This window comes from Arachis ipaensis, chromosome B10 (genome assembly GCF_059453495.1).
Source record: "Arachis ipaensis isolate K30076 ecotype BB chromosome B10, ASM5945349v1, whole genome shotgun sequence".
Lineage (NCBI taxonomy): Eukaryota > Viridiplantae > Streptophyta > Magnoliopsida > Fabales > Fabaceae > Arachis > Arachis ipaensis.
The window spans coordinates 4,860,742-5,003,681 of NC_142435.1; the positions used below are offsets into that span (position 1 = coordinate 4,860,742).

General features: G+C 35.3%; 14 protein-coding genes across 20 annotated transcripts; 10 read left to right on the plus strand and 4 right to left on the minus strand.

Moving 5' to 3' along the window:
• Nucleotides 1-10,243: 10,243 nt before the first annotated feature.
• On the minus strand, nt 10,244-12,398 carry LOC107623199 (CBS domain-containing protein CBSX5). The gene is made up of 2 exons (XM_016325371.3): nt 11,929-12,398; nt 10,244-11,259 (listed from the first exon to the last, which is right to left on the minus strand). The coding sequence occupies exons 1-2, from the start codon at nt 12,303-12,305 to the stop codon at nt 10,434-10,436; spliced, it is 1,203 nt and encodes a 400-aa protein (XP_016180857.1). The 5' UTR covers nt 12,306-12,398; the 3' UTR covers nt 10,244-10,433.
• A 31,801-nt stretch (nt 12,399-44,199) lies between these two features.
• Nucleotides 44,200-46,552, plus strand: LOC107623323 (acetolactate synthase 3, chloroplastic). The gene has a single exon (XM_016325530.3). The coding sequence runs from the start codon at nt 44,286-44,288 to the stop codon at nt 46,278-46,280; it is 1,995 nt and encodes a 664-aa protein (XP_016181016.1). The 5' UTR covers nt 44,200-44,285; the 3' UTR covers nt 46,281-46,552.
• Nucleotides 46,553-52,318: 5,766 nt separating this feature from the next.
• LOC107623141 (splicing factor U2af large subunit A) lies at nt 52,319-59,169 on the plus strand. Of its 4 annotated transcripts, none has more exons than XM_088503949.1 (18): nt 52,319-52,518; nt 53,079-53,242; nt 53,376-53,498; nt 53,901-53,962; nt 54,575-54,645; nt 54,733-54,777; nt 54,862-54,921; nt 55,341-55,401; nt 55,845-55,957; nt 56,607-56,722; nt 56,840-56,938; nt 57,066-57,141; nt 57,273-57,361; nt 57,620-57,683; nt 57,798-57,896; nt 58,042-58,123; nt 58,492-58,559; nt 58,791-59,169. In XM_088503949.1, exons 1-18 carry the CDS (start codon nt 52,465-52,467, stop codon nt 58,926-58,928), a joined length of 1,584 nt encoding a protein of 527 aa, XP_088360075.1. In that variant the 5' UTR covers nt 52,319-52,464; the 3' UTR covers nt 58,929-59,169. The 4 variants fall into 4 exon arrangements, with proteins under 4 accessions (XP_088360075.1, XP_088360058.1, XP_088360064.1 ...); XM_088503932.1 differs by having other exon boundaries at nt 52,363-52,518; nt 53,013-53,242; nt 53,325-53,498; XM_088503938.1 differs by having other exon boundaries at nt 52,363-52,518; nt 53,013-53,242.
• Nucleotides 59,170-60,333: 1,164 nt separating this feature from the next.
• Nucleotides 60,334-62,242, plus strand: LOC107623790 (stem-specific protein TSJT1). The gene is made up of 5 exons (XM_016326164.3): nt 60,334-60,692; nt 60,805-61,060; nt 61,168-61,408; nt 61,532-61,652; nt 61,857-62,242. Exons 2-5 carry the CDS (start codon nt 60,849-60,851, stop codon nt 62,039-62,041), a joined length of 759 nt encoding a protein of 252 aa, XP_016181650.1. The 5' UTR covers nt 60,334-60,692; nt 60,805-60,848; the 3' UTR covers nt 62,042-62,242.
• A 226-nt stretch (nt 62,243-62,468) lies between these two features.
• LOC107623277 (mediator of RNA polymerase II transcription subunit 16) lies at nt 62,469-70,673 on the minus strand. Of its 3 annotated transcripts, none has more exons than XM_088503958.1 (16): nt 69,878-70,673; nt 69,204-69,272; nt 68,958-69,046; nt 68,621-68,733; nt 68,152-68,253; nt 67,636-67,726; nt 66,896-67,489; nt 65,844-66,453; nt 65,643-65,722; nt 65,392-65,474; nt 65,040-65,276; nt 64,720-64,894; nt 64,030-64,547; nt 63,761-63,937; nt 63,130-63,495; nt 62,469-62,978 (listed from the first exon to the last, which is right to left on the minus strand). In XM_088503958.1, exons 1-16 carry the CDS (start codon nt 70,132-70,134, stop codon nt 62,832-62,834), a joined length of 3,708 nt encoding a protein of 1,235 aa, XP_088360084.1. In that variant the 5' UTR covers nt 70,135-70,673; the 3' UTR covers nt 62,469-62,831. The 3 variants fall into 3 exon arrangements, with proteins under 3 accessions (XP_088360084.1, XP_088360090.1, XP_088360098.1); XM_088503964.1 differs by having other exon boundaries at nt 67,636-67,721; nt 69,878-70,642; XM_088503972.1 differs by having other exon boundaries at nt 67,636-67,721; nt 69,204-69,267; nt 69,878-70,607.
• Nucleotides 70,674-74,653: 3,980 nt separating this feature from the next.
• On the plus strand, nt 74,654-77,846 carry LOC107624462 (cold-responsive protein kinase 1). The gene is made up of 7 exons (XM_016326954.3): nt 74,654-74,786; nt 75,170-75,268; nt 75,452-75,564; nt 75,639-75,849; nt 75,966-76,203; nt 76,295-76,445; nt 77,214-77,846. Exons 2-7 carry the CDS (start codon nt 75,181-75,183, stop codon nt 77,526-77,528), a joined length of 1,116 nt encoding a protein of 371 aa, XP_016182440.1. The 5' UTR covers nt 74,654-74,786; nt 75,170-75,180; the 3' UTR covers nt 77,529-77,846.
• A 2,309-nt stretch (nt 77,847-80,155) lies between these two features.
• LOC107623251 (clathrin light chain 2) lies at nt 80,156-82,949 on the minus strand. Its single transcript, XM_016325439.3, has 3 exons — nt 82,349-82,949; nt 80,887-81,040; nt 80,156-80,793 (listed from the first exon to the last, which is right to left on the minus strand). The coding sequence occupies exons 1-3, from the start codon at nt 82,723-82,725 to the stop codon at nt 80,368-80,370; spliced, it is 957 nt and encodes a 318-aa protein (XP_016180925.1). The 5' UTR covers nt 82,726-82,949; the 3' UTR covers nt 80,156-80,367.
• Nucleotides 82,950-93,813: 10,864 nt separating this feature from the next.
• Nucleotides 93,814-98,925, plus strand: LOC107619980 (wings apart-like protein 1). Its single transcript, XM_021113815.2, has 13 exons — nt 93,814-94,270; nt 94,761-94,860; nt 95,054-95,393; nt 95,599-95,711; nt 96,022-96,150; nt 96,328-96,421; nt 96,579-96,689; nt 96,845-97,359; nt 97,476-97,741; nt 98,117-98,267; nt 98,414-98,511; nt 98,596-98,677; nt 98,812-98,925. The coding sequence occupies exons 1-13, from the start codon at nt 93,834-93,836 to the stop codon at nt 98,893-98,895; spliced, it is 2,520 nt and encodes an 839-aa protein (XP_020969474.1). The 5' UTR covers nt 93,814-93,833; the 3' UTR covers nt 98,896-98,925.
• Nucleotides 98,926-99,670: 745 nt separating this feature from the next.
• On the plus strand, nt 99,671-101,115 carry LOC107622069 (uncharacterized protein At4g19900-like). Its single transcript, XM_016323994.3, has one exon. It carries the CDS (start codon nt 99,745-99,747, stop codon nt 101,053-101,055), a length of 1,311 nt encoding a protein of 436 aa, XP_016179480.1. The 5' UTR covers nt 99,671-99,744; the 3' UTR covers nt 101,056-101,115.
• Nucleotides 101,116-102,095: 980 nt separating this feature from the next.
• Nucleotides 102,096-105,067, minus strand: LOC107623850 (putative polyol transporter 4). Of its 2 annotated transcripts, none has more exons than XM_016326244.3 (2): nt 104,266-105,067; nt 102,096-103,734 (listed from the first exon to the last, which is right to left on the minus strand). In XM_016326244.3, the coding sequence occupies exons 1-2, from the start codon at nt 104,477-104,479 to the stop codon at nt 102,368-102,370; spliced, it is 1,581 nt and encodes a 526-aa protein (XP_016181730.1). In that variant the 5' UTR covers nt 104,480-105,067; the 3' UTR covers nt 102,096-102,367. The 2 variants fall into 2 exon arrangements, with proteins under 2 accessions (XP_016181730.1, XP_016181731.1); XM_016326245.3 differs by having other exon boundaries at nt 104,262-104,402.
• Nucleotides 105,068-106,190: 1,123 nt separating this feature from the next.
• On the plus strand, nt 106,191-111,897 carry LOC107622831 (proline-rich spliceosome-associated (PSP) family protein). The gene is made up of 18 exons (XM_016324874.3): nt 106,191-106,585; nt 107,164-107,283; nt 107,372-107,500; nt 107,603-107,665; nt 107,792-107,899; nt 108,422-108,499; nt 109,013-109,105; nt 109,229-109,315; nt 109,502-109,603; nt 109,687-109,806; nt 109,919-109,981; nt 110,206-110,345; nt 110,676-110,760; nt 110,897-110,955; nt 111,059-111,104; nt 111,208-111,299; nt 111,413-111,482; nt 111,568-111,897. The coding sequence occupies exons 1-18, from the start codon at nt 106,355-106,357 to the stop codon at nt 111,637-111,639; spliced, it is 1,758 nt and encodes a 585-aa protein (XP_016180360.1). The 5' UTR covers nt 106,191-106,354; the 3' UTR covers nt 111,640-111,897.
• A 4,932-nt stretch (nt 111,898-116,829) lies between these two features.
• Nucleotides 116,830-118,596, plus strand: LOC107623918 (uncharacterized). The gene has a single exon (XM_016326321.3). It carries the CDS (start codon nt 117,354-117,356, stop codon nt 118,248-118,250), a length of 897 nt encoding a protein of 298 aa, XP_016181807.1. The 5' UTR covers nt 116,830-117,353; the 3' UTR covers nt 118,251-118,596.
• Nucleotides 118,597-122,304: 3,708 nt separating this feature from the next.
• LOC107622632 (uncharacterized) lies at nt 122,305-129,523 on the plus strand. Its single transcript, XM_088504003.1, has 7 exons — nt 122,305-122,716; nt 123,222-123,332; nt 126,414-126,586; nt 126,667-127,346; nt 127,444-128,336; nt 128,442-128,630; nt 128,732-129,523. The coding sequence occupies exons 5-7, from the start codon at nt 127,818-127,820 to the stop codon at nt 128,774-128,776; spliced, it is 753 nt and encodes a 250-aa protein (XP_088360129.1). The 5' UTR covers nt 122,305-122,716; nt 123,222-123,332; nt 126,414-126,586; nt 126,667-127,346; nt 127,444-127,817; the 3' UTR covers nt 128,777-129,523.
• Nucleotides 129,524-136,138: 6,615 nt separating this feature from the next.
• LOC107622631 (uncharacterized) lies at nt 136,139-141,041 on the plus strand. Its single transcript, XM_021112821.2, has 8 exons — nt 136,139-136,737; nt 136,811-136,922; nt 137,032-137,154; nt 137,889-138,078; nt 138,500-138,578; nt 139,059-139,449; nt 139,599-139,756; nt 140,533-141,041. The coding sequence occupies exons 5-8, from the start codon at nt 138,507-138,509 to the stop codon at nt 140,827-140,829; spliced, it is 918 nt and encodes a 305-aa protein (XP_020968480.1). The 5' UTR covers nt 136,139-136,737; nt 136,811-136,922; nt 137,032-137,154; nt 137,889-138,078; nt 138,500-138,506; the 3' UTR covers nt 140,830-141,041.
• Nucleotides 141,042-142,940: the final 1,899 nt, after the last annotated feature.

Genomic DNA, 142,940 nt, shown 5'->3' on the forward strand with positions numbered 1-142,940 from the left:
CTGCTCATATCAAGTATTGCTTGGCATTTCTCTGGATTTGCTTCAATTCCCCGACTTGTCAGAATAAATCCGAGGAACTTTCCACCTTTTACCCCGAAGGCACACTTCTCGGGGTTTAATCGCATGTTATACCTTCTGATTTGAGCAAATATTTCTTCAAGGTCTTGAATGTGGGATTGGCCGACCTTTGTCTTGGCGACCATGTCGTCGACATATACCTCGATATTTCTGCCTATTTGTTGCTCAAAAATTATGTTCATCAGTCTTTGGTATGTTGCCCCTGCATTCTTTAAACCGAAAGGCATAACATTATAGCAATAGTTTCCATATTCAGTTATGAAAGCTATTTTTTCTTGGTCTGATGGATGCATAAGGATCTGATTATAACCAGAATATGCATCTATGAAACTTAAAGTATCATAACCACAGGAGTTATCTACTAATGTGTCTATGCAAGGTAAAGGATAAGCATCCTTTGGACATGCTTTATTTAAATCAGTAAAGTCGACGCACATGTGCCATTTACCGTTATTCTTTTTTACCATGACGACATTGGCCAACCACGTGGTGAATCTGATTTCGCGGATGAATTTTGCTTCAAGGAGTTTGTTGACTTCTGTCATGGAGGCTGATCGCTTCTCGGCGCCGAGGTTTCGCTTTTTTTGGGAAATTGGTCGGGCTGCCGGACTAACAGCTAACTTGTGTGTGATTACCGACGGACTGATCCCCGGCATGTCTCCGGAAGTCCATGTGAAAAGGTCGGAGTTCGCGTGCAAGAAATTAGTTATCTGAACTCTGGCCTCGTCGTCCATTGAAGTTCCGATGAATGTGAACTTTGATGGATCGTCGGTTAAGGTGACCTTTTGAAGATCTTCATTAGGCATGGGACGTTCCTGAAAGTCGGCCCTTGGGTCTAATTCCGTCAAGATTGGTTGTTCGGATTGTATTGAGTTAATCCGAGCTTCAGTGTTTCTTCTGATGGGTTTCAAACTTATGTTGTAGCATTGTCGAGCTTCTTGCAAGTCGCCATGTATGGTTTCAACAATGTTATCCTGCACAGGGAACTTGACACAGAAGTGATATGTAGAAACAATAGCAGCAAATCTGTTTAAAAAAGGTCTCCCTAAGATAACATTATAAGGGCTAAAGCAATCTACGACAAGGTACTGTATATCCTGTGTTCTGGATAGTGGCTGTTCGCCTAGTGTAGTCTGCAACCATGCAGACCCCAGGACGGGTACTCGCTCTCTTGAGAATCCGACCAAGTCTCCCGAATATGGCTGCAAAATGTTAGTGCTCAATTTCATTTTTTGAAATGTTGCAAAAAAAAGTACATCAGCACTACTCCCTGGATCAAGCAATGCTTTCCGAACAATAAGGTCCCCCAGTTGGATAGAGATGACCACGGGGTCGTCGCAATTTGTGTGTCTGGAATTAAAGTCGGTGGGGCGAAAGGTCAGCTTTGGAATGTCTGGGATTGGTGTCGAACTATGGTCAGTATCTCCGACCATTAACATGGCTCGGAAAGTTCTTTTCCTGGCTGAGCTGGTACTTCCCCCACCGGCATAGCCTCCTGAAATACAATTAATTACTCCCCGTGGTTGAGTCGGGGCTTTGTCCTTTTCCTTTGATGGTTGACCTGTTGGGGGTTGCTCTGAGTTGGATGCCGTTCTTTTCTGCATATGACCTGTAATGAATTTATCAAGATGGCCTTGTCGTGCCAACCGTTCTAGGAGATCTTTGGCGATTACACACTCATCAGTTGTGTGACCATGCTTCTGATGAAAGGTGCAGTATTTTGATCTGTCGACATTTTTGGGCTCGAGGTAATTTCCTGCCTTGCGGGGAGGTTTAATCAACTTTGAATTCAGTATTTCCTTAATGATATCATCCCTCTTGGTATTAAATTGGGTATATGATTCGTAACGAGGGACCGATTTGAAACTCTTCTTGGAATCCCGAGCTCTTTCGTCGTCTTTAGTGGCCGACTTTTCTGACTTCCGTGCTTGGCGGAGTTCTTCGATGTCTATTTGTCCCTTGGCTTTTTCACGGAACTCAGCTAAAGTTTTCGGCTTAGCCACCGCGATGGTCTCCTGGAATTTTCCTGGACGTAGGCCGCTTTTAATGGCGTGAAGGTGTACTTCGGGATGGAGATCCGGAATACTCATGGCGACCTTAGTGAACCGAGTTATATAATCCTTTAGACTTTCCTGTGGACCCTGCTTGATGGTCGTTAGGTAGTCAGAGTCGTGGAGATATATCGCCGAAGCTGCAAAATGGTCCTCGAACTGTTTGGCTAGTTCCTGAAAACGTGATATAGAATCTGCAGGCAAAGAACAAAACCATTCAAGTGCAGGACCATCTAAAAAAGAAGGAAAACATCGGCATAAAATAGGATCAGAAGCACCGTTAACAATCATGATTGATCGGAATTTTTTAACATGTTGTTTTGGATCTCCCAGGCCGTCGTATGGGGTTAGTGTGGTCGGCAAAGTGAACTGTCTGGGTAGCTGGAAGTTCATTATCTCAGCTGTGAACGGTCCTACAGAGTTGTCGGGGTTTTCTCCCTCATCTTCAGGTTGGGCCTCTTCATTCTGTTGCTCCTCGTCGTTTCTGTGTTGAGGTGTATCAGAGACATGAGTTGGTAGCGATTGCCGTTCATCATTCCCGTGTTGTTCGTGGTTATTGTTATTATGCTCCAGACGAGCATGTTCCAGTTGCGCGATTTGATTTTGCATGCGCTGATTGTCCTCCGCCATCCGTTGGTTTGCTTGTTGAAACTCGGTCACCATCCTCAGGAGCTCGGATGGGGTAGGAGGAGGAGTATCAGCCATAAGGAATTTGGTGCTTATTCCAGATGATATCTCAAATCGGCCCTCCTTCTAGCGCCAAATATTCTGACCTGTTGATACCGAGGTATGGCTCGTTTCTCTACAAAGGTCGGCAAACTTCTTGTGATAGGGACACGAAACACGGCAGATGGAACCGAGGTGGTGGTACTTGCAAAGGACCTCCGACGCTCAAGTCAATAAGAGAATTTTTGTGTATAAGCTTCTTAGAAAAGATAGATTACCTCTTTGGCCTCTGCTCTTCTCCTTATATCTGGTTGGTCGTAGCTGACCGTTTTTATGTAACGTCCGAGTATTAATTCCATGTATCCGACGTTATAAGAAGAACATGAATGCTGATTTAATAGTAATATTCGGTTATAGCTGTAAATGGAACGTTGTCGAGCTATAATTCGTAACCGACTTTTACCTGTTCATATCAGATTAAATGTATAATTCTTTTTTTAAATGTGTAAAATAGACATATTATACAAAAATATATGAAAAAATGTATAATTCTCTTTTTCAACCGATATAAGAGTTCACAAAATCTTATTATACATATATATAGTTTATATTAAAAATAAGATCTCTTAAATTGAAAACAATATTATTAATTCGAGTGTCAATATCCACTATGGTTTCATATATTGTCAATTTAGCTTAGACACCAAAATTATTATCAATTTATTAGCATATACAACTAATGATTTGTAAAGATGACCATTGATTAAAGTGTTATAAACTATAGTTTTACCCTTTTTGACGTGACTTCATTGATATCGTTAGAAGCAAAGATTTGTTTAAACTTTAATTACCTTAAGTTATTGTCCGTGCTAAGTGTCAAATTAAAGGATGATTATTTATTGGGAAGCACTACTGTAAAGATTTATTTTGTACAGATTAAATTTTTGTAGTTAAAAATAACTACACATGTATATTGTGACACTAGTATTATTAAATAATAATTTGTATGACTTAAAATGAATATTTGTATTCTCTGTATGAATTTATATCAGTATACTATAATTGACCTTATTTAATAGGTCAAATAGTACTACAGCTTTTCTTTCATATATTTTTGCTTAATTCTTAAAATCTTCCTCACATTAAAATTTTAAATCAACTAAAAACTACAACACAATAGTATTATTCCTCAAGAATAAGGAAAATAGAAGGGTTATTAAAGGCAAAGCAAAAGGGTTTGGCGTATGGTGGGACTTGGGACTTATTAATCACCGTACAAGGACATGGAATAAAAATATCTTAGGTGGTGGGTTCATATTTGCAAAGATAGATTAGGTCATTGAGAATTAAAAATATGACTTAAAATAAAATAGGTGGTGTCCAACTCATGACTACACCTTTTTAAATGTTAGTAGTTTTTGGTTTTGTACGGTATTGTTCGTCAGATAAGTCAAAGACTAATTCGTTATAAATTAAAATTTTATTTAAGAGTGTGTTATTAACTAATAAATTATTATATACATTTATTTAAATATATTAATAAATAAATTAACTAACTACTAAACCAACCCAACTTTATTTTTTAACGCTAGTAGTTATTACACTGTATGTAATGAAAAATGAACTCCTTTTGGATAAGGCCCTACAGGAGCTGCTTTGTCTTTTTTTCCCTTCTTTCTTTATATTTCATTTTGTCTCGTTCTATTATTATAATTTCATTAATTTGTGTTGTCTTATTTTCGGTGGTGTCCCCTTTATGGTGTGCTATTGTTTCGAAGGAGAGGCAAAGTAGCAAACTTTATCTGGTTCTTTTTATTTTCTTAAGATTTTTAAAATAATATTTACAAGATTTAAAGTGTATATGATTTGTATTTTTAAAATAAAATTTTATTTTTTATTTTCATCCCATATTTTTCTTTATAAAATTTTAAAACTAAGAAATGCTAAAATAAAAATATATAACCTAATCTTATTTTTTTGGTATACATATAACCCTAATCTTAATAGCTTAGAGAATTCAAGAGACAAAAGTAATTGCCACTCTCGCATAGGCCTGACCACTTTTGGCCGATCCTTTTCTTGATGAATAGAATGGGCTTCTTCCTGATAAATGGGCTGGGCTTATTCCTGACCCAGGTTGTCATATTATTGGCATGGCAAAGAGTTTAGAAATAGTGTCAAGGACATGCCCAAAAAGAAAAAATACGAGGGAAAAAAAAAACTAGGAAGTACAACAAAATAGTGAGAGGCACATAAATTGCATGATGTGCAAGGTGCTGGGGTGGCTTATTAGGTAAAATGGAATTAAATTCTAGAGTTTAGATGTTTAATAAAATTTTGCATCATTTCTCGTTACTAAATCAACTATCGATATAAAATACATATTGTAATAAAGAATACATATTAAAAAGAAATTAAATAACATATATATTTATATATAAACACATAATAATTAATTTGATAACTGATTTTTTGTGTATACATAATATTTCAGTCTGAAATTAGACTCCAAAATGTAGTTTGTCCACAATGAGAAGAGCACCAATGACGCCCTCCTCCTTTGTGCTGCACTACGGATTCCTCTTTTGTCCGAGCAATGTGAAGAACCTACAAAAAAAATCGAACGCTCAAGTCAGTTTATTATCTCCAAAATTATCAAACTATAGATGGGAAAGCTTTGTTCAGTAGAGTTTTTGTCATGTGTTTCTTAGATCATCTGCATTAGTATTTATCTCCGAATTTTTTGGTTACGGATCACATAGTATTTTTAATTATCTTATTGTCACTCTCGGTCAATTTCAGTTTAGCCTGCCAACTATCAGAGATCAAATTCATTAATTATAATAATGTCTAGTTTAGTCAGAATATTTATTAGAATAATTTGTAGATCCTGGTCGGCAGAATTGTCCCCTAATTTGTCAATATTTCTTCTCTAGTCCCTAAATCTAAGATCCAAATCTTTGGATTGACTTCCTGATAATTCTAACCATAACCAACTTGTCAACAAGTAGAGCACAAAAGTCGAACAAGTCATTTTCACTAATAAAATGTTATTAGTTAGTACGTATTTTTTATCAAAATTTGAGATAGGCATAATCAACGTGAAAGGCATTTCCCAAAAGGGTCATATCAAATTTGATAATCCCAGCTACCGTGAACCTTCTTCATTCAGGTAATACCGCGTAGTTAAATTGAATCTGACATTTCAAGAGTAGAATTTAATTTTGATTAACCGTGTAAAATATTTTATTTTATTGTGTAATTATATTTATTTTTTTAAGTCATCATTCATATAATTGTATAATTATATTTATTTTTTAAATAATTATTTATATAATTAATATAAAATATAATTATTTTTACTAATATAATATTATATAATTATATATGCGTACGTATAAAACTACGGATAGCACGTCAAAATCAAAATTAAATTCGTAGAAAGTATAAGCTAATAAGTAATAATCGAATTTGCAAGCAGTTTGCCAAAGCCCTGATTATCACTTGGCCTGGTCACACACTTTTTTTGGAAATTGGAATTCAAAGACGTTGGGAGTATATTTAAATAGTAAATGGTTTGCCGTTCAAGATGGAAAGGGTCTGCGACAAAGTGATATTTTGTCTCTATTTTTGTTTGTACTTATTATTCATGTCGTACATAGGATAATTGGAGAGACTGTGAGAAACAGTACCGCTGTTGTTGGTTGGAAAATATCGTATTAAGTTATCGCATTTTCAGTTTGTAAATGATACTATTTTATTCTGTCCTCCTGAGGAAGAGACGATCAAGAATTATAGGAGGTTGCTTCGTTGATTTGAGTTAATGTCAGGTTTAAGTATTAACTTAGATAAATCAAGCTTGATTCCTATTAACTGTGATGAGCAATTGGTACAACGTATGTGCAGTGTGTTGGGCGGTAAGCAAGCCACTCTTCCGGTTAAATATTTGGGCATCTTGTTAGGAGCAAACCCAAGGTTAGTTAAGACGTGGAAGCTAGTAATAGACAAAGTGGAGGAGAAACTTAGCCTCTGGAAGGCCAAGGTACTCAATAAAGCCGGTAAATTGGTGCTTATCAAATCGGTGTCGAATAGCCTTCCGGTTTATTATCTGAACTTGTATAAGATGTCAAAGGCTATTGCAGAGAAACTAATTACCTTGCAGAGGAGATTTTTATGGAGTGAAGGGGATGGAAGGAATGGTATGACTTTGGTTAAGTGGGAAGTGGTACATGCTTCTAAAAAGTTAGGCGGATTGGGAGTTGGGGATGCTATGATACGAAACACAGCTCTTCTATTTAAGTGGTGGTAGCGATTCTCTAAAGAAGAGTGTCCGTTATGGAAGAAGGTGGTCTGCTCCTGTAACAACCTGAATCCAAATGAGCTTCTATCCTCACAAAAATTACCTGTCAATTACAGTTCAAGAATCAAGAAATAACGCAGAATATGATTCCTGGGTTGTCCATGGAGGTGGGGGACGGGAGACAAACTCGGTTTTGGGAGAATGTCTGGATTCATGGAGGTTATTTGAAAGATCGCTTTCCAAGACTCTTCTCAATTTCGAACCAAACAGGATCAGTGATAGGGGATTGTGGGTTTTGGGATGTGTTAGCTTGGATATGAAACTTCCAGTAGAGGAAAGACCTATTCCAATAGGAGTTGGATCTAGTAAACGAGCTTCACCAAACTTTCAGGCTAGTCAAACTTGCATATGGAAGAGAGGATAGAGTTGTTTGAAAATATAATAAATAAGAAATTTTTTCTACTAACTCATTTGTGCAAATGTTGCAGGTGGAAATAGTCCCGGAGGATATATCAAACTACAACTTTACTAGAACAATTTGAAAAGGTCTTGTTCCACCTAGAGTGGAATTGTTTGCCTGGTTTATCCTGACTGACAGGGTCAATACGAAAGAGAGATTGAGTCGGTTTGGAGTCATTCACCAAGAAGATGTTTTATGTGTTTTATGTAACAATGGCGTTGAATATGGCCACCACTTGTTTTTTGGCTATAGTTTTTCTTGGCAGGTATAGTGTGCTTGGTTGTCATATGTTTATTTGCAATGGACTTGTCCGGATACGATAAAGGAGCACTTCCAAAGTTGGACTGAGATCTTAAATAGAAAAGAGGAGTGCAAGAGATGGATTATGAGTTTTTGTGCGATCATTTGAAATATATGATTGGAACAAAACCGTAGAATTTTCCAGAACAAAAAAAAAAAGAGTTGAGAAGATAATCAACATGTCCTTTCTGAACTATAAAGAGTGGTTAGATACAAACCCCTTTTGTTATTAATGGCAATGCCAAAGATGACAAAGTAATATCTATGTCTGCTTTTATTTGCTTTGCTTAATTTTCATAATTTATTAGTTTTTTTTTTTGTATTGTTATCTTTTATGCTCTACTTATTATTTGCTTTGCTTAATTTTTATTAATTTGTTAGTTTTTTTTGTATTGTTATCTTTTATGCTCCACTTGTTTTTTTTTTTACTGAAGATATAGAGACTCGAACCCGTAACCTCTTAATTAAATATGGGAAGACTATGCCATTTGAGCTATTGCTTCTTGGCTTTATGCTCTATTTGTTGTGTTGATTTTCTTTCAAAAAAAATAGTATTCATTTCTTTTGATTTTTTCTTTTGCAATAGTCTTAAAGAATATGAACAAAAAGCGACGAAGATTTATATAGATTGATAACACGTTTAAACTTATTTTTTATTAGCCAATCAATACTGAGTTTGAATATTTTTTAAGAAAAAATATTAGATAATCAATATTTTTCTTGTGTTTATACTTTATAGTGCAGTTGAATCAACCATATACTAAGAAACCAATATTTTTGGTCAACTAACATTTTCCGTTAGCCAAAAAATCAGCAAAGTCACTTTCCCGCTTTTGTGGGACAGCTTTTTTATCAGAGTTGGTGTGGAGAAATCGGACCCTCTAAGTTCTTTGTTTCCAAAAATTTATATACAAATCGAATGGTCCGTTTTGTTTGGAGGAGATGAAACTCACATAATCGAAATCGGACCCTGCGAATTCTCATGGAACAAATCGGATGGTCCATTTTGTTCGTTAGAGAAATAGGTTCTAGTAGTCGCATGGTCCGAGTTGTGTGTATATATATATAGTAGTGAAGTTCCCGAACCGTAGATAGTCGACCAGATCCAAATTTGTTCATCTTTTTCGACTTCTCTTCTTCATTTTCCGCTTTTGATTTTTTATATGGAGAAGAGAATGTAGCAATACAACAATGTGGAGAAGAGAGATGTTTTATATATATATGGTATTAGCAGAAATCGGACCCTCCGTTTTGAGTTTGAAAAAAAAAAGTTAAAAATTCTAATCGGATGATCCGTTTTGATTTAAAAAAGAAAAAAAAAGAAAACAAAACTAATCGGACGGTCCGATTTGTAATTTCGAAAATAAAAAAATTTTAATGTTGAAATCGAACCGTCCGATTTTCATTTTAACAAATTAAAAAAAATAAAAAATACATATCGGACCCTCCGATTTGGTGTTTATTTTCTTCTTCAAGCAAATCGGACCCTCCGATTTGTAGTTTATTTTTTTTATCGAACAAATCGGACCGTCCGATTTGAATAAAACACCATATAAAAAAAACACCTAATTTTCCAATAACAATGTATTACACATATATTTAACCAATATACAAAAATTAGCCCTTCTTTTTCAGTGTGTGGGATCTGTATTTTTGGGTTGGAAAAAAATAATTGCTGGTAAAGTTTTTATTTTTGTTTTAGTGAGTGATAGAAATGGATGATAGAGTTCTTTTGAAAGTGTATTATTCTTTAATGTACTCTATCTTTGTTTTATATTAATTTATTTTTACTTTGTAAAATTTTTGTAATTGTAATTATTATATACTACGTTTATTATCAAAATTTTATATAATATAAACTATGATCCTGCAAAAAAGGACAAAATAAATAAAAAATTAATTATAAATAATAATAGAGCCATAAATAATGAAAATTTATAAGCCAAAATAATACTAAATTAAAGAGTACGGGTAATATTAGAAAAATTATAGAATATTTTTTTTGTTTAACATTATAAAATTTATAGTACTCTCTTTTATAGAGGGGATTGATTGTGTTAAATGGACACCGTCTTTAGAGAGCACCTAGCCAACGACACATGGGTGAAGGTAGTTGCGTCTTCCCAGTCGCACGGTCCGAGTTATATTTTCCCTGACACCACCCCAATGTCAAGCACCTCTCCTCCCCATATCAGCGTCTAGCACCAGTATGCCTCCATATTAAAATTCAAAAGCAACATATATCATATATATCCCTTAAAAAAATAATAAATTAAGAGAATTAAAATATCAAACTTATAGTGAACCCAAATTCAATCCCTCCAAAAATATTCCCAGAAGAATAAAAAGAAAGACGTAGTCCCAACTCCCAAGCACATGCAAGTAATAGAATACGAAAAAGAGCCGTTTTGTTTTCTATTCACGAACCAAAAACGACTGTGATTACACAGCTACAAACCGAGTTATCTTGCTTTTTTTTTTTAACAAAACACAAAGCATGGGCTGGTCTATACAAAATTACAAATGATTTTAAAGTGTTTTTTATTTTATTTTATTTGTTTCCCATCATCTTGGTGTGTTAGCACATAGACTTGAGGTGTTCTCTGAAAACTTTCAACATGCCCTCAAAGGTAACAATCCCAGTCAAGGTTCCATCATCTTCCACAACCCACACATAGCTGACCCTATGTGAAAGTGCCTGAATCATCACAGCCACCAGAGAGCTCCACGGGTAGCAAACAATGGCCTCTGACCTCCTCACTACCCTCGCCGAGTACCCTCCAAGCTTCCAATTCTTCCCGGAAGATGCATCATCCTCTGATGAACTTGAACAAAACGATGACCAAGATGAAAGCCCCCCTTCATCTCCAAGCAGCTCCAAAGCCGCACCAAGATTCTGCTCTTCCAGCCTCTCCTTCACAATCTGCACAAGGTCTTCCGGAGGTCCACCACAATCAATATAGGCCATCAAGTCCCCAGCTGAGAGCGTGGCCAGCGCCAGCGCAACAGCTTCGTCGCAAGAATTGAGCATGAACGGTGAGATTTCCCCGACGAATTTGCCTTCCGGATCAACGATCGCAACAGAGCTTTGGTGGATTAGGGACAACGATAGGAGGTTTAAAGCAGACGATGCAGGGTCATCATAGTTGACGGCAAAGAGGTTTTGATCGTCAATAACGTTTAGAGTGTTGATTGGGCTAGCCGGCGTAGGCGAAAACGCTGCAATTGCATTGAGGAGGTAGCGGATCACATCCTCTTGGGTGACCCAGCAGTAGGAGCGGTTGTTATTATGGAAAATGGAGTCCAAAGATTCAACGGACTTTCTCCTTGAGCTGATACTGCTTTTAATTGGTATCACCAGGTTCTGTGCTCCCTCATGCATAGCATCTATAGCATCCAATAAGCTGCATAACAACAATTAAATCACATTTAGTCAATGCACAAAAACTTAAATCAATTCTTCATATTTTATAAAATATAATTTTGACCAATCTATCTTAGATCTGCTGAAAGTGGATTTAGCTACTAATTTTTTAATACTACTACTACTACTACTATGTTCTCGGCAAGTAGTATATAATAATAAAGAAATCAATTATTGTTTAATCAATTGATTGAGACGCCAACTAACAACGTTTTTTTCATGTCTCTAAGCAGGGCAATAAGGATCCGCTAATTTTTCATATTTTATAAAATATAATTTTGACCAATCTATCTTAGATCTGCTTCTTCTTCTATTTTTTTTTCTTTGGGTTTTTTCTTTCTGCTTTTTGTAAAGCAGATTCGTACATGATAGCAAAAAGCCAAAGGTCCAAAAAAGCAGAGTTACTTTCACATCGCAGAAGAATATGCAGCCATAGATTTTTTCGGACCAAGTCAAACCAAAACCCAAAATAATAATAATAATAATAATAATAATAATAATAATAATAATAATAATAATTGACAGTTCCACAGAGCCACATATGCGCCGCGGTGCCTGCTCAAAACAACCAACGAATTCCCAAATTTGACCTAACAGAAAAGAACGTAACAGAAATCGAAATGGAAATGAGAGAAATTCGGAAGATTACCTAGCATTGGGCTCGAGATGGCTGACGAGAGCGGAATGGTCGGTGATAAGAAGGGAAATTGGGGAACGAAGCGCGGCGGCGGGAGCCGAGAGGTTTTCCGGCTTGCAAAGGTAACAGATGATGTCGAGCATGCAAAGCCTACCAACACACCTGCAATCGTCCTCCTTGGCTTTACATCCTTCTTGAGTTGGAGGAGAAGGGAAGTGCGACCTGACGAGGGAGTGGTTGCAGTTCCAGACGGAGACGAAGGTGTCGTCGATCCTCTTTAGGGCGGAGAGTGCGTCAGCTAAGGTGTCGGTGATAGAAAGGGACCTGAGTGCTGGCTTCCCAAGACACAGATCTGATACCTCATGCCCTGACAATAATCTAACTGCCATACACAGCACGAATCACAAGAAGGTTCTAGACGCAGATTGATTTTCAGAATTTCAGCTTCCAGCTTCAGCGGGTTAATTAGTTGATACAAAAGTGGGAATTGGGAAATGGGGATATTTATAGCATAATAGGGGGGTTGGTGACCTGGTGAGCCGGTAAAACGTACACGTTACGTGTTACGGAGGGAAGAGTCAAGAGTCAGAGATTGTGTTTCGGTACACCAGGGTTGAGCGAACACCGTAGTTGCTCTGCGCGTAAATCATGTCTCAGTCTTACAGCTCAGCTCGCTTCGGCTGTTTCTCTTGGGTATTTTTGTAAGAATATTTTTATATAATTAGAAAGATGCTTAGAATATTTATATTTATTGTTATGTTAATTAATTTAGTTAAATTATAACACATTTTTTTAATAAGATTTTATTTTGTCTTTAAATAAAAACATTTATATAAATATAGTATTTTAATTTAGAGTAAAGTACCATTTTTACACATGGGAGTTGAAAACAAGGTTCTGAAAATCGAATTGGTCATCGAACCGCTTTAACTATTGGTTTACTAGTTTATAGGTTCAATTGGTTCGACCGTAATTGAACCGAAAAATCGTTTTATAATAAAATAAAAAAATATAAATACATTATGCAGAAAAATACCATCCAAGGTTCCTCCTGTTCATGCATCTAAAACGGAGCCATATAAATCAATGGCACCAGACATCCAAAAAAGTTGTCTCTTGCCAAAATTTCATTTCATATTACAACATATGCAAACAACAAATACGTAGGTGATATGAAAACTCTATAATGGTTATTGAACATGCATGCTCTCATGAACACTAATCAACTAATCAACTAATCAATGCCATCAATGCCGCAGGTGCTACTCCACACTGCACCATGGCTCCGATCTAGCAACTTGTACTCAAAATTCTCAGTCTGCATAATAGTTATATGTATGATCAATAATACTAGCTGCTAGTACCATCCACAATGAAAGAAGTCTAGGAGTCAACAATTTTAATTCATATTAGCTAACACTTTTAGTCAACAGTTTAATGCCTTTAGTTTAATAGTCTAATACAATATTTTTAACCAATATTTTTAAATATTACTGACTAATTGTTCAATAATGTTTTATACATATTAGTTATATACTAGGAACTTAATTCTTACATACATATATATAACACAATAAAGAGTTTTCAGTAATGGTTTTTGTGAGGGTGTCTATTTAGTGATTCCAATGCAATATATATGATGGAAAATAATTTTTTGAGTCACAACAATAACCACTATTTCATTACCTAGGATAGTAGCATTAGTGTAAGATGTTGAAGACTCAAATTTCAACTACTCTTGACAATAATTGCTTGATTCAGCAGAATAATTTAAAAGTAGGAGAATGTGTATATATATAGTATACCTCACAAAGCTGGACAGCAGTTATGTCTCTAATTCCCTGTTGATACCAAATCACAAATTCCAAGTAATTAGGGTTGCTACTACTCTCATCTATCTTGAATGTTATGTTCTCGTGTGGATAATTGCAAGCAACCCTGCACACACAGATACAGAAAACTATAAATACTTCAATCTTAGCTTGCGTGTGTGCATATATAAGGATCTAATTAAGAAAAAATGTTAATTATTAAGGTTTAGCACCCAACAACTAATCAATTATCAATGCTTCAATAATTAATCATGCTTCAAGCAATTAACAACAAGGTTTAGACTTTAGAACCAAAAATTAATCAATGCTTCAACAATTAATCATGCTTCAAGCAATCAGCTTCAACAATTAATCATTTAATCATGCTTCAAGCAATCAGCTTCAACAATTAATCATGCTTCAAGCAATCAACAGCTAGATTTAGACTTTAGAACCAACAATTAATCAATGCTTCAATAATTAATCATACTTCAAGCAATCAACAGCAAGGTTTAGAACCAACAATAAATCAATGTTTCAACAATTATTATTACAAAAAACAAAATTTATACCTAGGGTTAGTGGAAGACAGGGAAGAGTGCAGAGCTGGCGGCGACAGGGACAATGGCTCGGGTGGAAGGGTCGAACAGAGCTGGCGCCAGTGAGAAGACTGCGCGACGGCAACTGGCGCTGGCGGTAGCTGCGATTTCGACGGCTGAAAGGAAAGCTGGCTGCGCGAACGGAAAGCTGGCTGAAAGGAACTTGCGACGGTGAGTGACTTCTAAGGACCTTGCGACGAAGGCGGTGGCTGGACGGAGGTTGCGTTGGAAGCTCGCGGTGGAGACTGGACGTGGTGAAAGCGAGAGGTGAGAGTGGAGGGCTGGAGGGGAGGCTCGAGAGTGGCTCTTTGCAATGTGGGTGTGTGCGTGAAAGAGTGCTAGGGTTCACCTTTTGGCAAAATCAAAACGCGTGCGTTTTTTGGCAAAATTAAAAAACGTTCGGGTCACAGCTCGATTCGACTAACCGGTTCCCGGCCGGTTTGATGGTCCAACTACGGTTTTTGCATTTGACGGTTTTGTCTTCTGTCCGAACCGTGTTTGCTAATGGTTCCCGATTCGACTGGTTCGATCGGTCGGTTCGAACCGATTTTCAAAACATTGGTTGAAAACGCTGACGAATCTACCCATAAAAGAAAGAAATTATCAAATTTATTCATCAATAATGACATCCGTGTGATAAAACTAACCAATCATTAGCTGGCGTTGACTACGTTAGTGACCCTCCCTACGTGGCACATTACGGCGTTACGTGACTTAGGAGTCTTCATACGTGAAAATTGTAATTTATTTTGTATTAAAATATAAATGATAATTAGAAATTTATTTTAAAAAATGGAAATTAAAAATCATGAGTTAGCAAGACTATTCATATTCGCGCGTTTTACAAAATACAGGTAAGAGCTTTAGGAGAGACAAAATATTCTTCTTCTTCACTCAAACATTACATCCCATCCCATTTCTGTGTGGGTTAGCTGCAGACAATAATCATCGTATTGAAGAGAGAGTGCTTGTTAGTGTGGAACGTCTTACCTCTTGAAAGTGCGTGGTGTCATTCATAGCTAAGTAGTAATATGTCATCCATCTGATGTCAATTTCTCGATTTTGGATGTATGGTTGTCGATTTGGAGTTTTTATTAAAGTTTGTTTGTACTAGTTTTGATATGTTTTTGATATTCTACTTTGTTGTCTGTGTTTGTCTTTGTACAAATGGTTACCATCCACATTACATTGGTTATTAGTCACAGAGAAAAGTTTGAAAAGGATGGTGATAGAAAGTTAGCATATATTGGCGGTGAGATAACGGAGATTGAAAGAGTGAATGTGGATACTTTAAATAAGTTCTTCATAGCTGACTTAGTAAAGGATATAGGGTACATTGATGTGGGCGAGTTTTACTGGCTATAATTTGGAAAAGAGTTGGATGGTGGGTTTAAGTTGCTAGGATTTGACATGGATATTGTGACCATGTACGAAACAACTATTGCTAATGGGAGGAGAGTTGAACTATTCACTAAGCATCCAGTTAACTTTTTCTGAGTTCGTAGAAGAAAACAAAGCTCCTAAACTAGAAGTTAAGATTTTAAATATTAGTAGGACTCCAATTAAGCATAGACCAAAATTCTGTGTCAAGAGCAAAGAGACTGTTGAAACTGAGTGAGACAGAACCAGGTAATACTCACGACGAGGATGCTGACATATTTGGACTGGAGATCCAAACAGAAGATGAGTTACAAGACAAAAATATCCACCCTATTACAAAAGCAGTAATCAACTAAAAATGACCACAGAGCTACCAAATGTACCCACCCAAGTTTCAAAAGTAACATTCCAAGAGCCATAAACTAGCATTCAGAAGACAAATGTATCTATCCAACCTAATTTACTTACCTCTCAATCTCCCTTAATACTAGGAGCACATCACATATTTTGTACTGTGCACATATGACAAAATTTTAGGAAACAGTAGAAAAATACAGAGTTGAAGATGGCTATGTGGAGATGTGCCAAAGTCACAATGTCTCAGGAGTTTAATGTTGTTATGGATATGATCAGACGGGTTAATCCCCATGCTTGGGTGTATCTGAACAGAATCCCCCCAAATCAATGGAGTAGGTCAAATTTTAGCGAATAACCGAAGTCGGACAATTATACGAACAATAATTGTGAATCATTCAATTATAGGATCAAGAAGATGATGGGGAAGCCAATTATAACTATGCTTGAAGAGGTGTTATAAAATGAGCATCATTGCTAGAAACAAGAAGACCTTGGTGGGATATAGTGGAGTCATCACTCCTAGGCAGCAGAGTAGGTTGGAGAAAGAGAAAAAAGAGAGTAACAAGTGGAGGCCATTTCTCACAGGAGATGATCCTAAAAAACTATGAAGTTCAGTGCTTGCCACACAAGTTATGGTAGATATTGGAAAGAGGACATGTAGTTGCAGATTTTGGCAACTAATTGGATTGCCCTGTAGGCATGCATGTGCTGCCCTTGCATACCAGCATACGAGACCAGAAGAATATGCACACAATTGACTCTCTATGGAGACATACAATAGCACATATCAGTTTGTTATCAGGCCTGTACCAAGTCAAGAATACTGGCAACACATGGATCTACCTCTAATATTGTAACGACCCAACTTCTGGCCTGTCATGAACAAGGCTAGCAGCCAGACGCTACTATTTAGCTGACTTTAGATACTTTAGACCATATATTAAGTGTATACATATGAGCCTGTAGCGCTAGTCAAGAATCGTGTATCTAGTCGCGCATATTGGAATAATTGTAAATTAAGCAGTTAATACAAGTAACGGAAAAGCATAGCATAGCATACTCATATCATACATGAAACGTCCGGAGGCTTAATTCATCACAAAACACAAGTTCATACTTAATTACTTACTTTATTATGTACATACTCCATCTTTAATGTTTATAGGTCTCGGCTCACAAGAGCCACCCTAAACTGGGACCCGATCTACATTATTAAATAAATAAAAAAGGTAGCCCTCTTAAAAAGACTATTCAAGAGCGAGGGCAAGGACCACTGTTATTAAGACCACTACCATTACTACTACTGCTGCTGCTGATACTGGATCTCCAGAATCTACTGTCACAATATGCTGAAGCGAGAGAATCACTCTGATGCGTCGGTGATATTGCTGCTTCTCGCATCCTCTGTGGAGTCCTCTTCCCCGGTCTCAAAAGAGCTAGAGTACAGATCCGCCATCATCTGGTCAATCGACACCTCTGAGCTAAACTCAGTTGAAGGTGCAGAACCAGAGCTTTCAGAAACCCTTGACCCGTCGAATCCTGGCTTAGCTACAGAGGATGGTGGTAGAGCTTCGGGCATAGGTACATCAGGAACTACTTGATCCTCTTCGGAGTTGAACCATGGTGGATACTCGGGTATGTCAATGATCGAAGACTCCGGTATTAGCTCTGCCATGTTCAGAGGGTAAGGTGGAAAAGGATACTGGGTTCTGCCGGGGTGAAACTCGAATAGTAGTGTATCATAAGGCATGTCAGAGTCAAACTCCTGGCTGAGCAGAGGGTGAGAGAAAGGATGGTCGGGAAGATAGTAAGTGCGTGTACGTGGACTACCCCAAAACACCGCGCTCCTCGTCGCGGAGTCCACGTATCTGCCGAACGCTGGGTACTCAAAGAAGATCACGCCGGTCCTCATCTGCGGACATGGGAAAAAGAGGATGAGAACCTAAGGTTCCCAATAGGGTACTATACGAAAAACCTAAGGGGATCCGCAGCCTAAGTCTAATCGTTTATAAGGTCACAAAAATAATCAATCATACAAACAGATACAATCACAAGTATATAACAGTATAACAGTCACATATACAAGTAAAAGCAGACACAAGCAAGAAATGCAGCAACAAATATGATGCATGTATGGTTCTATGCAGGTCATGAGCTCATGCGTCGGTTGGCTACCCGCAGCCCAACGTTATCCGGCCCAAGTCCGGATATGGATACTCCACTGGGTCGGTCGCGCACTGGTGCCCGAAATACAATCGCGGCACTAATAAAGAATGACCCAAAAATATAAGGTGCTCCCAGTGAGTAGCAGTCCATATGGCGGGCGTCCCTACGTTCATATAGTCTCTGGTCAGGCGGAATGGAAGTCCGCTCTGCCAGGTACTTCTTAGCACCTTGGGGTTTACAGTTTCTTTTTCCACGGCACATTTCAACAGAATTTATTTCTAAGGGACTTCTCTTCCCTTTTTATAAAAATTTGTGCCCAGATCTTTCTTAAAATGTCTCAGCCTGGTCACATTTTACCATTTTGTCCTTTTTATTTAACTTTTCTTTTTACCGTTTTCATTTGATTTTTAATGACGCTTTCACTCCTAATGTTATTATTTTATCATTGTATCTTCTTATTTTTCTTAATATACCTTTTCTCCTTGATTAAGTTAATTATTCATTTTTAATTTGACTTTATGCCTGAAATTACTAATATGCCCCTAAGTTCTCTAGTTTTTACCGTTTAACCTTATTTAGCATAAATTTTTGCCGGATTAATCCTATTAGTTGCCTATGATTAAAATTATTCCTAATAATTTTATTTAATGCCAATTTTTACCTTAAGGGACCTAAAACCAAATTTACCCTTTATTAATTTTATTTACTTATTCTAGTTACTGTTTTTTACTATTTTACTTTTAACTTTTACTAAACCTTTTATTTAGGACCGAAACCTTTTAAAATTATAATCTTAACCCAAATAATTTATATAATTATTATTTTATCCCTAATGACACTAAATTCAGAATTTTACTTTTTTTTTTTATTTAAATTATATTTTTAATTCTCTTTTTATCCAAAAATGACCATAACACCCTTTTTACCTTTCCTCCTTTGTTCCATAGGATTAAAATTATTTTTGTAACTACTTATTAATACTTTTCTATCATAATTTTCTTGCTATTAGTGACTGAAAATTTTAGAGGTGCAGTTTTTATATTTTTCTTCACTTTTTGTGACGTTTAAAGCTTGAAACTTAAACCGCAAGCGCTTCTATACTTCCGGCTATTTTCACACAAAATTCAGAGGTAATACAACAGTAAATTATACATATTTAGCAAGCCAAAACAGTGGTAACTCACAAAATTTTTAGAAATTCAAAACAAGCATAAATTCACCACAAAGTGGCTCATATAAGCACCGAAAACAAGCACAACCATACTCTAACTAATCCTAATGCTTACCTCTTATGTAATTCAGTTAGTAAACCTTTCTCATACTAGAAAGCGTACATACAAGGGCAGAAACACAGCTGGTGGTGGTGAGTTTTGTTTTGGGGCCTAAAGTGTCGCAAAACGTCAAAATTCAACCACGGTGAGCTCGAAACTCCTTAACTCCTTAGGCGTGCTCCATGGGTGCTTCAAGAGGTCTATACATGGAGGAGAGTAAGGATTTATCATGGTTACTGTTTCTTTTTAAAAGAAAAAGAAAAGAAGAAAGAACAAGAGTTTACCTAGCCGAATTCAGTATAAACGCAAAGATTGGCAAAAACGGACAAGAGTTTGTACTTGTATGGTTTGAGTCCTTGAAGAACACTTGAAGAATAGTGTATGAATGGTGATATAAGGGGCTGAAAATACGAGTAGTATGTGCAGAATTTTCTCTGTTCCTCTTTTCTCACTTACGGTTCTTATCTCTCTCTTTATGGGAAAATGTTATTGATTTTTTATTGGTAATTTTCTTAAATAAAAATTTGAAGTCTAACCTAATTAAATGTGGTAAAAGAGGGCTGAAAAAATTAGAGATAAATGGGCTGATAGCAAGAGAGAAGGGGCGTGATTTCGAGGAAACATAGTCAGCGTCATAATGATGTGTTTATCTGCAGTTAACCGCGGTTAATTACTTGTGGTTAAAAATACAGTAGAGAGAGGTGAGAGGCTGAGATAATCTCGATCCACAGGCTAAATGAGTGGGGCCGAGTTACTAGGATGGCAAGCAAGAGGATTCGGGGCCTCTAGGAATCATTTGCGGAATAGTAGGCAGAAATTCGGTTCGGATAACTTTTATCGGACAGTAAAATAATTAACGGCTAATAACTAATCTTAAAGAAGTAAATCATGAAGAGATAGCTAATATAAATCTAGGACACATTTACTTGAATAGAAATTACTTTTACCACTGGTTCTGATGTTTTCGGTTGGAAATGGATCCTCTCCAGTTTTTTCAACACTTGAGGAAATGCAGTGTGATCTCTCACCGTTAACTTTATAAGTGGGGCCAAAATTAAATATGAGAGAGAGAGTAATAAAGGGTAAAATATTACAATTGACACCATCCAGTTTTTTCTTCACTGGAGAGGATCCACTCCCGTTTTCGGTTACTATAATTTTTCTCGGTGCACGCACAATCGTCACTAAAAGCATTTTTGTGGCTCAAAAGTTTTTGGTGTGGTAACCAACCCAATGGTAAGATAGTATTTAATATCCATTAGTCAAATTTGACTTAGAGGGATTAATTACCCTCATAAAGCTACGTTTAACCTCGTAACTCTCTTTTTCTTTTTCTTTTTCTTTTTTTTCAACAAAAAAGTCTATTTATTAAAAATCTGGTTCTTACAAATATTATCCCCAGCTTACAAGAAGCAAATTAGGAGACCAAAGTTGAAAAGAGACAAAAAGAATGATGGACCAAAAGAGGCCAACCCAGATCTTCATAGGGCTCCTAAAAAATATGGTCTCATCACCTGTAAATATTGCTTAAAGGTATACAAATTCATCCCTACTTAATTTAGTATTATAATTGATGACACTTTTATATGCATAAACTTTGTATTGCAAACTGGTCACAACAGTCGTAACTGTCTCAAAAGGAAGGAAGCAATGACTAGGAGTGTTGGAGGACAAAGTTCAACTCAACAACCTTCTGCTGATAGAGGTGCTGTGGATGATGAAGAAGAGACAATAAGACTATAAAAAAATATTATGAGAGAAAACAATGAAAACTGTTGAAGCAGTTAAAACAACATTAGCTCAACTGAAAGTCCATCTAATAATGTGCTTAACTACTTAACTTTATAATTTATTTTAAATAACACTAATATGCACCAACAGTTGTAGAAAATTCCACAATTTCACAACATGTTCCTGTTTCAATTAGACCTCCTTTAGTCAGGCCACCAAGTACAAAAAGATCCCCCTAAAAAAAAGAATAATTTGAAAAGACCTCCACCAACCATTCAAAATGCTACTTAACTACCATAATGTGCTTAATCACTTGTGAGGCCACCAACACCAAATGTGCAACCATCAATAAGGCCATTACCTCAAATTTCTCTGTTGATCCACACTATAACACCTCAAACCATGCAAACTGCTTTTCGAAAACTACTTCAAGGTTCATAGAGTTCATGCTAACTCCTACAACTAGATGATCATGTTCAATTAGGTGGTCCAAACCAGCTTTAAACCATCAGCAAGAAAAGGGTTAATCACTGCACAATTAAATGGAGAATCAAGCAGAAGCAACAATTCTACTCCAAATCCATGAAGCAAACATGTTTAAATTTTAGGGTGTTTTGTTTCTTCTAGTTCACAGTAGACAACTAATATGTAGTTTATGTCATTTTGTTGGATATGTCACATACTTTATGCTATTTTGCTTATGTTTTGATTTTTGTTTGGATTGATCATCATGATTGATAATGGTACTTATTTTTCATGTTTCAATAACTCAGTTACTATTTACATAGCATGTTGTTTTGCTTATGTTTTATCTTATTTCGGTATACCTTAAAGACTAAAGAAAATTACTGATTATAAAGGAATATATTGTGCAAGTTTTATATTTTATAAGACTATATTTAACATTTTTTCATTTGTCATGTGTACAAATGTCCATCTATCAATTGAGTATAGGTATTTTTGTCATGATAAAGACAACACAATCAATAACATCAACTACAACAACATCAAATAGACATGAAACTACTAGCTATGGCATTCCATAATCATACACGAAGAATTATTCATATTCAAAATCTACTCAAAACTAGATACACATTGTACACAAAGCTAAACACCACAATGATTGACATAGCACAAGTCACAATCTAAGTCTACTAATTTCAACTTCAATCTTTCCTAACTTTATAAGCATCTTCACTTCAGCCTCAGTTTCAAGAACATCTTTATGCATCTTTTTTTCGAAAAATGCATGCTCTCCTCAAATCCTCCTACTGACCTTCGATTTCGTCTACCCATACAAAATAGCTGCAATCTAAATTCTATCAATGGCAAAGAAAACTTAAATCGGAGACATATTCACTTCGAATAAAACAAAGTGTACAAAGGGTATACCTTCTATTTGAGATAGCGGACGAACCACTTCCCAAGATTCATTGCCGTTCCTGACTGCAACAAGGTCACATTCAATCCACAAAAGCATCTCCTATTAAACTTCCTATCATGCACCCGCTTTAAAATTGAGCTTTCAGATACACTACAACTTCCATTCAAAAGTGAGGTAAAGAGTTTCTGTCTTGACATTGAAATATCTTTAAAGAATTTTATTAATCTAGGACTAGGATTTGAAATGAGAAAAATTTTAAATTTAGGAAATTTTAAGATTTAGGATTCATTACAATGCTCAAACAGTTCATCAGGTCACGTATGAAAACACCCAAGTTATGTAATGTTGTAATATACCACGTAAGAAGGATTATTAACGGAGTCAAACACCAAAGTAATGATTGGTTAATTTTGTCATATAAATATCATTATTGATTGGTATATTTGGTAATTTTTTTTCTATAGATAAATTTGTCAGTATTTTTAATTTTTATAGATAAAAATAATATTTTACTCCTCAATTTATTAGATTTTACCTATCTACCCTAACTATAAAGCAATTTTCACGTCGCTATCCACAGCCTTTTGTTATTTTGTATCTTTCCTTAACATGCATGATGTTTTTGTATCATCACTTATAGACAAAAATCGTGTTTATCGCTGTATTATTATTCAAGGAATTATTCAAGTTTCATACGGATGTACAACATTATCAAACTATCACTCTTTCAAAGGGATGTACAACATTATCAAACTATGACAAATTAGATTAATACCTAAATTATAATTGTTTGAATTAAAATTTATAATTAAAAATATTAAAAAAAATAATAAAATTAAAAGATATATACATAGAGTTATATAGAGAGTTATATAAAAAATATTTAAAATTTATTTTTTGATGAAGAAAAGATGACCACTAAAAAAAGAATAAAAAAAGAAAATTAAAAATATAAAACAAAAAAAATTATTTAAGAGAATAAAAAAGTGGTGATGGATAAAATTTGATAATAAGAGAAGATTAAATTTAATTAAGTTAACTAATAATTAAAATAATAAAAAGATAAAATGAATTTGAGACTTTAAATAATTGGATTTCGTTTATTTGTAATGAAATTATTTAAAATTTAAAATAAAAATATTATATACATACATATATATATATATATATATATATATATATATATATATATATATATTAAAAAAAAAATTGAAATGGGAGTGGGGTGCCCCCTGTAGTACGTAGGTCCGTGCCTGGTGACGAAGTAGGTGTATGTAGGTCTCTCGATCCCTCATGGAACTCCTTACAATTAAGTACGTAAGAAGCTAAACTAATTATGAAGGCAAAAATATCAAGACGTGGGACTATATATATATATATTAATGTATGCATATTAGCATATTGTGTGGTCTATACCTAAATTTATTTATTTAATTTTCTAATTTTTGAAGGATGAGTTCATGCCAACGTGGTAAGGTACTTCCATATAAAGTTCCCACCACAGCTAGGATCGGACCACATGGAGATATGGTAGTATTTGCATGTTTGTATATATGGCTAATAATATCGCCATGATGATTATTAGTAGGTGCTTAACTGAGCTATGACCCAGTTTGACACTGACAATTTCAAGAGTGCCCTGCCTGTCTGGTCCCAAATTCAACTGTCTCTAGTTTCATGAACATTTATGAGAATGTTAGTTTGCTAGAAGAGAATACATTCGAGTTATATTACAATTAAGTAGCTAGCTAGTATCTTTTACGTACCTTCCTCTTGGATCAGAGCTATCCCTTGAAAATAAATAAAAGAAACAAGTGTTATGATATTATTGTGATCCATTCGTTCCTACGTGGTAGCTAGAGATAAAATGTGGTCGAGTGAGGACAATACGTACATACTTTGCATGGAATGGGCAGAACGTACGTTGTTTTTGGATCCACGACAGAACTTTAAATTATTCGCATATTTTCTCAACAAAACAGCATACACTAAACAACCATTCTGAGTCAATCCAACTTGGCCCCTGTTTTGTGGTTTTGATTGCTTTCCATTTTCCATACTCTATTGGCGGCTTGGCTTGATGCGAATAATTCTTGCATAAAAAATGCTACTTGTTTTTTAAATTTCAGTCTTTAATCAATTTTTTTAAAAATTTATTATTATTTAATTAATTTAAATATCTATTTTTATGATAATAATTATTTAAAAAATTAAAAAATTATCTATTTTTTATTTTCTCTTTCCTCTAAAAGCTGATCAAAAGCTGAAATTTATAGGATAACTAATTATACTGTCCTTGCATTGGATGCCATCTTCTTGTTTATTTTTTCTAATATGCATCTTAAAAATATTACAATTTTTTATATTTTTTATGTATTGAATGTATTAAAAATTTATTTCTTTCCACAATAAAAATATTTATTGCTTATTAGATAAATTTTTTGGGCTTATAAGTATTTGGATAAGTGAAAAAATTTAAAATATAGTGAAAATTTACGATCTTCATGTAAAGTTGATTGTTAAGAATAACAAGTGTAATGACCCGTGTCATACACGTGATAAGATTGAAATTATAATTTTAAGTTGTTTTGTTAAGATTAATTTGAATTATAATAATTTGATTAATAAAAAAGTAACATGTTATGTATTGTTTTTTTTTTCTTAATCTAGTATTAAGTGTATTAACTCTAATAGTTATTAATTAGTTTTAGTAATCTACTTTCTTCAATAAATTAGACATATATACTCAATGTGACCATAAAAATTTGAACAACAGATTATAATTCATTTTGTTCAAATAATTCTTGATTGAACAATGAATTTTATCACATTGTAAAACAAATTAAATATAAAAGCTATTATCACTTATAAACCTATTAAATCGCACTGTCTTTGATTCGTGTAAGGGTTTACTTATTAAATAAACTTAAAATACGAACAAAAAATATTTTTAAACTGGACCTAGCATCACTTGAAAGAATCATGAAAAATAATCAACTAATCTTATCATCTATAAGAACCATTTCTATGTAAGCCGTTTTGCTCTTATCAAATTTAGATGAAACTTTTCATAACCTTATAATTCGTACCTTTATTTTTCAAACTTTTTCATTATATAATCTACCATAGGTAATACTATTGATAGAATCGTAGCTAGTAGCCATTAGGTATGAAGAATAAAAAATAGAAGAAGAACTACGCCTGAATTAGAGTTAAACCCCAAAGTGATCCCTGATATTCACAAAATGCATCAACGTGGTCCCTCTCGAATTTTCCATTCATATGTCTTGCCGGCGGGAGTGACGTGGTGAATGATTGCCACGCTGGAGGATGGGAAACATCGTCGTATTGGGTTTTGGCGCTAAACCCATAACTAGACGACGCCGTTTCAACTAGGAAGTATTAACAAAACGTTCAAACCCCCAACCCCCAATATTTAAAGAGATCACTTCATCTTCTTCATCTTCTGCGAACTGAAAGCGCCAAACCCTGGAATTCGAGAGTCCTGGCGAGACTTTTCGAACTGAAACAATTTGGAGTTCAGATGAACTTGGTCATCGTTGGCTCAAGATCGGTGAAGGAAGGAGCAAAGATTCTGCGTAAAATCCCCTGTGACAGAGGTAGGCATGCAGTATATTAGATAGTCTTGTTCTGTTTTCCATAGTGGTAAGGTATCCATCATTATGGATTTTACTTGGGAATTTAGTGTAGATTGATGAAAAACTATGGATGCTATATTAGTAGGTAAAATTTTTTGCACTGGATGGTGTGGGTAGGGATTTTCGGAATGCTCTGTTTTCGAACTGAAAATATGATTTCTATAATGGCATAGTCACTGAAGTAGTTGTTAGTAAGCAATTTTGGAATATGATCTGTTGTTGTTTGCTGATTCTATATGTTAGATAAAATGTTATATTTTTTTCGATGCAGATGGAAAAGTTACTGGATATCATGTTCCATCATGGTGGAACGTTTAAGAAGAATGTTGATGGAAGATTGGTTTACTCACCTGACAATAGAACTTGTTTAGGAAATTTAGATGAGGATACACTTGATGTCTTCTTCGTCAAGAACTATTTCAAGGAGTTGGGATATGACAAAGTAGTTGAGTGCTGATGGCTGGTTCCGTACAGGAGCTTGGAGGTTGAATTGAGAATTCTGATCACTGATGATGAATTAAGGGAGATGTGCATCCATGCACAAAGGAATGATGGAGCAGTCGATGTTTATTTAATTAACATTAATAAATTTAAAATTGTTTAGTAATCATAAACAATTTTATTATTATGTTAATCATATGTAGTGCACTAATATGTATTATTTTATTCTTCTCATAAACAACTTTGTAATTATGTTAATTATATAATTTTGTACATTAACATTGATATAATTTTGTAAACTAGTGTACAAAAACATTAACAAATTTAATTTAGAGATTTCGTTATTACCTTTTTATTATAAGTTCTCAAAAATTTCTCTATATACCACATTTATCGTGCAGTTATCTTCCAAGTGTCTGTGATATTGCAACAGCACTTGCAGACCATCTTTACTCATTACTCTTACCTTTATTTTTCAAACTTTTTCGTTATATAATCTATCATAGGTAATACTGTTGATAGAATCGTAGGCCATTAGGCATGAAAAATAATAAATAGAAAAAGAACTATGTCTGAGGTACAAATTTTCTAGATGATAAATAATTGTTACAATTTACTATTACTCCTTAAATATATACATACACACACACTCATTGTACACGGTAATAATTAGCCAATATTTTTAATGGAGATACTTGCTACAATTAGATAAAAATTATGCCATTATCTTTTATTAACCTTTATGATTAATTCAATAGAGATATACTTACTCAATATATATATTATCTACATTAATTATGTACCAATATTTTTAGAAAACAACTAAAAGAAGAGATATATAAATATATATAATATTGTTACTCTATAGGAAGCAGATATAAATTGCTACATTTTTTTTAATTATATTATACAACTTTAAGTTATAGTATCATGTTATTATTAATTATAGATACTTGCTACAATTATATCAAATTTAATTATGACCCTAAATAAATAAAATAGATAACAATTAATATTATTTTTTTTCTTTTTTATATTCAATATTTACTATAAATATAAAAATAAAATAAAATAACTAATGAATAAAAATATAAGTAAAAAATAAAACATAATAATTAAAATTTAATTTTTTAACTAATTAATCTTATGTCCATACAATATTATTATTATTAATTATTATTATCCACTAATTAGCGCAGAAGGTAAAGAACTATATAATTAACGAACCATTATTAGAATGAGTGAGAATTATAGCATGAATTATTGTGGATACAACTATCTACTAATAAAATTATGGATACAACTAATTATTGTAGATATAACTATCTACTAATAAAATTATTGCACATAAATAAGGATTAGAACTATATCAATTAATATAATTAGAATGAATAAAAATATTGATGATTGATAATTAGTTTAATAATGCATTGAATATTGATCTGATATAATTATAATAAAGATATTTTCGTAAAATAATATAATTATACATTATTCATGAGCTAATTGTAATATAATTAAAATAAATTCATTTGGAAAAAAACATTCATGCATAATCTTCATAACTTACAGTAATTTCTTTATTTATGTATACATATGTATTAATTTTATTAAATATTTTTTTATTTATACATACATATATATTAAATATACATAAAAATATTTAAATCACATATATTAAATATTTTTTGTTATATATATATTTTATTCCACAATGCGTGCAATAAGCTTTTATATTTGATATCGATATATAGTCTCCAATCCCAGCCTCATTTATATGTAAACTGTATACAATTTTTTTAATAGAAAAATTTAAATTTTTAATGGAGATACTTGCTATAATTAAGTAAAAATTATGTTATTATTTTTTATTAACCTTTATGATTAATTTAATGGAAATAATTATTCGGTATATATATTATATATCTACATTAATTATGTGCCAATAATTTTAGGAAAGAGCTAAAAGAAGAGATATATAAATATATATAATATTATTGCTATATAGGAAGCAAATATAAATTGCTACGTTCTTTTTTATTATATTATACAACTTAAAGTTATAGTATCATGTTACTATTAATTATAGATACGTGCTACAATTATATCAAATTTAATTATAAATCTAAATAAATAAAATAGGTTACAATCAATATTATTTTTTTCTTTTTAACATTCAATATTTACTGTAAATATAAAAAGTAAAATAACTAATGAATAAAAATATTAGTAGAAAATATAACATAATAATTAAAATTTAATTTATTAAATAATTAATCTTGTGTCCATATAATAATATTATTATTATTATCCACTAATTAAAGCAGAAGATAAATAACCATATAATTAACAAACCATTATTAGAATGTGTGAGAATTATAACATGAACTATTGTGAATACAACTATCTACTAATAAAATTGTTGAACATGAATGAGAATTAAAACTATATTAATTAATATAATTAGAATGAATAAAAATATTGATGATTTATAATTAGTTTAACAATGTATTGAATATTAATTTGATATAATTATAATAAAGATATTTTCTTAAAATAATATAATTATACATTATTCATGAGCTAATTATAATATAATTAGAATAAATTGATTTAATTTGAAAGAAAAAAATTATGTGTAATCTTCATAAATTACAATAGTTTATTTATTTATGTATACATATATATTAATTTTGTTAAATAATTCTAAATATTTCTTTATTTATACATACATATATATTAATTATATATAAAAATATTTAAATCACATATATATATTATTCCAGCAATAAGCTTTTATGTTTGATATCCATATATAGCCTCCAATCCCAACCCCATTCATACATAAACTATATACAGTTTTTTTAATAGAGCAATTTTAATTTTTCGTTTTATTTTTTTCACGTACATTTCTTTTCTTTAAATAGTGATATTTTAATTTTTTTTTTGTTTTAAGTACACTTTTATTAAGAATTGCATTACTAATCTAAAATACAAAAAAAAGGTGATACATATATCCAAGAAAAAAATAAACTTAAATATCAGAAAAAAAATCTTATATTAAAATATTTAAAAATAACATACCCAATAAAAATAGTCGTAATATATAAACTGAGACAACAATTTAAATTTAAATGAATGTAAAATGAATTTAACCAAATACCAATATTAGAACTAAATTACTTAAATAATATTTAATATATTATAATCCTTAGACACGTATAGATTAGAGTCATTCTCGTAACGACAACCAACTGAAACATCATAAGTTTGGATATTTAGAATTCGTGCAAATTCAGATAATCCTCTTGTTAAATAAGCTTTATCATCCGCTATTCATGCAATACAACAAGATATAGAATTGCCACACCGAAAAATTAAATTGACCCTTATTCCGCTCAATGGCATTGCATTGATGCAAAAGAAGACTGGTAATTTCTGAAAAAAATTATAATATATTATAGAATTATTTTAATAACGAAAAACTTAAAATAAGAAAATTTAAATATATTACCAAACGTTGAAATTGCATATCCGAGTTTGACATGAATTTAGCAAAACTAAACTTAAATTGAGGAAATTCAATCTCATTATATGCTCCACCTCGAAAATCTCCGAGTAGACGTGAAAAGCATGGAGGGGATGGAACTTGAACTTGGCCTGCAAAACTCCGTGGAAACAATTCCTTAATAAAAAATCGAACTCCTCTAAAGAAAACTAATTTTACCCATATTCTATTAGGTTGGTCATAATATGTGAGTAAATCCAACTATCCTTCGATAAAATAGAGTTTACTGCCTCTTCTTTGGACGCTTACATCCATGTAGTTAGAACCCGAATCAGTGAATACAACTCGACGAGGTATTTCATGGATGTGATGCATTGTAAACGATAGCGACAAAAGACAATCGAACTGGAACATTAGCCGAAAAAAATAAGTTGGAGTAAGAACAATTATTAAATTATTAAAAGAATAATACAATAAAATGAGTATATAAAAAATACTATACAAAATTATAAATTGTACCTTAAAAGGATCAATTTCGATGAAAAACGAAGAATACATTCTATGAAGCAGTAAAAGAAGAATAATAAATTTAAAGAAAATGAGTTAACTTTCATATTTAGGCTCATGTACCACAAAAAACTCTATATGTAGTTTTTTTTTTTTAAATAAATATGTAAATGAGTTATTATTAAGGTAATTTTTGATTATTTACGTTAGTTATACATCATATATTTATTTTGTTAAAATTATATGATTTTATCATATCATATTATGATTAGAATCATTGTTTTTATCATGAATAGAGTAATCGAGACCAACTTCATCATCATCATCATCATCATCATCATCATCATCATCATCATCATCAATGGATCACCATTAAAGTAACAACTTGCCATTAATAAAATCATTAAATAATGAATATATAAGAATTAAAATTCTATCAATATAATTAAAATGATTAAAAATATTTTCGAGTGATAATTACTTTAAGGGAAAGTATGAGGAGCCAATGGAATATTTATACAATGTGTACAATGTAGGTTTAGGGAGTATTAGAAATATAATCATTAGTGTTACCTTTTCCTATCAGCTGAAATTTTTGGAATGAGTGGTATCATGACATGGTATTAGAGGGCTAAATTCGAAAGGTCAAGAGTTCGATCCTTGGTGAATCCCAAAATTAGTTTAAACTTTTGGGAAGATGTTTATTATCGCTAGTACTCGAATGGTTATTCTAGATAGTATGGGGGGTGTTCATTTTGTAACTCAATAGGCAATAGTCCATTATACACATTATACAAATAGTCCATTATCTCCCTAGCGGGATCCTTAGTTTAATAATGCATTAAATAATAATTTTATATAATTATAATGAAGATATTTTCTTAAATTAATATAATTATGTATTATTCATTAAATATTAATTATAATATAATTATAATAAAGATATTTTCTTAAAATAAATTTATTTAGATAAATATAAATTGGTTATTAATATAACTGGTGTCATTATCATATAATTACCATATCATATTATTATTAGTAAAATGATTAAAAATATTTTCGATTGATAATTGATAAGTAGTTTAATAATGCATTGAATATTGATTTTATATAACTATAATAAAGATATTTTTCTAAATTAGTATAATTATACATTATTACTTAAATACTAATTATAGTATAATTATAATAAAGATATTTTTATAAAATAAACTTAGAAGAGAAAATAATGCATTCATTTCGGCGGAAAAATGGATTCATGAAGAATCGACACCTCACTTCCATTAGTCGAGGAAAAACCCGATTTTAATATATTAAGTAGATTATTATTATTATTATTATTATTATTATTATTATTTTGGATAAGTGAGAAAATTTAAGAAATAGTGAAAATTTACGTACAGTTATCTTCATGTAAAGTTGATTGTTAAGAATAATTAAATAATGGTTTAATTACTCTGTTGATACCTATAGTTTCGTAAAATTTTCAATTAGGTTCCTATACTTTTTTTTATTTTAATTAGGTTTATGCACCAATTTTTTTTTTTCAATTTGGTCCCTCTTGACAGTAATTGACTTAATTGTATATGGACCTAATTAAAAAAATAATTTAGTGCAGGGACCCAAATAAAAGGACAAAAAGTGTAGGGATCCAATTAAAAAAAATTGATGTAAGGACTCAATTAAAAAGAAAAAATTATAGGAACCTAATTAAAAATTTTGCGAAACTATACAGACCAATAGAATAATTAAATCTTAAATAATTGATATATTTGTTTAAATTATTATTTAATAATTTTATACTATCAACTTTATATGATGATAAATATATATGATTTTTCGATTTTTAGAAACTTTTGACAGCATATGAATTCTCTTTGTTATTATTTGGGTGTATTTTTTTTTTGTTTTTTGTGATTGTTCATACCCTGGGTCGAGCTATCCGACCTGGGATGATCGACGACAAAGCGACCGACCTCTTCAGGTCAAGCGGACCGACTTCTTCTTAAAGAACTCGGCCAAGTTGACAGGAAAGCTCATAAAGGGCCCAAGTAGAGGAACACGACCCAAGTCCAAAGGCCGTCCAAGCCTATAAGAGATAAGGGCGGTTCCCTTGAAGATAAGCTGACCTCAACTTAAAGATAAAATTAAGATAAGATAACTAACTTATCTTATCTAGAAAGGTCACTCTACAACTACTATAAATACACTGGAGCACCCAGGTATAACTCATACTCTGATTCTACATAAAACCTGTTTAATACCCATGCTAACTTAAGCATCGGAGTCTCTTGCAGGTACCCCTCACCCTTCGGTGATAAAGGATCAGCAGCACAACCAGTCCAACAAGTCGGACACACCAGCTCTGGTCGCCATTCACAAACCGGACACCTCAGGTTCTGACCAGCACATAAGATCTCGACCGAGATCAACCTACAAATTCAGGTAACCCCGGGAGCCATTGCCGGGGACCCTGGAAGTCATCCCATCACCATGGCGGACAACCATGACAACAATCACGATTCAGGTCTGGAGGATCGAACACCGCACAAAAACGCGAACGTCACGCTACAAGACGCTCCGGAGACCAACCAAGACAAAGACTCACCAAATTCATGGGCCATAGAAGCACTCCTAGATCGCCTAAAACAACTAGAAAAAGAAACCCACCAACAAAGGGAAATCGAAAGAGATCTACAAAGAGAGATGCGGCGACGTCGGGAGTTGGAAGAAAAACTGCAGCGATTGGAAGCCAATCTCAAATCAAAAGCCCTTCCCGCTAATCTCGAGGAGAATTCACACAAAGAACAATATCCCTTCACTAGGGAAATCATGAAAACTAAAATTCCAAAAGACTTCAAACTCCCGGATATGACTCTATATGACGGCACCACAGATCCTAACCACCATCTCAATAACTTCAGAAGCAGAATGTATCTTACTGACGCCCCAGACGCTGTTCGCTGTAAAGCCTTCCCAACAACTCTGACAAAGACAGCTATGCGGTGGTTCGACAACTTACCACCAAAATCCATCTCAAGTTTCGACGACTTAGCTAAGAAATTCTTAGCCAGATTTTCCATTCAAAAGGATAAAGCTAAGCACGCTCCCAATTTATTAGGAATCAAACAAGGAGATCGGGAGAGCCTTCGCAACTACATGGAAAGATTCAACAAAATATGCATGGACATACAAAGTTTACCCACGGAAGCCGCAATCATGGGACTCATCAACGGCCTACGAGAGGGACCTTTCAGCCAATCTATATCAAAAAAGTACCCGACTACCCTCGACGAAGTTCAGGAGAGAGCAGAAAAATATATCAATATGGAAGAAAACGCTCGTCTAGGAGAGTCCTCGAAATCGGGAGCTTCCTACCGTGACAGAGACAAAGAATCCAAAAGGAAAGACGACAGACAAGGAGAGAAAATTAAGAAGTACCATAACTACACTCCTCTTAGGGCATCACTGGTCGAAATATATAAAGAAGTCTACCACACGGAAAAAATCCCCCCAGCTCGGCCACTCAAAGGCAAAAAAGGAGGAGGAAACCGAAAAGAGTATTGTGAATATCATCGGGTCCGAGGACACTCCACTAATGAATGCTTCGATTTAAAAAACATCATAGAAAAATTGGTAAGGGAAGAAAAACTAGATCGATTCCTGGCCACCCGAGATGACGAGCAAAGAAAGAGACGAAGGGATGATGACACCAAACGAACAGAACGATCACCTCGGACGCCAGAAAGACATGTCCATATGATACATGGCGGTTTCGCAGCAGGAGGAATCTCCAAATCCTCTCGTAAGAGATACCTCAAAGAGATATACCATGTCGAAGGGGAGGAAGAAGCACTCAGCATCCCAGCGATAACATTTACTAAGGAGGATGCAACCGGTATCATTACCGGACACGACGATCCCATGATTATCACCATCATCTTGGCAAACGCCAACCTACACCGGACATTAATAGACCAAGGGAGTTCTGCCGACATCTTATTCAAAACAGCCTTCGATAAGCTCGGCCTAGAAGAAAAAGAACTTAAAGCATATCCAAACAGTTTGTTCAGGTTAGGAGACACTCCGGTTCGACCACTAGGATACATACCACTGCATACAACCTTTGGAAAAGGAGACCAATCAAGAACTCTCAAAATAGACTACATCGTAGTCAACGTAAGCTCTGCCTACAACGCTCTCATAGGTCGGACCACGCTCAACCAACTCGGTGCAATAGTCTTGACCCCACACCTGTGCATGAAATTCCCAACTCCAAAAGGAATAGCCACAATAAAAGCAGACCAGAGGATGGCACGTCGCTGTTACAATGAGAGCCTCAACCTTAGGGGAAAAGGAGAAGAGTTCCACACAATTGAGCTGGGCGAAGTTCAACGACGAAAGGAGTTCCGTCCCCAACCAGAGGGCGAGATAGAAAAAATTCAGATCGGAAACACCCCGGAAAAAACAACTAATATCGGCACAATCCTCAAAGGAGATCTAAAAGAACTGCTAATACAATTTTTGCGAGATAATGCCGACCTGTTTGCATGGAAAGCCGCAGACATGCCAGGTATAGACCCTAAGCTAATGTGTCACAAGTTGGCAGTCTATCCAGGATCCCGACCAGTACAACAGAGACGAAGAAAGCTCAGGCCAGAGCGATCCCAGGCTGTGGAAGAGCAAGTGCAGGCACTATTGGAAGCTGGATTTATAAGAGAAGTCAAATACCCACTATGGCTAGCCAACGTTGTCTTGGTGAAGAAATCAAACGGGAAGTGGCGAATGTGCACCGATTATACAGATCTCAACAAAGCTTGCCCAAAAGATCCATACCCACTCCCGAGTATCGACGCCCTGGTAGACGCTTCCTCTGGGTATAAATATCTCTCGTTTATGGATGCGTATTCGAGATACAACCAAATCCCCATGTACCCACCGGACCAAGAAAAGACTTCGTTCTTAACGCCAAAGGCAAACTACTGCTACATTGTAATGCCTTTCGGCCTTAAGAACGCAGGAGCCACTTATCAAAGATTGATGAATAAAGTCTTCTCGGAGCACATCGGGAAAATCATGGAAGTTTATGTGGACGACATGCTAATTAAAACGAAAAGCGAACAGACACTGTTGACCGACCAAGCTCAAGTGTTCGACACCATCAGGAAACATGGTATGCGACTCAATCCAGCTAAATGCACCTTTGCGGTAGAAGCAGAAAAATTCTTAGGCTTCATGCTCACACAACAGGGAATTGAAGCAAACCCAGATAAATGCCAGACAATATTGAACATGAAGAGCCCAACCTGCGTAAAAGAAGTACAGCAACTCAACGGGAGGTTGGCCGCCCTATCCCGATTCTTAGCGGGAGTTGCAATAAGATCTCTCCCCTTCTATGCAACTTTAAGAAAAGGAAAACAGTTCGAATGGACGACAGAATGCGAACAAGCGTTCCAAGACTTTAAGAAGTTCTTAGGACAGCCACCTATCCTATCCCGACCTCAAGAAGGAGAACCACTCATACTATATCTTGCAGTAGGAGAAAAGGCAGTAGCATCAGCATTGATCCGAGAAAGCGAAAATGGACAACAACCCATCTACTTCATTAGCAAAGCACTACAGGGATCCGAGCTGAACTATCAGAAAATAGAAAAATTTGCCTACACTCTCGTCTTAACATCTCGGCGACTCCGCCCCTACTTCCAGGCCCACACCATCAAAGTTCGAACTAATCAGCCTTTAAAAGGAATACTACAGAAAACGGATTTAGCGGCTAGAATTCTACAATGGGCAGTCGAGCTGTCAGAATTCGACCTCCAATATAAAGCTCGGACCGCCATCAAATCACAATACCTAGCCGATTTTATTGCCGAGTTCACAGATGCTCTAGAGGCCCCCATAGAGTGGAATTTGTATGTGGATGGATCTTCAAACAAAACAGGAAGTGGCGCAGGAGTGATAATAGAAAGCAACCAGGGAGCCCAAGTTGAGCTTTCTCTCAAGTTCGGATTCCCGGCTTCAAATAACCAGGTGAAATACGAAGCGTTGCTAGCTGGCTTGAAACTGGCTGAAGAAGTGGGAGCGCGAAAACTCAACATCTATAGTGATTCGCAAGTGGTCACATCACAGATAGCAGGGAGCTACCAAGCCAAAGATCCCATCATGAAAAGATACCTGGATAAAACCAAGCAACAGCTCGAACAATTCGGGGAATATAAGATCTGCCACATACCCCGCGAGCAAAATGCTCGAGCTGACGCACTCTCAAAGCTGGCTAGCACCAAACCAGGAGGCAATAATAGAAGCCTCATCCAGAAAATGCTACAGAACTCATCAATCTCAGAAACAGAAAAAGTCCTAAACATAACAGGCCAGGACCAAGACTGGACGATCCCCATAATCAACTACCTCAAGTCAGGAACGCTCCCCGCAGAAGATAAGGAAGCAAAGAAGCTCAAAAGGGAAGCACAATACCACACCATTATAAACAACACCCTGTACAAAAGAGGGATATCGGTGCCATTACTAAAGTGCGTACCGACCTCTCACACCAGGGAAGTGCTAGAAGAGGTACACAGCGGCATCTGCGGCAGTCATCTCGGAGCGAGGGCTCTTGCCAAAAAGATACTCCGGGCAGGGTTTTACTGGCCAACTCTACAAAAAGAATCTACAGAGTTCGTAAAGACATGTCCACCATGTTAAAAGCATGCCAACTTCCACATTGCCCCACCAGAAGAACTCATCAGTGTAACCGCACCTTGGCCTTTTGCGAAGTGGGGACTCGACCTTCTCGGCCCCTTTTCCCAGGGATCGGGGCAAGTTAAATTTCTCATAGTAGGGGTAGATTACTTCACAAAGTGGATCGAGGCAGAACCCTTAGCCAACGCCACTGCCCAAAGAAGCCGGAAGTTTTTATACAGAAACATTGTCACAAGATTTGGGGTCCCATATTCAATAACCACAGACAATGGCACCCAATTCACAGATGCCGGCTTCAGAAAACTAGTATCCGACTTGAATATAAAGCACCAGTTTACCTCTGTCGAACACCCTCAAGCCAACGGACAGGCCGAAGCCGCCAATAAAGTTATATTAGCAGGGTTAAAACGAAGACTACAAGATGCAAAGGGAGCTTGGGCAGAGGAGCTTCCACAAGTTCTATGGGCCTATCGAACGACGCCACATTCTACCACAAAGGAATCCCCATTTCGGTTAACATACGGAACGGAGGCAATGATTCCAGTAGAAATTGAGGAAGGATCGCACAGGGCAGTCCATTATAATAAGGGAGCAAACCCCCAACTTCAGAGGGAAGAACTCGACCTACTACCTGAGATCCAGGAAAGAGCTCGGATCAGGGAAGAAGCGCTAAAACGTCGAATGGCTTCCAGATATAACCAAAGGGTAGTACCAAGGAGTTTCGCTGAGAACGATCTCATCTTAATCCGAAACGACATAGGAACAACTCGACCCGGAGAGGGAAAACTGGCAGCCAATTGGAAAGGACCATACCGGGTCACAGAAGTACTCGGGAAGGGCTACTACAGAATATCCGAACTCGACGGACGGGAGCTTCCAAGGTCATGGCATGCCTGCAACCTAAGAAGGTACTACAGTTAGAAAGGGTAAAGGATCTCACCAGTGGATGCGCTCTTTTTCCTGAAAAAGTTTTTTAATGAGGCACCAGGTCGAGACCCAGACCCAACTTAAGAGGATGAGAAAAATCCCACGTGTATATATTTGCATTTTTCTTTGAATAAAATATTACCTAGGTATTCTACAAAGATTTCAAGACGCATTATTCTGAAGCATTCATCGTCCGATTATAAAGCTACAGGTCGGCAAAAAGTGAAAAATAATTTCACTGCACGACCACGATAAAGACAAATCGTCCAATAAAGGTGAAAACACGATTCACCCAAAGGACGAGCTCGATATGCCAACCACTTTCTACAAATCGGCAAAAATGAACACAGAATAATGTAAGAAGTTATCGAAAGCAATCTAAAAAGAACCTGACGAGGTCTTACGGATAGCTAATATAAATAACTTAAAGAGACTGGCCAACATCAAAAAGTCGGACCAAGTCAACCCAAGTTATCAGCGAATCCCTGGAAAGAGGTCTGATCAACCCTATTAAAGAGGAATTGCTATAACTTAGAAGAGATCGACCTAACGAAGTCGGTCCCCTACAAAAACAAGTTATAAAAGTAATCCCTGAAAGAGACCTGACAAAGGTCCAAGAAAGAGGATTACAAAATAACTTAGAAGAGATCGACCTAACGAAGTCGGTCCCCTACAAAAACAAGTTATAAAAGTAATCCCTGAAAGAGACCTAACAAGGGTCCAAGAAAGAGGATTACGAAATAACTTAGAAGAGATCGACCTAACGAAGTCGACCTCCTACAAAAATAAGTTATAAAAGTAATCCCTGAAAGAGACCTAACAAGGGTCCAAGAAAGAGGATTACGAAATAACTTAGAAGAGATCGACCTAACGAAGTCGACCTCCTACAAAAACAAAGTTATAAAAGTAATCCCTGAAAGAGACCTAACAAGGGTCCAAGAAAGAGGATTACAAAATAACTTAGAAGAGATCGACCTAACGAAGTCGACCTCCTACAAAAACAAAGTTATAAAAGTAATCCCTGAAAGAGACCTAACAAGGGTCCAAGAAAGAGGATTACGAAATAACTTAGAAGAGATCGACCTAACGAAGTCGACCTCCTACAAAAGACAAGTTATAAAAGTAATCCCTGAAAGAGACCTAACAAAGGTCCAAGAAAGAGGATTACAAAATAACTTAGAAGAAATCGACCCAACGAAGTCGATCCACTACAAAAATCTAAGCAATCCCTGAAAGAGACCTCACGAAGGTCCAAGAAAGAGGATTACAAAAAGGAGTCTATCAGGGGACCAACGCAAAGAAGTCGGTCACAAGACACTAAAAAACACACGCAAAGCAAGAAAACCAAATTGGACCCCTACAGCTACAAAGAGTCAAAAACTCAAGAAGTTCAAATTGGGAGAGTTCAACATCAGCAGGTTTTATATAAAATTATAAAGGCCTTGAAGGACCACCAACACTTACTACCCAAAGGGTAGCAAGCTACTTGTCTGTTTCTAAAAGTAATAAAAGTTGCTAGGAAAGCAACTAAGAAGAGTCAACATCTAAATAAAGAGTTCAAAAGGCCAAAAAATCGGGCCATCTACACAAAAGTTATAAAAAGTTCCCACAAAACGCCCACAAGCCGGGCCAACTACAAATCAACAGGCATCAGAAGTTTTCTCGGCACCATCAGGAGCTTTCTTCGCGGCATCAAGACCAGGGGAAGGAGGGCGAGCTTGAATCGGCATCGCATCAACAGTCCCATCCTCCCGATTCAGGATCTGGCAATCCAAGTCAGGCACAGCAGGAGGAGCGGAAGAAGTCGGCGCCTTGGTGGAAGACACGAGGGGAGGAATAACTTCATCATCATCACCCTCATCATCAGGGACAATTTTGCCATCTCGGACAACATTATCCAAACTGAAAAGGGTGAGATCGGCCTCAGGAGCAATGATCCGGACTTGTTCTTTCAAGTTCTCGTAAGCAGCAGTTACGCTACCAACAAGATGATCCTGGAGGTCGGCATAATCCTCCCGGGCATTGTCCAGCTCTTCCCTCAAGCGCCTCCCCTCCCTATAGGATGTCACATAGCTTTCCTTGTGCATCATGGCTGCATCCTCAGCCAACCTCAAGGAAGCAGCCAGCGACTCAGAGCTCGCCTTCTCATTCTCGAGGTCCTTCTCCAACTTGGCCACCTTCACCTCGAGCTCCTCCTTCAACCCATTCATCTGGTCGAACTCCCGTTTCGCCTCCTCCATAAATGCCTTAGTAGCATGAAGAGGAAGGTTCTGGGCAGTTCGATGAATTGCAGCCGCCATATAGGCCATCCTCACATGATTCTGAGCCATAAACTCCAAATGATGAAAAATGGACACATCATCCATAGGAATGGTACCATATGGCCCAATCTGTTGATCTATAAATTCAATAGCGTTGAAGTTAGGAGCATTGAGATTAAAGGGCTCGGAAGTCTTTTGCTTTTTACTTGGAGGAACAATGGGTGGAACAGCAGAAGAAGAAGGGGGATCCACCAAACGGACCCGAGGTATCGGGATCGTCTTCTTCACCCCGGGAAAGCTCGGCACGGCCGGCTTCTCACGAGGCTGAGAAGACCCCTCCCCAGCAGCCCTGGCCGCAACATTCCTGGCAGGAGTCGCCTTCTGTGCCCTTTTAAAAGCTTTCATAGACTCATTGTTCTTCATTGCCTCTGCAAATAAAATAGAAGTCAAGCTACAAATCAAACAAGTCGAAAATACAGCTACAAACATCATAAGACAAACAACAAAGGAAACACAAGATACCCAGTTCAGATTGAAGAAGAGAAGGGTTGGTTAGAAATTTCTTTGTGTCAAGATGGGGAGGCTGACCCCAACGCTCCTCTAAAACAGTCACAAAGGCTCGCTCAGCCGCATCCAACATGTCCCAAGAGTACCTAGAGACCCTAACATCCTTCTGCCACTCTAGGGGAAAGGCGGGCTCATCATTTTCATCCAAGAAAAAGGGCCGAGATCCTTCAACAGCTCGGACCTTGAAGAAATAGTTTTTAAAATCCCGAAACGATTCGTCAAACATGGAAAAAACTTTCTTTCCTTGGGTAGAACGGAAGGAGACCCAAGCTGACTTCTTTTTCACCACACCAGGCTTAGTCAAGACAAACAAATAGAAAAAGAGAGATTGGGAAGTAGGAATACCAAAACTATTACACAACAATTGGAAGATTTTAATAAAACCCCAGGAGTTGGGGTGAAGTTGAGAAGGGGCAACATTACAAGACCATAACAGGTCGATTTCAAATGGAGTAAAGGGAAGAGTAACTTCGAGTTGACCAAAGAAAAAATCGTAAGCATAAAAGAAAGGGCGATTGTCAACAACTCGAGTCGAGAAACAGACTCTCTCGTCAGAGGAAGGAGGAAGAAGCTCATAATTCTTCTCATCACCAGAGTTACTACAGACGCTGTGAAACTGCCTAAGCTGAGAACAAAACTCAGAATCAACCAGCGAGACACACATGAGAACCATGGAATCCACCCAATCGGCGATACCCGCAGGGACCTGGGAAGGCGTCGCTACGACGTTATTTCGGGAAGACATGAGGTCAACTAAGATCCTACAAAAGAAAAGAAGAGCGGATTACTCAAAAAATATCTTGGGCACGGGTCAAAACATCTCGACGGGCGGATAAACAAAAGGAAAACCCCAAGACCAAAGCCAAAAAGTCCTGGGGCATCCTTTGGAGGCAATAACAAAGCAGGATTTCTAGGAAAAACCTACACCCCAGTATCTCTCAAAACAAGGAAAGAAGACCTAAAGTAGCAAGCATTTCGTCCATCAAAGTTAAAAAACGCAAAGTCATCAAAGCAACTATGTTTCTACAGTCTACCAGCGAAAGCACTGTCAACGTCAACATTGCCAAACAGAAAACCATCAAAAGCAGAGAAACAGCAAAGACGCAAACTTTTTCGAAATCAAGCAAAAAAATCATCAGCAGAGAACAAGCACCAACATCGAACACTCCCAAAATCGTCAAAGGAGCAACCTTTTTCAGAATCAAACAAAGTCATCATTCCAAAGCTTCAACTACAAAAGCATTCACAAAACATGCAAAGTTCTTAAAGTATCAAGAAACAGAGGGAGAAACTACAAGACACACAATGATCAGCAAAAAAGACAGAAAAACCCAAACTTTCTCAAAACAGACACAAAAATGGCATAGAGAAAGATAGAAAGAAAAATTGAACCTGGAGAAATAGAAGAAAGACTGTAAAAGAAAGCCAAAAAGCAGAAGCAAAACCACCCCCCTCGAAGCAGAAATTACGAAGATAGAAGGAGAAATATGGAAATCACCCCTTTCCCACAGAAAGCAGTAACAGAACAGACGTTGCAGGAGAAATTGCAAAAGAAACAAAAAATGAGATAGTAAAGGGAGAAGTTACGAAGAGGAGCGAAGAAGAGAAACCGTCTTTTGATTAAGAATTTCAAAATAAAAGCCAAGAGAGAACGAGGGCAATTAATAACCAATTAATGAAGGCATTAAACCCTCTCACGTTCCCAAGAACAAAGCGCTGATATAAAAGCGCGCGTTTTTAGAGGAAAAACGTTCTACATTCAAAAGCTCTACGTAGAAAGGAATCGACAAAAGTGCTCGAGTTCGGCTTCGCTGTAAAGAAGTTCGAAGTCAAGAAACTCGACTTCAAAGCAGAAGACCGAGCTCAAGCAGGGGCACTGTTCATACCCTGGGTCGAGCTATCCGACCTGGGATGATCGACGACAAAGCGACCGACCTCTTCAGGTCAAGCGGACCGACTTCTTCTTAAAGAACTCGGCCAAGTTGACAGGAAAGCCCATAAAGGGCCCAAGTAGAGGAACACGACCCAAGTCCAAAGGCCGTCCAAGCCTATAAGAGATAAGGGCGGTTCCCTTGAAGATAAGCTGACCTCAACTCAAAGATAAAGATAAGATAAGATAACTAACTTATCTTATCTAGAAAGGTCACTCTACAACTACTATAAATACACTGGAGCACCCAGGTATAACTCATACTCTGATTTTACGTAAAACCTGTTTAATACCCATGCTAACTTAAGCATCGGAGTCTCTTGCAGGTACCCCCACCCTTCGGTGATAAAGGATCAGCAGCACAACCAGTCCAACAAGTCGGACACACCAACTCCGGTCGCCATTCACAAACCGGACACCTCAGGTTCCGACCAGCACATAAGATCTCGACCGAGATCAACCTACAAATTCAGGTAACCCCCGAAACAGCGATAATTTTTAATGTGACAGAATAAGTACTAATTCGTCACCGAATTTCATTATTGGTTAAATGCGTACTAACTCAACATATGGAAATTATTTTCTAGCCTTAGCTTGCATTTCATAGTTGGGGCCTTCAACATGGTATGCTAAGATTTTCGGGCCATTTAAGGCCAACAAAAAAATGAAACAAATTTTAAACCAAAAAGAAAAATTGTAAAAAGTCATGGCAAAAAAATTACAATATTACCTTCTGTATATTTCAGAATTCAGACCCCAAAAACAAAATTTCATAATAAAGGTATGAAACCATGTGCTGACAGTCTGACACACAAATAAAAAGTTGACTCCCGAAAGATGTTAGACTTTATCTAAAAGTTAAAGTGTACGAATTAATTTACATAAACTAAAAATTTAATTATTCATATCACATTTACTAGATTTGGTGATTGTCTTATGTAATGATTACAGATGGTAAATAAATACGTAAACAGCGTATTTACGAGAGGTTGAGATGAACACGGATCTTGACTTGATGTCCTTTTTACTATTTCACCCAGTCAAGAATAAATACGCGCCAATGGAGAAGGGGTAACATGGTAAATGAACAACATGGCATTCAAATTTAGGGTCTGCATTTCATTACAGACGATCATCATCCCTTACACTCCCGCCGTTCTCTGCAAAAATGGCTGCCACTGCTTCCAAACCCTCTTTCCCAGGTTTTCAATCCCTTCAATCATCTTCAACCTCGTCGAAGCAAGCTCTTACTTTCACTAAATTCCCAAACTATCCTTCTTCTTCATCACACACCCTCCGAATCACGTGCTCCCTCTCCAACACCAACCCCAAACATAATCCTAAACTCTCCCCTCCGAATGCATCCACCGCCGCAACCAGCTCCCCTTCCGTCGTTGTCGACAATTTCGTTTCCCGATTTGCTCCCAACGAGCCACGCAAGGGCGCTGACATCCTCGTGGAGGCGCTGGAGCGCCAGGGGGTCACCGACGTCTTTGCCTACCCTGGCGGTGCTTCCATGGAGATCCACCAGGCTCTCACGCGCTCATCCACCATCCGGAACGTTCTTCCGCGCCACGAGCAGGGTGGCGTGTTCGCTGCCGAGGGATACGCGCGATCTTCGGGACTCGCCGGCGTCTGCATCGCCACCTCCGGCCCCGGCGCCACCAACCTCGTGAGTGGGCTCGCCGACGCGCTCCTTGATAGCGTCCCGCTCATTGCCATCACAGGCCAGGTCCCCCGCCGCATGATTGGAACCGATGCCTTTCAGGAAACCCCGATTGTTGAGGTAACTCGATCCATCACGAAGCATGCTTACCTTGTTCTTGATGTTGATGACATTCCTAGGATTGTGAATGAGGCTTTTTTCTTAGCTATTAGTGGTAGGCCTGGTCCTGTGTTGATTGATATTCCTAAAGATATTCAGCAACAACTTGCTGTTCCCAATTGGGATCAACCAGTTATGTTAAATGCGTACATGTCTAGGTTGCCAAAGGCTCCAAATGAGTCATATTTGGAGCAGATTGTGAGGTTGTTGTTGGAATCTAAGAAGCCGGTTCTGTATGTGGGTGGTGGGAGTTTGAATGCGAGTGAGGAGTTGAGGAGGTTTGTTGAGCTTACTGGGGTTCCTGTGGCTAGTACTTTGATGGGCTTGGGATCTTATCCTGTAGGTGGTGAGAATTCGTTGCAGATGCTTGGGATGCACGGGACTGTGTATGCTAATTATGCTGTTGATAAGAGTGATCTCTTGCTTGCTTTTGGGGTGAGATTTGATGATCGTGTGACGGGAAAGCTTGAGGCGTTTGCTAGCAGGGCAAAGATTGTTCACATTGACATTGACTCGGCAGAGATTGGGAAGAACAAGCTTCCCCATGTGTCTGTCTGTGGGGATTTGAAGCTGGCCTTGAGTGGGATCAATAGGATTTTGGAAAGCAGGGGGGTGAAGGGTAAGCTTGATTTTCGGGCTTGGAGGGAAGAGCTGAATGAGCAGAAGCTCAAATTCCCGTTGAGTTACAAGACGTTTGGGGATGATCTTATTCCTCCTCAGCATGCCATTCAGGTTCTAGATGAGCTGACCAATGGCGATGCTATTATAAGCACTGGAGTTGGACAACACCAGATGTGGGCTGCTCAATTTTACAAATACAAGAGGCCTAGGCAGTGGTTAACATCCGGTGGTCTTGGTGCTATGGGTTTTGGATTGCCTGCCGCCATTGGAGCTGCTGTGGCTAACCCCGGCGCTGTTGTAGTTGACATTGATGGTGATGGCAGTTTTATGATGAATGTTCAAGAGCTGGCCACTATAAGGGTGGAGAATCTCCCTATTAAGATCTTGCTGTTGAATAATCAACACTTGGGTATGGTTGTTCAATGGGAGGATCGTTTCTATAAATCCAATAGGGCTCACACCTATCTAGGAGACCCGTCTAAAGAGAATGAGATATTTCCGAACATGCTGCATTTTGCAGATGCTTGTGGTATACCAGCAGCCCGAGTGACCAAGAAGCAAGACCTTAGAGAAGCAATTCAGAAGATGTTGGATACTCCGGGACCTTACCTTCTTGATGTCATTGTACCTCATCAAGAGCACGTGTTGCCGATGATTCCTGCTAATGGATCCTTCGAGGATGTGATAACTGAAGGTGATGGCAGAACAAAATATTGATATCCTTAGCCAAATTCATCTTGATGGTTGTATTGTATAAATTAGCTTCTAAGTTTTGTAGTTATGTTGGCAATTTTGTAGTCAATTGTTTTTTCTTTTGCTACTAGCTCTACTGTTCGTTAATCAGTGCTGCTAATCATATTATTGGATTTGACTCTTAGATTATTACACAAGTTAGTAAATTGAGGAAGTGTAATGAGCTGCTTTTCAGAATCCATCATCATAAGTTAGAATCCCACAATTATTGACACAGGGCAAGTTCATGATCCCAATGTTGCGAATACTTATTATTCAATAGAATATATAAACTCTATTTAAATAGACTTCATATTTCATATGTCATCCTGTAGCTAATAATGAATGAAGTGAGAACCAAATATTATGCGATTCCAATTCCCTTGCAGCGTTTTCTTTGGCTCTCTCCCAAGTCCTAATTGTATCAAATTGAGGGTGGTTTTTGGCTGCGATGAGTGGAAGCTGCAATGTTGAGTACTCAATGTCAGGGACTCAAATTTTGATGACGAGGAGATTAAAGCCATAGCATATAACAACCCATTGGCTAACGACAAACCCTTAAATGAAGTTTCGATCTGTCACGGATTAATTCTTAGTCTGTCGAGTTGGAAAATACTGTGGAAAACAGGAAAAAAAAAAAGCTTGGCTGTAAACTTACCGCCACTTCCTTCTGGAATGAAGTTTATTGACAAATATGAAGTGAATCAACCAGCATGAACCGAAACTTAGATACAAGAAATATATGAAAATGAAACAAAGGGGAGCTGACGTCATTCAATGTCAATATATAATTATATACATAAAATATGACAAGATTTACATATGGACAAAGAAATTCGGTGTAAAAATCAATTCATTGCGCACTATACGGCAGACTTGAAAATCCTAAAACAGTAGATATTTATTTATTTATTTATTTTAAGTGTTAAGTTATTTAGTACATATATATCCTGTACATTATATTGATTTTTAAGTCTAAGAACCCATAGTAGAATACTAGAATGGTTATGTATCTTATTCTAAGTTAATATTCAAATGGAGTAAATAGTTAAATTGGTTCCTAAAAAATAACTCGATCTCTAAATTAATTTTCGAAAGATTAAATTAATGAAAATCGTCCTTGAAAGATTTAAAATTAATCATATTAGTCCCCCCGTCTATTCTGTTACTAAAGACGACGTTAAATTTTATTGACGTGGCACGTTAACTTCACAACTCAACTCGAATTCGGATCCTACCTGCATCAAACCAAACCCAAACCCAACAAGGAATATGATTTCCTTCTTCCCACATTCAGCAGCATCTTCGTCTTCTACCTGAAACTCCACCACGCCGCCGCCCTGCAAGGTGTTCCACGTCGTCAACGTTCCTCTACCACAACGCCACCGCGCCTTGCCCGCAGTTTCTCTCTGACGTGAATAGGTAGTTGCTGCTTCGCTGAACCCCGTCCGCCTAATGTCGCAGAGATCGTCGTCACTGCACCGTCCAACTCCTGTCCGTCCTCTTCTTCAGTTACTGTCGCTGGCTTCTGGTAGAAGTAGAACATGGTCTCTTCTTTCGCTGCAACTTGCACCGATTTGCTCTGCTTGCGTCGGTCTTCCTCTGTACTCTTCCATGGACGCCGCCAAGTTGAAACATGTAACACCCTACCACACGGAGCTTTACGCTTAAGCCGTAAAACAGAGGTGGTGTGGTATTACGACCTCTAAAATAAAATGTGTACATATAATAGCAGAAAGAATATAATAAACTAGGAGCGTTAAAGAACAGATGAAATAAAAATCGCGAAACAAAAGCGCATCGCTCAGAAAATGAGCTAACTTGCGTACTAAGAAAACTATAGCTATCAAGCATAGGATAACAAAAGTAGGAATAGCAGGCCAAAGATACAAAATAACAAGCTCCTAACTCAGCCCGCGAAGTCAAAGCTGGCCGGAGAATATTTACACACATATATATACATATCCAAAACCCAAATTTACATAAACAAAATCCTGTCTCTCCATAAGCCTCTCAGAGGGTCAAAAGGAACAAGTCATGCGGAGAGAAAACTAAGTACATATATATACATGACTATACAATTAATAAGTAACCCGATAACCACTTCGTTTCAGAAGTCCAGACACCTAACGAGGTGCCTCTCGACCTGCATTTGAAAAACAACAACATAGTATGGGGTGAACATGGTAAAGGTGCCGCACATATAAGATATAAGGTTCTGGGAATATTCGAGACAATCCTAGAATGCCGACACTCAGATTATAAAACTTTAAGTATTAAACAGAAACCATAAAATGGTGGTTTTCTAAGAGTATCTAAACCTAACTTAACTTAATCTTGAATCTAAGTCCTACTGCCTTTCCTCCATACCAACACCTCCGACAACATATCACAGACAAATAAGTAGATAAAGGCAAGCACAAGAAGGTTACAAGTACTGCAGGTAACAAATATACATTTAACATAGCAAATACACTTAGGCACACCCAGTTAATGCACAAACAAGTAATTCAAGTAATATGCACATGATGCATGCCTGTCCTATGGCTGATGAGTCTCATCTGTCGGTTATCAAGCCAACCCGACAAGTCTGGTTTGCTAAACCCTTGGACTGTCCCTCGACGTGCATCCCAAGAGTCTATGCATAGCTTTTTCTCAAATAATCAATATTGCTCAATGGGGGTAACATTCCCGAGAGTTTATAAGTGCCCGGTCACCCTTACGTCGTAGGTCAACAAAGTATCGAGTTTTCGACCTGGTACACGTGGTGGCAAGCCACGGTACTTTACTCAGGGAATCTCGTATCTCAGATCATTTGATTATTTAGCCAAATATCATACATAATCATTCATAGCATTTCATATTTAATTTATCACTTTTTCAGCTTTACTTCACCTCCAAGTTATCTCCATTTCCTAACTTTATCTGATTATCAGGTTTAATACTATTATTTATGACTAGAAAAATGAAAATAGAGGTTTAGAAGTTTGAAATAGGATTTAAAACTCAGAAAATCATGTTTGCTGGAATATGGGCTATGCGTACGCGTGGGAGTGTAAAAGGGCAGCTCGCACGCGCATCCCCTTATCATGCGTTCGCGTAGGTGAGTACCTCATGTCACGCATACGCGTGAACATGCATGCTGGCCCATTACGCGTACGCATAGGACCACTCGCGTACGCATATAAGGAGGTCAGTCAAAAATTCCATTCTACACTTGAATTCAGTCCCTATATATACAATACACCAGCAACATGACTTCACATCATTTAATCATCCATCATACATTACATTATACAATCCCACATTTCAACAATTTCAACATGCACTTACTCAATACATGTATAATCATATCATCACCAACCCAACCTTCTTCCACACTAATATCAATATAGCAACAATCATCATCACATAACCAACTCACATTATAAATATCAAGGATACTAAATATTGTACATTTTCGTGCGTTCCAACTTATCATATGGTCATCTAGCCTAAGTTTTCACAGAACATTATATATTAAATGCGAGAAACATAAATCATACCTTAGCCGATTTTCTCGTAGTAATCAAGGCAGCTTACTAAAACAAACACATCCCCAAAAACTTCAATAAAACAATAGCGTTCAGCTTCCTCCAAGTTCCAATACCCACAATTTCAAGCTCCAATTATTTATTCACAACCTAATACATATTCATAACACATATACACCCAATTTAATACCCAAAGCACAAATTCAGAATATTTAGATGAAATTATAGTATTCTCACCTTACCCAAATTTCGTATAAGCAAGAGTAAACGTTTTCTTCAAGCTAATTGGATACTAAAATATCAAAAAGTAAAGAAATTCAACACCACTACATAATTTTCGAAAATTGGAAGAAGAAGAGGCTGAGAGTGAATAAGCAAATTACCTATAAAATTTTTCCGGTAGAAACGTAGAGCTCAACGCCGTGGTCGCGTGGCCGCAAACGGTGCGGCGGTCGGAACTCGGACGGAGGAGATACGATGATTTGAAATTAACGTAAGGGTTAGGGAAATTTTCTCTTCTCCTCTCCCCTGTTGTGTTTTCAGTGGTGCTTCTGCTGAATTGGGGAAGAAAGGAAGCTTTGGTTCACTTAAGTGCCGGGCCGATTGGGCCCACGGGCCCAGTATGGGCCTGGTTCAACCGGTTCGGTCTATTCGGTCCAATCTTGGGCCGAATTTCTTGAAATTAGTGTCAAAATTCTTGTTTTGATGAGCTCTATCCTAATTTAATATAATATTTATATTTCTAATTTTTTTATTAAAAATTAATTTATTGACTAATTATTTACTAATTTAATAGAGTTTACAAAACAAAGACCATTCAATCGAATCTTGCCAAATCAAGGGCACACTGCCATTAAGTTAATAAATTTACAAACTTGAGCGTTTATTGTTGTTGAACAAAATCTTTGCTCACCAGAAAAAAATCAAATTTTGATCAGCTGTTCTTATTGTTGGGATCTGGATTGAAGTCTCTCATAGAGTTTGTTGGGAATGAGTATCATGAAGTCATTGGATCACTGGAGGAGTTACTTCAGGTCTTGTTCATCTTTTTCTGACATATTTGAGATAATTGACCATGCGATCATGGTGGCGGCTTCTGATTCCCCCAAGGAGTTCAAGCTGAAAAGGGACTGTATTGCTGAGTGCTATTCTCTTGCAAGCAAATAAGGTGCGTAGAATGTGATAGGGTTAAGCTCTGTGTCCTTGGTGATGGTGCTAATGGTGGTGGTGCTCTGGTAGTGGTGATGATGATGGTGCCTACAAGAGTAGTGGTTTTTATCACAATTGAGATGGTGTTGTTGAGTTTGAAGCTGCGGCAAGCAAGGAGAGCAAGTTGAATAGCTCAAGGGATGATATTGATGATCATGGTGACATGGATGTGAATAGGGTCCTTAGCAATTATAGCTTTGGTGAAGCTGAGGCATTGACTGATGAAATGAAAGAGCAGTCAGATGCAGTATTGTTTGAATTACTGAGGAGGCTGCAATTGATGGAGGCAGCAGCTGTTGGAACTGGCATGGAGGCTGAGACGCGTAGAGGAGAAGGAGAGTCGCCGGGTTGAGTTATTGGGTTAGGCTCCAATTTTTTAATGATTTGGGTCCGTCTGTGGGTCTGAATCCTGACAACAAAAAATTAACGTGCCAAGTCAGTAAAACTTAACGCCATTAGTGATAGAATGGACGGAGGGACTAACGTGATTAATTTTAAATTTTTCGAGAACAATTTTGATTAATTTAATTTTTCGGGGATCAATTTGGAGATCGGGTAGGGACCAATTTAACTATTTACTCTATTCAAATTATTCCATTTTTGATCTTTAAAGTTTCAATTTACTCAATTTAATCTCATAACTTAGCATTCCGACCTATATTAGTCCCGGATTCTAACGATTAATTGTGTGTCGAGATAGACTATCTAATGTAGTAATTGAAATTTTTTACCTCAATTTGCTGCTTAAAAAACTTTTAAAATCCTTAAGTGAAATTATGGTTATAGTTAAAAAGTTTTAACGATCACTTCAGATACTCATTAAAAAGTCTTGCAGGATAACCGTTAGTTTATTTCAATACGTCGTTAACAATTTTATGACAAAAAGTAAGGTCAGAAACTAACGTGAATTATGAATACCAAATTAGAGATTAAATTGAGTAAATCGAAATTTTTAGAGATCAGACTAAGGACGAACGCAATTTCAAAAATCAATATGAGTATTAAGAGTTTTAGGATTTTTTGAACTAAATTAATAGTTTTAAATTTTTTTAAAATATAAAATATATATTAAAAATGAACTAAATAAGATATTTATACATAAATACATGGTGACTAATTTTAGTGTATAAATAGTATTTTTGTTTATAATTTTATGAACTAAAATAACTTAGTTTTAAGGATCAAATTTAACTTTTATTTTACTAATTTACTTGTGCTGCAAAGCTATTTTTTTATAAACCTAAGTTAATATGTCTATTGTATACAAATTAAAATATTATTATTCTTTTTAAATATATCATAAAAAATTTAAAATATTATTATGCTTGATCAACTATCACTGCCATTTCATTCTCTAATCTTCATCACACAGCGAAGTATTTTAGGGTTTCAACGTTCAAATTTCATAGCTTCAGGGCTTGCATCCAATGTCTGACATCGAAAATCATGCTTCCCTTCGTGGCCGTTCATCGCCCGATAAGGTTTGTAGTTTAATTTTTTTTAGTTTTTGAAATATTAATGTTTGATCACTTTTATCGGAAGCTTCATTTATCTGCATATATGGGTGTCTTGCTTGTAGAATTTATGAATCTTGATCGGACCTTTTTCTTTTAAATTTGTTTTTTTTTTGGTTTCGTTCAATGTGCTTGTTTGTATTTGCAGTTTGTGTTTGGAACGTTGATTCTTGTTTGTAGTCCAAAATTTAGTTTACGACACACCTCGTTGAGAAGATTTGGGATTGTGGAAGATTTAAGGGTGGTTATTCTGTATTTGGGATTTGGGATTTGCAAATTACTTTTTTTTTTAAATAAAAATAAAGAAAATCCAGATATGATAATGGTTTTAATCATGTGTGTGCACCCTGCGTGCACCTGTTTGCAATTGGTGCATGATTAAACAAGGGGCATGTAATTATTTCATGACCTGCAGTTGAAGGCATTACTGATTTAGGTGGGTTGGTATTTGAATTTTGAAGGCGTCTGAGCCTGTCTACTTACATATGTGTTGGATGAGATCATTGAGTGTTGTTAAATTATCTCAGCCAATTTCTCGTGGATCTGCTCATGAAAGTTCACGGATGAGAAGGCAAGATGATGAAAGGAAAACCTTTCATGACCGCCATCGCAGAGACCACAAGGTTGGAAGGTTTATGGGGAGGGGTAAATATGACAATTATAATCGGCACAAGAAAAGTGATTATGATAGGTTAGACTATTCATTACCCTTTCTTCTCTTCTAGTTGAAATTTCCTTTAGCATTTGACTGATTAGTGCCTTTCTTTGTGCAGCTTTCTTCATCTATTTGTCATTTCATATTGGAGAGTTCTTTCATTTTGTAGGCATAATGACCGTGTTTACGATGGAGAAACAAAGCACAAATATGGAGCACATTTAAAGAGATCAAGGAGGAAATCAAGATCAAGATCAAGATCACGATCCAGATCCCCATCTCGGTCTGAATGGTAATTGTTGCACTTGAATTCGGTGTGTCCATTGATCTTGTGGGATATAGGCTATCTATATGTTCTCGAGTCTGTTGACTTAGCCTTGCTTTCCATCTTAGTTTAGCATAATGTAGAGATAAATGCCCTCACCTCTACCTACATCGGTTAGAAGGTGAAACAGGTATTTAACTGGAAACCAACGTGTTCTGAAATAGCTTTATGTCAACTTGAAGAAATTTTCTTATAAAGTTCCTACAGCTGAACAAACATTTCCTTTGCATGTTAAATTTTCTTATATGGTTGTGTAGGTATGATACTGTTGTAATTTGATAGACTCTTGAACTACTGTTTTCCTTTTGACTGCGCTTAGCTGTGTTTATCTTTATCTTCAAATGTTTAATTGTTTAATTGTATTTGCAGCAAAAGGACCTCTGGTTTTGACATGGCACCACCTACTGCAGACGTAACACCTGCTGTCTCAGGTACTGAACCTCTTAATTTAATAACTTGCATGTAGGAATTACTCTTTAGATTAGTTACAAGCTTCGTTTATTTATTTTCCCCTCCACATATTCAGCTTGAAATAATTGTTCCCTTTGTTTAAGTGTTTTGTTGATATTTTCTGTATATTTTGACGTGATGAATTTACTTTTGAAACTGAGAACCATTCTTGTGTTGTTTGGCTGTTGTGTGTGGTTTTGTGTTTCTGGGTTATTATTATGGTTGGTTAAGAAGACAATGTTGGGTTTGATGTCCTACGAACCTACCTATCAGCAACGCTCTGTAGCATATTCAATGGATGACCTATGCATTCTGTAGCTGGATCTTTCACTCTGAACCAGCAAAAGTTTCCTATTGGTGGACACATATGTCCGCAGCATCTTCAGTGAACTCGTTTATAAATTTTTTATTTTTCATGCTATATAATAGGTATGATTTATTTTCTTTCATTTTGGCTTTATTTGTTGTGGAATAGATGCTTGTACGCCTCTTAACTTTTTTTCTTTTAATCTATTGACAAGCTACAAAACCATGCAATATTTTGAAAAAAAATATTTTCTATATCTTGTTTTTCCTAAAAGTTAATAATGCAGGGCAAATACTGGGTACTGCTCATACGATTCAAGGAACTTCACAAAATTTGTCACCATTTGGAATATCACAGGTGCTGGTTTGTCATCAGTGTTATGGCACCATATTTTTAGCTTTTTTAAATCCTATGAACAATCTATATGATTTCATTTTGCCACAGATGGGAACACTTTCTGTAATGCACATTCAACCTATGACACAGCAGGTGATGTGACTTCATATAAGGGTCAATATGTGGATTTGCAAGTGAAAATGTCTTTATGATAATTTCTTTTTTCTTGTTCTAAAGGCTACAAGGCATGCCCGGCGAGTTTATGTAGGTGGGCTTCCTCCGTTGACTAATGAACAGGTTCTCTCTCTCTCTCTCTCTCTCTCTCTCTCTCTCTCTCTCTCTCTCTCTCTCTCTCTCTCTCTCTCTCATCGGTGCGAATATTCTGGCTTCATAAATTTATCCATTAAAGGGATAAAAAACTAAGTTATATATGGACATACATATAACATCTATAATATTTTCACATCACTGACAACTCTTATAAGCATTGCCTTCCCATTTGTTTGAAAATAATTTGCCAAATTAATTTGGAAGGATATTTTGCATTATATGAAGGGAATATTTCTCTTGGGATGGGGTGATAGGTGTAGTCCATTTTTCTTTAAGTTTAAAGTAAACATTTTACTGTTAAGGTAAACATTGTAATTTTTAACCTAAATTTTCTTTTCCTTTACTTTTGGAATTCTTGTTTTGAGGTTCTTTTATTTTTGAAACAGACAATTGCAGCATTCTTCAGCCAAGTCATGATTACCATTGGGGGCAATTCTGCTGGAGCAGGTCAAATAAGCATAGTATTTTATTTTTAGTTTAGATATCTATATAAGCTTTGGTTTAGTTACTCTCCTCAGTAACTTAATAACTTAATGTTGTTTCCATTAATCCAGTCTTAGGACTACAAGCAATCATATGATGATATTGCCTTTCAAATTTAAGAAAAACTAGAAATTTAGGTTGGCAATCAAATAGTTGATATTTTCTCACATTCTAATACTCTTTTTTACAAACATAACATCAACCTTTCAATCGTGTTTTTATTGTTTTCTATATTTATTGCATGTAATGTGGACTGCATATCTGCTTAAGGCATATAATTCAACAGTTTTTATTAATACAAAAATATAATTTTCTTTAAAGTTGGTGGACAATATAGTGTTACATTGGTGTCATTGATCTCCATATTGGCTGGTTATATTGTTTATTCTAGATTTTCTGGTGTATAGGCGATTCTGTTGTCAATGTCTACATCAATCATGAGAAGAAATTCGCATTTGTGGAGATGAGAACTGTTGAGGAGGCTAGCAATGCAATGGCGTTAGATGGAATAATATTTCAGGCAAGGACTATCATGTTAATATCTTGAAATACTATCTTTAGTTGTTGTTATATCAAATGAGATAAAATATAGCAGGAATTAAGTAAGGAGAATGCCAATTACTGTATGATTCATCCATTAACTTTTTGTGATTTCTGGAATATGTACTTGTTTTTTACTTAATGTAAATACAGATGTGGAGAATCTATAATTTGTTGGTAGGAAAGTATTCTTCTTGCACAATCTAGGTTTTTTATATGCATGGTCATAAGAGGATGTTATCTAGTGCATTCTCAATCTGATGCTTCATGCTGACTGCGTGCTCTGACCTTTACTTTACTCTCTTGGGATTTTCCACTTAAACAACTGAATGATTAGTTATTTCATCTGAATATGTGAGTGGAAACTATAGGAACCCCCATAAAAATGTACATTGGGTTGAGGATAGTTCAATTGTTAGTGGTAGCAGACCAGGATTAACTATAGATGGAATAATTAGGAGAGATTTAGATTTAAATGGCTTTCTATTTCTATAGATGTGAGTTATGATTACTCAATGATGTGTGATTCATGTTGCTCATCCCACATAGTGGGGAAGGAAAGGCTTGCTTCTTCTTATTGTTAATGTTTGGAAACACTAGACCCTAACATGTTTCTCATGATATCTTAGGGTGTTGCTGTAAGGGTCCGTAGGCCAACAGATTATAATCCTTCATTAGCTGCTGCTCTAGGTCCTAGCCAGCCAAGTCCACACCTCAACTTATCTGCCGTTGGACTTGCTATTGGGTTAGTTGACCACTTTGTGATGTGTATATCTTATATTTCTAAATATCGTTTTCCTAAATAAAGGATAAAGAAAGTATATCTAGTTTTTTATTCTGATTCATCTGGATTTGTTTCTAGTGCTGTTGGTGGAACTGAGGGACTTGACCGCATTTTTGTGGGTGGGCTTTCATATTGCTTCACTGAAGAACAAATAAGACAATTACTAGAATCTTTTGGGTAAAGCTATTGTACATCTATTTTGTTTTGTATCAAGGTGTTATTTGGTTTTCCATTCATGTGGGATTTTGATTTTTTTTTTTTACAAACATAAACTTCACTCATGGTGGCATTTTTTGTATTGCAGTACTCTCCATGCTTTTGATTTAGTTAGGGATAAAGACACTGGACATTCTAAAGGATATGGTTTTTGTACTTATGAGGTGAACAAAATTCGTAACTTCTGTTGCTATTTATAATGATATTACATTTAATCTTTTTCTTTTCCAATCAGTTACATTACAGGTTTTAATCTTTTTTCTTAATATATCTTTTCTGGTTACAATCTTATCAGAATCCAGCGGTAACAGACATTGCTTGTGCCTCTCTCAATGGCCTTAAAATGGGTGATAAAACATTGACTGTAAGGCGAGCTACTGTCAGGTTGGCCCCTTTTTCTGAAATAAATCTGTTATTTGCTTAACTTTGTTATTTGGGGTTGGCTACATGGATCAAATGACCCCATTGCATCCTATCACGTTGTCGTTTGATCCATGTAGCCGGCCCCTTGTCAATGTAAACAGATTTTCTATATTTTTTAAACCATTATTGCTGCTTTACTCAATACATTTTTTTTGTGTGGCATAAAGTATTAAATATTCAATTTTTTTCCCACTTTCATTAAATGCTCTTCTTGGACAGTGGTCATTCTAAAACAGAGCAGGAACACATCTTTGCAAGGGCACAACAGCATATAGCTATCCAGGTGAAGCACATTCACTTTTGCTGCCAACAACCACCCCCCACCCCCACCCCCATGCGCCTCTCTCTCTCTCTATTTCTTTTTTTTTTTTGCTTGTTCATATTCTTTAATTAACAGAAAATAGCTTTGGAAGTTGGCGGGTCAAATATTCCTTGGGCAGAAAGAGTGCCAACTACAATTGATGAAACTCCCACTAAAGTGTTATGTTTGACAGAGGTAATTCTGGTTTCTGCTGCATGCATAATTTATCCATTGGTTTGATATACTTTCAGTTCTATATCCCCCCTTTCCCTCTATATTTCCTGCTTATCAAACAATTCCATTTTATTGACCTTTAATTGTCTTTGCCCTCTGGTTAAAGGCTGTTACTTCTGATCAGTTGAGGGATGATGAGGAATATGAAGAAATATTGGAAGACATGCGGGATGAGTGCCGCAAATTTGGTATGCATATGTAGTATGATGTATTCCATCACTTAAATTTAAGCTGTGTATATATTGAGTTATTGCATTAAATTGTATCTGATTCGGTGGGTGAGCTGGATACATAATAGGGTGCTTCTATATCTTGTGCATACACTTAACCTTGAAACTATTTGAAACTCAGTACTTTCCAGTAATTCTATAATAAATGGCCCTTTTCTGTTCGGCTCATTATCATTATTGGACATTTGGACCACTGCTGCTGACTACATGACTATTAAAATCTTTTTATTTTCTGTGAGATTAGACACGTTGTTATGAATGTCCACTACCTCGTGTGCTTCTGATTGATATGTTTTCTGCTATTTATATTTGGTTGACCTTTATAGGAGCTTTGGTGAATGTTGTTATTCCGCGGCCGAATCCTGGCGGAGAGCTGCCTCCGGGTATTGGAAAGGTATGCAGTTCACTAGTGATGCATTTGAGTTTGAGTTATCGTTTTCCGCAAATTGGCAGCATGTAAGGTGTATAGCTCTGCTTCATGAAGTTCTGTGATGCATTAGTTACTTAATACAATGTACCTCAAACAACAATGGTTCCAAATTTCAATCAATTATAGAGGGTTAGGAACTAGGAATAATTAAAATTCAGGGTAGTTGTTTGAAAGTGCTAATGGTTTGCCCTGCAGGTGTTCTTGGAATACTCTGATAACGCTGGTTGTTCCGCCGCAAAAAATGCTCTACATGGTAGGAAATTTGGTGGCAATGTTGTGACTGCCGTTTATTATTCTGAAGAGAAGTATCACGGTATGGACTATGGAGTATGATGTAAAAGATAGATAGTTATGTAGCCACAGTGATTAATGTCTGTCTGTAAAGTAGATCTGTTTTCCTTAGAGGAACTCAACGTGTACTCTTTTAAACTGAATCTGTCAAATATAATCGATTATAGTACTTGTCATTATAATGCATAGATTCAAACTGTTGTTATCAGCGTGTAAAATTGGAGGAAAAAAACCTCTATTTTTAATTTTTTATTATTACAATCTTGAGGAACGATTTGATTCAGCATTGTTTCATTTGGAAGTAAATTTTTAGTTAATATCAGTTTTTTTTATTTTAAATTCTATTAAATTTTAAATTTAAAAATTAAAGTTAAAAAATAATTTTATGATAAAAAAATTAGTTAATATTAACTAATTAAAAAATATTTTTTTATACTTATATTTTAAGAAATTTGTTTTCAATTTAGTCGGTGGTGTGTACTTCATTTCCTTCTTTATGAATATGTTGTTGTTCAAAAGTCATTTTCTTCAAAAGAGGTTGTTACTGTGTTCGTATATGAGATATTAAAGAAAAGAAAATGCTTTTATAGACGAATAAAATATGAATACCAAGATAATTAACAAAGAAAGCTATGATTTAAGATTATAAGGAGAAATTTTGTTAGTTTCTATGATAATTACTAGGTGAAAATTTACTAGTAATTATTTTTATGTGAAGTTAATAGTTAAAAATTATTAAATAATTTAACAAATTTAATTAAATTATAATTTTTTTGGTGACTAATTAAATTATAATTTAATAACTTTAATTATCAACTTTATATAAAAATAAAAGTATGTAAAATGGAAAAAACTCAGGTAAAATTAATTTTATGTGAAGTTAATAAATGAGAGTCGATAAATAATTTGAATTTTTATCTAATGACTCTCAATTATCAATTTTACGTAAAATTAACTCTACCTGAATTTCCACCATACAAAATTTTATCCAAAAACGCGTGTGCCAACAAATTCAACGGTTGCTTCTGACACTGAAACAGTGAAAAAGACATACTTTTAAGTAAAATAAAAAATCATTACCTTCAAAGTGCAACAGTAATCCATAATTAGGTAATTAATTGTGGACCGTCGTTGTTGGTTCTAACTTGTAACATATAAAATGTGCAGATGCGGCAAGAAACGCGGATGAGAGAACACGCTTTTGTAATTTGCTGAGTCAGATCAGTGTCATATCAAACAGATAAGGTTTTATTTTTATTTAAGGGTCCCACACACTATTCTTTTCTTTATTCCGTTTCTTCTGCAATTGCAGTTTCAAGTTTCAACCTTCCATAATAATCACATTCACATCACGTGTCCATGACTCGATTCTGATGCTGTATCCGATCCAACCATTACTATTTTCCACCTATTATTTCTCTATTAATAATACTTTAGATCAAGGCTGTAATAACTCGCATCTGAACTATTTTAGCTGAATTTTTTTATCTCGTAAGTATTATTATTGTTATAAAAGATACTACTAATTATATATTCTGGTAAGGAAAGAAGATAAGAAAAGTTGCACGTCATAACTACTATAACAAATATAATATAACACTTTTCATGTTCATTTCGTTGGATATAACTGCCACGTAGATGCAATCTTTCAAACCCCGTAAATTTAGTGCTTCACATTATCATGTTTGTATCTATATATACCTAACCATTGTTACTTTTTCTTCATATCACTATCCGTTTTCCAAGGCTATCTATCACAATCTCAATCTCATTCTCCATCTGCACCAATCTGCATTGCTGCTTTTGGTACTTTTTAGTTTTTAGTGTTTACATTTGTTCATTTTCTTGATTATATTTTGTATGTTTTTATTGTTCTAATTAAGTCTCATAGGTTTTCTTGTTCTTAATTTCTCTGCAGCTAATTTCTATATACACACTTATTCAAGAAATTAAAGAGAAAAAATGTTGGGAATTTTCAAGGAGAAGTTGGTGAATGCACCAAAGGAGCTTAATAGCCCTGCTTCTTTGAATTCATCAAACAATAAGCCTAAGCTTTCTTATGAAATCCTTCACAATTTCATGTCCAACAATTCCTCCAATGCTTTCTGCATGAACTTTGGAAATGATGCTTTACTAGCTTATTCCCCTCTAAACCAGCCCTCCATTCATCAAAGGTATGTCTCAAAAAAAGAAGAGAAATTACTACCTTTAAAAAATTCATGGCAAGACATAATGATTTAGGATGTGTACGTTTGTTTCAACTTATGTTGCATTGTGACAGGTTGTTTAGTGGTGTGGACAACATATACTGTGTGTTCTTGGGGAGCCTGCACAACCTTAGCATGCTGAACAAGCAATATGGGCTATCAAAGGGAACCAATGAGGCAATGTTCATCATTGAAGCCTATAGGACCCTCCGTGATAGAGGTCCATACCCTGCTGATCAAGTCCTCAAGGAACTTGAGGGCAGTTTTGGATTTGTCATCTATGACAACAAGGATGGAACTGTTTTTGTTGCTTCTGTGAGTTTTCATGTTCCTTTAATTTCTGAGCCCTCTAAAATATAAAGTGGAAATGTGTGATTTTGATAATGTAGTGGTGGTACTAATTTGCTGACACATGTTGTTTTGTGTTTGAATATATAGGGTTCTAATGGCCAGATTGGACTCTATTGGGGTATTGCAGCTGATGGATCAGTAGTTGTTTCTGAGGACTTGGAACTTATCAAAGCAAGCTGTGCTAAATCTTTTGCTCCCTTCCCAACTGGTATGCAAATTTAGCTAGAATGCAAAATCACTTGTATGTTGTTGTCACTAGTTATATTTAGATACATTAATATTTAAAAAAATGATGATAACAGATAAAAGAACAACCCAAGAACATGTTGCACTTCAAATATTAAGCAGAAGTTCGCAAATATGAAACATATATAATACAATGTATTGATTACTTGGTATGTTGAAATTGCAGGGTGCATGTTTCACAGTGAGCATGGTCTGTTAAGCTTTGAGCATCCTACAAAGAAGATGAAAGCAATGCCTAGGATTGACAGTGAGGGGGTCATGTGTGGAGCCAACTTCAATGTTGACTCCCAATCAAGGAACCCAATGATGCCACGTGTTGGAAGTGAAGCTAATTGGGCCACTTGGGGCTAAACCAAATTCACTAAATTTGATCAAACATAACCCAAGCCTTTTTCTTTATTTTTTCTTTTGGCTGAGAGCAACTTATTGTAATGGGGGGATCACTTGATTTTAACCCTTTTATTTGTGTACTTTTCTTGTTTGGTTCATCTATGTACATATTCCTGCTTCCTTCAGGATTGAATATGAATAACATTAGGTTCTACTTTTGCAGTTTGAAGGGTGTATATATATGAATAAACAGTTAAAAAAAATGCATTCAAAACTACCTAACAGTAATGATCAACATCAAAGCTTTTAAAAATTGACATCCTAAATTGCCACAAATATATGTAAAGAGAAGTTATTTTGTAACGGCCAAACTCATTTTGCAATATAGCAATTCATCAAAGATGGGACAAAATTAAAGTATAAAAAAATTATAGCAAATTTGCATGTAATCAGAAGTTCAACTCCATTTCTTCAATAATTTTTCCTTGAATGACATCAGATATTGCCATATTGGTAACTCAACTCAAACTTTTAAATGTTACCAAAAATAAAAATTTCCTTAAAAGAGCTATTATTTATTTACCCTGAAGAAACAACTATCTCCATGATTTGACTTGAATGACTACAGAATAATTGGATCTGGAACCAAAAAACGAATACATGACTGAGAAATGAACCTGTAATAAATATACAACTTCTCTAATATACAATTCCAGTCAGCATTCCATCTACATCTAGTTAGCCATAAATATATGCAATGCTTCTTCACTTTAGAGAAACTTGTGTGTTAACAAACTTTAAATGAAGCCGGCTATACAACTCGGACCCACGTTCCGCCGCATATTGGGCACCCATGAGTCCAGCGGCTGATCCACCAGATTTCCCGGTCATTTTGACTAGGAGGGTTGGTTGAACCCGGCGACGTGAAAGCGCAGGTCTGCCGCAGACATCTTATGCACTGCAACATACAAGCAAAATGAAAAATTGGGTAATATCAACATGAAATGTTTGAATCATACTCTTAACAAGAATTTAATGGTGAAAAATATGTTACATGTACAAGTGGACAGAAAACAATATAAACAAAGAGACAAGATCTATTTCCGAACCTTGTACCAGACCCCTTCTAGCCCAGTCTTCCATAATGCAGTAACGACGTCTCTTCGTGATCCCATTATACCAAGATATCCTCCCAGACCAACAGAAGAATTCAACCCAAAAGCTGCTTCTCGTTCAGACATCCTGCGCTTACGAGGCCATATGGCATGGGCTCCATGGTAGACATCACAATTTTCCAATGAGCTCAAATCACGTGGACTTGAACTAACAAGTTTATTTGCAGGACCCACATCATTTGGATCAGACGAAAGTCCACCAAACATATTTCGTCTATGCCACTCCTCTGCTGGAGGGTGGAGTTCTAGCTCGCGTAGTAGAAGACCGGCAGCATCAGTACCTCGAGGACGGGGCATGTTCTGCATAGTTCAATTTTAAATTGGTTTTGGGGTGGATCAAATTCACAAGTTTGTCTAAGAATAGACTTCAAATTTTAATGCACCCGAAAGAAATTAAAAAGAACATGTATATTATCTTTTCATGACCGACACAAACTTGACACACTACTTAATCACTAAATCAGTCATAGGAAATAACATCACCATAATGTTCACGAAATACTAATTATATCTAGTTTAATTTGTCTTCAAGTACTGACTCTTGAATGAGCAAACACAAAGTTACCTGCATGTGTGGGCCAAGGGATGCTTCGACAACTTCTGGCAGTACAGTGTAGTTCCCATCAATATAATGCAGCCGAACCTGAATGTTGCTGCTTCCCACCTGAGAAACTGGTAACGGGTGTTGCAGCCCAGAAGTTCGCCGACAGAGATCCATAAGAATGAGAAAAAGAACTTTGACCTGCATCAACAGTGCAGTGAGACCTTTAGTAAGATTAACACTATCCTTAAGCAATATTAAGAATTACTGTGACTTCCAAAACAGATTTATACCTCCTCAAACGTATATCCTTGACCAGCATTTCCAGTACCAACTCTTGACCGCCCAGAAGTTGGTTCTTCAGTTCCTTTTGCCCCAGGCACAACCTGACCAGTTCGATTTGTCTGACCATCATCAGACTTAACTACAGTTGACACTGGTTTTGCAACCTCATCCACGTTGCCTGGAGCAGAAGCATTAGGTTGAGGTTTCTGTGCATTTGCATCAGCAGTTCTATGCGCACCACCAGCATAGCGGGGGAGTTGTGCTCGTCGGAAGAAAAAACAGAAGAGCAAAAGTTGGCATAATCTATGAAGGAAGTGACAGTCCCCGATAAGCCTAACTGCAGGTGTTCCAGGAAAAGTTCCTGTGTTAACACTAATGGGCATAAATGACGGAGGACCAGTGATTGGAGGGTTAGGAGTTGGGTTGGACACACCATCAGCTGGGTTACTAATCTTGGCAATAGCACCTTGTACCCAAGCTTGCATCTGTGGGGTTCCACTAGAACTGGTAGTCCCATTTTGTGCTCCTGAAAAACAAGGCCTTTTCTTCATCAAGCCGATGATTAAGAAGAATTTGATAATTAAAGAAATTCAAGGGCTACGACACTGATAATTTTGTGACAAGTAATACAAATTAGCACCAAATATTTTGCCTCTATATATGGTCTACATATTAATGTAAGATCAATGGACACTAACCTTGACTAGGTGCAGGAGTTGCAGAACTTTGGGCAGCAGGACTAGGAACAATATTTCGGTTACTAGCAGTCCCTGCAGTCACAGCATGAGTTGCTAATGTACGACAGAAACTTGCATAACGCCGCAACCGGGTGATAAAATGTGAAGCCAGATCAAGCACAGAATCGACATAGGCCTGCATAATATTGAAATGATTACAAGTATACATTCAAAAAGTTTAGCAGCTTTACAGAAATGTTATCCCATCGAAAATTAGGATGAAATCAAAATGTGTAATAATATATGATCACATTTAGTAAGTAGGTGTAAAGAAAGAAGACCTGAATACTTGGCATTAGTGCTGGTTCAACAGATACAGCTTGGGCATCAATTCTCGATAGTGTATCACTAGATACTTGCCAAGGATCAGGCACTAAAACTGAAGGATCTATTAAAGCAGACTCAATTCCCTTACCAAGCATATCCAACAACAACCTAGCTTGCATATCCAGAACCATTGCCCTGACCTCTTGAGCATTTGCTCCTTCAAGTAGCCTACACTTTATCCTATCTAGACTCTGTAATAATTACACAAAACCAAGTTAGTTTATCCAATAAAGCAATAACAAAGCCACTTATAAATGCCAATCCGAAAACATGCAAAGCGAATGGAAAGAATTGACAAAAACATACAGGACAATACTGCTGTCTGTGCTGAGCAGAAGGAAGAGAATGGAAATCTGCATCCAAGACTGCAATAATGCTGTTTAGCGAAACTGGAAAAAAAAAGGTATCAATAGAATGTTATAGAGATGCTTTAAACCAGAATGCCTATATGAAAAAAAATGTAAACTGAATGATTCCTTTTCAATTCAAATTTCTGGTACAAACATCAAGGAAACTGAAAAATAGTAGTAGGACTTTCATAATTTGTATCTCCTTACCAATACCATCTTCAGCCGCACTCTGTGTACAGCCCACAGCATCCCACCAATCAACTCCAACCAAAAGGCTCCACCAAAACCTGCTAATCCTAACAGACGTTAGCACAATAACCTAAAACATCCATACAGGAAGTAAATCACAAGTTTTGGTAAATTTATGGGAAAATCAAGACAGTCTATGCTGCATATTTAAGAAATCACCTTTCAGCAATTGCACGCTCCCATGTTGAAGAGTTGGCCTTTACTTGACTAGTTGGGATAGCAGGAGGAAGAACCCGGATTATTTTCAATACTGTTTGATCCTTGCATGTGTCATGCCAAACAGAAGCTAAACAGCAACTCGTTGAAGAAAACGCAGGAGCAGCAATTGCAGATCCTACAGTAATCTGATAGTTGTCTACAGGTGCAAAATTTGGACCAGAAAATATGTGGACTCCACCCCGAAGAAAAGCAATGGCAATTTCACCACCATGAGCAGCATAAACAACACGGGCAAGTGTCCTAACATCACTTGGAAGATCAAAAGGATCAAAAGTTACGCCTTTAAAACTAGATTCGGATACCTTTTGCACATTAGTTTTCATTCCAACTGCATGTGTTCGATGATTCTTGAAGTCATTTGTTGGGGGAATGCTCAGGTCCACTTTGGACTGCCAAACAGTTTGCATAGGAGGCTGTCCACCCATACTGGAAGTAGGGTTTCCAAATATTGGATGGAGGACAACATGTTGTAAAGATGATTCCCAGCGTTGCACTCTCCACCCTGTAACTGATGGCCCCTCATCTGGATCATAAGGGGACATGTACTGTCCTATAAATATAAGTCATGTACTACTTCAGTACTTCTATAGCAATTTCTGAGCTCAATAATAAGTGCACAAGAAATCTCTGGCATAAAATTCACACAAACATGGAACGTGGCCAGTAATTGTCATGAAACCTAGAGATGCAGATCAGGCTAGAAATGTATATAAGGGTTCTTCCTGTAAGTTACTTTTGTTGATTTTGGCCAGAGCGTCAACTTACTCATGGAGAATAGTGTGTGTGTGGAAGCACCAGTATTAGGAGGCCAGGAGGGGGAATAAAAGATAGCTTGTTACTTGAATCAGTTCCATTAGTATCACTAATATCATTTGATATTAATTTAAGAGAGAAAATTCAATGGGGATGCAAATTTTGTTTAGAGAATAATTTAATGAATCTATTAGAATGAATAAATAGCAAAAAATATCAACTCAGAATCAGGTCCATACCCTCAATTATCACAACAGCTATCACGGAGCCACCTCGAGTTGGATCAAAGGCTACTGCTGTTACACCAGAGCCCCATGTCGTGGCTGCAGAAGATTGCGCTGCAGCTTCAGGACTCACATATGCTGAAAAATTCGAAACTGGGGAGCAGTGAAGTGGTATAGAATCCCCAATATTTTGGTCTGTTAGCTTTTTCCCTCGCTTTTCTTCAGATATCAGATAATCTTGCCAACTAAACAAATAGGCAGCTAAAGGGGCAAATCCGCTCCAGTTTGGTGGACTAAGAGGTGGGGCACAGTTATTGATACTTGTCTTCGGAGTTGCTTGGAAACCATTTCCAGGACCAGGCATAACCTCCCAAACAACAACGGTGGATGGATTCACAATTGGCACACCTGCGACATGCATGGCACCACTGTCCGTGATGATAGCATCAGCATCCATAATGCCACTGGGTCCACAACCCAGTAGCCCTTTACTAGTGCAAAACCATCTAGCTGGTGCTGCATTCTGGCAATGAGGCCACTGTGACCAGTGAAGTTGAACCGAGCCTGATGAGAACACAGAACACACACAAAGAAAATTGGGCCATCTAGCTGAAATCAAAATAGCTCTTAAGTGTCAGATATACAAAAATGACGTATTTGAGCTCATTACTAATTAGAAACAAATGAACATGTAAAATGAAAGATTAAGAGAATAACTGAAAGAATTCATAAAACTAGGCATGAAAAGAATTGACCTGAGGTTTGAGACTGTTGTGAAAGAAACTTTTCCTCAAATATTGACTTCGAATTGGCAGCACCGCTAGACTTAGATGAAAGCCACCTATACTGATTTTTACAGAAAAGTAATTAATTTATATTTAAATTTAACGAAAATTAAACTGCACACACATACATGCTTGCTAAAGTGCAAACTTTACGCTAGTGCAATGACTTTATGGTTGAATTATGGATAATGGAATTTTCACTAATACCTCAAAACCTTTCTCTTCAATTTTTCTTGACAGATACAAACTCCCAATCAGAGTTTTGGAAGAATTAAAAAAAATTACCTATCTGCCTTTAGTAAAATTATTTCTAAAATGCTTTTTATGTAAAAATTTTTTAGAGAAAATCTTCTTTAGAATCTTCCTCTCATTCCTTACATATCTACATAAGATTTAAGGCCATCAAAAGTGTAACTGAAATGTTTATAAGAATTCTTGAAAAATAATGCAGGGAAACTATAAACAGTGAAAACGTAAGTTGCATACCAGAGACACCCCTGATAGCCACTTTGTAACAACTGCAATATCTTGTCGCCACTCATGCTCAAGCTGCCAGTAGCTAGTATCACGTACAAGATTAGCTGGCCCCTGAAAGGACAAAGAAAACAGTAACAATCAATCAAACAAGCAAAGCATGTATTAGGAATGGAAAAGCAAGAGAAGCTGAAACATAGGCCGAAAAAAAGTATCATCCCACCAGCAGACACAAGTATCAAGTCAATTAATTAAATTAGCCTCCTAGGACTAATCTATAACATATAGTCAAATCTCCTTTTCATCCAAAGATTTTGATAATCTGCTCAATCATACAGGAAGCTGAATAGAAAATGTTAACGAAATCTATGGTCATAGGAAAACTCATGGCAGAGAACTTCTAACTATATTATTATACTAAAACTACTAAGTTGTGCTATAAATTTTTATTGCAGTACCCACTTATGTAACCCTCACTTACTTGAGATGGTTGAGTCCAAATAGTTACCCTCCCATGAAAATTAGCTATCAATAATGCACGGGGACAAGAAGTAGGGGACCACTCAATAAACTGTACAGAATCACGAGGAGAATCTGCGGAATGTATACAGTGTAACTGATCAAATTCTCATAGACATATAGATGAAAAGATAGAAAGAAAACAAAGCAGTTCAATTGAAAAGGGAAAAGTCCTAACTCTACTACTGCGTGGCTAATTATTCGGATTTGGTTGTGTGAAGAATAAAAAGGTCAAACAAAGACCTGGCATAGGAAAAGTAGAACTCCTCTGGTAAAAGGAAGTAATGAAATTAAAATACCTGCTAGGACATCGAATACTGCACATTCAGTAGGCCTCTCTGGGATCACAATATGTATAGGGATCCAAAATGGTGGATTTGCAGTTGAGCTATGAAAACAAAAGACCAGAAAAAGCAAGAGACATTACAGAAGATTATCAGTTATCCAAAGTTCCAAACTAATAGACATGTTGGCAACAGAACATTTAGTACATAATCAAAGATAAGGCGAGAAACACAGGCACTGGATAACAAGTGTACACTAACCTGGGAATTCTAGCACATGTTTCAGAGGCACAAGCTATAGCATTCAGTTTTCCACACCAGGAAACTGCACTGCGAAAAAGACACGCAATCAATAAGTTCTTTCACATACAGTTCTGAAATAAACACAACTAAATTCGCTCTACACAAGGTCCTTAGGAGATCAAAAGCATAATCTCAGTTTCACACCAACAGAATCATAGACTGCAAAATCAGTCTACAGTCTACACTACATAAGCATCAAATCACGAAGTTCTTATAATTTAAAATCAAAAGATGTCATAATACAAAACCTCGGAATCCTTTAACAATATAACTTGCAGCTTGCCTGAAACTTCTAAAAGCAACAAAAATCTTCATCACAGAAAATTTTCACAGCAAATTACTTAATACTTACACACTTATCCAGTATCACTATCATCTCTACTTGAGCTCCCTTCTTTATTTATTTACCTTTTTTTCAAGGATTATTTGAAAAGGGAAGAAAGAAAAACATACTCAAATCTTAATCTTACTAGAGATATGGTGATCCCAGTTAAATGGCACAAAAAAACAAGGGAAAAGAATGAGAAAATCAAATTACAAACAGTTCAACATCAACAAGGCAAATTCAACGAGTACCAGGAAATAAATGCAGGGAACTGAGATAGAATCTAGCAGTGCATATGCATATATACCTGAAATTGCGGCAAACTTCAGGGACACTCATCTTGTGGAGCAAATGGGACTTTGGTTGCTTAAGCCTAATGCAAAAAACTGTAGCAGGGGTGGTGGTGACTGGGTCTTCCTCCATTGGATTCTCCACAGGTGGCTGCTTCTGTTCACCACTCAATTCCACTGCTTCATTCTTCTCTTGAGCCTCAGCCACAGCCTCCGGCTCCTCGTCCTCCACGACCTCCACCACTGGGCCCTTTGTCCCACCAACTTGATTCATACCACAAAAGGAAAAGGGGCCCAAACAAAAAAGCTTTGATTTTTATACACACGAAAGAGAAAGTTGCAATGCGGTAAAGTGGTGCAAACTGCAAAGTCGCAATTGAAGGTGACAGATATCACTATTGTAGAGAAAGCGAGAAAGGAGAGATTAGTGGGGTTCGTGTCAATTTTTTCTTTATTGATTCAAAAGTTGAAACTTTGATGTGATTTCTTTTGAGGGTTAGGTTTTTATTTTCGTTTCATGTGGTGGTAGGCAAAGCAGGTGTGAATGTTATTCCAAGCTTGGTGTTATTGGGAGGAAGCTTCTTTTTCAATTAAAGAAGATTCAATGTATTTTGAGGTTTTCAAAGTTTTGGGTTTTGAATAATCGAAGGGAATTGGAATTGGAATTGGAATTTGAATTTGGAATGGATGGCATGCAAGGAATTAATGGAGTTTTTGTTTGACAGTTGCAGGAATGAAGAATGCAATGAAGATTGAAGAAGCAAGTATGACTATGAATCTATGAGGTGGTGTCAATGTCACTGTAACTCTCTTATTCAAAAGCTTCTTTCTAACGTTGCGTTTTGTCTCTCTCACTCTGCCCCACCTAACTAGTGCACTTCTTTGTACCACGTTTTTTTATTATTTTTTATTTGAAACACGAGATATTTATATTTTTATCATTTTATGTAAAAAATATTACTTTCATTTTAACTGCAATTTTTAAATCTTGCTAAAATTTCTGTAATTATGATCATCATAGAATTCACATTACATATATTATTGAAATATTGTAATAATACCTAAAAAGTATAAATATTTCAGATTTTAAATTTTAAATACATATGCAGATAATTATTTTTTGAGTGAATACCACATCCGACCCCTAACAATTATCTCGAAAGGACAACAAGGTAAAAAAAAAACACTCAATTCGGTTCCTGATATTTTTTTTTACTGATTAGTCCCTGTGCCAAAAAAACAACATTGACTTTTTTTTTGCATATGGGTCTCGTTATTCTTTCGAAGTAATTATCAAAAGTCGAATTGGATTTTTTTTCAAGGGCCTCGTTGTCTTTCGAGGTAATTGTCAGAGACTATTTTGATTTTTCTCTTATTTTTTTCATCCTAAAATGAGTTTGGTTGGTAAAAATAACATAAAAGTATATGATAAATTCAAAGATTAATTCTAAAAGGATCTTTTAAAAAAATGAAAAAAGTATTGTATATTTTATATTATGGTTTAGCTAATATATATATCTTAAAGATACATGTTAAAATTTTAGTTAATAATATTTTTATAGAAAATACAAAATTTAGTTTTCTAATGTATCTAGTCTTATACATTTATCAAAAGAATAAATTACTATTTGTACCCATAAAAGATACAGACGCTGACAAATGTACTCATATAAGAATAAAACGACAATTGTAACTACGGAAGGAAGATGACTTCTGTGTGCCCCCAGACGTTGTGTGTGCCCCCACACATAAGCCATCTTTCATGGTATGGTACATTTGTCAGCGTTTAAATCTTTCATGGGTACAAATGATAATTTATTCTTTATCAAAATATAAAATTTAACCATTTTTATTAGTAATAACCTTAACATATTTCCCAAGAAATTAAGGCAATTTTTTTGTTAAATGTAGTTTCACATGAAACTACAAAGTCAAGAGAAGTCTTAATCATTTGATATTTAGAAATGGCATTAACGCAATAGTCGTATTTTGCCAAATCAAGAAGAAGCCGAACCTATTGACTTTGAAGTTTGAACATCATCACTTGCTGATCAAATCAAACGACCAAAAAAAATTTGAAAGAATAATATAACAACTGAGGATATTTATTCAGCTTGGGTTTATGACTGTAGCCAGTAAATCTTATAGTCCAAGGTAGAACATAAAGAGTTGAATGGTTATATTCTAAGTTCATTGTTGAAAGTTGAAACTTGGCGTTTTCTGAAAATGTTGATGGTTTTAATGCAAACATACCGAGGATGATACAAATTCTCTACGCCATATCTACTAGAATTTATTATTGATAATGTAAGTTCATAAATATGTATATGACTGTATGTATATATTCCCTTTCAAATAATAAAAACTTTCTTGTAAATATGACCTTCTATAGTTTTATATATTTACAAAAATTTTGTTCAAACTTATTATGTCAAAGAAGTAAAGTCCACCGTTTAAAAAAAAAATTATGATTCTTTTGAAACGTAGACACACAAAATACTAAACCAATAAATAGTTAACCATGGTATGGTAATTGGTAAGGATAACAGTGGCATAGCTTGAAAGGAAATTTTAATAAAAAAATTATATAATAGTATTTATATTAAAATAAAAATTATAAATATAAATATTTTATTTTTAAATTTATTAATTAAAATGTAAGATTACATATAGTTAAGGCTAATTAAAAAAATAAATCGAGTCACCAAAAAAAAAAAATTAAAAAAATAAATCTGATTTTCGTTCAAAAAAATTTGTTTAGAGTAATAAACCAATTTGATTTTAAATAAAAAGTTAATTTTAAAAAAATAATTACTTTTGACATGAAAAAAAAATAGTTTTTGTCTATAAAAATCTATTTTTATTTAAAAAATTAATTTTTAAATCTAAAAACTGATTTTTTATTTAAATTATACAAAAACGATTTTTTATTTTCGATACTATTTATCTCTCAAAAGTCTCAAGACTAATTATCTTTAGTATTTTTTCCATTACAATCAAATAATATAATACAACAAAATAAAATCTTAAATTTCTAATAAAATAAAAATATCAAAATTTATTAATGTAAATAGTGTTGATACTACAATAATATTTAATTTGTAATGTTGATTTAAAATAAAATATTAACTTTTTATTAATAACTGATATTATTACTAGTATACTATAATTTTTATTATTCTAAAAATAAAATAATACATAAAAATATATGAAAAATCAAATATAATTTAATGTAATATTGATTTAAATATATGCATACAAAAAAAATTTAAAGAATGATAAAGCTGAATATTGAATCCAAATATATAAATTAAAAATATATTATTTTAATCAAATTGAACAAACTTGTTTCTTTTTAAGATAAAACTACTTACAAAAGCTTTGAAGAGCCGTGGCCCCATCGTCCTAACAAAGCTCCGCGAATAATAACAATGTTGATGTGTTTGTAATTTGCAATTGAAAGTAATAAATCCAAACAAACTAATAGTATTTTTTGTAATCTTTATAATTTGCACTCGATTTCAATGTGTAAAAGAACGCCACTATAGTATTTTCTTAGCAGATTTTGGCGTATATTTGTTCATTATTTAATATTTATCACTACATCAGAATTTTAGAACATTTTTTAGCTCTCCGTTATTTCCTAGTGACGATATAGCAATATCCAATTAGAAAAGGGTTTTTGAACAACGTTGGATTTTTACTATATTAACGAAGGATTAGAATGTAAAATTTATTGAGAAAGCAAGAGTTGTGCGAAATGGAATAATTAAATTTGGACACTACTAAACAGTTATTTATGATTCGTTTTTTAATGTTATTTTGCTTAAATTTTCAACTGGTATTAAGGAATCTCTTTTCTTAAAATTTGAGCTTTATCTCAACAAATAAATTATCCACTAATTAAAAATATAAAAATATTTTTATTTTAAAAAATATCACACATCTAAATTTCTCTAATTAAAAAATTTTAAAAATAAAAAAATATTTTTATATTTTAATTAATAAAAAATTTATATACTTTTAAATTAAAAAATTAAAAACCTATTTATTATTAAATTTTATGTAACTTGTTTCTTTTAACTTTTGCTCGTTGCTAATAAAATAATATTTTTTATTATCCGAGTTATTGTGAAACAAAAATATTATTTGTACATCAAAATTATCTACTAAAATCAGTCATTAATATATTTATATATAAATATATGTGTAGTTTAATTTTTTTTAATGTATATTTATATTTTAGCATGTATTTTATACTGATGACAAATTTTTAATGGCTGATTTTAGTGTACACGTAACATAATTTATTATGAGACGGCATTAGCACTGGTCCAAAGAGTTAGGAACGGGAAGAAAATACAAATAGAAAGATTTGGTTTATGCAACGTTGGGGCCCAGTCAAGTGGGAACTGACAACAGGGCCTGCATCATGCTTGAATGTCATCAATATCTCTCTGGTTTAGTTTAATTAATCTCAATTATAATCATAACCTCTAACAAAATATTCGTAGAGATACTTTAGATTTTTCACTAAAATAAATCCACATTGGTGATAAAAAAAATTAAACTTGTGTCTTTGTGGAATATGAAATTACTACTCACTATGTCAATTGTATTTTCTTTTTTAACCATCAAACAAATAATTAATGCTCAATGTCTACATCCACCATCTACCTTCTCCATTCATTATAAAGTCAACTTCAAACACGGCTGAAATTTCTTTTTTATATTTAATTATTATTATATTTTTCAAAGTCCAACTCAACTAACTTGGATTATATTAACCAACCACTTTCACATTCTCTCATTTCTTCACGTTTCTCTTTAAGGCTGCTTTTTTTTTTTCTTCTTCAGCTTTTGCATTCAGTAACTAACAGTTTTTGCATCTCTGCCTCCATCTGAATTGTGTTTAACATCAACCATGTATCCTCTTTCTCTGTCTCTCAACTCTGAACACACCCTTTTTTGTTTTCTTATTATTGCTTTCTCTTGTCTTATGATAATTGACACTTAGCATTGTTTTATTAAAGAGATCTTTTGTGTCTTTTTCATTCTTGAAGTTTTAGTCTTTTTGGCTTGAAAATTGTGATGCCGAAATCAGTTGTTTAAGTGACAACTGGGTTTAATCCTCATCTGTTTTTTTTCTTTTTCCTTTGTCCTATAATATGCAAGTTGTTTTTCATGTTACATTTTTAAAATAAGGTTTTTGTCTCCAAATTGAACAAGAAAATAGCAATTCTTTTCCCACTTGGAAGTGCATAGCTACTAGTTGAATTTGATTTATATTAGTATCTAATATTATGCAGATTGCAACACCATGACCATTAAGAGTTGTGGCTGCTTTGGAGCCTCAACTACAAAGAAGAAGAAAACTATAACTTCTCATAGTCCCAATGAAATTGATGGTGAGGGATTGTTGCTTATTTCTCTTCATACTTTCCGGCCTTGAACGATATTCGTGATCAGATAACTATTTTCTGTGTACTTCTTGATTATTGGTTAATGATTTTCCAAGGCAAGCCTTAGATTTTCATCATCTCCAAGTAGATGAGTGTTTGATTGTTCTCTTTTTCTCTTTTGTTGTTAAGGCTATCCCTTAGCCAATGTTAGGCAATTCTCTGATAAGGAACTGAGATTGGCAACTGATAATTATCATTCAAACAGTAAGATAGGAAGAGGAGGCTTTGGAACTGTTTTCCAGGTATTCAGGTTACTATGCTTCTAAACTTGTAAATCTTGTAATTGTGGAATTAATATGATTTGTGATTATCTTAGGGAACCTTAAAAGATGGAAGACAGGTAGCAGTGAAGACCCTTTCAGTTGGATCAAAGCAAGGAGTTCATGAATTCTTGACTGAAATTAAGACATTATCAAATGTTAGACATCCAAACCTTGTTGAATTGGTTGGATTCTGCATTCAAGGACCTAGCCGCACATTAGTCTATGAGTATGTGGAAAATGGCAACCTTGATAGTGCATTACTTGGTAATTTAAATTTGACAAATCTGAATTATAAAGTCAGAAATCAAATACATATACTCATTTGAGAGAGGATGAAACATGTAAGCTTTTGAATCATTTTCTCTACTATCTCTTTGCAGGCACAAGGACTAAGAGAATTAAACTAGATTGGAGAAAAAGATCTGCTATTTGCATAGGTACTGCTAAGGGTCTTGCATTTCTTCATGAGGAAATTGTGCCACATATTGTACATAGAGACATCAAAGCTAGTAATGTACTACTCGACAAAGATTATAATCCGAAAATTGGTGATTTTGGATTGGCAAAGTTATTCCCAGACGACATTACTCACATCAGTACAAAAATTGCTGGAACAACGTATGTTACTTAATCACATCTCTTAAGTTTTATAAACTTGGAATATGAAACTGATTAATACTCTACCCTTGTTTGGTTTCTATTTGCATAGGGGTTACTTAGCACCAGAATATGCATTAGGTGGACAGTTAACCATGAAAGCTGATATATACAGTTTTGGTGTTCTTGTGCTTGAAATCATTAGCGGCAGACGCAGCTCGAGGAGTAACTGGGGAGACTCCAACAAACTCCTATTGGAATGGGTATGTAACTATGTAAGAGAGACAGAAACGAAAAGACTGAGACTGAGACTGAGACCCAGTTTGGGTAACTAACTTAATTAAGCTCCTTTTGATAAAATAACTTAAACAATAAATGACTCTGTTAAAAGTAACTTATAAATAAGTTATTTTGTGTTTGAATTTTTAACTCTAAAAGTGCTTATTTTAAAGAAATGTAATGAAAAATAGAAGTATTATGAGAGAAGTCATTTTTTTTAACTTCTCTATAAGCTCCAAAATAGCTTTTTAGAAAGTTGCAATTTGGTTTTGAAAATTGCACCCGACATTAATACTACTACTTTTCATAAGTCAAAAGTTAAAAAAAGCCACTTCTAAAGTTTCCCAAACGGGCCTGAGAGACAGAGACTAAGAGACAGAGATTGAAATAAATCTCAATATTCTGTTTGGTGCAAAATGAGAGACAGAAATTGAAACAAGAATGAAACTCTAATTTAATTTGTACAAAAGATAAAATTGGAATTAATTAATTGAAATGAGGATATTTTAGGTATAAAATATTATTAAAGTTTCAGTCTTCATTTCTAAAAATTTTAGTCCCCTGTGTCCCTACTTTTTGGAGGTACTGAAATACTGAAATTTTAGAGACAGACAGAAATTTTTTGTACCAGTCTTTGAACCAACAAACATGATACTGAGTCTCAGTCTCTCAGTCTCTGACTCAGTAACTCAAAACAAACGCTACTTTTTTTCATGTCTCAAGTTTAAACAAGTTTCTATGTGGTGCAACAGGCATGGCAACTTCATGAAGAGGGTAAACATTTGGATCTTGTGGATCCAGAGATGGAAGAGTTTCCAGAGGAAGAGGTGATGAAGTACATGAAGGTTGCATTGTTTTGCACACAGTCAGCAGCAAGTAGGAGGCCATTGATGACACAAGTGGTTGACATGCTATCAAAGGAAATCCAGCTGAATGAGAGTCAATTACAACAACCAGGATTCTTCATGGATTCAAATGATGAATCCTCTCGGATCAAGTCAACTTCTGACTCTATAATTCCTAATGTTAGCTCTACTCATAGTTTTACTCAGGTGGCCCCTCGATGATCATGCCTAAATAAATATAAATAGTGGTTCACAGGCTTAGGATTTTTTTTTTACTGATTCATTTTTCCTGGAATATATAACGTGGCACTAAAGCAACTAGCCAACTAGGGGCTAGGTATATTGATGCCGGAACCGGTAGTGGATCACTGTATAGTAAATTTACAATATACTAGTTTTGCTGCTTATGTTCATAGGAAACCGGAGAGATGGTTATGCTAGAAATACAAGTCACAAGAAGGTGGTTTGTGACTTTGTGTAATAGTTTAAAGAGATTTGTTCAACATAAAAGGCTTCTGGTGCAAAATGTTTGGTCAACTTGTCCATTTGCTTGAACATATTCAACAATTCTAGCTCATTTATTTCAAAGCCCCGGCAAAATACCTCATTCTCCAATCATCTATTCTATCTATCTATCTATTTTTAATATATAAAAGTAGATGCATAAATTTATCCATATTACTTTTAAGACATCTTTTTTCTCCTACTAATGTCATGTCAGCAATATCGCTTACTTGGCAAAATTTTAGAATCAACTACTCAAGTTTTGCCAAATCAACTATTATTTCCAAATCAGCAAAAAAATAAAATATACAAAAAATATACAAGTAATAAAAATATACACAAATTAGGCTGCAAAATTACCAATGACAATAATTAGAAATTAATAATATCTAACCAAATTTGTAAGCTACAAAAATCAATATCCATATATTTATTATATTTTTCCGTTATAAACATTACAATAAATTTATAACCCCAATAATTAATTTATTAATTTTTATAAATAACTCATTAAATGTAATAAACATCAATGTTACAAATATCATAATAATCTATTAATCATAATAAAATTAACGTTATAAATATTCAAATTTTATACTATTTGAACTACTTATATAAGTCTCCTATCACTATTTCTTCAAATAACATCAAATTTAGCACAAGAAATTTATTTTCGCACTACACAACATCTCAAACTTACTCAATGGAGCATCATTCTTTGGACAATATCACCAAGTAAACAAACAATTGGTTTATCAAAGTTCGCGTGGTTCGTCTATGAGAAATATTAACACCCACAAATGAAAAAGAGTTTCTTTGCTTAGAAATGATTATATTAGATGAAAAGGTATAAAACAAACATATTTATTGTATTTTTAAATTGAACATTTCCCAACACTATTTTAAATTTGCAATACTTGAGACATTGTCTGACAGAGTAGGTCAAAGAAAAATATTAACAGGTAATTTAACTCTATACTATTTCAATTATTCTTATTAAAAATAACTTATTTAATAAAAAAATTCTACACATTTTTGTTCTTTTTATTGTAGATGACATTGAAAAACTGCATGCACATCAAGAGATTAAGGAGAAAGAAAACCATACAAATTCAATACACATCTTCAGAAGAAGAACATACATGCAAAAATGGAACAAACAACACAATAGAAAGTGCATACAACTCAACAATTCATAAAAAACATGTCTTCACAAGAATCTACGACAGAAAAAGGATGCGCCACATAAGGAGACTAAATTCATCGACAAAAACAAATACAAAAATCAAACCACCAAATAAAAATGTCACTTTGTACAACTCCAACATTCAAATTTTTTGTACTATAAATTATTTTAAACAAAATATCTTTTAAATTTAACTTTAATTTACACATATTTAATTTAATTCTACAAAATATAACCATTTTTAATATTTATTATATACTATCATTAATTTACCGCCGGTCTCATTCTAGTTTAACGGCCAAAACAGATGGAAATCAATGGGCCTCTCCCCCAAGCAATACAGAATGCGCCTAAGCCTATACTGTGGTATAAAGATAAAACATCCGACTTTTCAGTTTACATATTTAGAGTCCGTTTGGAAGTAGCAGAAACTATTTTTTTTGACTTTTGGATTATGAAAAGTCAGAATATACGGTGTTTGGCACCATTTTAGAAAAAACTTTTATCTTCCCGAATAGAAGCATTGGCCTTCCACCATCATTCTCACGCAATGTTCCAAACCTCACCATTTTCACGTAATGATTGATCCTCCACCACCATTTTCATTTTCAGACAATATTGCATCTGAACAACCTACTGCATATATTCCTTCTAAATATTTTTTTTATCATTTTATCACTCTACTTTTTTTTTTCACATGTGATTTTATAACTTTCTATTATTTTCATAGTTAATTATAGCAAGTTCTTGACCTCAATAAAGGAGAAGGAAATTCTAATATGAGTAAAAATAAAAATAAAACACAGCAACAAAATATACATTAACACACATTTTATATTTATTTTTTATTTTCACCTACCATATCATACACAATATTAGTGATTAAGTTATGTAAAATCAACATTCAATATTGGAAAGTATTTGTTATCATTGTTATTTTAATATTCATTCTCTTCTGTAAAAAAAAATTATTTTTTGAGTTATTTATCCAAACACTACAACTTTAAAATAAGTACTTTTATAACTAAAAATCCAAATACAAAATAACTTATTTATAAGCTGAAATTAATAAAAATTCTTATGCTTTAAGCTCTTTTTCAAAAAAAAACTTATTTAAGTTATTTACCCAGGCTATTTGAGTCCACAAGTCAAAAGATCATTTAAGTTAAAAACAAATACTCTGTTATGTAAACCCACTAAATCTGCATGGCATAATTGTCAATAATTGATTTAATTCATACAAAACCTTGATATTGGTCATAAAATGCGGGTAATAAGCATTAGAAACTAATAGCTGGGCAAAAAGATTCATTAAAGACTGTGGGGAGAAAGGTGATCTTAGATGATGGAACTGAAGAATGATACGCACAATTATGCAGCAGGCTGCTCCTCAGGGGCAGCAGCTTCTTTCTCGGGTACATCTGCAGAGCCGTTAGAAGAGGCATCCTTTGGTTGTGATCCATCAGCAGCAGGTTCAGGTGCTTTCGATGTGGCTTTTTTTCCATCCTTACCCTCTTTGGCATCTTTAGTATCTTTGGCAGGAGCAGGAGGTGGAGGAATCATGTGAGGTGGTGGTGTGTGCTTCAGCTTTAATAGTATCTGTCGCATCCTAGCGAGATCGGTGGGTTTACCAGGCTTAGGGCCTTGGACAACTGTAATTGATGGCTTCTTGTCCTGATCCTTCTTGCCTCTTTTCTTTTCAATGTTGGGAACCTCCCGAGGAATGAGCTCTGCAATTGCTTTCCAATAAGCTTTGTCTGCCTCTTTGTGAAACTTCTCTTGATTAGCCACGAATAACTGCTCCACAAGTAGATTTCATTTTCTACCATTAGAAGGGCAGAGAAAAACATATCACGTGACAAATGATAGCATGATGAAAGTGAAACTTACCTTCTCCCTTTCCCTATTTTGAACCTTGTTAGTCTCAACATTAAGCTTCCTTTTCTCATAAAAAGCCACCTTATACTCCTCTGCTTCCTCAATAATCTTCAATCTGATTTCTTTTTCCCTTTTCTCCTTCTCCTCTAACTGAATAGCATTTTGACTGTATAAGGGAAGCCAAACATTAATTGATTTATTTTTGGGTTAACAACATAGATCTTAGATTTTTAATCACCCAAGATCAGAAATTAACCAAAATGATTGTCCTTCCAACAAGTATGAGAATGGATTTGCCTCTGTTGACAGGGGATTTATATATCAATGGCAATAGATATTTTGACAAAAGAAAATGTCAAATTAACCTTTCTATTCAAATCATCCTCACAAATAGCACCTACAAGCATTTTTGGATATCTTAAACAGCAAACAGCAAACACATAATCTGAACTAACATAATAATACCAGTGCCTGCTTGGTCATGTACCATCTAATTTACATAAATATTTCATATCAAATTTAGAAGCCTATTGCTGTATTGCCACTTGTTACTACAAGAAAAACCAAAATATGCAGCAGCATAACACAAATTGTAGTTTTCTTTTGTCATGCATAGACCAATTGCTTTTATGTTATTTGCCATCAAGGCCTATTTAAGAAGCACACACGATTTTTTATTTTTACTCTTTTTCATGGATAGACAAGATTAAATATCAAACTGCATTCATTTCATATTTTCTATAGCACTCTCAAAATCCCAGAGATGTACGTAGGATGATCTGCTCTAATTGCAGTCCTGGTCAAGATTTACGGTCACCTAGGTCTTTTGAAAAGTGCTTCCCTTATCTAATAGAGAGATTAAGAATTTGATATCATCACCTTGAATGTCATCAACTCACTCCAATAGTCCAATGGGCAAAGCCACAAAGGGATCATTCTTGCATAAACTTTTGACCCGGTAAAGCAGCTACGCAAGATAGATCACAAAGTTCAAATCACCACTAACTTGCTACCTCACCATAGAATTTACCCTAGAAATAGCTCCTACACAACACGATTATTATGGACCAAAGTCTAGAGATCCATCCGACTAAGTAAAAAATTTAATTCCCCCTTCTAATCCCCTTGATCCAAAACCTAACCACTGTTGAACTGGTGCTACGCTAATCAACTCCCTATATATCTACCGAAAATCACATCAACATATCTCACAACAGCACAATTAACTACTTCAATTGAACTCAACTAAAGAACTAAACTCACCAATTCGTTTCTTTCTACATCAAGATCAAGCTCCCCGAATCCTGATTCGTGATCCTAAGTCCTTACTGCTTACACGTACCGGCAACAAACTTCGCGAATAAACATGTTAAAAGCTTCTCTAAAATAAAGTAAAATCACCACAGATCTAAAGCAAATTCAAATGAGATCTACCAAATTCATAAGTAAATTGGGAAAGTTCAAAACCGCTCACCGGCGCCACTCCCGAAGCGCGTAACCTTCCTCCGGCTCCATCTCAGTTGGCGGCGGAAGCACCGGACCGTCGGAGACGAAGACGCTTTCGGCACCGCCATAACCGTTCCCGTTCTCGACAGTCTCCGATTCGAAAGGGGAGTGAGAGTAAGCAGGATTGGGATCGCTGAACCCGTAGATCTCCGGCGAGGCGGCAGCGGCGGGGTCATGATCTACGGTGACATCGCCATCGGGGGAGAATCCTCCGGTGAAGCTGGAGTAACCGCCGTAGCCAGAGTAGGTGTCGTCCTCCTCGGCAGCGTTGTGAGCGGCGGCAAAGTGGTCGGCGGAAGAAGAGTTGACGTTTAAGTCATCGGCGAAGGAGTCGAAGGAAGACATGGTTGCGAGTTTCTCTCTCTTCTGTGAAGTGAACACAGCGAGTGCGTTCGTTCTTCTCTCTGCTTTCGTTGAACGGAATAAAATTAGAGCTGAGTTGAGCAGAGTCTATAAACTTATTTTGACTCCTTAATACTTATCGCTGAATATATGTTGATCCTTCATTTTTCATAATTAGCATTTTTTGTATTATTTTGTGTTAATGAATCTATACTTTTATCTTGTCCAACCTACCAAATATACTATTATACTATATAATATAACGGAAAAGCTCTGTGGCTTGTATGCTTTACAAGTTCATTAAACAATAAAATCAAAATATGCGCTGCTTCAGGTACGTTGATTACACGCGCTATATAACATCGCGCGTATATCTAACTACCAGATTTAAAATATTTCTTTCCCTTTTTGTTTTCGTTATTTTGAGATTTCGTTGTTCTTCTTCTCCCGCGTTTTCCCTCCTTCTTCTCCATTGTTCTTTTCTTCTTCTTTTCTCACTAGCATCTTCTTCGTTTAGGTTACCTTTGTCTCTCTCTGCAACTCGAGCTTCGTTTTCTATTTTTGATTTGTTGTTTTCCAAAATCAAAGTTTGATCTCGTTTTGAAGATAATGGATCATTCAACCTCAGATTGTCAGCTGAATGCAGGCGAAGTGGATTATGAGTCAGAATCTAACGAAGTCCCTGAGGTTTGATTTACATAGGATTAGTATGAATTTTCTTTCAATAATTTGTATAGCATTGTGTAGTTGAAAAATTGCTGAACATTGACTGTGAAAGTAACACGTTTACCTGAATCTGTCGATTCAATGTATTAGTTGTGATTAATTACCTGGAATTTGTAGCAGACGCTCGGGTGTAGATCAATTCTTGTTTGGGTGTATTTTAGCTAGAAGTGTGTATCTACACTTTACTGGTTTTTTGTTATTTTAATTGACTTGTTGTTGTTTAGGTGTATTATAACAGACATGATTAGGTGTGTTTTTAGTTTTTGAGATGGTGTATATCTGCAGGCTGTGTATTTACAGTTTATGGCTTTAAAAGTCATTCTGTAGTTGAGTTGTTGCGGTTCGGGTGTATCGTATTAGACATGATTGGGTGTATTTGAATCATATCTATGGGTGTATTTACAGTTCTGACACGGTGTATTTTGCAGCCTCTCTCAGTTGTTGATGACGAGTTTGTTCCAAAGGTCGGAATGACCTTTACCACCCTTGAAGATGCTGGAAAATTTTACATGAACTACGCCAAGGCTGCAGGTTTCTCTACAAGAGTTCGGTGCACAAATAGGAAGGGAAACGAGATTAAGAACTAACTGATTACATGTAGCAGAGAGGGAAAATGGAAATCTAAAATATCTCCGACCGAGAAGACCAATCCGACAGCCGGTCTAAACTGTCCTGCAAGAATTTATATACACACATTGAAGGATGTCGGTGCTTGGATCATTTCAAAGGTTGTGCTGGATCATTCACACCCCTGCTGTCCAAGCAAAGCAGAGATGCTCAAACAGCACAGGGAACTAAGCATGTCCATTCATCGTACGATAGAGAATAACGAGGAGGCCGGTATCAGACCAAGCAAAACCTACCAATCATTTGTTGCGGCTGCCGGGGGTCACCGCGAGTTAAATTTTATCGAAAAGGACGTGAGGAATTTCTTTTTTGAGCTCCAACTCGAAGAGGATCAATCGATTAAGCTGGCTTTTTGGGCCGATGCAAGAAGCAGAGCCGCCTTTGAGCATTTCGGAGACGTCATTTCATTCGACACCACCTACAATACAAACAGGTAACAAACTGTCCCTGTTTATGATGCCAAATTAATTTATTTTTACGAATCCGCAGTAGAGGTGTATATTGGCTGTTTCATTGGGTGTATGCGAAGCATTTGTTAGGGTGTAGCTAATGATTTTGCATTCTGGACCATGGTAATTTGTTTCAGGTATAATTTGGTCTGTGGTTCTTTTGTCGGGGTGAATCACCACGGTCAATCAACACTTCTCGGATGCTCTTTGATGAAGAACGAAGAAATTGAATCATTCAAATGGTTATTTCAAAGCTGGCTTCGTTGCATGGGAGGAAACGCTCCGAAAGGGTTTCTCACCGATCAGTGCGCATCCATGAAAAGGGCTTTAGAGGCCTGTATGCCAACAACAGTTCACCGTTGGTGCATTTGGCACATCATGAAGAAGATTCCAAGCAAATTAAACGGGTACAAGGGACATGCCGATATTGAACAAGAAATGAGCCAAGTTGTTTGGAACTCTCAAAGCAAAGACTCATTCGATAGGAATTGGAACGATTTTCTGCTGAATTTTGGTCTTGTGGACAACAAGTGGCTTTCAGGTAATGTCTTTTTAAAATCTACATCAGAGGTGTAAATTGCATGTTTTCTCGGGTGTATTTATAGACTGTCTTTGGGTGTATTATGCAGATCTGTACGAAGACCGTCACATATGGGTTCCTATCTATCTGGATCACCATTTCTGGGCAGGGATGAGAAGCACACAAAGGAGCGAGAGCATGCATTCATTTTTTAACAAGTATATCACCCGGAACAGCTCGCTTATTCAGTTCGTCAAACAATACGATAATTGCCTCGGAAGCAGGGAGCAAGCAGAGAGAGAATCAGATGCTGCAGATTTTCATACGGTCATACCGTGTGCAACCAAATCCTGCATTGAAGCTCAGTTTCAAGATGCGTACACTCACGCAAAGTTTAGGGAAGTCCAAGCGCAATTCAGAGGAAAGGCGAATTGCATCACCAGACTAAAGAATTCCGCTCTAGGCTATTCAGTATACGAAGTCGGAGAACAAGTTTCCAGCTCAATATTCAACAAGTTCGTGGTTACTTACGACTCGGTTGCAGCCGAGGTAAAATGCCATTGCTTATTATTCGAGTCGAGAGGGATACTGTGCCGTCACGCACTAAGCGTGTTAAGCTTCGAACAAGTAAGCCAAGTGTCAACGAGATACATACTGGAACGATGGAGTAAGAAGGTAAAGAGGCGACACACACACATCAAGAGCAGCCACGATGAGCCACTAATGGAGCCAAGAAGCAAGAGGTTCGACCAATTGGTTTTTCGTTCGCAAAATATATGCGAATTTGCCTCCGAATCGGAGGAGCTGACTGCAATTCTGCACCGTGCGTACGATAACGTCATGGCCAAGATGGAAGCATTAAAAGCCAAAAGGAAGGGGACATCTTCTTTATCCCACGAAGACGCCAACTTGGAATCCGTTAACGAGCTTCAAAGCCCGCCAAGGATTCGAACAAGAGGACGTCCAAAAAACAGGCTAGGTTCAAAGCTGGAGAAACAGATCGCAAATGCCACAAAGAAGAAGAAGACGAAAGTTTTAAGCGAGGTAAAAGTAATGTTCTTTAAATTTGTGGCGATTGAGTTTATTTTTCTCGTTAATAGTTTAGGTAATGTGTGTGTGTTATATTTCAGATAAACCTGTTTGATGCTGCATCAGCGGCGCATTCAAATTGCAGCCAATATCAAGGACACGTTATGAGTTATCAGTTTAGGGTACCAGCAGCAGGGGATAACTCCTTGGGTGTATAGTTTTACAGAATATGGGTGTAAAAGCACTGTTATTTTGGGTGTATTTTCGTTAATTCACAATTTAGATATAGACACATATATAGATATATATAAAACAAAAGCTGTAAAAATTCTCAGGTTATGGGTTTATATTTGATTTGATGTTTTTCTTCATATTTTAGTACATGTAATTCATACATTTTGAATACAACGCAGACAGTTTGGGTGTATATTTTATACAACCTTGGGTGTATTATTAGACTTGCGTTGGGTGTAACAGTTTATAATTTGTGTTTATATATGCCTTGATTTTTTCCTTCATATTTTACCACCTGTAATACAGCTTTTGAATACATCACAGACAGTTTACCAGCACAGATAGTTTAACTATGGGAAAAAATATACATAGAATAGAAGTTGTTGATAAATGGCAAATATTTACATCATTTGTTAATTTACAAACTACCCAGCAGTTGGATTACGCAGTTTCTATATCAGCAGAATTAATCTGACAAAACGGACTTAATAATATAGAGGATGGCTTCGACAGCCTTATAGCACTACTCTCTCTAATTGCCCGATCTCTCTGTGTATTCATCTCACTGAATAGTATCCGAGATGCGTACTCCACTCTATAGTGGTCCACCTCCTCCTACAATTAAAAAGTATATTCTGTTTAAATAGCAATATTAATTCAGTAAAGTAATACAGAGTTATATGGTTCTAAAGACAGTTACCTGTGGCCAATTATCCCATTGATACTTCCCCTTTTTGATGTTTTCCGGCTCAATTATCTCCATCCACTTCATAATGTACACAGCGCAGTCATAGCTGAAAACGAAGAAAATAAATTACAAATCTCATTTACAAAAGTTTAATGTTCAGAGTTACAAATTTATACCTTGTTTTTTGGCCAGATATTTTAACATATGGTGATTTAATTTCCTTCTCCCTCTCCCCTTTCTGAAGAGGTTCCCCGCCGGCATATGTTATCAATCTTGAAAATACGTATCCCTTAAATACGAAAACAAATAAGTGATACACCCGAATGAATGGACAAGATACACCCAACTGAATGGACAATATACACCCATCACAACTAACGAAATAAACCTATCTATTAAAGTAAAGAAGACAGAGGCAACTTACAGTGAATTTATTAATGGCCTTTCTCTCATCGGTGGGAGCTTTTTTGTGTAGCGGGTCAAGTATTTGACATTTTCGCTTTCTTGTATTTATCAGCCATAACCACCAATGCCCCGCGTAGCAGACAGGGGCAAAAATTTGAAGGATTGCCACACATGAACAGTGTGTTATTTTATTTTGCAAATAAGTAAATAAGCGTACTAACAAATTTAGCAAACGAAAACTTACATATGGGTGCGAAGTCAATTTTTTTCTATCTATGAAGGGAATGAAACTCGGGTAGGCTTCCACCCTAAATTCCTTTTTCGTTTTCGGTGATACGAATTCCCCGTTTGGGTGATCCGAAAGTGCCATGCACTGCAAGAATGGGAAACAAGAAATGAAATACTAAACTTACACCCAATCGAACGTGAAAAATACACCCAAATCAATACAGAAAATACACCCAAAGTTCGTAGAAGTAACACTTACCACAATATCGGGGGGGGGGAGACAGTATATTTGTTCTTGAAATCTCTTTTCATTTTTGTTGTTGAGGATGAGGCAGATGGCAGATACAATCTAGAAATATATGCCGAAATCAATTTTACATTAATAAGCATTGTAATTGACTTTGGTGTAAAAACATTAATCTTATTATAATATTACCTGTTGCATTGATGCCAAGCGCATCACCTATTGTCTTTGGTGTTATTTGGAAAGAACCATATCCTGTCTTCAGTCTGTTCTCCCCAAGTTTGAAGTTGTTTGCCAGTTCCCTTAAGAGTTGGTGATCCACTCTTAGAGGTGGGACGTGCATCAACCCACCAAATCCGAGATCCCTGACAATTGCCTTCTTCTCCTCAGTCATGTTTCTGAACTTATCACTCAGGAGATATGTGGCACACTTAAGATCCTTTGTTTGGTTTCTTACTGCCATTTTGTCTGAAACAAAAAATACACACAAATATACACCCATTAGTAACAGTAAGATACACCTATATGTAAGAATCAGATACACCCATTGATAACAGTGAGATACACCCATTGATATTATTCAGATACCTTCATATATATCAGTCAGATATCAGTCAAACATGCTTCAATATCAAGCAACATTACAAGGTCTAATAACAGTAAGATACACCATATGTAAGAATCAGATACACTCATTGTTAACAGTGAGATACACCCATAGATATGATTCAGATAAATCCATATATATCAGTCAGGTATCACTCAAACATGCTTCAATATCAAATTAATTGAGATATCAGTAAGATACACGCATATATGAGTCAGATACACCCATTGATAACAGTAAGATACACCCATATGTAAGAATCAGATACACCCATTGATAACAGTGAGATAGATATTATTCAGATACATTCATATATATCAGTCAGATATCAGTCAAACATGCATCAATATCAAGCCACATTACAAGTTCAAGCAGTATACAACCCCCAATCTACGGAATAAACCCCCAAAAATCAACAACAGTAGCAAGAGAACTTAGAACAAGAATGTAGAACGACGTAGAACTTAGAAGAACGACGTAGAACTTAGAACAGTGTAACAAAGAAGCAAGAATAATAGCACAGTAAACCCTAGAAGAACGACGTAGAAGAAAACTAAAATATACAGTAATCTTAATGAACTTACGTTGAGTGTTGTTGCTTCGTTTTCTCTTCAGATTCTTCACGGAGAGTTTGATGTTGTTTTGATGGAGGTTTCGAACAACGATTTGTATATTTTGAACTTTGATTTTTGCTCGAAAATGGGAGCGTTTCCTTGTTTTCGAAGCGTTTTGAGAAGTGGAAGAAGTGGAGGAAGTGGAAGAGTCTGCCATACGAACCGTTTGTGTTGAGCGCGTGATTTTGACGCGCCATGTTATGCTTCCTTATGCGCGTGTCTTCGATTTGGGCTGGGCCAACTTGGATGCTTGTATACTTGTATGTGTAGCAGGCCCGATAATATAATAGGGTAGTAATGGTAAAGATTACACACAAGATTATTAGGGAGGATTTGTGTGGTTTATTCAGTTAATAAATAATAAATAAATCATTTTGTTAGGTAGACGGTAAAACAATGTGAATAATAGATTCTAAAATTAATTCAATAAAGTAAAAAAAAAATACTCAACTTCCAAATTACCTTCTAAATCCTAACATTATGGTCAGCATCTGCATACCTAATGAATTGAACATTCAGCCATGGTTAATTGTGCATGAGTAAATCGAATCAAAAGGAATAACTATCCAATTAAGAATAATCAACATAATCATCTGCATACTTATTGAATTAAACATCCCACATATTCATTGTTCACATTGTTTAGTATTCTCATTGTCTCCCTATACTTTTTCTAAATAATAAGCTAATGGCTATTGGCTAATGAGGAGTAATATCCCAAATTGTTCCCAAAAAAATTCACGGTCGAATAGATTTGTCCTCAACAAAATTTAACTAAGATTTTGACCCTGACGTTTTTAGTTATACACCAAATACGTCCCCATACTAGTTTGACCCGGTCAGGACTAATGGTGACGTCCTACGTGGAGGTTAACGAACTGACGTGTCAGGTTAATTGTGACGTGTCACCTCCAGAACAATTTGGTCCCTATCCAAACTGGATAAAACGACGTCATACTGGATCATGAGGCGGACAACGTCGTTTCGTGGAGGACAGATTCGTCCCCACCATGGAAGGCAGAGTTGCGAAATGGCGCTGATGATTGGATTTTTGACGGTATAGAATTTCACAAATGAATTCTCGTTGTAAAGTATAGTTTCTAAACCAAGCAATAATCCTTTCATACAAAAAGTTGTTTGTCACTAGTACAAACCCCTAAAATTTATAAACCGAAGTATTGGACCTCGATCGGATCGTTCTCCCTAGGAATTACAATAAAGTGTCTTGTTATTGGTTATGAGTTATTTTGGGGTTTTGGATAAGAAGCATGAAAAGTAAATGGCAATGAAAATAAACTAACAACTATAAAAGGCTCTTGGTAAGGTGTGAGAACTAGAAGTCCTATCCTAGTTATCCTTCTCAATTGTGATGAGAATTGTTCATTGCTACCACTTAGTTAACCCTTACTAATTAAAGGAAAGTCAAGTGGATGAATTGACTTGAGCCATAAGTCCTAGCCAACTCCCAAGGAAAGACTAGCTTTAGTGCACTCCAAACCAATTAGCAATCTCTCCAATTATCAATCAACAAAGGAATTAGATAACTCAAGTATCACTAATTACTCTACCTAGGCCAAGAGGAACAAAATCTACACTAAAACTAAAAGAGACATTTCAACAAACACATAAAGTGCAATAGAAGTAAACATTATTAATTGCAAGAATTAAAGGAATCTACAACTACAAAGGTAAGAGATCAACAATAGGAAAGCAAAGAAGACACATTTATTATGAATTACCTCTTATTGAATTGAAAGAAAATGGGATGAACAATACTAGATCTACAACAAAGTATAAGAACAACATGAAGGAAATTGCAATAAAAGAATGGAAGAAGAATCAATGTCATTACAGGGAATTGAGATGTAGAAGTAGAAGAACATGAATCTAAATCTAGACCTAAGAACTAAACCTAATCCTAATCCTAATTCTAGAGAGTAGTGAGAGCTTCTCTCTCTAAAACCCTAAACTCAAGTAATTAGTAGTTGGAAGTGATGTTATAGTTATGATTGATGTCTTCCCCTTAATCCTTCATCCTTTTATCCCTTTCCCTTAGCAACTTGGCGCCAAAAATGGGTTCAGAAACCCTCTCAAATCGCCAGGCACGTGCTGCATTAATGAGGTCATGTGCCATCATCGGCGCGTGCGCGCATGGTACGCGTGCGCGTCCCTGGTCGATTCTGCAATGTTCGCGCGAGCGCCTTGTGCGCGTGCGCGTGCATGGCTGACTTTGTTTCTTTGACTTTTTATGCTTCTCTCCACTTGTATGCTTCCTTCCTTGCTTCCTTTGATCCATGCTTAGCCTATTTCAACCTGAGGTTACTAGCAAACACATCAAGGCATCTTATGGAATCAAACAGAAACTAGAATTCATCAAAATAAGGTTTAAAAAGCATGTTTTTACACTTAAGCACAATTATGGAAGAGATAACAAAACCATGCTAATTCTTAGGCTAAATGTGACAAAAGGTTATCAAAATACTCTAAATTCAATGCAAAACAAACCGTCAAATTGGGGTTTGTCAACCTCCCCACACTTAAGCCTTAGCATGTCCTCATGCTAAGATAAGAAGGAACTTAAGGGTTATGACATTTATTGAATGCAACTAAACTATATGAGTCCTATCTAAATGCAACTATCTAAAGCAATTGGAAATGCTTAGTTCAAACAAATCAATTCCCAAGAGAGCATGTGTAAGCACAAGAGCTAGGCATATAGGAACTAAGTCCAAACCACAATTGTATTGAATTGTCAAAAAAGAGTTCAAACTTGCAAGAACATAGGTAATATAGGTGAATACATGTGATTGAACTTTTGAACCCTCACCGGATGTGTATCCGCTCTATTCACTCAAGTGTTTAAGGGTTAATTCACTCAATTCTCTTCTAATCATGTTTTCCAAAATTTGATTTTCTTCTAACAATCAACGTTTATTTCATGCATGCATACAAGTATCCTGAGGTCTTTTCATTGGTTGTAATGGGGCTAGGGTCAAGATAGGATGCATATTTGGTCAAGTGAGCTTGAAATTTGAATCTTTGATAAGCTTAAACTTCCCACCTAACCTATGACATCCTATACAATTAAGTTCTAATCTAGCTACCCATTCTTCACTTTTCCACATACTCATGCATTTTTTTTTATTTCACAACACTTATGCATTGATTTTATTGGACCTTGCCTTGGGGCATTTTGTCCCATTTTTATTATTTTTTTCTTCTTTTTTTTTCTATATTTTTTTTTTCTTTTCCATATTATTTTTCTTTTCTTTTTCTTTTGTTTTTCTCATTTTTTTTCCTTTCAAACTATATACAAGAGTACCAATGCATAAGGTCTATACATTTAATCAATACATGAGCATGTACCCAATTCCCAATATTTACAATAATAATACAAAACTACCCTTTTATTCACCCAATGTCCCAAGGTTCCCACACTTTAATGATACACACACTCTAGCCTAAGCTAATCAAAGATCCAAATAAGGACATTTATTGTTTTTCGCTTTAAGGCTTGTAATGTGCTAAAATAAGAATAAGTGGGTTAAGCGTAGGCTCAAATTTGGCTAACAAAGGAAGATAAAAGGTAAGGCTATTTGGGTAAGTGAGCTAATGAAATGATGGCCTCAATCATATAAATGCATGAATACACAAAATAATGGAAATAAAGAATCAAACAAATCAAAGATTACAATCATAGAAAGAGAACAATTTCACACAAGAATGGGAAATAAATGGTTATAAAATGTAACCACATCAATAGGCTCAAGTCTCACAAGCTTGTGTTCTCAATTCAATACATGCTTCACAAGGTATGAAATTCAAGCAAGTTTCAAAGATTCTTTTTTTCAATCAATTGGGTTAATGCCCTATATTTAACTCCTTGAAAAACCTCAATGTTTGACTAAGCATTGTTGTGATTGAAAAGTTCAAAAATTTTCCTTAGTTTACCCTTTTCTTTTTCACTCAAAACCAATTTCTTATGCAAAAAGGGGTGACTAATAGGTCCCTATAAAAGCACAATCATCAGGTAGATAGGTCTCCATTTAAAACGGCGCCGTTTCACAAATCTGTCTTCTATGGCGGGGACGAATCTGTCCTCCACGAAACGACGTCGTTCGCCTCATGATCCAATACGACGTCGTTTTGTCCAACTTGGATGGGGACCAAATTGTCCTGGAGGTGACACGTTGCAGTTAACCTGACACGTCAGCCCGTTAACCTCCACGTAGAACATTACCGTTTGTCTTGACTGAGTCAAACTGCCATGGAGACGTATTTGGTGTATAACTAAAAACGTTAGAGTCAAAATCTTAATTAAATTTTTTTGGGGATAAATCTGTCCGATTGTAAATTTCTTGAGACCTATTTAGAGTATTACTCGCTAATGAATTAGCACTAAGCACTTGCTCTTTTTTGTTTTTTGTTTTTTATATTCTTTTGTAATTTGTTTTTTTTTTTTGTCAGACTTTTGTAGTTTTAGTGAATGGCTTGACTTTGTTGACTGGGTTGGGCTTCTACTATGATACTTTTGGGCCTTGAGTTAATCATCTTGACTGGTCCAAAAACGAAAAGAAAAATAACAGATTCGCAACTTGGCCTAAAAGAAATGATTGGCAAGGCCCAACGAGACAAATTCAAATTTGGCGCCGTTAACAGAAAACGCTGTTCCCACTTCTCATTCTCACTCCTTTCTCCCTCTGTTTTTCACTCTCTTCTTTCAGTTCAAGAACCGAAACCATGGTGCTACGCACGCACGGTCGCCGAATCTGCATGAGATTTCCTGCGAAATTCTCCGGCGACGGCGTCGCCCTATGCTCCTCCTCTTTGCCATTCTCTTCCCAAGACTCCAATTCCACTGACGGTCATTTCCGCAAGAGAAAGTCCAAGAGAACAAGGACGCACAATGAAGGCTTGATTACAAAGAAGATGAATTTGAAGACGACGAAGAAGAAGAATGCATTAAAAAACCTCACCCTTGCAATGATTCCGGCTAAAACCTCGACGCTAATTGAGGCGCAGGAATTCAGCGAGGTAATGGAGCGCATCGACGAGGTAAATTTCGCCATTGATGGACTCCGCAGGTCCCAACCGGTTCAGATCAGAAGGACAAGCTTGCTCTCTTTGTTGTCCATTTGCGCCACCGCGCAACAGCGCCGCCTCCTCCACGCTCAAGGGTACATCACTTTGTAAAGATTTATTCGATATCCATGTACTAATATGAAAAAGATTGAAACTTTTTCTTAAAAAACAAAATTTCTTTTTGCAATTTTGGCTTTGGGGCTTATTCAAGTTAATTTTCAAATTTTAAACTTTTGGTGGGTGCAATAATGATTTAAGAAGTAAGTAGTGTTTGCTTGATGTTTTGTGCTCAGTATCATTAGAATTGGTTAGTGTTTTTCTTCCGATAGAGTTTCCTGCGGTTTTGGCGCAGTATGAGTAATGTACATGTTTCCATTTAAGTATTCAGAATTAGATAGATAAGAGATTCGTGATTTTACACAAATTTTAAATTTTGTTTGTCCTTGGATATCATTGTGAATAGCTGAATTGTCTACGTCGCTGAGGGCTGTGAGACAAACTGGCATAGTAGTGGAATTTTGAACTGAAATATGGATTGTATTCACGGGTAGTTAGGTGATAATCCCTGATTTTTCTACTTTATAGGATCGCAAAGACAATCATTGATGCTATTTTGTGCCTAAGTCTTAATGATCTTCCAAGCAATGTTGCAGCTGCAACTCTGTTCTACATTCTTGCCATTGATGTAAGTCTTGTATTCTTTCCGATGAAATTCATCTTCAACGTCTCAACATCCTAGAACTTTATTTTTGACCTTTTCTTTGCAAGGGTGACCTTTCAATGGCATACTTTCCATTCTGCTTTTGTTTGGACGCTGTAATTTGTCAATCCTATTGGTTTCAGTTGCCTGATGTTACTGGATATTCTTTTGATTTCAGGGCGTAGAAGATAACCTCCTTGAATCACCTGATTGTGTTCTATTTCCGATCAAGTTGTTGAGACCACTTGTCTCCACGGATGGCGCAGATAAGGCACTAAAATTTGGTCCGAAAATTCTAGTGTCGCATAAGAATGTCGGTTCATTAGAAAATACAAGAGAAAGATGGGACTGCAGTTCTGTTGCAATTTTTTCTATAGTTCAACAAATTCTAGTAAGTTGTAAAGAACTGAAGCCAACCTGTCAAATTGACAACAGCATAGAGAGGCCAGAGTTATGCCCGGAATGGTTAGCATTGTTGATCATCGAGAAGGCTTGTTTATCTTCCATTTCTCTTTATGGTATTGTAGTGTATATCACCTTCCAGATTTTACTCTAAAAATATTATTGGCTGAAGATATTCTTCTCTTATATGTTGTATGTTTTTAATGGACGAAATTAACAATGAATAACCAAATCTGTTTAGTTTTAATGATTCTTTGAGTTGTTTGTTTTATCGTTCTTATTGTTGATATTGTTTCTTAATGATGGAGAATCTGTTTTCAGAAACTTCTGGTGCTGTATGTAAGACTGGTCGAAATTTTAAGGAAAAACTAAGGGAGCTTGGAGGACTTGATGCTGTCTTTGAAATTACCTTGAAGTGCCAGTCAGATTTGAAGGTGTGAGATTGTATTTTCAGTTCAATTTATAATTTGAGTATATTTTTTTTATAAGAAATAACTTGAGAAAACTGCAAAGGTTTTACAGACATTATAAAACAGAGTGAATATTATTATTTGCTATCTGATCTTTCTTACTCTAAGATCAAATATTGTGTCTGTTCGTACTCCGTATATGGGCAATTCCCTTATGTTCAGGAAATCAATTTAAGTAGCTGTTTGTCTTTTGTTCTAGTTGATTTCAAGTTTTGAAGCCCTATCTGGTTGTAGATTAATTTAATTGGGGAGAACCATTGGTTTGCCGTTTCAGTGCTGGGTGGAGGATAGTTATCTATCTACCAAAGATGTTAGAAATGACAAACAGCTAAAAAGCCTTACTTTGCTTCTTAAATGCTTGAAGATCATGGAAAATGCGACATTCCTTAGTGAAGACAACCAGGTTTACTACTCATTCTAGCCCAACCTCCCTCTCTTTCAGAAAGCGACAAAAACTAAAATAGACATAGTTTATGATTTTCATCTTGAGTTTTGCTTCCTTGACTTCCCCTTTGTATAGTATACTCATGTTCTGCTGCATTCTAATTTATCATTCATCGTATGTACTTTATCTTAACAGGCTCATTTTCTTGGACTAAAACGGAATCTCATTCCTCAAGCAACTCCGTTTTCTTTTGTGGAGCTGATTTTAACTATCATAAAATTTCTCTCAGGTAATGATCGCACAAAGGGGTAACTTCTTCCTTTTGCTGCTTTGTCTTTTTATTTCTCTTTTGTTGTCATGCTATTTTACTTTTATTTCTTTCCATTTCTTACAACTGATTAGTTATTCTTCCCACCCATGTCCTTCCACAATCTTCCAACTTCAAGATGTGTGCATAAGTCAGAATGCTTCTACCATTTTCAATGATAACAAGAATCCCATTTCTCTTTCTACCACATGTCATGATTCTGAACTGGATCTTCTCACAGACCTTAAAGGTGGAGTTCCCCCCCCCCCCCCCCCCCCCCCCCACAAAATTATGTAGAAGCTATAGTCGTATTGTAAAGAAAATTCCTTCGAATTTGTGAATGGTTAGTAGTGTTGTGATAAGCTCATCAAGAATTACTGAATGCTCTTATACATGACACTGCAGGGAGTCTCACTTTAAACCATAATTCCACTGGAAGGTGCTATCATATGGAGAGAGAATCTTCCATAAAGAGGATTGATCTTTCACAGAAGAGCCAACTTGTGAGATGCACCCAGTTAAAAAGTTCTCTATCAGTTTCTGAAACTCCCAGCACTTCAATGACATACAGTTATTCACCGAATATGAGAGACAATCCTTCCAAATTTGCACCATCTGGTGGTGCATCATCTAGTGGTGCGGATTGTAAAACATGTATGATTCAACTTGAAATTTCAGATGATAATCAAGATCCATTTGCATTTGATGAGGATGACATTGCACCTCCTAAGTGGGACTTACCATCAATCAAGCAAAGAAAGTCGCATGCTAAAAAATATGAGGTAACAAGCAGAGAATTTGAAGAAGGATGTTTATCACAGACTAGTGTGAGCAATGGGGATGTCAATTGTTCCAGTTCTTACGTTGATGATGAAGAAGGTTCCAGTCTTCTCACTGATTGCCTTCTTACTGCTATTAAGGTATCTTTATGATTTTCTCTGATCTATTGTTTTGTGTCTTCTCTATATCATTCTTTCCTTAGTTTTGGTAAGTTGGGATCTCTATAAATTAATATTGTATAGTTGTATGATTGTAGGTGCTGATTAATTTGACTAATGACAACCCTATTGGCTGTCATCAAATTGCTGAATATGGAGGATTGGAGATTATGCCTCTGTTAATTGCTCAGCATTTTCCTTCTTTCAGTTCATCTTCATTGCCCACTTTTCACATAAAGGAAAATAAGCCAAACAGTGTGAAAGACCATCGACATGATAGGCATCTCACTGATCATGAGATAGATTTTATTGTTGCTATTCTTGGCCTGCTTGTAAACTTGGTAGAGAAGGATGGCCATAATAGGTAATTTAAATAATTACTTACTGGCAATACTGGTATTCAATCAAGAGATTTGCTAAGCAAAGGAAAAAAATTTCTAATTTGGAATAACCAAACACAGCTTGAATTATATCGTCACTAATATTCCCATAATTACAGTGTAGCATAAAGTTTGGGATCCCATTCTTTGTGAAATCCATGTATCTATCTATAGATGTTAGTACTTTCTATTTGATCACCTTTTTATAGAAAAAACCAACTGTAGTTACCTCCTTCTAGGACAAAATCAAAATTACAATATGCTACGGAGAATGTAAACAACAAAATGAGCTTTTGTATTGTGATAACAAGATGTATTGTCTCACTATTGCAGTATCTCTGCTACTGATGTTTTTGCAGATCACGACTTGCAGCAGCCAGTGTTCTGCTACCATGCTCAGATGTCTTAGACCATGAGATTCGGAAGGATGTTATTCCATTATTATGCTCTATTTTCTTGGCTAACCAAGGTGGAAGTGAGGATAGCAATGAAGATAAATATCTGCTACTGGTATGTATTATGATCTTCTTTTGTTTACTTACTATCAGAGACTTGAACCATTTAGATATAAGTTGTGTGATCTAGACTATAATGGTTGGGGAGAAGGGTATGAAGTTTGATTCTGATCTTCAGTCATCTTGTTCTCCATCATGCAGAATGAGGAGGCAGCTATTCTGCAAGGGGAAAAAGAAGCTAGGAAAACGATTGTGGAGGCTTATTCAGCACTGCTTCTAGCCTTTCTATCCACTGACAGGTTAATTTACTTTTCTTCTTTTGGTTCTATTTTTTTGTTAATGTGTATCTTAGGGATTTTTTCTTTTCCCTTTCTCAATTACAGCAATGACATTCACGAAGCAGTTGCCAACAATCTTCCAGATCATAATTTGTCCATTCTTGTGCCTGTGTTGGAAAGATTTGTGGTAAGTAGCTGTTAATAGATGTAACTACCTTGGCTTGAAACTGTGAAGCTAGCAAGAAATATTGGGATTATTGAAAGTGATGTTTGGAGTCATCTTTTTACTACTATTAAGTCTTTAATCATATTTGTTTCCAGGAATTTCATTTGGCCTTAAAGATGATTTCTCCAGCGACCCATAAAGCTGTTAGTGAGGTCATTGAATCATGTAAAGTTCGTTGAAAGCTCAGAAAATGGAAAACTATGTACAGCCTCAGCTGGTTTTGCTGCAAATCACTTCATTTCAGTCCAACTAGTTACACTAGATGCTTGTATATAAAAGTCAAGTTGCCTTGTATAGTTTGTGTATCAACAATGGTATTTTTTCAAATATTCTTGATTAGCCATCTCTCTCTCTCTCTCTCTCTCTCACACACACACACACACAAGTGTCTAAACAAAGCATATGTAATAAGCACGATTATTAGCAAAAATGAAAATAAAAATTAAATGAAGCACCAACCAGGAAATCACTTCACAAAGAAGTACAGATTTGGATATTCTAGATTTTATCTATAGTTTCTTATCCATGTACTCTGATTTGTCAAAACCAATGAAGCAAAGTAATCTACACGTAATGAACAAGAGAGTAGTCTCCAATTCATATGAACCTTTTTTTTCCCTCCTACTATATACTTGCACTCAATTTGATTTAAGAGAAGATTTCAATTTGCAAAAAAGAAAGGACTTGTGGTGAACTTGAAATGAGCAAAAATTACAAAGAGCTTTCTATTTGACAACCCCTTTCTACCCAAAAATAAGACTATGGTCCATATAGAAGAAACAGATTACACTAGCCTCACACATTGTCATTTTCAACCCCCAAAATAAATCATTGGAAAAAAAAAAAAGAAAAAAGAGAGAGAGAAAGCACGTAACTGTAACTCCACTACAACCACCCACACTGTCTCTAATATAAGCATGTAGCAGCAGCAACTGCCTCGGTAACCAACCCAAAACAAAACTTTTTGAACCAAGAAACAGTTCCCTCCTTTCCTGATTTCCTCTGTTCCTGTTCATGTTTGAAAGCCAATGGAAGAGAAGAACTACCATTTCTCTTCTTCTTCTGCATTGCACTTTAAAAGATATTTACTTTCTCTGCTCTTCTCTCTCCCCACTTCACTATATGCTCTCCTCCTCCTCTTTCTCTTGACCTACAATGGTTTCACAGTGTTCTGGATTCATGTCCCTCTCTCTCTTCTTTCCCCTCCAACACACCACACCAAATGGCCTCCTGCTTCTTCTTCTGTGTCCCTTGCGGTAAAAGAAGAAACTTTACCACCCATTAACAAGACCCATTTGGCGCTTCTCCCTCAAAACGCAAACTTTCCTCCTTTTCCCATCACTGAAAAGCAGCATAGAAGGTCTACAAGAGTGAAAAGGCACCACAAGCGCGGCCTCAGAAGCCTACTTCTAGAAGAGCCTCAATTCCCATTGTTTCGGTGCAGAATCAAGGCCTTCTTTTACGGCAATTCCTCTTCTTCTGGTTCTTGCAAGTTCAGGTTCTTCATGACTTGGATTTCACCATTGAAGGCATTTGGTGTAAGAGAATTGCTTTCTGTGGAGAGCTTGTTCAAGACTCACCGTGAAGCTTGTTTGGTCATAGTTTCAAAGTCAATGGATTCTGACACAGGAACTCAGATTCTGAATCCTTTTGTGGAAAATGGATTCAGGGTCACTGCCATTGCACCTGATTTCAAATACATATTCAAGGGAACTCATGCTGAATCATGGTTTCAAAAGTTAAAGGAAGGGAATGTGAACCCCGGTGAAGTTTCCTTGGGACAAAACCTCTCCAATTTGCTTAGGCTTGCATTGTTGTACAAGTTTGGAGGTGCATACATTGATGCTGATGTAGTGGTCTTGAAGAGCTTCTCCAAATTAAGGAACACAATTGGAGCTCAGAATCTTGATCCAAGAACTGGTGAATGGAGTCGTTTGAACAATGCAGTGTTGGTATTTGACAAGAAGCACCCTTTGCTTTTCAAGTTCATTCAAGAATTTGCACTCACTTTTGATGGGAATAAATGGGGTCATAATGGTCCTTACTTGATTTCAAGGGTGGTTTCTAGGGTGAGAAGGAACCAGCAAGAAGGGTTTGAGAATTTCACTGTTCTGCCACCATCTGCATTTTATCCTGTGGATTGGAGAGGGATTAGCAGTTTGTTTTTGAGGCCAAGAGATGAGATTCATGGAACATGGTTGGAGAAGAAGAAGGAGCAAATTAGCAAAGAGAGTTTTGCTGTGCACCTATGGAATAGGCATAGTAAGAAGCTTAAGGTTGTAAAGGGAAGCATTGTTGATAGTATCATCTCAAGTTGTTGCATCTTCTGCAACATTTAAAGTTTGTAATTAATTTTAGAAAGTTAGAATGATGATAAATTTTAAGTTTAAGCAGTTTTATTCCAGCATCAAAGGTTAGACTAGTATTGGATATTTGCCATAGGAAAAGGTACAGATTGATTGACATTCCAGAAAAGAATATATAGGTTTGTCTTTCTTGGTTGGGACCATTATAACTTATGTAATGATTTCTCAGCTTCCTATCTAAATAAGACACTAACCTTTATCCTTATATCATGTGTCATGAACCTTTGGTCCCACTTTCTCTATGCTCAGTGTCTTATCTTCAATTTTTTTTTTATATAATAGAAAAATGGTTACCAAAAAAAAATATGTTCTCTACAAATTTTGTGAAAATTTTCACTATTCACACAATTCTAAATTCTCCCTATATTTTATTCGGAAATTACAACATAGCTCCTTTGAACCATAAATGGACACTACTTGTGGCAAACACTTACAAGTGATCTACCTACTTTCAAGGATTCAACCAAGGTTAGTTCAAACACATATTTGTTACCTAACAATATAACATAGGGGCCTAATCCATATGCTTAAAATTGTGAATCATCTTATTATAACTACTAGATTAATATAATATTAGTTAAGTGATAAGTGTTTTTTCTTAATAAATAGTTTTGAGTTCAAGTCTTAGAAATAACAAATTTTTACCAAGGCTTGGCTGAGACTCTCATGTTCTCATCTTTCAAAATTAATAACTAATTACTCTTATTAATATGATAATATATAATTAAATATCCACATAATCATTTTTATATAAATAATACACACAAATTATTATTTTTTGTTTTACATACTACAGTCAATTTAATTTGCAATTATAGTACAACTACAAGTACTGCCATTCTTTATTAACATAATATCCCTTTTTATCTTGGTGGAATTAGAATACACGCATCTCCCTATTCTATTAATAATAAACATTTTAAGAAAGCGAATATTATACAAGGTAAATAGCAACAAATGCAAGCGCATGTTGGAAAGAGACAATACAAATTCCTAATATGGCTGAGATAAAATGATGCAATCTGAACTCCTTTTCAATAGACGGTAAAAAATAGAAATAAAAAAAAGTCAAGGGACATAAATATATTTTATATCAACAGATGCTTTAGCATATAATATATACTGGTGCTAGGTGGTTCTAAGAACATTGGAATGAAGTTTCTCATTGTTAGTAAATTTCTGCTATAACTAAAGAATTTTCCAGCCACCAAACTAGTATGATATTGAAAATATCTTAGGAATTTAGTTTAGTATGAAGATTCAAGATTGTGGCATGCCACCAAACTCATGACTTCTGCATCAGGCGCTCTACATCTCCCATTTCAACCTCATTTCCCCCTGATTCATCATCTTTATCATGGAAGAGAACCTCAATTTCCTCCAAAGTCTTCCCTTTTGTCTCTGGAACACAATAATGAACAAAGGCGACGGCAGAACATGAGATGATGCCAAACACAAAGAAGGTTCCTGCAACTGTGATTGCACGACTGACCGAGAGGAAGGACATGGATATGATGCCACTACTTACCCTACTTCCGACGGCTCCAAGAGCTGATGCTTGAGCTCTAAGTCTCAAAGGGAATATCTCAGATGACAGAACCCAGCATATAGGGCCAAGTCCTACTGAGAAAGAAGCTACATTTCCACAAACTGATAGGATCGCCAATACAATCCCAACTTTTGCATGATCCAGAAAAGCTAGAGAGAGGCTCAGGCTAAATAAACAGACTGTCATCCCAATTGTGCTTGCATAAAGCAACGGCTTTCGCCCCACTTTGTCGATCAGAAATATAGCTATCAGGATGAAGAGTGTTTTGGTGAAGCCAACAGTGACTGTTGCTGCAAGAAGCTGAGTGGTCTCAGTGATACCAGCATTCTTGAAGATTATTGGGCTGTAATACACAGTTGTGTCTATGCCTGTAATCTGTTGGAAACACTGAATTCCACAACCAGTTATAAGCATTCTTCGAACCGGAGGTGAAGGACATAATATTTCTTTCCAAACAGCTTTAGCTTCATACTTCTCAGCATTAGCTAATCCAGCAGCTACCTGGATTTCTTTCAACTTTTCCTCAGCCTCCTTTTCGCTCTCGCTTATCTTCCTCAGCACCAGCCTCGCTTCTTCAACTCTATTCTGCATCACAAGCCATCTCGGAGATTCAGGAATGATAAACAAAGCAAGAGCAATAACCACCGAAGGAAGAAGTCCCACACCAAGCATTAGCCTCCAATTTATATGCGCTGGAAGCCCTGAAAATTCATAATTTGATATGTAGCCAAGAAGGATTCCCAAATTTATGCATATCTCAGGGAAGGATGTAAGAGATCCCCTAGCAACGGCAGGAGATATTTCAGCAATATACACAGGCGCAATCATGACGCCGAAACCTATACCCACCCCGGCCAAGAGTCTTCCTATCATCAGTACTTTAAAAGAAGGCGCAAGAGCCATAATGGCTCCACCGGTTTGGAAGATGACAGCAGCCAAACCAATTGTCCATTTCCTACCAATGACATCAGATGTCTTTCCACCTGCTAAACTACCCAACAGCGATATTATGCTCAAAATTCCAACAAGAACTTCTTGTTGAACCTCAGTGATCTTCAGATCCTGTTGAATGAATATAATCGCTCCACTCATAACACCAACATCTACAAAACAATAAGCAAATATGAACTGAATTTGTCAGGGACTTGGATGTGGTCCCATCAAATATCATAAAGAAAATTCATGTTGATGATGCTCAAGTTTCAACAACTATCAAACAACATGGTTGCATTCTATAACTCTTGCCATGAACCAATGGGCCCTTATAGTAAGAGAATGAATTTGCTAAGTTCAATCATTAGTACCTAACTGTCTCTACTATAACTATCTCGTTGAATTTACAAGTAAGCTATGTATCCACATTTTGTCCATATATGCCTGTTCCCTAAACCTCAACAACAAAAGCTGTGCTACAAATTGCACAAACAGCATATTTTGCATTCACCATTGTGATTATTATAATCTACAGCACAAAGCCCCATAGTGGGGTTTTATTCTTTTCTTAATTTTTTGGACTGACACATATTCTTGCCACTCAATGATAAAAGAAAAGAAGCAGGGTCCCAAACTAAAAGAACCACATAAAAATTAAATGTGATTAGATCAAGATAAGATAATAAAATAGAATTACCAACCATAGCCGAGAAGCACTGAATTCAAAGAGGCAAAGACGGCACAAGCCATTATATATTTCTTGGAATCATGCTTGTTAGATGATGGCAAGTCTTCTTCTTCGGCCTCATCAAGATCAGAGTCCATCCTTGTGTACTTGGGCTTGGTCCCCAATGAAATCTCAGATAGAACATCTCCATTCCCATCCACATTCTCTTGGACACCAACCAACCCCATTATTCCCCTCAATTTTATATATTTATATATACTCTTATGCAATGTTCAAAAACCAAACTCACAAAAAAACAAATATATTACAAAAAATCCCGGTGTCTCTCTCCTCTGAGCTGATGAAAGAGTGAAAAGGGAAAAAGGACTTCACCGTTGACCCTGTTTGAAGCTCCTAGTTAACAATGTTCCTCCTCCAGCACAGAGAGAAAGAGAGGGGGGGGGGTATGGTCTTAGATCTGAATTGTGGAAGAAAAGGGATGGAACTTGCAAACACCTAGCTGAGTGTTTCGCTTCAAAAAGAGCAAAGTTTCGATTTTGGACAAAGGATTTACATGGAATTACCAGAATGTCAAGTGGGGTCAACTCTTTTCTTTTGGACTCTAAAGCAACGTATTTTCAGGGACAAGAATCTCAGCCTGTTTTGGGGGATTCGTCAGTATGTGCTTGTTGATGAAGGATCTCCATTGGGGACTGTCGGACACGTCATCGTACGGGCATCATAGGTGAAAGTGAAACAACGTGCCGCTTAGTATGTGGTCGGTTCGCGCGTACTTTGCTTCGTCAATGGTTGGAAAATAGAAACACTTCCCTTCTAAGTTCTAACCGTCGGTGAGGGGTATCTGTGGTATTTTACTTTTTAAGTATTAATGTGATGTCCCTCTTATACCCCTCCCCTCCCAACTATAAGATTTCTAATCTCATTTAACATGTTACACTACTCATGGTCTTGTTTCCTAGTAACAACTTTATGGCAAGAAGGCAAGAATTAGGTCAGAAGTAAAATCTTTTCGAGTTTAGTTAAATAGAAGGATTTACTTAGAAATTTAATTTCGATGCATTGTAAGTACTTTATATATATATATATATATATATATATATACAAAATATATTGAGTAGTTAACAAAATTAATGAAATAAAAATTCACAAAATTATAGTTTTTATATAAATGTGTGGTATCTTTTAATATAAAAAATTAATATTTTTTTACGTGAGAAAAATTAATATGTTGATAATATAAGAAAGCGGACAAGTTTCATAAAATCATCATTATTTCTTTTAAAAGTTTAGACATTATAAGGCTAATTTTTTTTATGAAAAAAATATTAGTATTTTTTTTTGTTGAAATTAGGATTATTTAGTATAATTACATGTAGGTGAATTTTATAGGTGGAGAGTCAACACGCAGGATGCATCCTGACAACATATAAGATGCATGTTAGACATATGTCAATATTCTGGCACGCAGATGTATGTTGAACACCTTTTTTGTATATCTACAATACTGTAATATATTTCAAATATCAATATTCAAATAAAATACAATCTTTATCTCTATATTAAAAATAATTTTTGACAGTATAAAGTTTTTTTTTTTTTTGGTTTTTTTTACGATATCTCCCAACTCAATAATTTAAAGACTACTGATCTCTATTTAAGAGTTTGTCGTTGGCCAATAAACTATTGCATGCACAAGACGAGATATGAACCCCTAACACTTAGTTAAATGGACTAATGAGCTAACTATTAAACCAACATAACTTGTTGACAATATAAAGTCTATGACTTGGAGTTTTTTTTCGAAAATAGATAATTGGGCTAATGTCGGGGTCTCATTCTAGGCCTGTTAGGTTGGGGGATTCTAAATCGGGCTGATATATTAATAAGTCAAAGCCCAAACGGACCAAAGTAATAACACGTGGCTGGCCCAAATAAATTATGAAGATTGTTCGATAACCCACCTTCCCCCTCTGTGATTCTCTCCTCTTTCCTTTCATCTATTCAATCCCTCTTCTTCTGATTCTTCATCTTCATCGCCACACACTCACTCATAAGTCTAACTGTTAATCCCTCCGTTACTTTCCGTCCAAAACCCCGCAACCATGGCTGCGGAGACTCTTCCGTACCAGAACGGCGAAGTTGTTTCTAACCGAGATCTGGCTGCCAACTCCACCACCACTTCCTCCGCCGCCGCCAAGAAGTCGCGTGAGAGCGAGCGCCGTCGCCGTCGCCGCAAGCAGAAGAAGAACAACAAGGCATCTCAGGAACCTGACCATGAAGATAAAACCGCAGAAGAGAGCGACGGTGCTAAGGAGAACACTGATCCGAAGCAGGTTCGTATCATTCTTCTAACTTAAAGTTTCTTTTAAATCGGTTTGGGGTTTATAATATTAGGTATCAAACTGGTGCTGGCTTCGTTATCGAAAAGAAAAAAAAAATTAGGATAGGAGCTAAGTGAATTGACTCTTAATGTGCCTTTGCTTTCTGTTCGAACAATATCGTAGTTAGGGTTTTCGAAGCTGAACAGAGCTTCTCGTTTTGCATTTTAGCGTTTTTGAGTTAGAGAGAAGCTCTCGAGCTTCGCTTGGTGAAAGAGGACTGGAGGGAAAAGAAAGGAAATGAGCTATGTAGTTGGACTACACCCTGGTCTATGATAATGAATTATTTCCATTCTCTTCTCTCTATTGCACTGGTTATTCTTCCATTGAAAAACATAATCTGTTGCAGTTGAAGTAAATAAACTGAGCTAATGCTGTTTAGTGTTGCGGAAATATTTTAGGTGATTAGATTAGATAATTTCTCGTTCTAGATTGTTATTTTCTTTCTTAGAACACAGAAGGTTGAAAATAGCTGAGCTATAGATTTGAAATGATGCACATAGATTGATTTTATTATTTCTCTTAAACTCTAGGTGGTTGAGCAAGTTGAAATTGAGTATGTGCCGGAGAAGGCAGAGCTAGATGAAGGCATGGATGAAGAATTTAGAAAGATCTTTGAGAAATTCAGTTTCAGTGACGTCACTGGTTCGGAGGTATGATATAGGTTACAGGTCTCAATTTATTCTTCTCTGGCATCTTTTTTACCTGATTTTGACAAAAGATTTACTATTATACCTCTAGGATACCGATAAGAAGGATGAGGCAGCAGAAAATGCTGCTGCAAATAAGAAGGCCGATTCTGATTCTGACGAGGAAGAAAACGATGATGATCAGAAAGAGAAAGGCGGTGTGTCAAACAAGAAGAAAAAGGTCTAGCAATTCGTGATATGTTTATTTTTATTTTTTGTTCATCCAATTTTACTATTACCTTCCCGTGTGTGACTTCTCCAAAAATGTTGATTTTATGTTCAGCTTCAAAGGAGGATGAAAATTGCTGAACTGAAACAGATTTGCTCAAGGCCTGATGTTGTTGAGGTAGGATTATTTTCTCTATCATTATTAGTTTTGATTTTTGAGTTGTTGGGCCTCCCCCCTTCTCAACTATAATTTAGTCTAATGGCCATTATATTTAGTTGAACAATTTTTTTTTTAATTTTTTAGGTGTGGGATGCTACTGCAGCAGACCCAAAGTTGCTGGTGTTCCTGAAATCTTATAGGAATACTGTTCCTGTACCTAGGCATTGGTGTCAGAAGAGAAAATTCTTGCAGGTTAGTCAGCATTAATACTTAAAAGTTAAAGATGCAAGCATATATGATGGTTGGTGTATGCATGAGGGATGTTGGGATAGGGTGAGGAAGATAAAGTCGATAAGGTTTCTCTTATATGTATGTATGTGATGCTTGCAGGGGAGCGGCTGTGGCAATCATGAATCCTGGACTTGTAGGTGTTTGGCAATGGGCATCCATGAGTCATTTCTCTTTTATTATCTGTTAGATATAAGGGAATATGGAACTCATATCATAATCATAATCATCACCATTATCATTTATATATTGGGATCTATGATCATATGGCGTTTTTGCATAATCCTATTGGGCATTTGTGATGACAAAGTTGCTAATAGTTCTGCTTTGAATTTTCAGATGCCCTTCCATTGTGCTTAGTGCCCGGGCTGAATTCCTCTTATCTTCAATTTTTATATCATTAATGTTAGCAACATAACTATATAATCCATGACCACATTAATTACTTATGTCTCATCACAGTTTGTGTGATTGTCTTCTTGTCAGGGTAAACGAGGTATTGAGAAACAACCCTTTCAGCTTCCTGACTTCATTGCTGCCACTGGAATTGAGAAAATCAGACAGGTAGTATGATCTTCTGTAAAATAATTCTTCTGCCTGCATATGTTAATATGTGATGACTTCGTTCAAGTGAATTTCCTAGAGAAAAAATTCTGCTTTATTTGCAAATTGGCTTCTTGAAACTTAGCTTATTACTCTTTAAAGCTTTTGTGTCTACTGTAGAATATTAATATTTGTTTCTCAGTATCTATTAATTGGGGGGAAGCGCTTCTGTTTCTATGATTTTCTTAGACTTTATATTTGATGGGTTGGTAGTGATTTGAGTAAGATTCATGCAATTCACTTGAGTTTTGGTAGACTTTGACTCATTTCAAGTATTGGTTAGATAATATTGCGATGATGGAATAGTCTTGCATCTTGCCTTTTCTCCTAACACTTATCTTTTGATTTTTCTATTCCTTTGAACTCAACATTCCGTAACATGGAATACTTTCTATATACCTATGTCTTTTAATTAATTTCTACATTTTGTAGTTGCTGTTTACATATCAAACTGTCTAATATTGTCCCACACAGGCTTATATCGAGAAAGAGGACAGCAAAAAGTTGAAACAAAAGCAAAGGGAGCGCATGCAACCAAAAATGGGGAAAATGGACATAGACTATCAGGTTCCACTGATTTTGCATTTTTCTTACCATTCTGCATTGCTTGAATACTGCTCTCAGTTTTCTAGTTATTCTGATTTCACTATTTTTATCCTTTCTCATGGATTTGTTTTCTTTTGTTGCTAGGTTCTTCATGATGCGTTTTTTAAATACCAAACAAAGCCAAAGCTGACATCTCTTGGGGACCTATATCACGAAGGAAAAGAATTTGAGGTATAATCCATGTTGAGGTGTTGCCGGACGATAAGTGCACAAACCGCTTTTTTGCTTGTATCTTTGGGAAATCCGTGTGCACAAATATCATGCAGGGGAATTTAAGTATTTTGTCATAGATGGTGAATCTATATGTGTGTCTGCATAGAAAGAACTGCATCTTACATAATGATGTTTGATATACAGGTAAAACTGAGGGAGATGAAACCTGGCATGTTATCACATGAATTGAAAGAAGCTCTTGGTATGCCTGAGGGAGCTCCTCCTCCCTGGCTTATAAATATGCAGGTAATATTACAGTCCGCTGAATTGTTCTTGTATATTTTTTCATGGTTGTTAGCCCTTTGATTACATTAATTTGGTTCTTTCAGCGATATGGTCCACCACCATCTTATCCTCATTTGAAGATACCTGGATTGAATGCTCCCATCCCTCCTGGTGCTAGCTTTGGTTATCATCCTGGCGGCTGGGGCAAACCTCCTGTTGATGAAGTATTTATATTTTTTCCCCCTTCCTTTACTTCTCTCTCCAAATATTTCCAAAATGGGACTGCTCCCATCCCTTTTGTCTTGCTGACCAGTTTACCTGTCTTCTTATTAACAGTATGGACGTCCACTATATGGAGACGTATTCGGAGTTCAACAACAAGAACAGCCTAACTATGAGGTTGGCTTAATCAGTACTAATACTGTGTTTGTAGTTGTTTTTGATATCTTGTTCTTTTTCAAGTTTTAAGATGGCAAAACTTGTGGAGAGCATGTTTTTGGGCAAGAAATAAATAATAAATATTTGTTAGTTTGGAAATCCATATTGGAGCAACTGATCAACTAAATATAGTTATTTATTCATTGTGGTATTCCAATTTGTATTTAAGTGTGTCCATAATGCAGGAAGAGCCAGTTGATAAGACCAAACACTGGGGTGACTTAGAGGAGGAGGAAGAAGAGGAAGAGGAGGAGGAAGAAGAAGAGGAAGAAATGGAGGAAGAGGACCTTGAAGCTGGTATTCAGTCAGTTGATAGTCTGTCCAGGTATTTTTACTTCACCATTTTTAGTTGTGTTCATATATCATGGTGGTTTAGATGAAGGGTTTTGTAGTAATCTTATCAATGAAACGCACTAACCTTTCTTTTGCTATTGTTATTATTATTTGTTGATGTACAATTGATGTTGATTGTTGAATGACCCATTCACTGCCAGGACTGTTAATTATTGTCCTTAAACTGCATGAATTGTTAACTATTCTGCAAGTTATGCTGTTTCCTGCTTATTATCTCTTCTCACAATTGATGGTTGTCCTTGATCTGGTATGATTGTTAAACTAATTTCTTTCCCATTTTTCTTTGTTTTTTCCACCTTAGCACTCCTACTGGAGTTGAGACACCTGCAGCTATTGACCTTCGAAAGCCACAACCTAAAAAGGAGCCTGAGAGGCCTCTATATCAAGTGAGTATTAATCTCTATTTTTTCCTTTTCTTTTCTTACCTTTCTTCTTTTCTTCTTTTTATTTTTAATTTAAAAAAAAAAACAGCTTTGACTTCTGTTTTGACTAGATAATATCATTATATTTTTTTCATTGAAGGTACTTGAAGAGAAGGAAGAAAGAATTGCCCCTGGAACATTGCTTGGAACGACACACACGTATGCAATGCTTGCACTTTTTTTAAATAGTATTTGATTGCTTTTTTATTTTTTCCCTATGAGTGTTTATTGGCTGAGTTCTGATGATCTATTCTCTCCTCAGTTACGTGGTTGGCACTGGCGCACAGGACAAATCGGGAGCCAAAAGGGTAAACGTTCTCTCCATTTTTGTTTGAGGGGATGGGGGTGGGGTTAGTCACATAACGATAGAAGAGCAGTGTTTTTCATTCTTTTTGCCTTCTGAACTTTCAGGTTGATTTGCTCAAGGGTCAGAAGTCGGACAAAGTGGATGTCACCTTACTCCCGGAAGAGCTGGAATCGCTGGATAATGTCTTGTCTACAAAGTATGTTTTTTTTTCTAATTTATTTGTTTGGTGTCTTAATTTTGCTGGCTATGTTAACTTTTTTATGTCAAAGTGGCAAGGTATGATTTATTACTTACGTTGGAACTATACAGGTATGAAGAAGCAAGGGAAGAAGAGAGGGCACGCAGTCAGCGTGAAGATTTCAGTGACATGGTTGCAGAGGTATGTAACTTTCAGCCTTCAAAATCATACTTTTGCAACTTATGATATTGTGACATGTATTAATCGTTGCCGTCATTTGTTGCAGAACGAAAAGAAAAGGAAAAGAAAGATGCAGGAAAAGGAGGGCAAGTCAAAGAAGAAGGACTTCAAGTTTTAGAGTGGTCCATTTCTGTTTCTTTTGTTAGCTCTACTCGTGCAATCCTTTTTTTTGTTTTTTTGTTTTTTTTTGAAGAAAAATGTATTAGAGAATCCTATTAGTTAAGGAATAGAGAATTTGTTGTTTGAGCTGCGGTTTAACGCATATGTATCTCATAACCATTGCCACCAATGTTTTGGATAGGAATCTCATCTATACAACTATGTAATGCAATACGCAATGAAAAACCTATGCATAAACGTAGCAGTAGTTGCTTAAGCTGATTTTAGTACATGAAAAACCTATGCATGTTAATTAGTATTACGTGCATGTTTATTTGACCAAGATTCTTACAACTAGCTTAGAGTTACGTCTTACTAAAAAATAGAACTTAGTATTGCATCTGGCTTAATAAGTTGAAACCATATGGTTGTTTTGCAAATTCTGTGCCTTCAACGCAAACTCATTAGCACCTTTAACATTTCCTGAATTACGCGGCAGGAACCGGGGGCTAAATGGTTCTTGACTTTTTGGTTTCTGTTTCTCATTTCCTTGCAAATTGTCGGAATTTATTGAAAACAAATTTCAAATTATTCTACACAGGATAAATCAAGTACGTTTTCGTTATTTCATTCTTGAACGAAATTTGTTCCTTCAGAACTGTTTATAGGGTTGAAGACAACTTGTCTCCACTTTCAGTCTACGTAGTTGAATTATCATATTCTTGTCTTATCAAATGCAAGGCTTTTATTGGTTTCGGCTTTTGAGAATTTGTGCTTATTTCGCGGATCACCATTCCTTATCACTTGATGTATATAAAATGTTGAATATCTCAAGGTCAGAAACCCACTATTCAAGGATTAATGTCATAATGTTCTCAATATGTATAATTTGGGCCTAGCCACACATATTTGATAGCATTATTTGCCCCATTGTGTGTGGTACCTATGAATTGGAACATTCGCAAATTGCCATTATGTTATCTTCCAGAAACATCTATCGTTATGCTACAAATGCATGCACTGTCTCCTATTTCAATTCAGGGTTAACAGCATCCCATGAGTGCTAAAAGATTTTGTGTGGAGGATCCATTATCTTTACTTATAGTACTAAGCTGATATAGTATTCAGTTCTCTAAAAAATTGCCCGAAAATTTGAATTTCGGAAAATGACAGCAGTCAAGTAACACTTAATTTTAATACCACAGCTGAAAAAAAATAGAAAAATACAAGATTGATATACGTATTTCCTTGATCATTATTACTTGAGAAGTTGAGATCAAGTACAGATCCTGACATATATATGTCATTGTTAGCGCGTAACTTTCATTGGTTTGTACTTGATGTCTCATCATTACATCACTTTCATGATCTAATAAAAAACACATCACAAATAAATAATTAATTAGCATATATGCTTGTCTACATTTAACAGGGAATTTATAAAGTTGCGTCCACATTCCATTAATTTAATTATTTATTTTTAACAACCATCTATAGCATGATCTTTCACATCATTAAATAAATAAATAAATAAATAAAATTTTTAAAAAAATCTTTCATAAGTTAATAGCAAAATACCACGTGGTAGCATAACATTTGCGAAAGCTAAGAATAGTGTTATAGAAATGAAACTTCATCACACCGCATTAGTAGTCAACAGCAACCGATAATACCTAAGCATTAAGCTACAAATTTTCACCAAATAAAAATAATAGAAACAGTAATATAAAGTAATGGGGAAATGTCAAATTAAGTCACTTAACCTTAGCCAATAAGATAAGCAAAAGAATATAAAAATTAACATCGCAATCTATGTTACAACCTGAATGCATCAATGGCTCAAATGGGTCCATCAACATCAAGTGGCCCAAAAGCCCGTGATGCTGCTCAGCACGTGTCGTAAACCTTAGTGATAGCAAATACAACGATTGATTCGAGTGTCTAATGTTTGATTATGAAAACCAAATTGAAACCACGTGGTTGATGGCTCCACATGTTACACCAAGAGCCACCAAAGCATGGGCTTGAGAATATATTATTTTGATCCTCATCAATAATTTTTATAAGCTAGGGCTATATTAATACTTTAAGGTTAGCTCCCATAATTAAGAACACTTGTTTAATTTGAGTCATAAATATAAAAGAATTTTATTAATAACTAAATTTTTAAAATATTTATGATATAAAAGATTTTAGCATAAGTAGTTTTAAAATACATATATTATTTTAACATGCATCTGTAATAATATTGTAGTAATACACCCTAATATTTTTATGAACATAAGTGGCATCTTAGGTGTATATAATAGACTCACTTCCAAGTTAGATTTAATTAATTGGAAGTGTCGTTTTCATACTTGTCCGACAAACATTCTTTGTTTTGTCCTCTTTGGATTATTTTGTAGCATTCCATCAAACGAGACCCTTTACCTAACCAACCGACCAAATTGATTTCCATGCTCATTATTAACCTTTTAAAAATCGTCAAGTTCAATTTATTACTCCTAATTGAGATATCTCACCCCAAATCGTGGCTTAATTATATATGTGCATGTGGCTTTTGTGGTCCTTAATTACTCCTAACAATAATAATTAATAATAATCTTGTGTCTGCTACCTAGTTGGAGAAATAATTGCGCTGTGATTATTTCTCTCTGTTTCCCTAATTTGTAATGTAAAAAAACATTACTTCATCGAGTAGTGAAAAAATTAGGGTGAGCACAGGTCAGTTTGGTTCGAATTTATGGTAAAATTAGAATTGAATCGATAAAAATGTAATTGGTTTGGTTTGGTTTGGATTTGTATTTTTTTGTATATGTATCCGAACTAAACCAAACTAATTAAAAACGGATTGGTTCGGTTCGGATAATTGGATACCCGATGACTTTGAAATTCATAAAAAAAAAACCAAATTTTTATCTTAAAGATTCAACAAGTACAATAAATATGTAACATCAATAGAAATAATCCAAACATGTTAAATACCAAATACATTAAAAACTAAACTCATTAAAATCCAAATATATTAATAGTAAATAATTTTTGCTTAATGAAAATGTCATATATATATATATATATATATTATTTAATTAATATATGATCGGGTTCGCGAGTTGGTTCGAGTTCTATATCTCTAAAACCGATATCCGAACCAATCACTAACAAAGATTATCAGTTTGGTTCGAGTTAAACCCAATTATCTTAATTCCAAAACCAATTTAATTAGTTCGAATTCGGATTCGGACGGGTAATCGGTACCTGCTACCCGTGCTCACCCAAAAAAAAACGAACCTCCAAGTTAAATAATGAATGTGAGAAAAGTTAAAAAATGAACCTTAACTTGTTATATTTACATAAGAGAGCTACCTCTTTAAAATAATTGTGGGCACTATATATAAAGGATAAACATAACATGCATGATGCTTCAATAATCAACATACACACATAGTCCATAGACATGAGAGCTACACGTGCATGCAAGATATATATACCCAACTTGCAACATGTAATCACATGACTATGGTCCATAAATCACCACTACATTATGCATCCATTTCTTTCCTAATATGTCCCACAAGAAACCATGTGTTGCCAACTGTTTTTAACCCTACTAAGAATCTTAGGACCCACTATTACCACTCCCTTTCCTCAATCCATTTTAGAAGAACAATTTTTAGCCCATGGACCGTAGTGTACTTTCTTCTCTCCTTTGCCAATTTTGTATTTGTATTGGTGGCAAAGTCCACTACATAAATTATGAAAAGGGTAACCAATAATGATAGTTGCACAATCATATAGTGTGTGTAGTGTACTAGTGTGTGATAGTGTGTATGACCAAAAACATCAAAATAGAAAATAATATTTACATCGTTAATAATATATAAAATGAGTTGATAAAAATAAAACATATTTGTGTGGTTGGTTTATCGTTTAATTTTAATATATATCATTTTGATATTAAAAAATAGAAATTAAATTAGAAAAAAAAAAGAAAATCTTAGAATAATAATTAAATTGTCTTAAGATGATATATATCAAGACGAAAGTCAGTCATTAATATAATTATAAAAATACTATTTGTACATTAAAATTAACTACTAAAATAAGTTACCATGTATTTATGAATAAATATACGTATTGTTTAACTTATTTTTAATATATATATTCTAACATGTATTTTATATTAATGATTGATTTTGAAGGTTGATTTTAATGTGTATGTAACATTATTAATATAAGGGAAACACTCCGATAAAGATGTTTAAAATATCTTTTGTTAAAGATATTTGTTATTAACTAAAATTTAATATATAATTGATTAAACTATTATTTTTGTCAAAATTAGATCAGACAAATTGATTTGGTCAAAAAATCGATAAACCAAACCTTGAACCGATTTAAATTAATATTCTTTTTTATATAAAATGACTACAATAACCTTATTATAGAAAATGAGTAAAACATTTTTATTATATATTTTTTTTAATTTTAAAAATCTTAAATTCTAACCCTATAACGACACAAAGAAAAGAAAAGAGTTAGAATTTAGGGTTCTTAATTAATATATATATATATATAAAAGAATATTTTAGTCATTTTTTATAATAAAAATATTGTAATTATTTTTTATAAAAAATATTAATTTAGATCGATTCAAAGTATAATTTATCAATTTTTTGGCCAAATCAATTTATCTGATCTAATTTTGATAAAAATAATATAGTTTAATCAATTATATGTATTGAATTTAGTTACTTAAAAACATCTTTAAAAAAAAGACGTTTTAAGTGTCTTTATCTAAGTGACTCCCTTAATTAATTATAATTAGGTTGTCTATGACTATTGAGTGCGATTATTTTTTAAATTATTTATTACTACGGAATACAATACTGATGTAGTAAACTGCCGTTTAAAGTAGAAATTAAAAGTGAGAGGTATACTCAATGGTGTGTGTAACATACAATAGAAGATTGAGTGGGAAAAAAAATACAAGAAAAATAAGGATGAATCTCTATCATATTGTTAAATAATTATAGCATATATAGCAGCATCATGCACGTCTACGTTGTTCCTTTTACAGCCAAAACATACACAGAAGAGAGCACTATCAATGGCCTAAAACATTCCACGTGGCAAGCACCCACCTTCACCCTTATGGGTTAAGTATCTCTCTGTTTTCCCACTTTAATTCTACAACATATAACATAGTTATATGTATGTGGAGAGAAACCAAATTAGCCTTAGCTTCTTACCAAACCCTGCATAAAAACTTGATAATAACCTTCTCTCCACTACATACACCTCTCATATGACTTGTGATCAATCTCTTCTTAATCTATTTATTTAATTCTTTCTTCTGATATTGTTGTTGTAGTTATGTTAATTATTACTTTTGCTCCTTTTTAGAGATAGAAGATAAGATCATAAATTAAATAGGCATTAGATAAGTGAAAGAAAAGACATGCTCATCACTTCTTATTCTCTTCTACTTAGGCCTTTCCTTCAATCAAACCAATTGTCACCAAGTTCCATACACTTTCACACTCTTTGGACTGTAATCAGCAACTTGTTCTTCTTGATATCATTCACATTCATGTATTTTCTACCACCTCAATCTAAGGGCTAATAATTAAGAATTCAGATTTAGTAAAGTTCCCCTCTTCTGATATACATAATTAACTCACTTGTGTTTTGCTGATAGTGCTTTTTCTTTCTTTTGAGATTATTATTATTATGGGTTTGAGTTCTAAGCAGGTTTCAAGTACAGGACTTGATTGGAACAAGGCCTTGTTGCAATCATCACAAAACTTGGAGTTACCATCAAAGATTACTACTATGAAGAAACAACAACAACAACAACAACAACAACAGCAACAACAAATTCAGCAGCAGCAACCAATATTAGAGCCTTTGAGGTGTCCAAGATGTGATTCAACAAACACAAAGTTTTGTTACTACAACAATTACAACAAATCTCAGCCTCGCCATTTCTGTAGAGCTTGCAAGAGGCACTGGACTAAAGGTGGAACCCTCCGCAATGTTCCTGTTGGAGGTGGAAGAAAGAATAAGAGACCAACCAAGAAATCAACAACCACTACTTCTATTAGCACCACCACCACTACCACTGTTACCACCTTAAATGGTGGTGGTGGAAAAATGGAAGTTCAACCTCAGAGTAATCGTCCTCTTCCTCCTCCTCCTCCTACTCTTTACCAATCTATGATTCGTCCACCACCCTTGCTACCACAACAGAATAATAATAATCTATCAGAAGTTAAGGACTTTGGTGGTAGTGGAATGTTTCTGAGTTCATCATCATCAGCTTTGAATCTTCCTCAGAGTCAAAGTCTAATCTTTCCCTTCTCAACAACATCAAGTTCTAGTTTTGATGCAAACCCATGTTCAGTTTCAGCCTCCAATATTTATAGCTATGGTGGAGAAGAGTTTAAGACAATGGAGGAGACAACCATCAATGGTACTAACACACACCTATGGGAGATTCCATTACCTGCTACAACAACAAGTGTTGCTATGGAAATGCCTTCAAATTATTGGGGTTGGGAGGACCTTGATCCTTTGGTCTCAACTGATCTAAATGTTCCTTGGGATGATTCTGATATCAAACCTTGAGAGCAAGAAATTAGAGGAAAAAAGAAGACAGAGAAAAAAATTGAAGTGACACAGTTATATATATGTCCATATATAGATTAATAATTAGTTTTTTTAATTATTGGGGGTGTTTTTGTGTTTTAATAGAGATTAGTAAGTGTTCTTGTTTTTTTCCAGAAGGAGCATGTTATCTGATCTTTCTTCACCTGTAATTCTCACAAAAGAAGCAGTAATCTGAAGCTGTCTTGTTTTAGTTTTCAGCTTCAGCTTCAAGCAAAAGGGGTCCCATTAACTGCAATCATCCACTGTGTTTCTTTCTTTATCTTTTCCTCTAATTTGTAATAAAATGGTATATTGATGTATGCAAGTAATCTAGCATTATTATTAACTTTTTCTAATTAAGGTTTTTGAGGCCTATTTAGTAAAACTATTCAAATTATTCTAAAATTTATCTTCTTTGTATTTTTAGTGAATGAAATTTACAAAATGACTTACATATTAAAATAAAAATATTTCTTTTATCTTTATAGATACTTTTGTTTCATAAACATTTCCATATTTCTATGATGAGAGAGTGATCATAAACAGTTTTTAGTGGTATTATGATTGTTGATATGGGGTCTACTCCAGCAAAACTGAACTGACATAGAGAATGTGATGGAAGATTCTTGAGGATATGTTTGTATGAGTTTGTTGGAGCAATGATATAATATGGATTTGATAGCCACACAATTTAATCACAACCACTTATTTAGAATCATTCCTCTGGTGCTGGCCCAGGAAGAATTCTGGTTGTAAAGTAGTTTGTTAATATTCTCATCATCATCATCATCATATATGTTCTGTTACTATGGATTTTTCATCTGTGGGCTTCTAGTTCACATGGTGTTTTCATTTCTGTTCTAGTTTAATATTGTCAGTGTTGTAAGTGTGAGAAGTGTTGAAGTTAGTCTCACCTTAAATAAAGTAAGGAAGAGTGAGGAGTTTATAAGATGAGAGACCACATTAATTTAGCACTTTAAGATTTTGAGTTGGATGTGGTATATTCTTGTTTTATGTTCTCTCGCTAGTATACAAGTATTTTGTATTAACAATAATAAATTAAAAATTATTTTAAGTTTATTTAATTCGAATAAGTGACACTACAGTTAAATTAATTATATTAAACACGGTGGCGAAACTTGAATGAAACTTTTGGAGGGACCAAAAAATTTTAACAAAAAAATTATACAATAATATTTATAATTGTTTTTAAAATTTGTTATTAACATGTAAGATTGCATATAATTAAAGTTAACTAAAAAATTAAATTTGATTTTGATTAACAAAAAAATTAGTTTAGGTTAATAAAATAAAGTAATTTTAAATAATAAAATTAATTATTAACCGATTCGATTATAAAATTAATAAATTGATTTTAAAAATAAAAATTAATTTAAAAAATAACTGAGTTTTGTACGAAAAAATCGATTTTCAACGTAAAAATTTTTTTTAACCTAAAAACTATTTTTTTTTCTTTTTAAAAGCAGGTTTTTTTAATTATACAAAATTATTTATAATTTATAAGTTAATTTTTGACATTTTGAACAATTAATTTTATCTTTGATCGTATCTATTTTTTAAAAATCTCGATACTATTTATTTTTATTTTATTTTTATTACAATCAAATATAATATATTACAACAAAATAAAATTTTAACTTTTCAACAAATAAAATATTCAAATTCATTAATGTAAACAATACTAATCAATGACATTTAAGTAACAATGTTGATTTAAAAATAAAATAATATTTTTTTTATTAATAACTGGTAATTCTACTAGCTATATTATCATTGGTCTAAAATCAAAATAATACGTGAAATAAAAATGTATAAAAAGATCAGATAGAGTCTTTTCATTTTAATTTTAACGTAGAAAAATAAGTGAATGATAAAAGGTTTCAATACACAAAAATAAGTGAATAGTCAAGGTGAGTATTGAACACAAATAAATAAGATGAGAAAATATCAATCTAATCAAATAAACTAACTTTATTTTCTTTAAACAAAAACTACTAAATTTTTTTACAAAATCTTTGGGGGCCATAGTTCCATTGTCCTCGTAGAGCTCCGCTTCTGATTAAACATACACTAAAATTTAATTATCAAATCAGTTATTTATATAAAATATACGTTAAAATATAAAAAATATATTAAAAATAAATTAAACACATATTATATATATTTATACATGAATACATAATAATCAATTTTTGATGTATATATTATATATTTTAAAGTTAAATAAAGCTAACACCTAGAAAGATAGCTTTTTGGTTTGTGCATTTGAGCACTCAAACCTTTTCTATTATATTCTTGCGGTATCAGGTTAATTAACTAGAGTTTATTAGTAATAATAAAAAATAATATTTTTGGGGCGAACTTTTTTGCTACTAAAATATGTTATTCATAGAAAAATTTATCTAAAAAAGAAATCGACTATATTTTATGTACATTAAAATCAACCATTAATATAAAAAAAAAATACTGCTGTAAAAGGTTTTGTAACAATTTCTTAAATTGCAGATAAAAATTGTGTTATGTCACTAACAATTTTTGATGTGATAACCAAATTTTTGGTCAATAAATGTAATTGCAGGTATAGGTACCATTACATGTAACTTTAGTCAATTATGTTATATATATATAGTAAAATTAATTATTAATATAAAATATATATATTTATATATAAATATATTAATAACTAATTTTAATAATTAATTTTGATATATAAATATTAAATAGCATTTTTATTAGTCGCATAATCAGTCTTTACCAGCAATTTCATTGGCTGAATTATTATTATTATTAAGATTTAGTGTGTAGTTTCTTTGCCTCTTATGTTATATCTTTTGAGATTGTGCTAGCGAAGTTGTTCTTGAACCTATTATACATTATAGTAGAAGCAGCATATTATTATGAGATTTTTCTCGTTATTTTCTATAACTTGTTTAGGAATATTCCAAGCAATATATATATATATACTACTTGTTTGTTTGAGGTGGCCCGCTATGGTTTTCTTACAATTTCACTATCAACTACTATAAACAAGCTAAGTCAACTTAATTAACGACAACTCATCTTTGTTTTTTTGCTAAAATAAAGTGCAATGATAATGAATTTTGCTTGGTCGAAAAATGAGAGTGTACAAAGTAGTAATTTCATTTTTAGAGGCAACTTATGCTGCTTCTTCATTCTTTTCCCATTAGCTAATGAGGCGCACTTAGTCTTAGAAATTGGAATATGCATCCATCAAAGGCACATTCATAGAATCATATATGGTACCTAGCTTATAAAAATTTACATAAAATATAAGTTTTTAATATATTTAATATGTATTTATTAAAGTAAAAATTTGCAATACTTCTATCGATAATAATTTTAATATATACCTTTAGAATAGATGTTAATATTATCAATAATTAATTTTTTTTTTTTAGAAAAAATATATAATTTAAATTTTTACTATTTCATTTTCTATGTAAAGTAAATAAAATTAAAAAACTTTTGTTACTAATATACGCTTAATAAACACAAACTAATAACCCTACAGGGAAAGTGTTTCTTCATGAATTTTTTTCAAACAAAAAAAAAAATTGTGTTCCATACTTCCATCTTTCTCATGAAACTTGAGCATTTTTTTTTTTTTGCTTCCTCTGTGTGCCAGTTTCGATCCAAGGACCTTATGGTTAAGAGCAATGCTAATAACCCTCAAGTTACTTGGAAAACCGGCTCATGAAACTTGAGCATGAAACAAGGGTTAATTAAGGCCCAAAGGAAAGTATGAAATGGATAGAGGCCCAACAAAGCAACAAAACTGTAGTACTTATTAAAAATTCCTTATGTCCTAAAATGATATTGCCTCAGTCACGAGCCCCCTGGCCGCCGTTGCTGTGAATGAGACTGAGGGATGTATACGATCCGGTCCGGTCCAAATATTTGGTTTGGGCTCGAAATGCTTTTGCAGATCTTGAACTGGTTCAGAAGTGGCCTGAGACTGATCCCGAAAAAATGTCAATTGAGAGAATAATTCAACCGGATCTGTGCCAGAGTTCGAATCACTCGACCTGGCCCAGTAAGAGTTCGAATCACCCACCGGCCACCGTCACTGGCCTCACTGTGTTTTTCCTCGGAACAGGCGCTGCTCTGCTTCTGCTGGACTGCTTCTCGGAACCAGCTGTTCTGCTTCCGCGCTGCACGGCTTCTCTGCGCCGCACTGCTCGCCGGAGAACCTTAGTCACGACGCCACCAACAGCGGCCGCGAAGTGTGAAGGTCACTGCTCTGCTCCTGCTCCTCTTCTCCTCGGCGCTTCTCCTCCTCTTCTTCCCCTGTTCCTTTCTTTTCGGCGCTGCTCATCTTCTTCTCCTCGGCGCCGGTGCTCTTTTGGTGAGGAAGGTCACAAGCCCCTGCTCAGCCGCTCTTCTTCTTCTTGGCGCTGGTTCTGGTAATGCTTCTGAACCTTTTTTTTTTTTTTTTCTAAACTAGGATTAAGGGCTGAGCTTTGTTATTATAATTTATAATGCTAGATTTGTTCAGAACTTATTATTATAATTTATAAGGTTGATTTGTTGTTCTGAACTTCTGATTATTGTTGATTTGTTCTCTTTGTTTGGTTCTGATCTGTTTTGATTTTAATTACATATAATGGTGATTTGTTCTCCATGTTTGGGTCTGATTTGTTCTGAATTTATTAAAATATGTTCTGATTATTGTTGCTTTTTTTTTTGGTGACTGATTATTGTTGCTTTGTTATCCTTATTTGGTTCTGATTTGTTTTGATCCTAATTAAAACATGTTTTGATTATTGTTGATTTGTTCTGATTTTAATTAAAATATGTCAATGCTTAATTATTGGTGATTTGTTGCTGAATACCATCTTAGATTTTCTTTTTTACCAGCACTGTGTTCTTCTAATGTTTGTGCATTGCTATTGATGAATTCAAGGGCAGCATGGGAGAATGAAGTTAGAGACAGAAAGTCTCAAAGATGGTAAATGCAATGATGGAAAAGAAAAAGAGAAGGTTCACTTTCTGTGCTGATAAAGTGATTCTGCTGGTCTTGTAAGTTGACACAGTTACGCAGCTAATTCACAGATACATGTAGACATATATATTATTATAGATTCTTTGTTCCTTCCTGGTTCATCCTCAAGTTTGTTCACATAAAGGTTAGGAAAAGGTTGAGATGAGTGAGAGAAAGAAAGGCCTAGAGAATTCAATAAGTTTTGGGATTGATATGACTAGCATTAGTGTTTACATTTTGTCTCCTAGCATCTGGAATTGTGATTCATGGAGAGATTCAAGTTCAACTTTGGCTAGCAACTTCTTTGTAACAAATTATTAGTAAAAGCACGGTTTTTACCCAGTATAATTGTGGTCCAAAAGTGTTTAGGTTTCATCGGGTTTAAGGCAAGGTTAGGGTCTGTAAAATACGTCCGATACATATTTAGGGCCGGGTTTGGGTTAGGGTAAACTCCATTTCACCCGACCCATGTACACCCCTCACTCCATTCCTGGGAGTCCCCTTTAGACCAAAAGCATCTGGATATCTTCAATTATTGCCCATGCTCTGCAGGGCCAATTAGCCCTGCCAAGGAAATCCATGAACCCAGACCCCGATCCGGTGGTAAGCGACGTTGAGAACCTGAAACTGAAACTGAACCATGCCGAATCCAATCGGTTTGAATTGGTTCGGTTTGTTTTAACTGGTTCAAAACTTGAATCCGATTTGTGGAAAATTGAATCAGCGAGTCCTCCTTTTACACGAATAAATTTACACCCTTTTCTCCTAGGGTTTAGATCGCGCTTAACCTTCATATATCGAGTTTGGAATAGCCGCAGATCACTCTCTTGAAGCAAAGTGCTTAGTCCTTGGAATCCAAATGATCACAGTACAATGCTATTTCATATTCGTTTTTCTTTTTCATTTGTGTTTTCTGCTAAGTTAATCGTGCTGCTAAATGTTGTTCTTGACTCATTTATATCTTCAGTTTTTTTTTTCTTTTATAATTTTATAATTTTTGTTCCTAATTTTCTGCAAGCTGGAAATTTTGGAGTCATCTTTACAGCGAGTTGGTTGTTCATTGATACCTTTCTCGTGTCTGAGGATGACGAAATTGTTTCAGATCCGTTGATGTTATTTTTCATTGGCCAAGGAATGATAATGGAATGTCACATTCCTTGTGCTTTTATTGCCAATGGTACATTTAACAGTTTCACTGTCTTTCCTGTACTTTGTTCAATTCATTGCTTCTTGATACAATCCATTTTTTACCTTGGATGCCGAGTTATGTTATTTGTAAGCACTTTTTGTCTCATACATCAAGCCGATGCACATTTTTCACTATCAGATGAGGTGGGAGATTTATTTGATATTGTTTCTACACCCAATCTAAGTGCAAAAGAATGTGGATATGCTTGATGTGTGTGACATTAAGTGGTGCAAAGCATTTCTATGAAGTTCTTAATCTCCAATGCAGTAGTGATTTGGCTGAGAGAAAAAAGTCAAAGACTCATTCTAAACACATGATATTGCTATTTACATGTGAGCATTAATATACCCTTGTGGTTGTATTCATTGGCCATTGAGGGGTTCTTTATAATAATAATGCTCAAATTGAAGTTCTTTTGGAATTAGTCAGGCTTCTTGTGCTGTTATGAATGTGCTTGGAGTTTGGAATACATTCCCACATCTCATTTGTCAGTCTCTTTTGATGAACAAGTTTTTGTTTTTGTTTTTTTGTTTTTTTTTACCTAGCAAGCCATATATTTCAAGACTTAAGAAACACTGATATGTTAGCTCTCTAGCATAAGTGCACGAGCTAATTTTTGTATGAATTGAATTGGTGTCTTGGAATTTGCTAAAGTGCTTAGGGAGATTGGTTGATTTTTATATGGATGTCAATAAGCTTCAGCATACATGTTTCATGTGAAATTTGGATTTTCCTGTTGTTTTATGATGCTAGATGAAAGATATAATGGCATAATGCTTATTCCACCTATGTTCACCAAAATGAAAATTATATTACACATTTTTGTCAAATATATAACAGTTTTTTGAAAGCTGATTGTTGTTGGATTGTTTGACATTCTGCAACATGGTTATCAAGCTGGAGAGTTAACATATATTTGTTGAGCTACTGCAGACTTGAATTGTGGACTCAGTCCTTATGCCGGATAGAATATACATTGACAAAAGCATTTGTAAATAAACATAATTATAGTACATAAAATTTTCATGATTTAACATTTTAACTTTATAATGAAGAGAACAGAAGACATAACTTACTAGCATCTTAATTGCTGCCTACCAAAATAAAATATCTTATATTTTAAGTGTAAGACCCAAGACTTTTGAAAGTCCTATTTTGAATTAATCTTAAACTATATAATTATTTACAGTTTTAATTTCATAAATTATCTTATTGAAGGTAATTAAAGGTAGTTTTGATTAATTGAATTTGAAATAAATTAAAGTTTTCATTCAAACTCTATAATTATGGATTATTTTTCTATTTACAACTTAAAGTTCTAGAAATCCAAAAATAAGTTCTAGAAATTCAAAAATAATGAGTTTGGGCTATTTAAATTAAGATTTTATCTAATTTTATAATTATTGAATTATTTTATATATGTAAATTTTAAAGTTGGTAGTTGTGAGATAATAAGGATTTTTATATGATTTGAACTAAATAATTAATACTTTAAAATATTGACACTATTGTTTTGGGAAAATAAAAGATTTAATTATATCATTTTTAATTATTTGATTTGGACATTTTATTGAAAATAATTTATAAAATTTAGAGGTAATGACCAATTCGGTACCCGAAAGATTCAAACGCTGACATTTTGGTACCTAACTATTCTTATTGACAAAAAGGTACCTGAATGATTAAAAATTTTGCCAAGCGTGTCCATGTGCTTGCCGGAACATAGCTCCGGTGAGTACGATGCCTACGTGGACGCCGATTTTTGCTGACAAGATTAGTTTTATATTAGATGGAATTTGTAATTAAAAGTATGCTTATCCTACCTGAAAATTAAGTTAACCTAATTGAAAATTGGTTTTGCCCTAATTTAATTTTGTCCTAAAACCCAATTAGCAAGTGTTGTTACTAGTTACTGAGTTACTGTGGTTAGTGTGTCACTATTAGCGAAACTCAAAGGTCACGTAGAGAGAGAGAGACGTTGCTCTGGAAGCTTGGCGTGAAGAAGAACGATATAAGGCGAGAGACATTGTCGAATCAAGGGTAACGGTTCTCAAGTGGCATCGTTGGATCACCATTCTTCGCAAGGAGCAACCCTACGAAGAGGTGCGTTCTGCTTCATGTTCTTTGTTTAAGTTCTGGTTTAAGTTCTTTGTTCATTGTATCTTCTCTCTACTATTTCTTAGATGGATCGTGTAGTTACGTTTGTGTATCATCACATGGGTTGCTTGAAAAAGGTTAGAGATGGGAATGTGATATACGAAGGGGGTTTAGTAATTGAGATACACAGGGTGAATGTGGAGACATGTAATTTATTTTTTGTTGAGGGGTTGTTTTTAGACCTGTGTTACCCTGGATATAATGAGGCGTATTGGCTAGAACCTGGTTTCGAATTAGGTCAGGGTCTTAGAGTGCTTAGGACAGATGCTGAAGTGATGAGGATGTGTGAAAGTGCAATTAAAAATGACAACACTGTCTATCTCTATTTTAATCACCCCATTGATGCCAACCCTGAAATCATTGATGACGATGTGGTGTCTGATGATAGCAGTGAGAGTGTGGTTGAGGTCAATCCACCTGGTAATGAGAGGAAAACTGAAGTTGTGAATGAAGAAACTGGCGAGGTTAATCAGTTGAATAAGGCTTTGACAGTTATTGTGAAAGAGACTTTGAATGAAGTTGTGATTGAGAAGGCTGTTGATGTTAACGAGTCGGATAAATGTGAGGGTGGTGTTATGAATGATGATGTGAATCACGGGAATGAGGATAAAGAGACTGAACAACCTGCAGCTCCAGAGGTGGTTGTTAAGAGGGTGAAAAAGAGGCATCCAAGACCACCACCCAGTGGTTTATCACAAGAAAGAAGGTAATATGCACTGTATCTTATCATTGGTTCTCTGATATTCTTACTTGAGTAACTTAAATGTATTAATGTTAACTGCTGAATTTACCTATGAATGCAGGGATTGATACCAGCATTACAGGATGTGATGCCAGGTGTGAAACATAGATTTTGTTGTATGCATATGTGGAGAAACCTGAACAAACGATGGAAGGATAAGGAACTTAAGGGAACATTCTGGCAATGTGCAAAAGCAACTATTGATCAAGAGTTCAAGGATGCAATGGCTAATGTGAAACGGATCAGTAAACAGGTGTGAGAGTATTTGGACAAATTTGAGCAAGAACAGTGGTCGTGAAGCAGGTTTTCTGAATGACCAAAGGTAGATAGTTTGACTAGCAACAACTGTGAATCCTTTAATTCAACCATTGTGGGTCTGCGGGGCAAAAGCATATTGACAATGCTTGAGGAGCTTAGGTTCTATATCATGAGACGATGACAACTCACAAGGACGCACTGATGGCTTACACTGGCCAAATAACCCCTATACAAGTGAGTAGATTAGAGAAGGAGAAAAAACAAGCTAACTACTGGGAGGCACAATGGTGTGGTGATGATGAGCACAACGAATTTAAAGTCAGAAAGTGGCAACATAGAGTGAGGGTGAACACAAGAGAGAGGACATGTTCCTGCAGAAAATGGCAGCTGACTGGACTACCATGTTGTCATGGTATTGCAGCAATACAGAGGAAGAATGAGAAGCCTGAAGACTATGTCCATCACAAGCTCACCATTGAGGCATACAACAGGACTTACCAGTTTCACATTAATAGCATACCAAGTCAAGAGTATTGGGAGCACCATGAAGGGTTGCCTTGTCTGCCTCCTCCATACAAGAGGCCTATTGGCAGACCTTCAAAGAAAAGGAAAAAGAACAGCAGCGAGCAAAATTCTGGGAGCCAATACAATGCCAAGAGAAGATATGGCCAGATAACATGTCAAACCTGCAAGAGAGTAAGTCAAATTAATTTATTCTCTCCTATCTACTTACATAATGTCATTCAATCATACATAAACTTGTTGAATACTTATTTAAGTTATTCATTGCCTGTCTGCAAGGTTGGACATAATAGTAGAACTTGCCCTGATAGATCAACTAGAGCAGCAGCTCAAGAAGAAGGAATTGATGAGGATGAAGCTAGAGAGCAAGAAGCTAACTGGGAGGAGACCATGGAGGCTGCACATGCTACACATATTGCAGATGAGGAAAACCTCACTCAAAACCACCCAGAAAGTCAGCCTGATGAGGTAAACAATTGTATTTTATCAAACCTTATTCTTTCCAAAATGTTGCACCTGGAATTGAGAAAGCCCTTTTTTTTTTTAAACTAATCACCCTACTGATACAGAACACTGACCCTGATGTCTACTCCAACAACTGCTGCACCCCCTAATGCAGCCACTACACCAGCAACCAGCTCAGAACCAGCACCTCCAGTGACAAGAAGGCCAATAGCACCAACACCACCAATACCACCAACAAGAGGCAGGGGCAGGACCACTCGAAGAGGAACAACACCAAACTCAACAACACTTTTCACTCTCACACAAAATGTTGCAGCTACACCACCACACCCTGCTCAACCTAGGGTTGTTAGGCATGCTGCTGGGTCTAAATCTCAGATCCCAGCCACACCAACCAATACTGCAGGACCAAGTAGTGGGCCTGGGTCAATGCCACAAGGTCCTTTGGTTAGGCCCACTCTTCAAGCCCAACATTCAGCCACATCTAGGCCACCAAGTGTGACTAGAAAAATCATGGCAGCAGCGAGCCCAGCCACACAGAGCAGGTTCACAGGCTTCATGCCCACCCCATCCTTGAAGAAGAAAAAGCAATCTGGACCAAAAGCATCAAAGCCTTCAGCAAGCAACAAGAAGTGACCTTACTTTCTTGGGTTTTCATTTTGTTATTAGTTCCATGTTGGACCTGATGTAGATACTATGCACCTAAATGCCATTATGGCATGTTGAGTTTTTAGTTCAATGTTAGACCTGATTTAGTAGTACTTGTTATGAACATAAGTGTCATTATGTCATGTTAGGTTTTTTTGGGGCTGTCTTGTGTTATTTTGGGTCTGAGGTATGTTACTCTTGATACTTATGGATTATGATTTTATGCTATGAAAAAGGTGTTTTATACAGCTTCTGTTTATGCAATTTTTTCATTAATGGCTTACCTATCTTATATATAGCTTACTCACAATTCAGCAACAATAACTCAGTCACAGAATACTAATAACAAGGCATCCATTAATTCATCTCAATTACAATTAGGAGAACATTACAAAGAAACAAAATTTTCTTATTAAATTCTTAAATTTAACCATTGTCTTCCTACTTAGCCAAACAAAGCAGACTCAAAACCAGATTTAACCCAAACAATATACAGATAACAATCAACAACAACTCAACCCTCTTCAGCTACTCCTTCATGTCATTCACCACAGAAAGTACCATCATCATCCTATCCCTTTTCCGGCCATCACTACCCTCCTGGTTGATTCTGCTTTTCTTCTTTGGGTCTGCTATGCCCATCATGTTGCTATTCTCCGAAGAAACTTCTCCTTCCACACATTGCTCTTCTATTTCATCCAACAATTGAAAATACCCACAACGTCTTTGTGTGTTCTAACATGGCACAAAAATTTCATGAATCAGAGTTCGATCGAAAACTAAATCTGAAAAAGTGGAGAAAACAAACCCAAGAAGATTGCATCATTTCGTCAAACTATACATCAACATTTTAAGCTTACCTTCCACATAGGGCAACGTAGAAACCATCTATCAGGGTTGCTACTTGTCTTCGACTTCAACGGAACCACCGGGAGGGGACAAAAGCAACACCCATCGTAGATTTTACTACCAACACCTGAACCACCATCAACGTCGATGGCTTGAATGGATGAGTGCTTTCTCACGGTTCCACCTTTTCCACGAGCCCTAGCTGCTTGCATCTTCCAGATTGGAATCGTGCTCTACGAGTGAGCGAAGAGAGCAAAATTGGGTTTTAGGGCAAAATTAAATTGGGGCAAAACCAATTTTCAATTAGGTTAACTTAATTTCCAGGTAGGATAAGCATACTTTTAATTACAAATTCCATCTAATATAAAATTAATCTTGTCAGCAAAAACCGGCGTCCACGTAGGCATCGTACTCACCGGAGCTATGTTCTGGCAAGCACGTGGACGCACTTGGCAAAATTTTTAATCATTCAGGTACCTTTTTGTCAATAACAATAGTTAGGTACCAAAATGTCAGTGTTTGAATCTTTCGGGTACCGAATTGGTCATTACCTCTAAAATTTATGAACAAATAGTATCTTCTATATATAATTAGTGTTAGATTTAATTTGGGTTTCAATTACTATACTATCCTTACTTTTATTTGAAATTACAAAATTAACCCTATTACCTTAATTGACATACCCTTCCCCCTCCATTCCTTCTCTTCAATGCTGCGCAGCCCCAACCCCCTTCTTCACTGTTTTGCTGCGCAGCCATCACACCCATACGGTTTCCTTTCCTTTCATGAACGAAGAAGCAGAAGCAAAAGGGAAAGGGAGACTAAGCCGTAGAATAAGGGAGGAGGAGCGGAAGGCTCGCGCCGACGTACTGGGCGACATCATCATGCCGCCGTCTAACCGAAGAGGGAGAAGAACGCCGCGCTTGCCTCGCCGTCGCCGTGGAGGCCATTGCTGTCGAGCTGAGTCCAGAGGAAGGCTCGAGGGAGCAGCTGCCGCACGCGAGCTAAGGGAGGAATAAAATAATTTTTTTAATTTTTAAATTATTATTGATTACATAAAATATTTTATTTAAATTTAATTTTTTAATTGTTTCGCATGAAATAAAATAATTGTTTTAATTTTTAAATTATTAATGATGTAAAAGAATATTGTATTTGAAATTTGAATAAATACATTTTTTAACAAATTTTTTTAATAAATTTATTTAATAAATTTATTTAAGTTATACTAGAAAAAATAATTTATTCCATGCAAAACAATTTAAAAAAATGATTTAAAATATGTTAGGAGTATTATAAAAATTTGTAATATCCTAGTGACTTAGGTAAATACATGATTTATATCGTTTAACTCCTGAATAAATCAAAACAACATGATTTAAAATAAATCGAATCAGTGGGTGTAGATTTACTACACATACGGTTGCATGCATAAATCGAAACGATTCGATTATATTTACTATGTAACATTTCATTTACATATAAATCGAAACAGCCTCATTAGATTTACTAGGAGCACATATAATTGGAACATGGCTGTTTCGATTTATGTACAAACATAAATCTAGCCTATCTGTTTTGATTTATATAGAAATCTGTTCTGGGTGATTCAAGTAACGTTATTCATTTTGGGTGATTTATGTAATATTAGATAGAGTTTGATTTAATAACGTGAATTACCCTATTAATTCTATCATATAATAATATATTTTTCTCCTATGTTAATCAAAGAATTTCAATAGTTATCAACTACATCTAATAGAATGACTGAGATGTGAGAACTACGACAAGTTAAACCCATATTCAAAATACTAAAACGAAGGAAAGAAAACAGTAGTGGATATATGATTAGAGAAAAATATATAATAACGAGAAATATACTAAAACTAGATTTTTCCTCCAACTAATAAAAGTGAGGTGTCAATTTCTCATGAATTCATTTTTCCTCTAAAACGAAATCACTATTTTCTCTTCTAAATTTATTTTAGAAAAATATCTTTAATATAATTATATTACAATTAACATTTAACGAATAATGCATGATTATACTAATTTAGAAAAATATCTTTATTATAATTATATAAAATCAATATTTAATACATTATCAACTAATAAAAGTGAAGTGTCAATTCCTCATAAATTCATTTTCCCTCCAAAATGAAAGCACTATTCTCTCTTCTAAATTTATTTTAGAAAAATATCTTTATTATAATTATATTAAAATATTACAATTATATTACAAGTAGCATTTAATGAATAATGCATAATTATAGTAATTTAAAAAAAATAAAATAAAGTCCAGTAATTTATCTTTCGACTACACATGTATGTAGAATAACTTTTAAGAAGGAGTCACGTATAGTAAATATGGTCGATAATTATAAAACTGTATACTAACATTGATATAATATTATTTCAGGTATATGTTTTGCAGGTATCAAAAAAAAGTGTTGAGTTATTTTTTAGTGATGAGTTTAAATTATTTATTGTTTATTAGAGAATTTTGTGCATTAGAATTCTCTAATAATTTATTATTTATTTTGAGCTGATTTTGATATGTTCTTACTTGACAGTAAAACAATATATAAAAAATTGTTGGTAGGTCTAAGTATTACTAGGTTATTTATGGTCACATTGAGTATATATGTTTGATTTATTGAAAAAATTAAATTACTAAAACTAATTAATAACTATTTTAGAGTTAATACATTTAATACTAGAGTATATATATATTTTTTTTTGGTGAAGCAACGAGGGTTCAAGGACCCCAACAAGGAAAAAACAACAGAAAAAGAACAGCAAGACAAAAACTAAGACCCTCTTACTCGAAGGTCCCGAGACTATCACAAATAAGAGCATAACTAATTTTCGGAGGGGATCTGTCAAAGAGGTGCAAACCAAGGGGAAGGTCTTGACCCTTCTTAACAAAAAGATCTGCTACCGAATTAGCTTCGCGAAGATTATGCTTCCAGCCAACATGTTGTATTCGAGCCGCCAGGACACATATCCTGAATCAGAGGGGCACAAGGGTGGCTTGGGGAGCAACCATAGATGATGAAGTTGATAGCAGAGGCTGAGTCCGATTCTACCTCAAGGTTCTGGTACCCATTCGCTATAGCAATATTCAAGCCATGAATTATTGCCCACAATTCCGCATGCATAATTGAGCAGCTGCCCACATTGTAGGAAAAACCTTTCAAAAAACTTCCAGTTGAGTCTCTGAAGACTCCACCACACGCAGCGTTACTCCTATGTGCGTACCAGGATCCATCCACATTCAATTTAATGCAGTCTTCATGAGGCCGAGTCCATCTTATAAGGCACTCACTAGCACCCTGGATACTCATATGGCTTCGGTTACTTCCGTTCACTCTAAGGAACTCCTCAGACCGTGCTTGGATCTGATGCACAACATTAGGGACAAGAGCAGACTCACCATTAAACACTAACTTGTTGCGAAAGTACCAGATTGAGGACATAGTAACTCCAAATAAGTAGGCCCAGTTATTAGAAGCAGTAAGGTTTTGCAGCAACCAATCGCTAAGACAAGTATTAAAGAAGGAAAGTAACTCATTAGAGGGGACTAGGATTTTCCAAATGTTTCTTGCATAGAAGCAATCCTGCAGCACATGAATGGTTGACAATTCCTGACAGTGGCATCGGGGGCAAGAGTCAACACTAGTCAAATGTCTACGCTTTCTTTCTGAATTCGTGAGGATAGCATTATGCGCCACTAACCAAAGGAAGGTTCTGACACGTTCAGGGCCTTGCCACTTCCACACTAAACAGAAAATCTTGTCCGGAGACTGCTGGATCTCTCCAAGGATCTGGTACGCTGACTTCACAGTGAATGATCCGTCTGAGGAGGCTTCCCAGGCTATGTGATCAGCTTCTTTAATACTAGAGTATATATGTTACATTTAATTACTAGAGTATATATGTTTGATTTAATACATTTATTACTAACTATTTATGGTCACATTGAGTATATATGTTACATTTTTATTAATCAAATTATTATAATTCAAATTAATCTTAACAAAAAAATTTAAAATTATAATTTCAATCTTATCACGTGCATGGCACGGGCTATTACACTTGTTTAAATTGTAAAGTTGGTAGTTGTGAGATAATAAGAATTTTTATATGATTTGGACTAAATAATTAATACTTTAAAATATTGACACTATTGTTTTGAGAAAATAAAGGATTTAATTATATTATTTCTAATTATTTGATTTGGACATTTTATTGAAAATAATTTATAAAATTTATGAACAAATAGTATCTTCTATATATAATTAGTGTTAGATTTAATTTGGGTTTCAATTACTATACTATCCCTACTTTTATTTGAAATTACAAAACTAACCCTATTACCTTAATTTTGTTAAAATTACCAAATTGTCCCTTAACCTAATTGACATACCCTTCCCCCTCCATTCCTTCTCTTCAATGCTGCGCAGCCCCAACCCCCTTCTTCACTGCTTTGCTGCGCAGCCATCACATCCATACGGTTTCCTTTCCTTCCATGAACGAAGAAGCAGAAGCAGAAACAAAAGGGAAAGGGAGACTGAGCCGCAGAATAAGGGAGGAGCGGAAGGCTCGCGCCGGCGTACTAGGTGACACCATCACGCCGCCGTCTGATCGAAGAGGGAGAAGAACACCGCGCCTACCTCGCCGTCGCCGTGGAGGCCATTGCTGTCGAGCTGAGTCCAGAGGAAGGCTCGAGGGAGCAGCTGTCGCACGCGAGCTAATGGAGGAATAAAATAATTTTTTTTAATTTTTAAATTATTATTGATTACATAAAATATTTTATTTAAAATTTGAGTATATGTATAAATATTTATATTTAAATTTAATTTTTTTAATTGTTTCGCATGAAATAAAATAATTGTTTTAATTTTTAAATTATTAATTATGTAAAAGAATATTGTATTTGAAATTTGAATAAATACATTTTTTAACAAATTTTTTTAATAAATTTATTTAAGTTATACTAGAAAAAAAATTTATTCCATGCAAAACAATTTAAAAAAATGATTTAAAATATGTTAGGAGTATTATAAAAATTTGTAATATCCTAATGACTTAGGTAAATACATGATTTATATCGTTTAACTCCTGAATAAATCAAAACAACATGATTTAAAATAAATCGAAACAGTGGGTGTAGATTTACTACACATACGGTTGCATGCATAAATCGAAACGGTTCAATTAGATTTACTAGGTAACATTGCATTTACATATAAATCGAAACAGCCTCGTTAGATTTACTAGGAGCATATATAATTGGAACATGGCTGTTTCGATTTATGTACAAACATAAATCTAGCCTATCTGTTTTGATTTATATATAAATCTGTTATGGGTGATTCAAGTAACGTTATTCATTTTGGGTGATTTATGTAATATTAGATAGAGTTTGATTTAATAACGTGAATTATCCTATTAATTCTATCATATAATAATATATTTTTCTCTTATGTTAATCAAAGAATTTCAATAATTATCAACTACATCTAATAGAATGACTGAGAAGGCTAAAACGAAGGAAAGAAAACAGTAGTGGATATATGATTAGAGAAAAATATATAATAACGAGAAATATACTAAAACTGAATTTTTCCTCCAACTAATAAAAGTGAGGTGTCAATTTCTTATGAATTCATTTTTCCTCTAAAATAAAATCACTATTTTCTCTTCTAAATTTATTTTAGAAAAATATCTTTATTATAATTATATTACAATTAACATTTAACTCATACTAATTTAAAAAAATATCTTTATTATAATTATATAAAATCAATATTTAATACATTATCAACTAATAAAAATGAAGTGTCAATTTTTCATAAATTCATTTTTCTTCTAAAATAAAAGTACTATTTTCTCTTTTAAATTTATTTTAAAAAAATATCTTTATTATAATTATATTAAAATATTATAATTATATTATAAATAATATTTAATGAATAATGCATAATTATAATAATTTAAAAAAATAAAATAAAGCTTATTAATTTATTTTTCCACTGCACATGTATGTAGCTGTCGAGGCCATTGCTGTCGAGCTGAGTCCAGAGGAAGGCTCGAGGGAGCAGCTGCCTCACGCGAGCTAAGGGAGCTCGTCCTCGCCGATTTGCCGCCGCGTTGCTCGGGACTGTCGCGCCGCCACCGTCGTCCAGGGAAGACCACCGCCGCGTCGCGTCGAGGAGGAAGGCCGAGACTGAGCGACGCTGGGAGAGAAGAAGACGCGAGACGGAGGAGCTGCGTCCAGTCGCCGCCGTCGCGCCACTGACCGCCACCGTTCCGCCGTCGCCGTCCGTAGGGGTTCTGCCAGGAGAGAGTTCGGGAGCAGAGCAGACGAGAGAGAGAGATCTGAGGCTGAGTTGGGAGTCCAACCACCGCGCCCAGCCGCCGTTCGCGTCGACGGCGCTGCCTCCGTCGGAACTGCCGCCGTCAGGAAAGGGTTCAAGCCGCCGCAGGTGTTACTGCCGGAGAAGGGAGCTGCGTCTCCGTGACTCTGACCGCCGGGAGTGGTTCTGTGACTTCCGGGACCACCGACGAAGCTTCTGGCTGTTTCTGCCGTCGCCGGAAAACTCTGCCGGTAAGGGTTTTGAATTTGGTTTTCATTCGTTTAAGATTCCGGAAGCTTTATCGTCTCTGTATGTGGGTTTCAGTCACCATTGCCGGAGCCCGGGTCGCCGCTGCCGCTTGAAGTGGCTGCTGGGCTGCCGCCGAACCGGTTCGGAGACCGCCGCTGTTTCGGTTCAGCCGTTCCTTCTTCGTTCGGTAAGCATTCCAATCTGAAAGCCCTCTAGATACTGCTCTGTTATACGTTGAGGTGTTGTAGCATTAGTTGTTATGAGAGTTAATCTCGGTTACTATATGTTGCGATTAGAGTCGTTGTGGTGGCTGAGAAAGCGGTTTGGAGCTGAGGTTTTGATTGCAGTCGATTCGGGTGGATACGAAAGGAGTCAGTTAGCGAGTTTGGGTTGTGATTTCAACGTATTGAGGTAGCCAGGTAGGGGCTTTTTATACAAACTAATTTTATTTAAATTGGAAATTGTTATGAATAGATATGTTGTGCGAAATGTATTTCTGGTGGTTATGTGAGTCTTGTCTTGTGAATTGTCTGATTTTATCTTGGACAAATATGGTTGCCTGTTTGATTGAAACAATGTCTGATTTTGATAAATTGGAGATTTCTGGATTGGTTGATTTGAATGATTTTTGATAATCTGAAAGTTGAGTTTTTGTTTTATTGGAAACTGATTTGGTCTTGAACCTGCTGGAAAGAGTTGATGATTGGTTTTGTTAGGACCCGGAAAAGGTGGCAAAGTCCAAGTTTTAGGGGAGATGCTGCCGATTTTTTTATAAAATTCGAGACTTTATTTGAAACGAAGTTTTAAAAAGAATGAATTATGCCTTGAATTGAATTACGGATATATGAAATAGGTTTGAATTCTTTTATTAAGAAAATTGTTATATTTTGAATGTAAATTATTTTAGGAACGAATTAGGTTTTAAAGTCAATTTAAAGATGAAAATAATTATGTTTTGGAAGTTGATCAAATAAGCAAATTTGAAGGAGTTTTAATGGATTTAAAAGGAACTTGGATTTTTGATTAACTAATTTCACTTTACGACGTTTTAAGAAAAGTTTGAAGTATTTTAGGAAACTTTGAGGGTTTCTTATCCTTCATGCTCTTTATCCTTTTGTTTGTGTTTATAATTTTATTTATTTATTTATTGCAGTTCTGTTCAAGGTCCTGATTGGAAAAGTTAAACAGAAAATAAACCTACTGCTTCTTCAGTGTTGATGTGGCCAAAGACATACAATTCTGTTGTAGAGGATTGTGTCTCATCTTAATTCTCAATTAGCTGGTGCTGTAGTAACTCCAAAGATCTTAAGTGAAACTTTTTGGTGGTTTACTCACGCGTACAGGTAAGGTCTCTTTCCATGTGAGCTCTTCTCTGTGTATATGCGCACCCCTTTTATTATATCCAGTAAATGTCTGATACAACTTTTAAGCACTCGTTAAACAATCAGAATTTCAATGATTTATTTTAGAAAATGCAAATGGTGTTGTGCTTTGACTGCACAAACACTGCCTATATTTCATAGTTAACTAGCCTTAAATAGATATCCCAGTAATTTCGCCGGAAAAAAAATGATTATTAGCATGATTATTGCCTTTTCTTTTGGGTGAAAAAGAAGGAACATTAGTTTGTTTTTTCAATTGGCCAAGTTGTCATCTATGAACTATGATGCAGGAGCTGAAAACAAATGGCATATGTGATTCATTGATCATTTAGTTAGTGATTCTCTAATCTTTCACCTGTTTCAAATTTGTGGTGTTACTCAGTTTCTCCATGAAGACTTGGAGGCAATTTATTGGACTGTGTATATATTTGTTGGTGTGGAGTTCATTTATATCATCTCCTGTAAGCTATCTCATATCCTCTTAGTTAATTTGTCTCTTACTCTCTTCTCTATCCAATAGTATTTATTTTCCTATCAAAATAAAAAATACATTACATGTTTGTTTAGTGCAATTTAGAATTTTAGATCATACCTATACAGATCTGTCAGTTGTGCTTGGTCTATTACCTTCTTGGTTTTGTACTTTTGAACCCTTTAAAGTGAGAATCTTGTAAATCAAGGAATGGGATCTACACTCAATGCAATATATTTATACAAATGTAAACAATTTTTTTTTAATTTTTTCAGTATAAGAATTCTCATTTTGGAGAATTCTAGCCCAAGTCACTTCTGAAAGACAAAAGCAATAATCAAATTTTACGATTATTATCTTTGATACACACATGAAAGAATTCAATGCAATCATGCTCGTGCTCATATAGACATCCACATCATGCCCTTATTTTCTTTTAATTTTGGCAAATCGTGTTTTGCAATTCTAGATTGTGGATTCTGCAAATTCAAACTTCAACAGTGGAAATGAAAGAACCTTTCATCCCGTCAAGAAATTTGTGATGCAATCTTATTTTGACAGGCACATAGAATTACATGATTCAGTTTTTGATAATTTTATATCTCAAGAAGACAATGTTGGTTTGTGTCAAGTGCTTCCAGAAAACCATGATTTTGTGCCAAGATTGTCAGTTCTGAAGCGAGATCTTATTGGCGAAGGTTCTCATCGTCATGTGTCTACGTTACTAAAATTTCAATCTCAGCAATTAGAGTCTTCGTCCCAACTTCTAAGCTCCTCGTGTGACTTCATAATTATTGAAAGACTACCTACCGGGGTTTTTGCTGATCCATTTGAACTACAGCGACTTGTTCAGCGTGGTGGTATGTACTTTACATGCTTCAGAATAAAAAGGAAAAGAAATTCATAGTTTCAGGACTATCACTTTTTTTAAAAAAAACCTAAGTTTTAGACACAAAAAAAAGGACTATCTCATTTTTTCATGCCAATGAACTTTTTTCTTTCCTTGCAGTCTTCAATGATGTTGATGTCTTTGGTGATACAAATCTGGAACTTCCTTCCTTCTTGTCTAATCGTTCTGCTGTTGAAATACATTTGGTTGTTGACCCAAATAAATTTCTAGAGCCAACTGATATCAAGATTGAGCTTCCATTGCATGCGCGCTATCAAGTAAGAGGCTATTAAGTTCAATTACTCTTCTTTTTTAGTGCCATTTTCAATTAGCTCCGTGTAGTTATATATTTTTTAATCTAATGTTTTAAAAAATAAAAGCTTATAGTATAGTCTTGCATTCGCTATGATATAAAGATGGGAAAGTCATTTTTTTCTATTTGCTTCTGTTATTCACTGGTGCTATATACGGCGCAGGGGTGGAGCTAGGTTGAATTTTTAGGGAGGGGCCAAAAATTAATTTTGCAATAGAGAGTAAAATAAAATTTTTAAGGGGGTAAACTAAAATTTGTACGCAACTTATAAAGAAAATTTGAAGTTTTTGGGGGGGGGGGATTGCCCCCCTTTTGTTGCATGAGGCTCCCTGATATGTGGTAATACTCTACTGTTATCGGTTCTAGTAGTGTCGAGTGGCAATGGCATCCTTTCTTGTTTTGAAAGTTCTGGAAGCACAAATAAAATTTCAAAATATTTATTGTCCAAGTGGAATTTAACCCCATCTGAAAATGAGAAATGCTATTGAGTCAGAAAATATTTGTGGAAATCTTCAATAGAAATAATGAGTTATTGGATGAAATGAGGTGACAGTATCTACTTAGTCATTAATAATCAATAGGATATCTATTCATCAGGATAATTTAATTTTACTAGTAGTCTTAAAACTTCTAACATCTTCGTAGTTGTAACATGGAAAAGAACAAAAATTAGTTTTCTTTGAATATTAGACTATTCTTGTGTTGCCTAATTTTCTTTCCTTCCTTCTCCTTCTATTGCAGCCTCTAAATGAAAGTGGCTACTCCACAGTTGAACTTGGTATGCCTGATATTCTGGTGCGCTGCAGCACAAAGGAAAGGTCAGAAAATCAAAATTATTTCTTCAAATTGACCAACAATGATGCTGATGTTATGTATGAAGCTGACGTTCTTTGGAGAATTCCTTCTGGGAAAAAGGCACATTCTAACCTAGTCTTTGTCATTACATTTAGTATAGCCTTGTTATCAACTCTTGTAATTTTTCTCTCGTCATTAGAATATTCTAAGAGCAGAGTGAGAAAAGATTCCAAGCAATCTTAGAAGTTCTTCCGCCAAGAATTCTGGGTATTGATTATGGTGTCTTGTCCCTTCTTTTATGGGTATTGACAAAGTTTAGGTGGCTTTAATATTGGTCAGTCAACCAAGGTCAGAGTATATGTCTGTGCTTATGAAAAGAGTGTTCATAGCAATAGAAACTAGAAAGGACTCGAATCCACATTATTTTGAGATATGTTCTGAACATTGACTTCTTTGCTGACTCTCCTTTACAGTATATCTCGTCTATAATAACCCCCCAGGCATGATTTGGGTGAAAATTGCTATTACTACCCTTACAATGGCTAGGATGGATTTCTCTCTGTCTCTTCATCCGTGTTAATTCTTTGGGAACTCTTCGGCGAAGAGTGAAGATTCTAACTAAATTTGTAGACGATTTTTTTCTATTATAAAACGAGTAATCTTCACTCTTCATTGAAAGGTACAATGCACCATAACATTATCCTAATTCTTCCCCAAGACCCCTATGAAACACGACATAATGAATTGTCTATGGCCTGTCTTCTTATGCTACTGGTTCCAAACAAGGCCTAAAACTTTCAACTTACAGCAATATTCTAATGGATGAACTGAATCTTATTAGGTTAGTAGTGGTGGGTCCTGTAATATGACAATCACAAAACTAGAGGTCACATTGCATCAAGAAGGTGTGCAAGTTCATGTATAATCCCATGAAGTCTCAAATGTTGTTACCAAATAGATTTTGGTATTGTTTAGGCATCTTGACCTGTTGCATTATCAAAAAGTCAATTTCAATCTCTTTGGATCTCAAATCAATTTCTGATTCCGATCAATTTTGGGGGGTCAATGTCTAATAATAGGTGCCAATGAGTTATAGCTCAAATGGCATAGTCTCCCCATACTCAATTAAGAGGTTGCGGGTTCGAGTCTCCTATCTTTGGTAAAAAAAAAAAAAAGTCTAATAATAGGTACTCTATTAGTTACTTCTAGATCCACATCAAAGAAGCAAACTCTAATACGAAGTCTAACAAATTAAAAATGCTGAATTGAAATATCGATTGTCAATTAGCTGTTGAATTAACTTGGACTCAAGTCAGCTTAGAGTGTCACCCGTCTAAAATGTCTTAAAATGCACCACGTGAAACTCATGTATGATAATGAAGAATTAAGATAATAGAATGATTCACTGTTACGGAATAGGTACTTCAGAAGCAAAATAATAGTGCATTATTTTCCATATTTCATGAAAGTAGCAGACCTAGGGTCTTTTCTTCTTTGACTTCTTAGGTTGAGGGAGAATCAAGATTGGTTTCAATAAAATAATTATATTAGTCATTTGTAGTTTTTATTAGGAAATTAGTTATCTATTATAAGAAGTTATATATATGCTCTCAATTATGACTCTCTCAATTATCACGTCATTTATTTTGATTCTATGAATTTGTTGAAACAAATTTCATTCTAATATTTTGCAGAATTTTACTGTTGTACATCTTTTGTTGAAAATGTTTTAAATAAAAGAAGAAAAATCCTAAGTGCTTTCTTTTAAAAAATGCCTTTGAAATCTTCAACAGCAAAGCCAAATTAGCTTGGTCTATTTATGTATTGAAAAATATGAATTATAAGAAAAAGAATACTCAAATCTATTCCGATTCTTGAAGCACGTTGTTATTTAAAAAAAGTGTATGGAATTCCATATAATCTAAATTTTACGAGAGGACAAAAGTATATATGAATTTTCACATAATAATCTAATATACATTTTAATATTTTAATCAGTTATGTGTACATATTAATATCAAGTTTTTTTAATCATTTCTATTCTTCTGTCATCTGAATAACTTTTTTGGTAATAATGATGGTCAGATAGCACATTATTTGTTACGATGGCTTTGTACAATGTGTGACTTGGATTTAATAAATAAAAATAAATAAAAGATTAAATATTAAAATGAAATTTTTTAAATTCTTCTTCGCGTCAGTTCATATTGAAGATTTGTAAACCCTAACCAATCAAAATGTCATAATATCAACCAAGAAGGAATATACCCTAAATTTGTGTAAGTGCTTGTGGTGACTCTTCTTCTGCGCCAAAAAATAGAAAGAAGTTTGACTACAACAACGATAAGTGTTTG

Coding starts and splice junctions, on each gene's coding strand:
- LOC107622632 (XM_088504003.1), top strand. CDS start 127,818: ATGACAACTCACAAGGACGCACTGATGGCTTACACTGGCCAAATAACC. Junction 128,337..128,441: donor CATGTCAAACCTGCAAGAGA/GTAAGTCAAATT, acceptor CCTGTCTGCAAG/GTTGGACATAATAGTAGAAC. Junction 128,631..128,731: donor CAGAAAGTCAGCCTGATGAG/GTAAACAATTGT, acceptor CTACTGATACAG/AACACTGACCCTGATGTCTA.
- LOC107623850 (XM_016326244.3), bottom strand. CDS start 104,479: ATGGGGTTGGTTGGTGTCCAAGAGAATGTGGATGGGAATGGAGATGTT. Junction 103,735..104,265: donor TTCAGTGCTTCTCGGCTATG/GTTGGTAATTCT, acceptor ATTGTTTTGTAG/ATGTTGGTGTTATGAGTGGA.
- LOC107622631 (XM_021112821.2), top strand. CDS start 138,507: ATGAAGACTTGGAGGCAATTTATTGGACTGTGTATATATTTGTTGGTG. Junction 138,579..139,058: donor GTTCATTTATATCATCTCCT/GTAAGCTATCTC, acceptor TTGCAATTCTAG/ATTGTGGATTCTGCAAATTC. Junction 139,450..139,598: donor GCGACTTGTTCAGCGTGGTG/GTATGTACTTTA, acceptor CTTTCCTTGCAG/TCTTCAATGATGTTGATGTC.
- LOC107623790 (XM_016326164.3), top strand. CDS start 60,849: ATGTTGGGAATTTTCAAGGAGAAGTTGGTGAATGCACCAAAGGAGCTT. Junction 61,409..61,531: donor GAACTGTTTTTGTTGCTTCT/GTGAGTTTTCAT, acceptor TTGAATATATAG/GGTTCTAATGGCCAGATTGG. Junction 61,653..61,856: donor TTTTGCTCCCTTCCCAACTG/GTATGCAAATTT, acceptor TTGAAATTGCAG/GGTGCATGTTTCACAGTGAG.
- LOC107623323 (XM_016325530.3), top strand. CDS start 44,286: ATGGCTGCCACTGCTTCCAAACCCTCTTTCCCAGGTTTTCAATCCCTT.
- LOC107623277 (XM_088503958.1), bottom strand. CDS start 70,134: ATGAATCAAGTTGGTGGGACAAAGGGCCCAGTGGTGGAGGTCGTGGAG. Junction 69,273..69,877: donor GAAGTTTGCCGCAATTTCAG/GTATATATGCAT, acceptor TCTTTTTCGCAG/TGCAGTTTCCTGGTGTGGAA. Junction 64,895..65,039: donor CACTAATGCCAAGTATTCAG/GTCTTCTTTCTT, acceptor AATATTATGCAG/GCCTATGTCGATTCTGTGCT.
- LOC107624462 (XM_016326954.3), top strand. CDS start 75,181: ATGACCATTAAGAGTTGTGGCTGCTTTGGAGCCTCAACTACAAAGAAG. Junction 75,850..75,965: donor CCTTGATAGTGCATTACTTG/GTAATTTAAATT, acceptor ATCTCTTTGCAG/GCACAAGGACTAAGAGAATT. Junction 76,204..76,294: donor ACAAAAATTGCTGGAACAAC/GTATGTTACTTA, acceptor CTATTTGCATAG/GGGTTACTTAGCACCAGAAT.
- LOC107623141 (XM_088503932.1), top strand. CDS start 52,465: ATGTCTGACATCGAAAATCATGCTTCCCTTCGTGGCCGTTCATCGCCC. Junction 57,362..57,619: donor GTAAGGCGAGCTACTGTCAG/GTTGGCCCCTTT, acceptor CTTCTTGGACAG/TGGTCATTCTAAAACAGAGC. Junction 57,684..57,797: donor AACAGCATATAGCTATCCAG/GTGAAGCACATT, acceptor TTTAATTAACAG/AAAATAGCTTTGGAAGTTGG.
- LOC107622831 (XM_016324874.3), top strand. CDS start 106,355: ATGGCTGCGGAGACTCTTCCGTACCAGAACGGCGAAGTTGTTTCTAAC. Junction 107,284..107,371: donor GTGACGTCACTGGTTCGGAG/GTATGATATAGG, acceptor TTATACCTCTAG/GATACCGATAAGAAGGATGA. Junction 108,500..109,012: donor GAATTGAGAAAATCAGACAG/GTAGTATGATCT, acceptor TGTCCCACACAG/GCTTATATCGAGAAAGAGGA.
- LOC107623918 (XM_016326321.3), top strand. CDS start 117,354: ATGGGTTTGAGTTCTAAGCAGGTTTCAAGTACAGGACTTGATTGGAAC.
- LOC107623251 (XM_016325439.3), bottom strand. CDS start 82,725: ATGTCTTCCTTCGACTCCTTCGCCGATGACTTAAACGTCAACTCTTCT. Junction 81,041..82,348: donor GCGCTTCGGGAGTGGCGCCG/GTGAGCGGTTTT, acceptor TCCCTTATACAG/TCAAAATGCTATTCAGTTAG. Junction 80,794..80,886: donor AAAATAGGGAAAGGGAGAAG/GTAAGTTTCACT, acceptor CTTGTGGAGCAG/TTATTCGTGGCTAATCAAGA.
- LOC107619980 (XM_021113815.2), top strand. CDS start 93,834: ATGGTGCTACGCACGCACGGTCGCCGAATCTGCATGAGATTTCCTGCG. Junction 98,512..98,595: donor GCCTTTCTATCCACTGACAG/GTTAATTTACTT, acceptor TCTCAATTACAG/CAATGACATTCACGAAGCAG. Junction 98,678..98,811: donor CTGTGTTGGAAAGATTTGTG/GTAAGTAGCTGT, acceptor ATTTGTTTCCAG/GAATTTCATTTGGCCTTAAA.
- LOC107623199 (XM_016325371.3), bottom strand. CDS start 12,305: ATGGCAGTTAGATTATTGTCAGGGCATGAGGTATCAGATCTGTGTCTT. Junction 11,260..11,928: donor CATCTCGAGCCCAATGCTAG/GTAATCTTCCGA, acceptor GTTGTTATGCAG/CTTATTGGATGCTATAGATG.
- LOC107622069 (XM_016323994.3), top strand. CDS start 99,745: ATGGAAGAGAAGAACTACCATTTCTCTTCTTCTTCTGCATTGCACTTT.